This window comes from Pseudopodoces humilis, chromosome 1, assembly GCF_049639895.1.
Source record: "Pseudopodoces humilis isolate 2021_Gansu_Grassland_sample_001 chromosome 1, ASM4963989v1, whole genome shotgun sequence".
Classification (NCBI taxonomy): domain Eukaryota; kingdom Metazoa; phylum Chordata; class Aves; order Passeriformes; family Paridae; genus Pseudopodoces; species Pseudopodoces humilis.
In genome coordinates this window covers 44340291-44484469 of record NC_142200.1, presented here as the reverse complement: position 1 = coordinate 44484469, position 144179 = coordinate 44340291, and the positions used below count along the sequence as shown (strand labels likewise).

The 144179-nt window shown below is 39.3% G+C and overlaps 1 protein-coding gene across 1 annotated transcript; it reads right to left on the bottom strand.

Moving 5' to 3' along the window:
• Positions 1-26612: 26612 nt before the first annotated feature.
• On the bottom strand, positions 26613-141589 carry CDH2 (cadherin 2). Its single transcript, XM_005517203.3, has 16 exons — positions 140804-141589; positions 129944-130055; positions 64545-64771; positions 62565-62711; positions 61345-61500; positions 59822-59966; positions 58599-58771; positions 53626-53763; positions 53064-53249; positions 50872-51128; positions 49393-49535; positions 47963-48196; positions 47428-47661; positions 46040-46179; positions 34988-35152; positions 26613-27829 (listed from the first exon to the last, which is right to left on the bottom strand). The coding sequence occupies exons 1-16, from the start codon at positions 140876-140878 to the stop codon at positions 27623-27625; spliced, it is 2739 nt and encodes a 912-aa protein (XP_005517260.1). The 5' UTR covers positions 140879-141589; the 3' UTR covers positions 26613-27622.
• Positions 141590-144179: the final 2590 nt, after the last annotated feature.

Sequence of the window (144179 nt, the reverse complement as noted above, 5' to 3'; positions counted from 1 at the left end):
ACAGAGGACGTCTTTCATGAAATTGCAGGGGGGCTGAATTCACTCGCTTCCTTTCATGTCAGTCTAGGTACTTTTATGCTCTACAGATTGTCAGCAGGCAAAACTTGCAACCAAAATGGGGTTTCTTGAAGTCCATTGGCACACATTTAACCAAAGAGACCTCTAATGGTCCCTTTGACCTTGTTGTGAGCAGACTGAAAGACATCCCGAGGTCCATTCCAGCCCAACTGATTCAGTGACTGCTGTACTATGAAATGTCCAAATTAATTACAAGATTTCTGTCCAGCACATGGCACAATTAGAGTCTGATCTTATGATATGGTCTGAGACAAATAGCATACCGCTGCAAAAGTAGCAGGTCCAGCTCCACTCCTGAATATCTCCATCCATCCTGCTTCTGGCCATGCTCGCCCACTGCTCACTTTGAGATGACTTTCATACTCAGGTAAGTCACACAGCAACACACAGCAGCCCAATCAGATGGCAAAAAAGGACAAGACAAGGCAGTTTCTATTTGAGATCAGATGAGCCATTGTAATGGAATCAGGAGGGGAAAAGGGGAGGATGGAGAAAGGAGGAGTCAGAAGTTACCACAGTTTCCCCCTTTAATCACTGGTGAACTTGTACATCAGCTTGGCCATATTGTGGAAATATATCCTAAAAAACATAGTTAATTTAGATTTACAATTAATCTCAAAATTATCCCACTCTACCAATATCTTATCAAAATATTGTTTGCAGTGAGCAGGAGCTTTTGAGCCTCAGCAGAACTCTGAACTCAAGAATTAAGTAGTGGTGACAATGACACAGGACAGAAAAAGCTTTTGTGTGCTGCATGATGGCACTGCAACATGGTGAAATTAAGCTGGTAAATTGAGAATATGTTATGAGTCAGGATGGAGGAGAACTACAGCTTTGCATTCAAAGAAGGGACTTCACTGTGCCTCCAAGACGGAGCTGGCTCACAGTTTGTCAGCGGCAGACGCAAACTGAAATATTGGGGCAGTACAGAACATCCAGTGAGGCTGTGTGGAACAGGCAGGTGTTGGCACAGGGAAGCTAAGGCAGTTACCACTGCCACCTCTCCTCTGCTGCTTTCTTTCCTGCCAGGCCCAGCTAGCAAAGTCAGTGTTCTTTTCATTGCCTATTACTTCTCATCAGAGGCAGATTTATTTTCACACCCCCTAGTTCAGTCAATGAGGCTGCTCTCACACCACAGGACAATGATCAGCCCTTTCTGAAGGGCTTGCTTTGCTGCCCATTTCAGGCAGTTGCTGGCTTTATTTTTCCCCTTCTAACAAATCTATTACTACCAAGAAGTGTAAATCTGAAAAGGAGAGTACACACCTACTCACACTACAAATTCTGCTAGGTTTTCCATCATCAGTGTCCTCACTGATGATGTCCTCATTCCCCAAATATACAAGGTACTCCTAATTATACATTTTCCTCTCTGATTTATTGTGAATGGAGCAACATGATAACTGCAGTGAAGTGCTCTGTAACCTCATAACAGGATATGTCTTTATTCAAATCTTTCTCTTCTTATGTTTTTCTATAACCTGCCTGTTACAGAAAAACATCCTTGTGTGTATATGTGTCTTTGATTCCCAAGACTATGCAGCAAAGAAAACCAACCCCAAAATTCACTACAAGGGCCATAATTGGAAAAAGACAAGTCTTTGAAGGAGGAAAAAATATACATTGAGTCAAAATCTCAGGATAATCTACAGCTGCTCAGGTCATGATGAGTGGTACAAAAATATTAGTGATAATGGACATACAGCTTGATAGGCAGAAGAACACATGCTATGTAGCAATGTCTTTGTGAGTAAACGCCATTTAGGGACAGTCAAACTAGAGATACAAAAGACTGAAAGAAGTGGCTGCATAGCAATGAAGCATCTTTCCAGACAGAATAATCTCAGAGCTGAAAGTATACACTTTGTATTATTAAGGAAAATTTAATCCCAAAGACTGGAAATTACACACTCCACAATAATTGGGATGAATTTAGATCAACATGCTTTCTTCTAAATTTGACCTTCCTCACACCTTACAAGCATTTAAGGCCAGGCTTTCAAAGTGAATCTCTGCTAAAGGGTTGCTGTTAGCACTATGCTAAAGTGGCAGCAGTGGCTGGCTCCTCTGTGCTCTTGAATGGAGAAACACACGCATCTCCTAGGGCCACCTAGAAATGGAGAGGACTTTCTGTTCCCATCGTCTGACCAAATGAAGAGTAGCCTGAAGGAGACTGCATAGTTTAGGAACCTGAAGAGAAAAGGAGTTTTGAGGATACCTCTTGTTCATATCTACTAGCTGTGGGGCCAGTAGAGCTTAGTACCAGAAAAGGACCACCTTTTAGGGCAATGAGGGGTAGCTGACTAGGGAACAGTAAATTCAAAACATCCTGTTTCACACTAGGACTGTGCGCAGGTTGTGTGAACTGCTGACTCTGACCATGTCTGAAAATAAAATTTTCCCATTCTGGTCACTTTAATGCTGTGTTCTGCCATAGTCCATTTCCATTATTTACTGATTGTCCTCAAGTTCTTCCTCTCCCTGGTCTGAATAGATGGGATAATGCTTGGTAGGAATACAAACCTTTCTTTGGTTCAGCAGAATGTATCGGTTTCTCATCTACTACAGGCTCACTGCTTTATTTTCTTCACTGTTTGAAAATGGCACCAGTTGGTGCTAACAGAAAAGAGCAGCCCTGTGAGCAGCACCACCGTAGCCTTGCAAGGCTCCAGCAGATGAGCTGGGACCACTTTTGCCACGGGATATCAAACTGGTGCCTCTGCTTGCCTGCCCTGCCCTCCAGTTGTCCATCCCGAAGCCTCAGAGAACATTCCTGTCCCTCACTGGAACCCACTTCACAGTCCTTCATGTTCATCTGATCCACCAGAGAGGAAAGTTAGGAAAGATTGCCTGAGAGGACTGGCATGTCAACACATGGCCCTTTTTATTTTGGGATGAAAGCCTCTGGTGGATGGGAGACAATAACAGTTGGGGCAGTAATGCCTTCTGTGGCCAAAAGGGTTTTCACACTGAATTAGTGAGCTAGAACTGTTTGGGATACAAGGACAGGGCTGCTGGCTGAGCAAGTAATTCCTTCAGAACAGATATGCAGTTCATTCTTGCTAGGAAAAACCACTAATGTGACTTTTCAAAGTTTTTCTCTCCTATAAGGTCAACTCAGAGAAGAGTTCAGCAAGCCCACAGCTGTATTTCTTTTCTCTGGATGAATGGCTACCCTAAATTGTTAGTGAGGTGCAGTTCAAGAGAGTTGGTAATAGATTTACCAAAGTCTTCTCTGTAGAATCGATATTAGCTCGAACTCACAATAGCATTTCAAACCATCATGTACTGAAGCCCTGACCATATGGGCCAGGAAATGGCAATGTGATTAGCATTTCTCCTCTGCTGGCCCCCAGTATGCTACCCTGTGGCTATTACAACCATCTATTTTGCATTCTGGCTCCCCTGTGATATCGACAATAAACAGTAAACAGTGCACTTGGTAATAACTTCTCCAAAGGAAAAAGAAAAAAAAAAAAAGACAAAACAACAAACAACCCTCAGCAAAAAAGCATAATGTAGACACACTCTGTAGGAGTTTTCAAGATGGTTTGCAGCAGCTACCCAGGCATCAATGCCAAACAAAATTATCTGAGTGGTAGAAATAGGTCCCCAAACAGCTGCCACCAGCTGTAGCAGGCCAAGATAGAAATAATGAAAGGAAGATTTTTTTTTTCCCTGAGTATTATAAGAAATGGAAGCAGAAATACATCAAGTATCTGCACCTTCTAAAGACTCTTTTGTTATACATAATCTTTATAGCAATTTATGTATGTCACCATCTGCTGGCACCCTCCATTGCTGCATCTCAATATTGTTACTCTACAAGGAGATTATTCATAAAATTCCAATGACTGTGTTTAGAAAAGAGTGGATTGAAGATGTCAGTGTAAGTGAAAGTGGCCAAATTGGGGTGAAACCACTAGAGCCTGAGCTTGCAAAAATTCAGCCCATATTTTCTCCAGAAGAATCACAAAAGAGGTTTTAGAAAGTCATGCCTGAGAATGGGAAAAGGGATTGCCATGCAGTCTATCTTGCTACAGAATGATAGAGGGATCTGTCTGATTGCTTGTTATGGATGAGAGAAAGGAGAAGGTGTAGAGGCAGCCAGATATGAAGAAACACTTTAATCAGTTTGCTGGCCAGTGGCTAGGACCCTATCTTTTGCCTTTCCATCCTTTCTGCTTCACACCTGCCTGAGTTCTTGTACAAACTCCAATCCTGAAGTCACTAATTTCAATTTTTTTTGCACCAGTCTTCTTTGGCTTCTTTTGAAGGATGGCTGGAATCTTCTAGATTCTCCAAGAGACATTGTAACTTTTTTGGTATATTTGTTGGTAAATCTGCCTAGTTATGCTTTCTTTGTTCAGAGACAAAATTCTTCACATGGATCAGTGTAATGCTCACAGGCTAACATTGTGTAATTGGTGAATCCAGGGAGCTTTATAGGTTTAATATAAAATAATCTTCCATAAATTAATCTCTGAGTGGAAATATCATATAAAAAAATAAATATTGAAACCTGCCACTTTGACAGATTTGTTCTTCTGCATACATGGGTTTGATATGTCCATCTACCTCAGGGCTTCTTTTCAAACCAAAAAAGTTGCATTTTTAACTGCAGGGAAGTGATGGGGCACCCAGTGAGGATCAGCTGGGTAATATTTCCTTCCAGGTAAATTTACTCAAGTCTTAACTTCAAGGGGGAAATGGTGTTGGTCAAGGTGAATTTATCTTGGAGAGTAACTGGACTGTTACTTTCATTATGCTTTTTTATTTTGGGATAGAAAACACTTCACAGATCAAGAGAAAAAAAACCTGGTTTTTTTTCACAATGAAGACCAGACAGCAGAGAAACATGAAAAAAAAGTGAACAGCAGAACAGAAATCTCAGAGGACAAAATGTCAAAAATATACCACAATTGCTTGGTTTTGCAATCTTTCTCATTACCTCTGAAATGAACAATAAGGTGTCTCTCAGTAATAATAAAGGAGTTTGGGGATTATTTTTTGGTGAGGGTGGTTTTAATAGTATCTCCACCCTCACACTCCAGGCTTGAACTCAGCTGCTAAAGAACTGACACATTCAAATCATCACTTAATTTTAATCATCAGTTTAGACATTAGTCTATTAGTCTTTTGTCTAGGTTTCATTGTATATATATATATATATATATATATATATATAACATGATTTGTGTTACTTCACTTTTTTTTGGTGTTTTTTTTTTACATTCAGAGGACATGCTTAAAGCTTCAGATAAGATTTGAAGATAAGGGTTAAATTCTGTAATTTATTTTAAGGAGCAAGTCACGTTTCAGGAGCAGCTTTATCTACGAGAGAATTTGAATTTCTCCATAGCTTATCATGTTTCTGTTGTATTCAGGCAAAATGTCACACATTGGCATCTATAGGGGAGCTATTGTCAGTGACCTTTACACCACCTTGAAAAAGCTTTTTTTCCCATTTGCTCAAGGAAAGAAGAGAGGAAACAACTCTGAACTCTTTCATTAGCAGATGAATCTTCACTTACTTCTTAACAATAGTCCTCTCCCCGAGTAGGTAACAAGCCACCCAGTCAAGGAAAAGAACCTAAATAAAAGAAAAAAAACAAATTAAGAGCTGAGAAAACTTTAGAGTAAAACTGCATTGTTTCTGGCATTGAAAGACTCAGGTTTTTGCAAGCTCAAATATTTTGCTTTTTCTTCATGAGTCCCTCCACACAGGGCAACATAACTTTGAGTGCTCCGTTGTTCAAAACCAAAATTAAGACCAGTTTGCACAGTGCTGTAGATTAAACAAGAGAAAATGTTAGGCAATTAAATGCTAATGATTCAAGCTGGGTGCTTATGTTTTGTATTACTTGCCTAATAATGTTAGCATTTAAATGGTCAGCTTTGAAGTTAACAAACATCCCATTAAGATGCAACCAGGGAGTTGAGGGCTCTTTGGGTGCTATTGTTTCAGTCTGGCTAGCTGCAAACTCAACACAACAGCAGCGATGGGATTTAGTGAAGACTATTTTTGCAATTGGGAGGGCTAGAAGTCGTGAGTTTTTTTTTTTCTTTTAGTGAAAGCTTGTATTATTGAGAACACAGCGTGTGGGAAAAGCCTAAATCTACTAATTTTCTTCTGAGTCCTGGGATTTCTATTGTCCCTGCTGACCACATAAATACAAATCAGTTGGTTCCCAAGCTCTGTGCAGTGATCATCCTGCTACAGCCATCAAAATTTTACCTGATGCTGGCTCTGAGCTGGTGTTTCTGGGTACGTGCAGGGGTTAATATAAAAATGTTCTCCTGGCAGTAAAAGTTAAAGGAGGCTCAGCGATGGAAATTGCATCACATAATGAGAGATCCTCAAAGCAGCGGCTACTTAAAGGACAGAAATAAGATATAATTGTCAATGGAATGGGGTATTATCCAGGATAATGGGCTCCTGCAGATGCAAGAACAGCAAGGCAAAGCCAAAGCATTTATGGAAAATAAATGGCATGGTGCAGCTCAGGTTCGTTCTTCTTCAAAGTACACAACATTGATCCTGTGGCAATGGTCTCTCATTCCAAATCATTGATGTAGACTTAATTATTTTATGTAATAGAGGTTGATGTGGGAGTTACTTACCATGCCTCTGTAGATCTATTGCATTAGGAGTGCCTCTGAAGAGAAAAGCACTGTGGATTTCAGTGCCTGGATTTCATCAAGCATTTTGTTATCCCTACTGTGACTGCTATTCCCAGTACTTTCCATGTGGTGTTAACCAAGGAGAGCTAGTTTTCTGCTGTCAAAAGGCAAGTGCTGTGACAGTTTCATGTTTCCTGGTGGCAACTGTAAATATTGACATTTTAGTCAACAACAATTGATGCAACACATTAAACATAATGGGGCTTTTTCACTGAATTTAAAGTGAATAATTTCGGGCCCTGTTTGGTGCATTAGGAGGAACAGAGCTGTTCTTAAACTGGCTTTGTTTTCTGATGTACTCAACATGATGTATAAATGCCAGAACAACCTCCTAGTAAACCTATATTACTTCTTGGTTTTGATCTTTTGTGGCCTGCTAAAGGGCTTATTAAAAATGCCACAAAATATGTGCTGCTAACTCTCACATCTTAATTGAAGAAATAGGTGGCCTGGATGTTTAACAGAGACTTCTGTGTGTCAGAAATGTGAAACAGTGAACTAGTTCTTAGCTAGAAACATAAACCAGGTGCACTAAAACAATGCATTTCAGTTATTCATTTGATATCTCCATGGTCATGATGTCATTTCTGTAATTTATCATAGGGATTTTTTCTGAGAAATAGAACAATAGAACATAGCTATTTATTTTGACCTACTGTTCCATCCTGGGCTAACTTAGGCAGACCAGCCTTTAAAGTATAATTCTCCATATTGCCACCCACACATGACATGACCAGCAAAATGATGGTCAGTTTAATGCTGCGTGGGCTGCGTGTAGCTGTACAAAAGAGCACAGATTTGGTCCTCTCTGTTTTATGCAGAAACTGAATGCAAAATCTGATCAGGTTGTGCAAAAAAGGAAAACCCACACAGACAGAAAAACCCAGAATACATTAATGATATAGGTAAAGGGGGATCAATAGTATGATTAAAGTACTAGGGTCCCACTGGGTTTTTTCTAAGTGTCTACAGCCCTTAGTGAATGCCTGATGATTTTTCAACTAACACAATTTTAATTGGGTAGGTGACTGAGGGAATCATGTAAAGCCTGCCTTTCCTTCTGATGTCTCTTTTTTTCTTTTCACAATGGCATTAACAGCATACAGTCAGCTCTGTGACCTTGTGCAAGGAGAGTCAACAAAGCACCCACCTCTGTCAAATCTTTACAGAAGATCATAGTGAAGGTTATGCCATCTGCATCTTGAATTTAGTCTAAATCGCTCCTAGAAGACCACTTTTTAGTGCAATCTATTTATTTTTGCCATATATGATGTTTTTGTCTGTTACTAACACTTGAGAGTATGTGTGCCTTCATTCTGAACAACTTGGCAGGCCTCTTATATTTATTTTAATTTCTCTGGCACTGCAAATGGCCATTGTATGGATGTCACAAGTAATGTAGATTACTGCAGTTTTTCCATACTCTTTTTATTATGCATTGCAGCACTTTCAAATGGCAGTCACAATCTAGGGTCTGCCCCTGAGTTCCAAGAAAGGCCAATTATAAAGTAGCTGTGTCTGTCTGCCTGCTAAAACCACGTGGAGGCTGGGAACTACTGCACTGGCTTCTGTAACAGTTTCTCATGACCATACCTCCCTCCCAGGTTCTCTGTCCCAAAGATGCAAATTCTTTGTTTTGCAGCATCTTGGTGGTGGTACTCAAAAAGCTTCCTGAGGAGCTACAGACCCCTAGAGTATATCTGTTTTTCTTAGCACTCTTCCCAGAGACATAATTTTCAACGCACACCACCACTGACACATTTATCCATTGAATGACTAGTGTAATCTACACCTCCTCTTCTTCAAGTCCTTTCTCCTGTGCCAGAATATCAGACTGTAGGATTTACACAGCTGCTGGGAAGAAGTGATAAAACAACATTCCAAAGAGCAGCTTTCAGGTGGGAAGGAAGGTATAAGCAGCCTGTGAGAGTGTGGCTGCATGACATGCACAAGTTTCTCTTGCTAAATTTGCTGTTGAACACACTCACAGATGTACCTACTTGATGATGATGTCTTAGCGTAGAGAATTTACAATGCTTTTCACAAAAGAGGCCGTATTGTCCTTCCTCTGCCAGAAAGGTCTGCCTTGAGCATGTCCCAGGCTTTCTCCAAGGTTAGTCCTTGATTTCTGCCTTTAGGTGGTTAGGGGCTAATTTGCTTACAACGTCTGAAAGTGCTTCATATCTCCCTGAAAGACTCTCTGTGTCATTATTCCTCCATGCCACACTTGGTCACCCCAGCTTTCCACTCTCCATCACAAGGGACAGTGGTCCTGATTCCTTCCTTTTGGGATTTCAGCAGTACTCATGAGAGGGTGGATCCTGCATTGCAAGGCTGAAGCCTACTGTCTTCAAGCCAAGAAAGACAGTCAAGGACAGTATGGCTCTGCACCAGTGCCAGGACTGACCTGTTCAATATTCAGACCTTGAAGAATGACCAGCACTCCTCATGATGGATACAGAGACATTGCTTCCAGGACAATTAACATTTGACACATAAATATAACCAAACCATTCTCTATGACAACTACTGGCTGTCCATTCAGTAGTATAGATAAAAACTATATATAGCTATCTTTTAATTTGCCTTATGCTACACCAGGAGATACAAAACAGTTCATATACAGTCAGAACTTGTCAAAAATGTTACCACCAAACCTCTGCTAGTCACAGAATTAAAATAAAAAAGACAGCTATTAAGATAGCAATTTCTATGCTTTCTGTTTTACTCAAGGCAGAAAAACTATTCTAAATTTTTTCTGATATTTTAGAGTTTACTTAATCTTAATAGAAAACTATGTGTGCTTCAGTTTTAGTTGAAACCCAAAGAGATGTCAACAAAGACTGTTCATCCACAAAACACACTTTAAAAAATGTAAATTAAGCACTTCAAAATGTTGCTTTCTAGGGTAAAGTTATTTTATATCAGCCTAGCTGTATTCTCATTGGAAGCAATGAAATGGTTGGCATTGGTGTCAGTGGAAATGGCTTAGTAGGTCTAACAGCTGCAGCACTGTGTACAACAGGTTAAAATGAGCTCAGAAAGCAGAAAATTGGAATTTCACATGCCACTCTCACCCTCTGCTTCTTCAGATGACTAATTCTGCATCACTTTCTACCTGGATGTCATTCAGTGCTTTCACTTTTTTGTCCAGGTCTCTCCTGGTTCCACCACCTTTCCTTGCTTAGCTGTTATTACCTGTTATTACCATTAATAGATTTGCAATATCTTCACGCAAAACGGCTGGCTCCCAAGATCTCATTCATTTGGAATCACCAGTGGCTGGAATTGAGTAATTAAGTTTTAAAAAAAGAAATCTCATGAACAGTTTATTTATCAGCTTAGTAAAATGGAGGTAAAATGGGAGAGGCAATGGGCCCACAGAAAACCTGAGGCCTCTGGAATACCTGTGGTACTGGTGTTAGAGGCACCTGCAGTGCAGGAGAGTTCCCCACTGTTAAGTGTGATAGCTGAGTGGGAAACTAGCTGTGCCTGTGACATTAGAGCCCCTCTACAACTGAGCAAACATATCAAAGGGCTGCGTCAGATTGTGAAGAGCAGAACTACTTGAAGCAATTCACTCGGCTGCTGCCACTCTGCTTTGATTGATATGAACAAGTCTTATCTTCAAAAATATATACAGCTAAAGTGGGTATTTCTAGAATTACTTCAGATTGCATCTTAGAAAGGAAGAAAAATTTTGCCTCCTCCCTGCCCCTCCTCCTCCTCTTATGTTTCCTCCAGTCTGGAAAAGTCTTATGCATGGCTAAAACATATGTTAAATGTAGGAGGGAAAAAAAGCACCTTCCAAATCTTCATGTCTTTGACAGCAAAGCAGCTGTATATCTCCCTGTTTTTTTAAATGTATGAATTAGGGCTGAAGAACTACTACTCCAAAATCTCTTACCTTTTTGACAGATCATTTTTGTTTGTGGTGGCTCTGGCTGTCAGCAGCTGTTTGTTGAGCTTGGAACAGTATTTGATATTGGAGGGAAGGACCACCTTTTTTCTTTTAAAGAGGAAATCCAGGAGAATGACTGTCCATGCGCAGCTGTGCATGTATTTTCAGTTTGGCTCATCTAATCTTGCAATAACAGCCCTTGTTCAACAGCACAGATCTTGCACTCTACAAGGCAGAGTTGCACACTCAAGGATGGAACCCCTACCTCCTTCAGTTTCAGCATGGAGACTCCACTCTTGGTTCAGATATAGCAGCAGTGCTAGGGAACAACACTTGCAGCATCAAAAGATTTCCTCCCACAAGGTGCATTGAATGTTATTGTGGCTATACAGGGAGTGAATTCAGTCTTCTATTCTCTTAATAAGTATTATATTAATTTCTAAGAGTGCTAAAAATATTTTGGTTTTAGAAGCTGATTCTAACAAAGTAAAAAATTCTAAATTATCGGGAGCTGACTACAAAAGGTTTAGGGAGAACAAAACAAGAGGCCAACAGCCACAGGAAGACAGAAAATGCAGCAGATTTTGATGAAGAAAAGAAGTCCCCTGAAAGGACAGCTGCATTTAAAAGTAAAGAGGAAGAAAATAAGCAATGGAATAAAGAGAGCTGACTCTAGATTAAAGACAATTCACACAGATTGGCCAATCATATTCAATTGCTGTGTTGGTGGTCTTTAAATAAAGGTCAGACAAAATTGTACTAAAATCCACAGGAGGATTATTAAAATGCTTATTTAAGACAGTGGGCTGCCTGTAGGAGACAGCGCTAGTTTTATTATATTTCTAACAGTGTTTAATTAGTTTATTATTGCATTTGGAATTACTTTCTTAGAGAATTTTGTCTTTTTGTACTGTTCAGTACTCTCTTCCATCTACATTTCTTGCCAGAGCTGCAACAGAAACATAAGTTTTTGCGTTCAAATTCTGTATCTTAATCTTTGCATTTTATCAAAGCTCTCAGGCCTCACCGGTAAGTTCCTATGCAAACAATCAATCAAAATATTACCTTCTGCCCCATTTGTCAATGCTCATCTTCTGCCCCTGATTTTGGAGTGTCATGCACCCAATGCACTTCAGAACCTTGTCATTCCAAGATTGATGATGAAATCATGGCTGTTTACCCTTTGGAAGGCTTAGTTATCAAGCATAAGGTAACAAAAATATTTATCTAGAATGGTCTGCTGACCTTCTGTTCTCACAGAAGTTGGATAATTGGAAAACATGTGCAGTAACACAGTCTGTAGGGCTGCACAAGCAACCAAAGTCTGTGCAGCTTCTGAATGTAACCTACACAGAATGCAAAACCCTTTTGGAGCAGGAGCAGCATTGTTGCATATTCTCCTTTTTTTCTGTAACACACGACCATGTTTTAAGTCAGGGATACAAGTTTGTGAACAGTTTCCCAGTGGTTGAGAATGCTCAGTATCTCTGCTAAAATACTTCATCTCCTTACCCAGTGAAGGGAGAAGCTGAAACCTTCCAAAAGACAGTCCTGTATGTGACTGCAGTACATCCAAAAAACCTTTTTCTCCCAATCTTGCAGCTCACACCTGCCTGAGGCTTTGCAGCTGGACCATTTAATGCCTCCAGATACAATTATTTAGCCTTCCAGTACCTAAAGGGGCTACAAAAGAGTTGTAGAGGGATTTCTTACACAGGCAGATAGTTGTAAGGCAAAGGGGAATGGCTTTAACTGGAGAGGGTAGGTTTAGATTGTATATTAGGAATAAATTCTTTATGGTTGGTAAGGTTGGTGAGACAGTGGCACAGGTTGCCCAGAGAAGCTGTAGATGTTCCATCCCTGGAACCGTTCAAAGCCAGGCTGAATGGGGATCTGAGCAACCTGGTCTAGTGGGAGGTGTCCCTGCCCATGGCAGAGAGTTTGAAAACAGATGTTCCTTAAGGTCCCTTCCAGCTCCAGCCATTCTGTGATTCTGTGATTTCATGATTCCATTATTCTATGAATACATGGGCATAATGGCCCTGTAAAAGGCTTAGACTGGAAATGTTGCACTCATTAGACTAAGTGGCTTAAAACACATTTTTGAGACTCAGAAGGGGTTTGTGATCAGGCCACACAGGCCTCCTTCAGAAACTTATTTTTCTCATGTGTTTTGGGCAGCCTTCAGCTCTTGGCCAGCACCAGGCCCCATCAGCAAGTTCAGGGCTGCAGGAACCGAGAGGACACTGTCGAGCAGCTGTTGTCACTGCCCATCTGACATCACAAAAACCAGAGGGAAGGAGCTCCCCAAGAGGAACGTGAAGTTAGCTGCTGCTCTGCTGATAACCACCTCCTATCCCATTATGGTGCCCAATACCAGAGTGTGTACAGGATTTGAGCATGCTGGATGTTGCATGTTGTTTCAGACAGCTCATCCTTTTCTCTTGGCAGTAAAGTTGTTGCCCTCTACAAGAAACAGGCTGAACTGTTCCTAAAACCAGCAAAGCTAAGCTTGCCTCCAGGAAAGTCTCCTCCTTGGTACCAAGGAGGAGAAGATTTTTTAGGAGTACTGCTGTGGAAAGTGAACCTTGGTTTGTGGAGAAGAAATCAGATTCAATAATAATTTATAATGGAGCTACAAAGACCAAGCACCTTGATGTCCTAGAACAGTTAGATGTTTAGTTCAAGCTGGTGCATGTATTGTAAGATCTAATTGTTACTTTCAAGACAAAAAATCTCAGGATGTAAACAATCCAGTCTCCATTGTCATTACCGTGAGTTTAAGCTGAATTTTCCACAGGGCCTGAAATGGGAGCACTGTTGGGTCCTTGTACTGCTCACTATGATATAAATATATGAGGAGCCCAGCAACATACAGACCTACTTTAGGATTGAAACTACTCTAAAAATTGTCCTTTAAGGCAAAATTGATTTTGTAATATGTGAGTTCTGTAGGGAACATTTTCCACTTTTATTTTTTTTTTTTTTTTACAGAGAGCATGCAAGTTGGTCTCTATCTTTCACAAAATGGTATTTGATATGAACTATTATTAGCTGAAAAAGATAATCTGTTCAGTGAAACTTGCTCATTTTCTGGTCCTAAACTGTCTCTGCTCCCTAGAAGCAACAATCCCACAGTAATTCAGAACACAGGCTCTGCTAATGTTATGCTTGATGCACATATTTATCAATCTGATAATTATGCTTAAAATAAGGCAGGGAAATAAAAAAGGCTGACTGAGATAGAATTCTGATCAAATGCTAGAGGCAGAAACAGTCCAGGTCTGCTAGCACAGAGTTTTACAAGAAAACAGAAAGATAAAATGCAATTTCACATTTTATTCAGTGCTGTTTATTCAGCTCTTTTTCCCTACGAATCATTATCAATATTTTGAAGTTATTTATGCTTCCATTCCTGATGGAACTTGGGCTTGGTCAGCAAATCTTTCCCAGAATATAGTATTCTTTTATATTTGCTCACAGATGTTTTCGGATGAGATATTGATTATCTTGCAAATGGACAAGAAAGCAGTTGCTTTTGAACCAGAGGGTTGTTTTCCTCACTACAGTTCTAAACCACTTGCTGTTTTTATAAACCTATTCAATCTCCTGGTTATGTTTCATCAGCTTCCCTTCAGAGTTGTGTTTTCTTGGCCTCTCCTCTTTCAAATCCTTAAAGTTGCATAATTCCTGGGACATTTCACTATTCTATTAATGCTTCACAGAGCTGAGAGAACAAAGGGATGAGTCTGTGTGTGTGTTTCTGTGTATGTTTGAAAAAGTTAATGATGCTGTGATACTGCCACTCAGTTATTATTGGTGATATGCTTTTGTGGTGGGCTGACCTTGACCGGCCACCAGGTGCCTACCCAGCTGCACTTTTGCTATCCCTTCTCAACAGATGGGTGAGAAAATAAGACAGGGTCGTTATACAGACAGGGAGATCGCTCACCAATTACTGTCATGGGTAAAACAGATTCAACTGGAGAAAATTAATTTAATTTATTGCCAATTAGAGTAGGATAGTGAGAAAAACAGACAAAACTATTTCCCCCATCCCTCCTTCTTGTGAGGTTCAATTTCACTCCCTTACTCCCGACTCTTATTGGAAGAAGCAGGGAGGGAGGAGGGATGGATGCGGTTGTAGTAAGTCCACAACACTTCATCTCTGCTGCTCCTTCCTCTGCTCTCTTCCCCTGCTCTGTCATGGGGTCTCTCCTATGATGTACAGTTCTTCAAGAGCAGCTCCAGCCTGGGTTCCCCAGGGCAGCAGCTCCTTCCAGATAACATGCTCCTGGCAAGGGCTCCTCCCCATTGAGTGCAGCTTCCTTCAGGACACCTTCACCTGCTCCACCGTGTCCTCCACGGGCTGCAGGAGGACAACCTGCTCCAGTACATCCTTCTCCAGAGGCTGCAGGAGAACCTCTGCTCCAGCATCTGGAGCACCTCTTCCCCCTCCTTCCTCCCTCACCTTAGTGTCTGCCGGCCTGTTTTTTGCACATTTTTTTGTGCTCCCCTTTCTCACACTGCTGCTGCACCATGTTTTTTCACTCTTTGTAAATATCTTATCACAGAGACACCACCAGTGTTGCTGAGGGGCCCAGGTTTGAGCAGCAGCAGATCCATTTTGGAGCCAGCTGGAAATGTCACCTGCCCACACGGGGGCAACTCCTGGTTTCTTCTCAGAGATACCACTCCTGCTGCTCTCCCTGCTACCAAAATCATGCAGCATAAACCAAATGCATTTCTTTTTAAGACTTCAAAAGAGTATTTGGGTTGGAATGTGGTGGTCATCAAGGACGCTTTTGAAAATCTTAGAAATCTGATTTTTTGACACTGATATGAAAATACTGGGAGCTGCCTCTTAAGAGAAAAGTAGAAGGTTAAGAACAAAAGCAAATACAAGTGTCTTGTTTTCGTGTTAAACCAAGAAGGATTGTCCTCCTGAATAGGTAATTCACAGCCCTACCAGTTTCCTAAAGATCTGTTTGTATTAGATACAGTTAAAGCTGGAATCTATTGAGTTTGAAAAGCACAGGAAACATAGGGGACAGGGAAGTGAAGGCTGAAATATCAGAAAAACATATACATGAAAGTAAATGGAGGCATTTTGTGCATCTTTGACCTCACAAGAAGATCTGTATGAACACAGAATAAATATGAGGCAGCAGTAGCTTTTTGAAGTTTCTGAACTAGAAAATTCATTGTAAGCTTTCACTTATTAGAATTTCACAGCCAAATTCTTTTGTTTCTCAACTGCTTCAAACTTTTTTAATATGCACCCCTAATTTAAAATGCAAATGTGTGAATGAAAAAAAAATCTTAGCACCTTCAGGCTTTGGGTGAGTGGTGAGGCAAAAATTGCTTTTAGCAGAAAAAAAAGTTTGATCTAGGAAGAGATTTAACATCCAGAGGCTGCTGTTATAATAACCTACAAGTGTTGTAACACAATATCACACACCATCTAATGCTACCATCATTCTCTTACATGGACAGTCATGGGCTCAACACGGGCCTTGCGATAACAAACATGAATATCAAGGTCTGTAAAGTTAACATTTGTATAAAAACTGTGTTGTTAGAGGTCATCATTTAGAAAAATGATGAATGGAATCACAACAGTTTTTAAGTGTTCTTGGAAGCTTGAGACATAGCATCTCCTATAATCAGTACTTCCTAAGATGACCCCCATAATGAATGACCGACAAAAGCACACGAAAGAAAAAGCATTTTGCATCTTCTTTCCTATTCCATGATCTACACTAATAGTTTTCTATTGCAATACACTACCCCATGCTTCTGGTCAGTGGGAATGAAACACATTCCAACTCACACATGGGAATGAAGCAGCTCAGCAGGGTGAAGCACGGAGGGCTGCTTCCTCTCCTGGCAAGGGCTAGCCAAGGCTCAGCACCCTATCTCCCTATCAAGTTGACACACATCAAATCCTTTGACAGGACACTTTATAAATACAAATGTTGCAAGAATTTGGAGAATGTCACAAGCCACAGATGTTTAGCTTGGTTAAAATTTTAAGCTAACCAAAATAAACTGAAAGAATTCACACCTGTTTTCCTTTTGTTTTCTGAGGTATGTTCCAGGCTATTCTGTCAGTGTAAGACAAAGACCAACCAGTGAACATAACATAAAGAGCAGTAGGAATTATATGATCTTTCAAGGAAGAGCATTCTCAGATAAAGAATAAGACCAAAAATTCTCTTTAGCCTGAGGTGTTTTGCAGGTCTGGAAAGCACTTTTTGTACTGGAGTGCCCATGAGAGTCTGGAGGAAAAGTCAGCTAGGGAGTGTTGACTCCAAGGGTACACATAATTTTGTGGCTAGACATTTACTATGTTGCTCCTTCTACATCCTGCATCACTAAAACCTCACAGTGAGAGCCACTAATTGAATGATACATGTAATTGATTTTTGTAAACACAAAACAAGTGAAATAGAATTCTTAGCTAGTGTAAATTAGCTTAGCCTGAATGGTTTTAGCAATTACGCAAAACTGAAGCCAGAGATGGGGGAATCTGCCCCAATCTACAAAATATTAAGTAGTATTAATTTATTAATAAATTAATAAATATTAAATACATGTGCAGGTATGTGTGTGTGTGTTCACATCCATGAGACCATAATACAATAGCAGCATTCTGTTTTAATAGTTTTTAAATTCAACCTCAAAAAGGATAAAGTTGATGATATCTTGAGGATATCAGCTTTTTTTTTAAAAAAAATGAGTAATTCTTGCAGCGTATGAAGCTCTATCTTAGTAATACTCTTTCCTATTTATGGCAAGTACTATATGTGGCAGCTCTTCAGAGAAAAACTAGAACAGGTCTCAGGTTGGATGACACTGACATGGTTCTCTGACAAGACAAGCCACTCAAAAGTAGTGTCATTAAAAACAATGTGCCATTTTCTGACACAACTGAATACAGGACTTTGCCCTACCAAAATCCAGAAAAAAAACCACTCTGCCTGGAACTTTTCTCATTTCTCTCAGAACTCCAATAAAAGCCCCCATGATTTCTCCCTGCTGCCAAATTATTTTTGGCTTTTAAAGCCTTACATTTCCCTTTAGCTTCTGATGATTAACTCTCCCTGTAAACTGCTTTGTAATACTCTGCATGGAGGACAGTATATAAAAATAAATTGCATTGAGTTTGATCCAAAACTCATTTGACTCAAAATTACACTGAGGTTTCAGTCTGCCTTTTTTTCTACCTCCACATTTCTAAGTCTGGCTGGCAAGCCAAATAATTTCTATTTGCTATCATAAAGGCTAAATAAAAGGGCAAACAACTCAATGCTTTTTCAATAAAATTCATGTTGTTATTTCAAAACGTAGTTCTCCTTTGTCAGTCTCCACCCCCATATACTCATTCACACACAATGCCACTTGGGTTGCTCATGTCTTTGCATATTAGTCTGCAGAAATTATGGAAAAAGGTTCTATCTCTTTTGGTAAACCTGATCACTAAAGAAAGGAGTCTGTTGGAAAATTAGCCTTTATTTACAACAGTGACAACAGTGAAAAGATGCAGCTTCGTGCTATTGTGCTGAGGTTATTACCTTTCTAGTAGCAAATCTCAGGACACCCAATTAAAGTTCACTTTCAGTTTGCAGCAAGCAGCCTGTAAAGTTTGCTGGAAAGGAGCTGCCATATTGTCATTCAAAGTACTTTATATTAAACAGCACAAGACAGCGACAAAACATCTAATTATCTGATTACACTGCAAGAATAGTTTCTTACATGCACTGAATTTTGCATACCATCATCGAATACAAACTGTGTGCGTCAGTGACTCACATAAACAGAACAAAAAAATGAAAATAAGATAGGACAATGTGTTCTCTGCTACTATTGTTCCTAAACTGTGAGACTGTTTTGCTAGTACTTCAAATTAACAGTGGGGATTTTGGGGACATCCACGTCGGAAACAGAAGTTTGTTCTGTTCTGGTTTTGGCCCTGCATAAGGTGTGTGCTGGCCAGAGACTGGACAGTCTGGCTGGCCACCAAGAGAAGAGCTGTGCACCAGCTCTTAGGCAAAGGTGGTGCTCCATGGAGTCAAAATATTTTATTAAGAGACAAGGAAGTAAAAAAATGCATCCTTAGTCTTATTTCACATATGCCTGCCCCTGTTGCTGTACAAGGAGTCCTTTGGAAGGTGGTTGGGGCTAATAAAAATGTTCCTGTGGTGTGAAGGAGGGTGGGGATTAGCATCTACTTCATGAAGAAATTCTTGTGCACTTGCTTTTACCCTGGAAAGATCCCAGAAATATCATCCAGGAGCCCTGGTGGACACTCAGACACAGACAGTTAGAGAAAATTAATAAATTTCAGTTTTATGCCCAGGTTTACCCCACAGCTGCTCCTTTCTCTGAGCAATTCAACAGGTGACAAAAGAGCATCAGCAAGGATGCTGCGCTGCTTCCCATAGCTTTTTTGCTGGTTAGTCCCACCATGGCTGGATTGCCAGGTGATTGCACAGATAATATATCTGGTACTACAAAACTAAACATGGGTAATGCACTCTCACTTTTTTTGACTACAGTTTGGGGCAAGACAGAGGGGAGAAAAGGGTTTCTTTCTCTATCTTACGAGAATAATAAATTCAGTGGTGACAGATTTTTACTGTGCCACTTCTTTCTGTTAGTATCTTTGCATCAGCCATAACATAGTCCAACTTCTTCACAGTTCCAACTCTTTACACCATTAAACACAAATCGTGGCCTCTTGAGACCCCCTTTTACAGGAGCAATTTAGCCTCCATAACATATCAGTCTCCAGCTTGTCCTGAAAGGGCTGTCAATTGTGCTGAATTATGTATAAAATCAATGCGAGGTGCTGTCTGCCGAAGATGGGTTGACATTAGCAATTTTATTTTCACTGAGGGGGGTCACAAGCCCCAAATCTTCAAGATCACAGAATAAATGCTCATTCCATCCCTACGTCTCTAGTTCTAAAATTATACCCATTTTTACTCTTTTTAGAATTAAAAAAAAGGTTGGCAATAAGGTGCTGCTGCTAAAAAACCTCTTCAGTTTTCTGCAATGGGCAAATTTATATAGTGTTGTTGATGGCATGCTATTATAATCCGCCCTTTCTACTTACTTTCATTATAATCTCTGTTAAGTGGACATTCACAAACATTTTATTTTTGTCAGGGATCCCACAATATTCAATTAACAAATTTAATATTATTATATTCAATTAGCAAAAATTTGCACTTAAGACTCACTAAGGATTTTCAATTAGGGGAGAAAATCTCTCCTGCAATAAGATGCACAAATATGCAGAAGTACAACATATTCATGTGAGTTAAAAGAACAACCTTGTGATGATCTTCAGAGAAGCCTGGTATTTTATTTGAGACTGAATATGAATCCCATCCTTGCAAAATTGCCATCATTGTGCAGGTGGCCTACAGCCCTACAATAAATACTTACACAGCATCTAGCTCATGACCCAGCATTTTACTAAATGTTTTTTCCTACTGTAATTATGAGTGGAGCAGTGTTAAAATCTAATTTCACGGCTTCATCTTCTCCCTCCCCTCTAGAATGGCAGCTGATCTGCTATTCCTGTGCTAGCTACTAAAAGTCTGAGAGTAGTGGTCTTTGAGACCATCAGCCAACAAAGTTGACATCAAAATTCTCTTCCAAATACTCAATTCCGAAATAGATTTCCCTAAAAGCTCATTTAAACAGGGTCACCTGTCATCACAACACAGTCCAGAGTTCAGCAAACACAGCACCTTAGTGAATACAGCGAGTTGTTAAAAAAGATTAAAAAGTCATTAAAGGACATTTTTCAAAAGGAAGTCAACCGATAATTGATAACAACTTGGAATTGTTATGTCAAGTCTCTATTTTCTGAAAGAAATGTATTCATGCATATATTACTGGTGATTCAAGGCTCTTTATCTTCAAATGCTATCATATATGGCTGCAGGAATAATATAGAGGTACATGTTTTCCTGAGCTGAGTGCTTGGGGAGCATCTCCAATGGGAGCACCTTGGCTGACTCAGGAGCTTTGGGTCTGAACTCAGTTTGGAAGGGCTGTGTTCTGCCACCCTCAGTTATGTTCTGTACTGCCCTGCTCCTGTGTACATGTTGACACTACTGAATTTCAAAGGGGAAACATTTTTTGTGAGAACTTGACCTGATGGATGGCTACTCAGCAAAAAGGATTGCTTTCCAGCCTCTGAAGGACAAGCCTGAAGGCTAGTGGTCAAAAGGTTTCCTTGTGGTCATCAACCCATATGAAAACCTTACTCATATGAAAACTTTAAGTCTTGCCTTCAAATAGCTGAAGGCCGAGTGGGAACGTCCTTTTGTGAATAAATGCAAAGGATTTGTGAGCTGTTTCCTTCACAATAAGATCTAGAGATTTCCACGAGATTTTCATGGAAAAAATCATTAGTTTCAAATGAATGGCATTCACTCAGTATATAAAACACCAAGGCACAGTTCCTGAGCATGGGCTGGGGCTTTTTTACATCCCAAACAGTAGTTCAGGTGTTAAAGTGTTTTCTTAGATATAGCAAGTATTTAATTAATCATACCAAGAAGGAACAACAGGAAACACCGAAGTAACTAACTCTAAGTTAGAGCTTGGATTTAGACATTCTGCAGGCAGATAATTTGGTCTCTAGTCAGAGTGAATTTTTGCCACACAAAAAAATAGGAAGATCAAAAAACTTGGCAATAGCCTGGAATTCTTTGTTATGAAACATGACAGCAAAGCAGGTCTTTGAAGCTGCCTCTCCCATTCCATGAGGAGTTTTTAAGGGTTGGGTTCACTATTTTTGGTAGTTTTTCTTGTTTACTTTCATTTTGCCCAAATGAGGAGAAATCAGTTCTCAGACAGGGCTCTGAATATTGCTTCCTGAGTAGGTCAGGCTAAAAGATAAATTTTTGTTTATTTCTCAGTTTATCTTGAAATAACCTTAGTGAGCAAACTGCTCTTTGTTAACTTCAAGTCAAAACATACCAGTAATGATTCTACATTTTTAGTGTAATTCCCTCTAATCATCCTAGCACACTGCTTGTTTTTATAACTGCTTCACACAATGCCATCAGTAATGAATGTTCTAGAATTGGAACATAATTTTGATTATCTGGCCATTACTTTTGATTTATGGCGCACAGAGACAGCTGGGTTTTTATAAGCTCACTCTGCAGTACTGCAGATAACAAATGTAATGTAATAATCAAACTTCTGTAATTTGGAACCCAGAATGGTGGGCCCATGGATCTGTCTGTCTGTGTATACCCATACCATATCAACACATTTTATCTTCAGAAGCAGGGGTATAAAAGTAATTTGCACAATGCTACTCTTCATTATTCATACCCAGAGCAAAATATGTTTCTTTCAGAATCACTATTTAGGCTCTTTGGCAGGGAGTGAACCACCTGAAGGTGGTTTCATGAAGTTACATATATGTGCATCATCATGAGGTTTAAAAATGCATTAGTGCTTGGAAAAAAAAAAAAAAAGAAAAAAAAAAGCCACTCAAAATGAATATATTTTAAGTAATAGTCATAAATAAAATCCATTGTGAACAATGAAAAATCTAACTTTTTTCCCTTGGTGCAACACAGGAAAATAGGAACTCCACAAGAATGTTCTCTAATTGGAGGAAAAAATAGCCAATTTAAAGAAGAAGAGATTGGTCACTGTTTTTTTAAAAGGTATGAAAACAAGAGCAAAAGAGCTTCTTAGAAAAACGGAAAATAGTTAAGTAGAAACAGAAACAGAAGTGGAAATATTTTCTCAGCATTGCCAAGAGAACTAAGAAATTAGAATTTGCTTATGGAAGGCAAAAAGGTTTAAAAAACTACCTATTAGATGGAAAATTCAGCAAGCAACAAGAATAATTAATAAACCAGAGTGCATTCCCTTTGTTAATGAAAGACAAATGGTCCTAGGTATTTTCTGAAAAATAGTTGGGGAGAGAAGAATAAAGATGGAAGCAAACAGAAAATGACCACCTTGTTGAGGCAGTAAATGATTGTAAAGGGTGGCATGGCATGCAGTAGATGAGATGTGTGGGTGCATTCCAGGGATCCTACAGGGGCAGCTTTTTTGTGCTCGAAGAGCGGCAAGAGATGTACAATTATGCTTAAATCTTCTGAGAGGCAACAGTTAGACACAGAAAAATGCATTCTCTGCAACCAGAGCAACAGGAGAGCAGCTCAGAGAGCACATGTCCACCACCTCCTCACCCTGACTGATCTTCCCAAAAAGCTCTCTGGGCGGGGTTGTGGTGTCACAATGTCACCACAGGATATGTCTGTCTGTGGCAGAAAAGTCAAGAGAGCACATCTGATTATAAGTACCTACTGTCTCACTGGCAATTGCTGCATTTTCAGATGTTCTAGAAACCCACAGAGGTTTCAGTGGTAAAATACTATTCAGGACACTGACCTTTGAAAAGGAAGATGAGCCTTCCCAGCTATTGCTATGTGGAGAACACATCCTCCAGCCTGCAGAAAAACAACCAAACCAAAACAAGACTTGATTCTTTGTGGCTTGTAAACTGAGGATTACATAAACCTTGTGTGAGAGTCGGCACTGTTCAACTACCTAGGTAAAGTGAGGAGGAAAACTGGGAAAGCCCAGTGCTGGAATGTAACCCATCAGGACAGGAAGCAGCACTGACACCAAGTACTCCAGAGAAGGGACATCTCCAAGTTCTCTGTTACACCCAAAAAGATGTATGGCCACTACAGAGCCACAGGCTGGCTGGAGAGTGTCTTGCATTGATTCATCAACAGATGGGATGCTCTTTCCCTGTCTGTGTGATGGAAGGCACCTTGGGTCCCTGTGGGGAACACTTGGCCTTTTTTCTTTAGCCATTCTCCCCCACTTCTATTTCCCAGCTGGGCTTTGTTGCTAAACAGAAAGATTTCCGTTATTCCTGTGACATATATTAAATAAATGGAAATTATCCTATGCTTTAAAGAAATTCCTAGGAAAGATCCTTGTCTAGAGAGAGACTAAACATTAAAGTTTATTTAAGCAAATATAAAGCAAATAAAAAAAATAAGGACACCATACAAATCTAGATCATCCCTGGCTGAAAATTGTGTATAAAATATACCACTATGGATTAGGTATTTAAGTGTTTGACTTTTCTGATTTTTATTTGACTAATAAATATTGACTAAGGTAAAAGCAAGAACTTTGCTTTCACACTCCTGAACCAGAAAGGTAAATCTGCCAAAATCACGCTACTGCTGCTAGCAGGAAAGTTCCTTAGGAAGGTGGAATAGTTGTGTAAAGGAAGAATTGGTAGTAGCTTACATGAGACACCTCTAATAACTACAGAAAGGTTTTAAAGACCCTTTTGGGGATTGTATGTCCCATCACCTGTCAGAGGAGATTTTCCCTTGGATATTAAGGTGAATGGGACCATGGCAGAATAGATGTAAATTTTTCTGGGTAAGGAGTCTAGTCCAAAGAAAGTACTGCATACTGAGAAAGAGATCTCCCAAGCAGCAGCCCTTATGTGGCTTTTAGTAATTTTGCTACTTTGGCACCAAAAGAACCACTTGGAGTTCAACTACTTGAAGGGAGCATGGTGAGTACATTTTTGACTGTTAAAGGATGATATATTCATCAGTATTTGGCAATCCCAGAGAAAATGCAGTAAGGTAGACCCATCCACACATAAGGCCATAGATATCCATTTCAAATGTTTATTTCCTGAAACCACTGTTCCCCACCTTTATCAGCCCTGAAGCTGAGGAGGATATAGGCAATGAAAGGCTATCATTGAAAGAAAATACAAATTATAGAAAGGCTGAAAGGCCAAAGTTGCTAAAGCCTCATTTCTTTCCAGTAACTTCCCTTGGATGCAGTGTCTATAAAGCACATATAATATATGCCCCTACCAAATGCCATTTACAAATTAAGCTGCCAAAATTTCTGATTTTCAAAAGTATTGTAGCGCCCAAGGTTCAGCCATCTTCCTCTCACTGCAGCCTCACTCTGATGGGCATTGAAGCAGGTATCACGGGTACAAAACCTGGTTGCACATTTCCAGAATAAGAATGAATCCGAAACTTCATGAAAGATGATCAGTTCAAACACCTTTTTTCTTCTTCTATAAGCATTTGAGATGCATAAGAATCATTTGCCTTTTGTTCTGTTCAGCAGACCTAATGCTGACATATCACTAGGTCTGAGAACTGTTGCTACGACTTCAAAGGACCTGCAGAGCTGGCTGTTTGTCTGATCAAGATAAAGCTCCTACTGCTGTGCAGAACAGCCAAGTGCTTATAAAAGATGACCTCTGTCCACTTTTAACAAAAATTGTGCTATAGTCCAAACTGAAAATCTTTCACAGATGTCTCCCCCAGTGTGTCATTCAATGCCAATGAATAAAGTTCATCGAGTATTTCCAGTTTGTTGGTTCTAAGTAATAATAATAGATTATGCTTAAAATACATCTTTGCATAATTTTTTGTACTAAAGGCTGTCTTCCACTTACTTAATATGCATTGACAGTTTAAATCCTGCCCTTTATGAAAGTTTTCCTTAACTATGCATGGTCAGATTTTATTTCCACATCCTAATCTATATCCTTTGTTCCTTATACTACAAATTGAATTTGGAAATAGCTTAACTGTGCTTGTTGGTAACTTTGAAACATTACTCAAAAATCAAGGCTATATTACAGCATCAAGTTATAGCTGCAAATGTAGAATATAAATTATAGCCAGGTGTGCAGAGGTTGAAATAGCATATCCCAGCCTGAGAGGATTGCTACCTTTCATCAGGAGCAAGAAAAAGGAAGGACTTGTGGAAAGCCCAGTGGAGATCAGATTTTGGGATTTACCTCCTGAAGTCAAATTATGTAAATTAAGGTGTGAGTGCTGAGGAAGCAGTGAAGTGGCACCATGCAGAGCTTTCCCCCAGATGAGCGCACTGCCCACGCAGCTGCCCCAGCACAGAAGGTGGCTATGCCAGACCCAGAGCCTGGTTCCCCTCCCTGCCCACTGATGGCAGAACTGTAGGGTTTCTGCTGAGTTTGAGCTTCACACCATTCACAATTAGGCTGTTAATATTTGTAAAGGTAGGCATCAAACCTGGGCAGATTGCTGCACGAGAACGAACACAGAACTGCTGTACCTACTATGGTTTCTCTGTTTACAAGTAGATCATGGTAACAGGTCAGAAACATGTTTACTAATGACAAATCTCCTAATGGGGCTTTTTGATAGAGCTCCATGACCCTAAGCACTGCCATGAAGGATATGATTTGATGTGCATTCAAAAGTTAGCAGGGGCTTGTCTTCACTTCAGCACAAGAAAGTCCAGGCAGCAGAGGACTGCCACAATCTGCAGTTTATTTATGCCACCCACAGCATAATCACACATTTATTAAACTGTCAGTCTAGAAATGGGCCAAAAATGATGCAAGTTCTTATTTAGATAATGCACATTAAACTGAAGAGCTAGCCATCAGTGGGGAACTGAAAATTGAGACTTCCCAGAAATCCCAGCACAGATGTCTTTGCTTTTACCTGGGAACTTGCCTCCCAAATTTGTGCTGGGCTCTCTTCTACACGCAGCTTGTTTTCAGTCAGGCAGTAGGAAATGCCAAAGAAGCACACACAACTTCTCACAGAACTCAAACACATTTTGAGTACTTTTTATTTACTGTAGTCAGGGCTGCTCAGGTGGAAGAAAAAATGCCAAACAAAGCACCAGATCCAAAATTAGCATTTTATTCAGAACGTTGGGGTCAGAGGTGTATCATTCATATTCTGGTACACAATACAGAGGCAAAGCTGTTCTCAGAAGTCTCTCCAGTTTGAAAGCTCCTTCCCCCCTCCCCACCCCAAAAACATACTGTATATTTTCTCGTGCCAACAGTATCAGGCCAACTCCCCCCCCCCCCCCTTTTTTTTTGGTACAAATTATGTAAAACTTTTTTGTGCTAAGAACTTTTCTCCCTCCCCAAACCAAAAAAATAATAAAAATAAAAATAAAAAAAATATTGAGTACTCTAACTACAGTTCAACAATTGAATCAATGTCACTTGTTTGCAACCTGTTTTGTAAATACTTTATCCATAAACGAAAGATATAAACATGCAAAAACCTGAATCCATAGTCCAAATAATACATACACGTGTTCTGAAGTTTCTGCACTTCTCCACAGACTATGCCAATAAAACATTATGTACACATACCATTTTTTACAGTGAAGTGGGAAAAAAATACTAGAAATTAAAAAAAAAAGAATAAAAACCAAAACCAGAAAGTGTACATGGATTAAGACCAAAATGTGTCTAACATTCTAGCATAAGAAAAAAAAAAAAATCAATTCTGCTACAAACTGGTGATATGAAAACTCCCTTTATTTGCAACCAGCTGCATAAGTTTTAGAATTTTAGTGAAAAAGTCCCCTAACATCTAAAACTAGAAGTAATGTACATTGTTCCACCTCATGGTCCTCTCTCCCAGATAATAAAATTGTTCCATGAGGATTTTTTTGTTTATTTTTAATCTCCTTATTTTAATAAAAGCAATGCGATGTAACAAAAGCATTGTGAAGTATATTGTGTTTCACCTTACTCCTCCCCACCCCAACATATTTTGTCTCTTTAATGCATCATTTCATAAATCAGTACCATTAAAGCCTTAAACATAAAACTAATTCCGATCTGAAAAAGGTACAAAAAGGCACATAAAATCCCAGTGCTTCTGTACTGTAAAATTCAAGTGTAACTGAGCTCAATATTTTTTTCCAAACAGCATTGGATCACTGATATTCCACGGAGCCCAAATTGGTTTGCAGCCTAAGCCAAAGCCTTCAGCAAGCACTTGTGCTAGTAGACTACAAAGTTAAAGCCTAGCTTCTGTATGCTTTTGGGGAATATCAGTTGAAATGTTTGTACTTGTCCAAAACCAAAGTTCACTTTGAAGTTCAGTCATCACCTCCACCGTACATATCAGCAAGTTTCTTGAAGCGTGGGCCCCAGTCATTTAGGTAGTCATAGTCTTGCTCACCACCACTACTTGAGGAGTTAAGAGAGCTCAAGGATCCAGCAGTGGAGCCGCTTCCTTCATAGTCAAAGACTAAGAGGGAGTCATACGGTGGGGCTGTAGGGTCATTGTCGGCTGCTTTAAGTCCCTGCAAGAAGGAGAGGGAGAAAAGAAGATGAAGTTCTGTATCTGAGAGCGACACAAAAGCATATCCGGAGTATTTGCAGCGCAGTTATCCATCAAGCACCACTTGAGAAAACAAAGTTCTTCCTCTCCTGCCATTCGGTGCAAAACAGGATTTACATTTTTGTAACTTTAGAACGGCCACGTTTCCAGCATTGCTGCACTGGACACTTTGAATGTAGCTGCAATTACAGCCCTAACAAAACCTTAAGAGGGACTCATGGCACTGGGACTGAAGCCAATAAATAAACAGTTTCAAAGACATACAGCTCACAGCCTGTGCCATGGCCAGCGTGGGAATGGTTAGACAGATGAGGAAGGAGAAAAAAGCATGTCTGCAAAGATTCACTTCAACCATCTCACATGGTCAATAGCAAGTCCACTGACTTTTCTGGCCTGCAGTCTGTCTGCATGTGCCAAAATCCATATCTAGTTAGTCCTGCTAAACTCATGTACCTCTGTAGGCTGCTGTGAGAAAAATACACGGTATGTTGTCTTAAGCCTTTCATGTTTTGCCACATCCACCCATGAGATCCACCTGCTCTTCAGAAAAACACAGTGACATTAAAGCTGAATACAAGATAATGACCATTTTTGTTTCCTCATTTCGTACCAGATGATGACCATTTTTGTTTCCTCATTTCAAAGTACTGAAGTTATCAACACACAAATAGTGGGCCATCAGCACTTTTGGATTTTCAGTCTACAGAGTTGAATAGCCCAAATTAAAACCAACACAAGCTGAATTGGAGGAAATGCTGGGAAATTGAAGAGGAAAAACCAGGAAAGAATCACGCTTCTTCCAGAGAAAAGCCTCTTCATTCTCTGTTTTGTTACATAAGTCCAAATCTAAACACTTACATGAGTAACTAACTCTAAAATATGAGACAATTTCTCTCTGCTTATCTGGGGAAGATTTACAAAGTGAATATAAAAGCCTGAAGCCAAAAAGGCCTCTTATGATTTGTATTTTTTAACTTCACAGTTTCTTCCATGGGATTAACAATGCTTTTTCAAGATCTTCCATACTGACTAGCATCTACTGTGGCAGCCACTGACAGAGGATAATGTATCTTCCAGAATTCTGTAAGGCTGTGCTAAGATTTTAAACTGCTCACTATTAATTTTTACCAGTGATATTTGTGATGGTTTTACTTTTAATTTTTAATGTTTATTTATTTAAAGAATGGCATTATTATACTCCCACTTATTTGAAGGGCTAAGTGTGCCTCCTTCAAATTATTTAATATATTCTGGTATTAGAAAAGTACGTTTTACTTTCAATTGTGTTTTATCCAAATATGAAAAAATGGAACCAGAAGCTGATTTTTCTTCTACAAATATGTATTATGGAGTATATACATATTAAACCCATTAATTAAAGCGTTTGGCATTGCTAAGGTAGAAGTGAATCCTAGTTCTTTATAACCTATTTAATTAATTCAGAATTGTGCAAAATGTACCTAAAATAATTTCCAAATCGGCGGTGGAAAAGCCCAACATATTTATCAAGCTAATGACCTCTAACCAAGAAAAAATTTTGGCCTTGAAATTATCATTTCATGTGGTACAACAACATCAAGCAGGTTATTAATAGCCTGCATTAACAGTGCAATTTTGAATTATGAGATAAGAATAATTGGTGATGCTTGTTATCTTTCTCTGGCATTTTCCAACCTGATGGCCCCAACAAGCACAGAAGATGTGAGATTTTGAAAAGGCAATAGCAAATGCTGGAAGACATCCCTTATCCAGAACTTCCAAGGGGGAAGTTCTAATGCTTTCTCTTATTTTCTGCTGCTGAAGCACAAAGGCAACTTTACTTCTTAGGCAGAAACTGGCCTTATGGTATTTACATCTTTCCTTAAGCCTGCCTGGGGTGGCAGACACCCATGTGTTTGGAATGCAGGTGACATGGAAGGAGAATGAATACCAGGCTGAGGTTAAGCAGTGCTGAGGTACGAATGCCAGGTATCCATGTGTGAAAGTCATTTAGAAAGTCGGTTTGGAGACAAAATGTTATTTCCCTGCAGTTCTGCCCACTAATAGCCAGCCAACCATGGGATACCAATTTATTAAAAGAAATCAGTGAACAAAACCTTCTCCTACATTACTGCAAAAATTCTGATACCTATCAGTCATCCATGACAAGGCAGAAGGCAGCCTCGTTCCATCTGTTTTTCCAAAGGGGAAGTTGCAATTTTTTTTTCAATTTGTTGCTGCTATCAGGATAGCATTTCAGAAAAGGAAACTGGTTTTGAGTTACTGACTTACTAGATAGGATCTTACTAACAAATTCATTTTCTCAAAGGTTGTGCTGGCGGTAATCCATTTCATTCAGAGAACGTAGCTACGGGTCATGTTTTGGAGGTATTGATTCAACCGCGCAGACACAAGTTACACTGACATTTTCACCTATCTTCTGGTTCACAGCGTAATGACTGAACTTAGTGTCCAGCTCTTCAAATGACAAGATTTCTGCTATACTCGTGTCACAAGTTACATACTAAAACGAGAAAGAAATACTACGATGTTTTCCCTTTCCCTCCGCTAAGCCGGCTCTTTGAGCACACGCGGTGTACTGCTGTGCTTTGCTGTTGGGTTCTACAGCATGTCAGACAGCCCTGGCAGTGCTATCTGCTTATGAAGTTCCCTTTGGTTTCAGCATTGCCACCTTTCTTTTTGTTTATTGTTTTGTTTATTTCAGTGAGTGGAGGCGGTGTGGATACACAGCCTGCTGCACATCTGCACAACTGAAAAGACAATAAATGGCTGCCAGGAGTGGCTTCTACTGATTCTGCTGCCAAGGCGTTCATTGTCAGTCACTTCTGAAAAGATATCTCTGTTTTATATCTCTGAGATATCTCAGATGTGTTCAAGAACCTCAGAGCAGCAGAGTTGTTACAATTACTTGGTTTACAGTTTCCTAGCTGAAAACCCCTAGTTTTTATTACAGCGAAAAGCTCATTCAACAACAGAATTTCTGGAGCACATCCTCATGAGCAGGGGAACCTCATGAGCAGTGAATTGTCACACTTCTTCACATGTGCTACACCACCAGTGTACAACAAGCAGTCACAGAAGAGCCACAGCAATAGAGAGGACAGCTTGAGACCTTGAACAGACTCACTTTTTTCTTTTTCCTCTTTTATATATGTAGTGGAGCTTTAACTAAGGAGGCAGTAAGGGGCAGAACTGGAGAAACTCCAGTGCCTTGGCTGAGGAACAACAGCAAACTTGCCTTAATACAGGCAGCATTCTCCATTTTTCTCAAATTAAAGGAAAGCAACCCCCTCAAATCTTGAATACGGAACATTACAAAATCTAATGCTTCTATTTTCATTAATCATACTACTTAATCAGATTCAGCAGACTTTTGATGAAAAGGAAAGGAAGAACAAAAACCTTCAGGAAAATACAAAAATTGATTGGTTTACACTTGGAACCATTTTTTGACATGAGAAAACAGAAACCATTGAGGGACTCCATTCTGCATGAAGGTGCACTGTATCAATAACCATTTACTAAGAATGAATTCAGAGTCCTCCATGTCCCCATAGGATGAGCCCTTTAGTTTGAAATTTAAATTTAGTTTACCTCAGGCTATGTCCTCCATTGATTATAAATATGTTCTTAGCCACAAACTCTCCACCACAATATAACTTGCTTGAGATGTCTAGGGACAATATAGGTGGGTCTTGATAACAGGATTAATGAAACTACTTCAAACAGGTCTAATATATACTGTCCTGCAAATCCTGACTATTATAAGTGTTAATTATGCTCCACACACTGCAGGTTAGGTTTTAAAAAGCTCAAAATGGGAAACAAAGTCTCTAAAGGATTCTTAATAACACATGACTTATTCCACTGACTTGTTTGTACACTGCACTGGAAGAAAAGGAGGTTTTTCCCTTCCCCTCTTCAGTTACAGATTCACCTATCCCTTGAAATGGACAAAACAAGAAAGCCCTTGAGGTCATTTAGCTTATGCCTGAAACACCTCTTTTGACTATTAGACACCTCTGGAACCATCCTATTTTAGACAGTTCATAGCTCTGTACATGTTATGTCAACTTTGTGTTATAAAAATGCATGACTTTTTATCGTAATTATAACTTGTATTTCAACTGAGAAGTCACCAGAACACTATAAAATACTCTTACTTATATGTATGTCTCATTAATACAAGGGATGACAGATAGAAAATAATATACCAGAAGAAAAAGAGTACTGCTAAAAGGAAGAAAACCTAAATGACCCATTAGATCTTTTTTGCTTTTTGTTTTTATAACTCTGTAATGAAAAAACTAAGAAAAACCCCATGCCTGCTTGGCAATGGGAGCTAAACCCTCCAGAATCTAAAATCAATGACCTGTATTTTCTTTTTGTCAGAAGCTGAAGTAATTCAGAAGCTCATCTGAACAATGCTGTGTGTCTGAGGTGCTGGTGAGCATTCAACAGATTGAATTAATTCCTACACATGGACCAGCATCCAAAGAGATCATGCTGACCCACATCTCCTGGAGTAGGGTCAAGTCCTCCAAAAGATTGCACTGATCTCCCTTAGTGTTGCATCTTTTCAAACCAAGAGGCTAATGCAGACTTTGCTACCAAAGTGCTGACAATTCTAAAGCAGCCACCTCCCTGCTCAGCTAGGGACTGGGTTGGTTTTGTGGGTGGTTTGGGTTAGAGATGCCCAAGGGAAGAATTACATCTAATAATATTGAAGTTGGATGTAGGGAGATATGAACTTTGCTCTTTCTTATCTTGCTATGTTGTTTCCACAGCTCAGCTTATCTTCGGTAGGAACTGCTTTAAAAAATGTCTGGTACAGGCTTTATTCAAGATATTTTTTTCAATTTACTTCAAGTAAAACTGAGAGAAACTTACCAAGTTTCTTGGGCTTAATTGTACCAGGACTGCAGGTACAATTTTCTGGACAGACAGAAAACCTGTGCAGCCTGAACATTTATACTCTGAACACTGAAAATTTTGAAATTTAACTGTAGCAATGAATGCTACTATGAAAGACAGACTCATTTCCTCCCACACCCAGTAGAAAATTTATAATCACATCTGCCATGGGAAATTTTTTACATAAAACACAAATTAAGATGGCATTATTTTAGAGAAATAAAATGCCCATTTTGCTCAGACTTCTGGAAAACGAAGCATGGACAATTTTTGGGTGGCTATCATCTGCTAGACAGAGGGTTAGGTGGAATGCCCCACAGTAAAACAACACATTGCTCTGAAATCCTAAGGAAAAAAAAAACTCATGAAGAAGACAAGCTAAATATGTAACACTTAAAGCATAGAAACTACCTCAGATAGTTCCTTTCAATCAGAGGATATAATTAATACTGAGCTAACTTGCAGACAAGAAAATTGCCGTGTTTTCTTTAACTTCATATATATTTCCATGTATTTTCTTAATCAATGACATTAATGACATTATTTTACTGTATATGCATAGTTGGGAGAAGCTTTCTTTTCTGGTGGATGGCAAGGGGAAGCATAAAGGGAGGTACTGATATAATACAGTAGACAGCAGGAAGAAAACTACTCCATGCTTGTCTGTAGTGCAACATTAACATACTGGGTTAAATCAAGAAAGCAAGTACTGTTTCTTCAGCTCCATGTGTACACATTGATGCTATCATCTTCAAGGGTGACAACCTACTGAAAAATAATATTGCAGGAACAGCTTGCTAAGGCATTAAAACACTGTAGGAGACCAGACAACCTCTGTCCCCTTTCTGGCTTTCCAGACCCATTCCCTGCCTTTGCTCCATAATAGAGATTCCTAGCTGCTTTGAGAACAAAAAAAAACCAGGGTTCTTCACTACTGCCTGTCAGGTGGGCACTGTCTGGTCATAGCTGTGTGAGAACAGGATGGGAATCTCTGATTTTGTGGAAGCACAAGGGAGCTCCTGTGTGTACACTGCCTTGGCCAACAATGTGGGCCTTTTATTGTCCTGTGTCTCCACTACTTTCCAGAAGCCAATTACAACTGTAATATTTAGAAGTGTAAGGCATGTGAAAACTGGAGTCTCTTGCAATACAATGTCTTACAAGAATATTTGTACATTTCCTGCCAGTCAATTTCCCTTCAAGATTTTTGACAATTGTATCACTGTATACCTTAAAAGGGGCAAATTCAATTTTCTGCAGCTTTCTAACACAAAAGACTTTAGTATATTAGCCTGACTTTTCTTCAAGGCAAACAAGAATAAACACGTTTGCAGAAACCATTCTGCAATACTCTGCAATATGTGTTCAGCTCCAGCTGACAAGGAAGATATGAGAAAACCAGAGAAAATAATTAACTACTACAATTCAGAATAAAGCAAAAATAGTAGAAAATTCTGGGTTAGCTTTTTTTTTTCCTATAACCAGCAAGCACAAGAAACACATTTGATCGTAAGTATGACAACACCAATGATTTAAGACTGACCAGTGATAGAAATAATGAGGATAATTTCTTTCAGAACTATCAGTACTCTGGTATAGTCTGAATCTCAATTACATTTATTAGATTGAAGAATCAAAGATAATGCAAAATCTTTGAAAGCTCTATGACAAGACAAGTATTAAAAGCACTTACATAACATTTAATTTAGCTGTCCTGCCCACTAATCGTATTTGATGGAATTCTTTTGGTCTTATTGAAGGTACTAAATTTTCACAATTATCTGGATTCAAAGGCTAATGTATGAGGAGAATTAGAATGAACTTCTTCCATTATTAAATTACTGTGAATTAATAAATGAATTTATGTTACACTACAATTTTGTTAGTCTGTTTATAACTTGGAACCCATTGCCTAATCCTGCTTGGAGATATTGTGGTTGCAGCTGATAACGTACTATGAATGTAATTAATACGAATGCACAGAAGTTAATTGATATATCTTCCCTTTCTGTTTGAATGAGTTAATTAAATTTGTCTGCACTTTAAAAGAACATATTTACTTCTGTCTAGCGAGATGATTTTAATTGTCTAAGGAAGTTTTAAAAAGTTATTATGTTCTAACGTAACAGCTACTCATGCAGAGTAGAATAAACAAAATATAAAAGCTTATCAGATCTTAGAAGGAAACTCTTTTTCGCTTCTTTACCTCATTAATGAAGTCCCCAATGTCCCCAGGATGAGGAGCAGCTGATCTGACTGGATACTGAGGTTCTGCATGGATTGGCCTTTCATCAAGACGTCTGATTCCAACAGGTTTGATGGCATCTGGTTCCACAGTGTCAGGCTGCTGGAGCTGGCTCAAGTCATAATCCTGCAAAATATGAAACAGACCCAGTACGTTAGCAGAATTCCAAACAATATCTGTCAAGGGGAAACATGAGAAGGAAAAAAGGAAAAATGCAAAGTATCATTCAGCCGAAGTCCTGTTTTCAGGATTGTAATGCTTACTGAGAATAAGTCAATAACACTGTTATTTGCATACCAACAGGATGTTATTTGATTTATACTCCCTCAATCTCCTGTTTTGATTCTATTCCATCAGATTTGTAGAGCTTCTCATAAGTTTTCCCTTGAGAAGCAGGGATTTGAGTAGTACTATTAAGGGACTAAACATTTTACCTAGTAATGATGATTTACAGCATACAGCAAAGATGCCAAATCCAACTCTTATTTTTTTATGAAAATAAATACCATACATTCTGAGAGAAAAAGCAAGCACAGTGTTCTGCAGTATTTTCTAATACCTTCAAAGAATGAATTTAAGACTCCTTGCTGATTTTATGTGGCTTCCATAATATGAAAGCCAAAGGGGGAAAAATGTCGTAAGAAGTACAAAGCTCCTCAGATTTGGCCCTAATTCTAAGCACTTTCTAGAGATTACTCATGAATCTGTTCATTAAGTACTTGATGCTGCAGTTTCAAACTCTGGCAGACTGATGAAGTTAGCACAGCAGTATGAATTCCAATAAGCAGTATGTATGTATGTGAAAAATTTAATTAGATCAATGTTTATGCATTGAACATAGATATGCCTGAATTCTCTTTGCACAGTGCAATGCATTTCATTATTGCCATTCTCCTCACTGTTGCCATGTCTAGAAGAAGTCACGCTCTAGGATGCCTTTGCACAAGGCCCTGGTGGGAACGTGCAACAAAGAACTAGACATCAAGGCTTAAACAAAAGCCATTCACAAACTATCAGCACATGGGGGCTCATGCCAACTCTACTGTATGCCAGATACCCTGCCCCACAAATAATCCAAGCAGTCATAAACATCCTAAATAAGCTGCTCTATCCATCTAAAATATCGATCCTTCAACAGTGCTGTTCTGGTAAAAATCTTACATATAATCTCAGCTTGCTGGAAGTTGTCTGTTCAGACTATCAGATTTTCATTAGTTCCTTACTGGCTCCTAAGGGAAGGAATGCAAGCTTTTACTGCTGCTGTTATCTCACGGGATGTAGATCCTTTCTGAGGCTATGACCTCCTGTGACCCCAAACCCAGACTCTTCAACAGGAGAAGAATTCTTTTTGACAGCAGTGATGGTAGTTTGTAGGGAGAACTGTAACTGATTATCAAATCCACTATACCTTCTGATTTGTTACTTGGGTTCTCAGATGACTGCACACAAATATACAGTCAGAAAAGGTGGAACAGCTCCACTGAGACCTGAGAATGCAGTTTCATATCCTTTAATTAGATTACAAGTTCCTTGGGGCAGAGCTGTAACTCCTACCCTTCGGTACTTCATGTACCAAACAGAATAATAAGTGATCTCCAGGAAGCAGTATGAATCGGAGAAAAGTAAACATAACAGAACTTTTTATCCTTTCCCTTTTTATTACATAAAATAAATCAAAATAGTTTAGAGACATGCTATCAGAAAATCCTATCAAACAGAGAAGAATGCACTTTTTACAATTTATAAATATGTAACACGAGTGCTTTTCATACCCACACAAAAGATAAAGGTAGAAAACACCAACAGGGAGAAATGAAAAATATTTTTTTTTAAAATCTAAGCATTTCATTGTGGAGGAATTCAAACTGGTATGGTTAAATAACAATGTATTAAAACCAGAAGAGTGTCTCTGTTCATTTCAATTCTATAATTTTTTTCCCCCACACACACATATGTATACAATTCTTTTACTGGTTAATGGTCATACAGAAATATAAATCAAGTTTATCAGTGTATTATGTCCACATCTAAGGCATCCTTTTGTATATATTATATATTTAATAGTTTGAGACATATCCACACTCTTAATAGCTAAAAAGTCAGCAAAGATAGTCATCTGTGAGCTAACAGCAGTGCAACAACGTGTCCTTATGCAGAATCCCATTTTGGTTTTCTTTTCTAGGGTAATTTATGACAATGTCATTTAGCCTTCTATCAGAGGAAATTTATCTAATAGTGTTCAGATGGGAAAAGAAGATCCATTGTATGTATTTCCTCGGACTCTCAAACCTCTCGTATCATTAAAATCAATACTAACTGCACATCAGTGGGGTACAGCCAACTCATCCACCACCTCCTCAAACCGGCCGAGTGCCAGGCAGACACAGCACCATGCAACACCTCCAGCTGTTCCAACATTCTGTCTAAAGTCAACTCTATTATTGCAAAGTAAAAGAAGGAAAAATGCTTTAAAATGCCAGGTCATGAGCTGTTTAGAGGTGCTGAGGTCCCATCTCTTCACTCAGTGCTGCTTTCACAGACAGGAAAGTGGGAAAGCTTTTCACATACTACCTAAAGCTCCTGAATGCACTTAAAGGTTAGCGTCAAACAGAGTTTGTTAAGATAGTTAACTGGAGAAGTGGCAGCTGAATGGAAAACTGGCACATCAAAGACAGAATAAAACATGCTGGGATAGGTTGGGACAGACAGCTTTGAGCAGTATTCTGGGTCATCGTTTTTAATCTTTATTTTCAGGACCACAATTCAACAGTGTTTTGGTTTTGCTGCAGTCTTTTCCCATATAACCTGTTCATAGTTAAAATCTGCTTAGGGATTATGGGCAGTTCATTGGGGAAAAAGTCTCAGTCCTCCATTGGAAATGTACCTCAGCAAGAGTTGTGAACCTTTGATTCATATGGCTGCCAATTTTTGTCAGAGGTATTTATTTTTACTCTTTAGCCCTAGCTCCAGCAATTCTAGAAAAAATTCCCCTTCCTTCAGTCTGGACTTGAGCACATGCAAACAGATGGTTCATTCAAGTTTTTTCCTCCTCAAACTTTTGGACAAACTTATGATTGTTGATGAAAGAAATTAGAAATTAGAAAGAATAAGATTGTTGATGAAACTACTTAGTTTTTCTCAACTGTAATACTGCTAAGATATATTAGTTTGCACCCATTTTCCATCTAGAAAAGCTCGGGCCTTTGGAGACCTGGAAACTTTGGAAACTTGGACTAGTCTGATAGTCCAAGCCTACAGTCAACAGGGAAGCAGAAACCTCACATTCTACAACAGGGATGCAAGTGAAGGAAGTTGAATGACTTTTTGTTTTTCTGCTTGTTTATGAAGGGATCTGTTACCACTGGAGAAACTATAGCTGCCTTTCCAATAACTGGTGGTTAGAGACGACAACCTTAATGTGCTAGCAGAGCATTTTATCACAAGTTTCATCTTGTGAAATCAATCTCACTGCCCCCCCCCCCCCAAACCCCACTAACCCCCTCTCCCCTCCAACTTGACTGCAATATTGAAGTTATTAGCTCTTCACTCAGTTGTAACACCTTTAAGAAAAGACTTTGACCATTATTAGTTCACACCTTAGACATTCCTGAAACATGCAATCCCAGTGAAGAGTGCTAAAAGTCAAAATCAGGTAGTCACAAGCCCTACAAATTAACTACCTTACCGGAAGTGTACGCAGAAGATTGTAAAACCCCCAAAAGCTCTTCTTTAAGAACATGTACACAGTAATTTCAAAGCACAGTTCAAGTATCTCAACTTGAATAGAAAAAATTTCCAGAATAGAAGGCCATTTTACTCCCCAGTAATCACTGAAAAACAAGATAATTCAGCCTTCAAAAATCTCCTTAAACAACTTCCTCTTGGGCAAGGCAGCTATTCGCTGAACAGCACCTGAGTAATAATCCCTCACAGAGCAGTCGTCAGTTACAACAGGAGACATTTTAAACATCTTTTATTTTTTTTCATCCTCATTAGCTGTTCTAAAGTATATTTACTTAAGTTCTTTGAAAAAACTCTAACAAAGTAAAAATTGTTACAGTAATTGATAACTGCCTTATATGAATGTATCCTGGAGCATTATGATGCAGAACTGTAAATGACAGAATGAAACCACAATGAACTAAAACTATAAAACGCTATGCAGAGACAAGACCGACTTTTTTTGAGAAAGGAAAACTCAGAAAATATTTTAATACATTACACCTGAATTGAGATTTCCACTAGCACAGCCTAGTGCCTGGAATGGGACTGACATTCATTATTGATTTATGACTCTGGCTTCTCTCAGAACTCTTGGTTTATTTCCTGGCTGTTCATGAGACCGTGATACACCTCTAGGGATGACTTGGGTTTGTACCTTCTACACAACAAAAGCTTAGGCTAGGCATGAACATAGGACTGGACACAGGAATCATGTAACAAAACCACTATACCCGTTTCTCATTTTCAAGGGATGCACCCTTTTCAAAGAAATATGGAAGTTTAGCTCTATCCTCATACAAGAAACAATAAACTTAATGGTCACCAGATCACTTTGACATAATTTGATGGTGAGACCTAAAAACATCTTTCATGGAACACAATCAGCTGCAGTGGTTTAGGTGCATATAAAGCAAGAGTAGCAGAAATTTGAATTTTATCTGCCCCTTTTAGAGGATGAAGCCTTAGTATAAACTCAGGATTTTTATTTTCTTAAGAGTACAGAACTATCTTTGACTTTGAAGTACCTATGGATAAAATAGGTGTTCAGCTTTGCCTTTGTCTTCCAAAGGTAAAGGTAAATACTGTCTACTCAATAGAGAAATGGGATGGGGAAGTAATGAAAGAAGTATTTTACTTCAGCATGTTCCCACTGAGATCTTAAAAAGAAGTGAAAACCAATTCTGCTATATATTCTACCCCCAAACCTAGCAAAACATCACCCTAAAAAGCTATCAGAAATTTGCACTTAAAATATTGCCTGGGTTCTGTGAAATGCTACAAACCCCCCTAAATCTCATTTGCTGAAATTATGAGACTTTAAAAAAAGCAAAGACAGAGGACTGAGTCGATGTAGGCTGCAGGTGGGAGGAACACCAACAGTTCTCTTTGTCATTTGCTTTTAGATTACTTTCTGCCATATTGCTTTTCCCATTTGTTTTTATTATAGATGCATCCAGAGTACTACATCTTAATAATTTTTAAGATAATGAAGAAGCTAGCTTATCTTTTTCATAATAAAAAAAGTGAAAGTTAAATTTCAGTTGAAGATACATGAAGTAACATGCACAGGTTCTAGATATGATAAAATAAAACAAAACAATTTTGTAATGGAATTATGAAAACATTAGTTTTCACATCATGAGATAAAGATTCACCAAGGAATGACAGTAATTCCTCCACAGGAGCCCTGTATGAGTCACTTATTCAAAAAAGTGAAGCTAATGTCTTAGTAAGCAAACACAATCCCCAAAATAACTACCTTTTAATTATAGTATTTTATATTCATGGGGAATATCATAGCAACCTTTATTTAATTCATTATGGTTGAAATTTCAGAAGACAAAACATGTTCTATTCTTAATGCAATGCAAAATGAAGGTTAAAAACTGAGAGTAAATGATCTGATTAACACTCAGACAGGGTGGTGAAAAAGAAAATCTTATCACATGGATTTATAAAGTTAATGGAGGTAAGGACCATTATCACCTTTGCCACAAAGATGGTTACAAGACTCAGCACAGAAGACTAATGTTATCTCAAAATGTGGGCATACAGAAAGTTAAGACAGAGAAAAAAACCCCCAAACCCACACACAAAAATTCACAAGGATTACCTAATTTTGCTTTTATCTATGACACACAAATGCTGTAACACAGCTACCCGTTCATAAAGGAACGATTTCTACCGAGAATTTAGATTCTGCACACATAACAATAAACCAGTCATCTTTTATTTTTAATGAGATTAACACCATTAAAATAAATGCTACTATTTTCCCTCTTTACGTAAATATGTAAAAAAAAATGACAAAAATCAAGCTATTGACTAATGTAAAAAAAAACAGCAAAAAACAACTGATGGAGGAAGGACCATGAAGACTCCTCAGCAAGAAAACTACTTTGAATAATAGTAAAATCATTGCATTGAAATTCTTGTGCTGAAAAGATCTGAGGGCTAGATTACCCTACATGTTCAAAACAGCTCATCTGCAATACTTTAAAAGCATACCACCCACTTGCTCAGACAACTTGCTTCAACAGGACCACCTGCATGAGCAAGTACTACTAGAATTCAGAAAACATTATAGAAATGAACTCAAAGGAGAGAATCATCTTGTGCAATGAGATGTATATAAAAGCAATTAGATGAGAAAAAAATGTATCACAGTTATCAGGCTGACATATGCTGCACATATCCCAGCCAAGCACCCACTGCCTTGATTTAAGTCACACAAATGGCCCGAGATAAGTGGCAAAAATGAGTTAGTGATGGTTATGGGCTGTGATGTGCGTGAACTACGCTGCAGACACATGCTAAGTGCTTCAACGCTCAGTCAGCAGCAGCCTTTGGTACTTGGAACTGAGACTGGTGTTACAAGTTCAGAGCACGTTGCATCAGGAAAGAGTATTCTCCATTTGTGCCTCACACCTCCCCATTTACTGAACAAATACAAGCTACAGTTCATGAGGTCCATTAATAATCAAGGGAGGCACCTGCTACCCATTATGTAATTTGAACTTTCTGTTTCAGAATATAACGAGCTGTACTGTCCCCCACCCCCAGGAATTTAAGATTCAGATATACTTTTAGGAAAAACAAAACAAAATACCAAGGTTTAACAAAAAACCTCAAAACAAACAAAAAAAACAACCCAACCCCCCCGCCCCCAAAGACAAACAAACAAAAAAACTAAACACAGAAAACCCCAACACTCCTCCCCTTCCCAAACCAGTCCCATTGACTTCTGTGGAATGATGCTGACTGAAACCCTCTCATGGCCCATCTCCCTCTAAGTCAGGTAGGTGAACTGTAAAAAGTAGAAAATAGAATCCTGAGGAGAAACCAAAGCTTTCTATCTGGCATATCCCTGCTTTCTCCCATTCCCCCCTCACCCCCAACTTCTGCTAGTACACTCATCATTCACAAAACCCAGAAAGTTGCTGCCTGGAATGACAGGAGTGCTGTGAACTTTTTGGAGCCTGTTTTTCAGCCTTCTTTTTCTAGGTGAAGAAAGTCCAGAACATTTCCAGTGTTGACAATGCTCTTCAGAGGCGAGCAGGCTGACTTCAGTTATGACCCACAGATCAAAAGCTTTTCTGGCTTAGAGAATTAATAGCATTTTTCTCAGCTGCTGTGGAGATCACACGACCCTGTGTACATCATGCCAGGGTAGAAGACAACTATGAATCATTCAAGATCCTCAATTTTCCTGACAAGCATTCATTCTGTCAGACTGAACAAAGCAGGCCAAGATGGCCTCAAATGGGATTAACAGAAGACCTTCACGATGGACTGAACTGCTCTTTTATTACAGATTTCACATCATAATTCCTTGGAATTGCTGGCACAAGAAAAAAAAAAAAACAACAAAAAAAACAAACACACCAACAAAACCAAACAGGAATTCCAACTTGCTGCTGGCAGTTGCTATGACTCAGAGGAACTAGCTGGAATTTGAACTCTAATTTCTTATGGGAGACATCACTCTGACGGAATGTACAGAGTTTGAAAGGAACATGCTGAACATGTTTTAGGAGTTTCTGGGTCTGCCATGGCAGCTAAGAAACCCAACTTGCATAGCTTCAAAATAAATAAATGAAACCTCGCAAATAAATAAATTATTTTAAGATAAAAACCTCCAGTTTAATTTGTTTCAGGATACAGAGATCTAAGCTCTATCACTTACCTTCAAGCCCTAACAGTCCTATCTCCAAATAACCTAAACATCTGGGAAATAATCAGGCCACACAGAGTAAATCCTCAAGTTGTCCTTCTAGAGAAACATGTGATTTTAAAAAGTATTTTGCTGGCTATAAATAAAAGTAATTTTACCGATTATGAATATGTCTAAAGCTTTTAAAATATTGTTTTCACTGAGATGCACATGAGGTTTTAAAATTCCCTTTTATTTCACCACATGAGATGCACCCTGGTCTGGATGACTGTGTTTGAGTCACCTTGTGTACTGCCTTCTACTGAAGCTGCTTGTTTAATCAATCCTCAGGATTTTAGGGATGACACACCATAAAAAAGTTAATATTGACGCAGAGCATCTTCCTGTAATTTGCTGATGACTTATGAATCCAAGACTGACACAAAGCAATTTTTCTTGATTTTAATAGAACAGTGGGAGTTTTACCCTATGAGGCCTCATTCTGAAAATACATTTTTGATGTTAGTCCCATACTTTTTTAGAACACTCCCTTCAACACCTGAATACTTTCATTAACATTGACAAAAACTCAAAGATCCTTATAGCCGATACCTTTTGCAGACAATGCTCTGTACGCAGCTTTGCTTCTGCAGTATTTTGCTAAGCCGTGGTTTGCAAAAATGGGATTACTCCTTGCAGAGAACTTGTTGGGACATTCTAAAAGCTTTGCATTCTTAGTTTTTAAATCTCACATAAAATGTGTGCAGAACCAAATAAACCCCAATGAAATGTAGTTCTCCCTCTTTCCCCTGGGCACAGGAGCAGAGGAAACCAAGAAAAAACAAACCTAGGATTTACTACCATCTAGTTAAGTACAGGCAGAATTTAGATTTTAAAAAAAAGTCTAACCAAAATAAAGTAAAATAATCTCCCTGAAGAGCAATGCAGAACATATTTACATTATCCACTGCAGACAAAAGATAAGTTGAAAAGTTTGTGCTCTCTCTTCATCCATTCTGCATAGCAAGGAATTCCTAGCTTTGAAGTTAATGGGAGAACCTACTCCCACATTTTACCTCTAGTGGTATAAAACCGGCTACAGTAGAAGTGGTCATAGAAGTTTGTTATACTTTGTATGAGCTATTCTTTTCTGGACGTTTTCTACATTTAGAGTGTGCAAGGGTGTCTTAGAGCCTCAGAGACTGTCAATGGATCAAAAAAGGGACCTGTGTACCTGAACAAAGTAGCTGCAGTGAAGATAACTAATTGCAATAGTAGCTTTAAAATCCATCTTTAGAAAGTAACAAGAGGGTTTGTGACTAAAAATCACTCAATCTTTTATAAAGCCGTTAAAATTCTCTAGGTCTAGATGCTTTCTATGCCCACTGTGAGAGGAAATGGTCCTAATTTCACATTTCTTACTATTTTCCTGCTAGCCCACCTGTTGTCAGCTCTCCTTTCAGTGTGTGCAGCACGTTCATTCACTGCTGGTGAAAGGCTGTGATTATGGATGGTTTACATTGCGCTAATCTCTGTGGCATTCGCAGGACGCTGCCGCCTGCCACACCACCCTAACCGTACCTCTCACAAAGACAGCACTGACAACTGGAGAGAAGCACAGCACAAGATGGGCAGAGGAGACACTTCAGAACCGTTTTGCTCTTGCTGTACACTGTTACAATGCTTAAGGTTTCCCATCTGCAGCACGATCCCTCCCAACACTACCATGGGCTATACTCAGAGAACCTAACTCACTCTGTCCTGAGGGTTGTGTGGACAGTAATTAAAAATCAAAGATCCATGACAATTGCTGAACAGATCCTCCAGAGAATTCGGGATGAAAAAGAGCTGGGAACATGTGAACTGAAAAATTACTTCTCACAGGACTGAGTTTTCCTAATTTTCTTTTAGGATTGCAACTTTCCTGTACAATAACAGATGCACAAACAGGATGCAGCTCTTGCACTCAAACTACACACAAACAACTGGAATACATGCATAGACTCAAAGGGTTGTTTTCCCTTTATTTAACATAAGCATTTTTCCAAAACTGCATAAACTGAAGCTTCCTTTGAAAACTGCCTAAGAAGAACATTATGCAGAAAAGCCAGGAAGTAGGAACAGTACTTGGGGAAATGCAGGAAGCATGGAAATTACTAAGGGGAACACAAATTTCAGACAAACAAACAAACGAGCAGAAGGAAACTGTAAAAGTCTGTACCAGTGAAGGGAGACACTTTTCAGATAACTCAAGTGCCAGATGACTGAGACTGGGGATGTGTGGAAGAATTGCACTTAATTTTTCAAGGCTTTTAACTGGAAAATTTCTTAGACTCTATTATATGCACTGTTCTCTTTGTAATTACTACACTTACTTCTACCATTAATAATGTGCATAAATCTGCTGTTTGTCATGTTCATAAAGCACTTAATAAAAGTCTTCTGAAGGAAGGAAATCACACTGCTTGAAAATCCACTAACTTGGAGAGAGAGAGGGGGAGGAAAGAAGCTATTCTTAGCATATACACATCACTCCTAGTCCTCTGACATATCAACAGTGGTTCAACCAGAGGTGACATGAGAGTAAATGCATATGGCACCTGCCTGGGAAGGTATTTTAATAAACACAGATGTGCCCTGACAGCTACTTGAAACATAAATGCTTTCCAAGCTTGAAATCCCAGTGGTGGCAAATCTGTCAATAGCCAACATTACTATATACCTAGAAAGGCATTCACCCACCACCAAGAAAGGGTTGTATTTGGGTTAGATGATATTAGGCACCCTGCACTCGCGTTGCTGTACAAGTTCTCAGACAAGGGTGAGGAAAGTTTACAGACAGCAATGAGAATGGATGTTAACTTTCATTTAAACATAACAGCCTTAGCAGGAATCTGGTCAGAATGCTTTTACTGCGAGAGGACAAGACACCGTTTTTACATCTTATCCAAATGGCAAGCAACTGGTATATCTGCAACAGCAAAAATCCAAAATGAGAAAGCAATGTTTTATTTAAAGTTATTGCCTTCAGTACTTAATGTAAAAATTACCTACCTACCAGAGTGTTTCAATGTAAACAAAATAAAGTGGAGTGAGAAGTGCAAATCTATACGTAAAACCCATTAACCTTTCCTCACCTGATCTTCTTCTCCACCCCCTTCTTCATCGTATTTCAGAATGTTGTCCCTTACATCATCTTCAGGATCAATCAAGAGCTGCTTTGCCTGACGCTCTTTATCACGGCGTTTCATCCATACCACAAACATCAAAACTAAAACTGTAATGCAAAAATGGAAGAGATAAAACCACATCTTAATTCTGAAATACAGTCGTAGAAAATTGTAGAAATTTAATGTCAAAATTAAAAAAAAAATAAAAAGAAAAAAGCAATGAAGAAGTTGGATTTGATTGTTCTGGATAAGGTACAGATTTTTTTTATATTAAAAATTTGACCAAAGGTAGCTTAAGTAAGAGATGTTTAAACTCAGACCACTATAGGCAATTTGGTTTGGAAATCAATCACATATTCAATGTTGTAAATAACAAATTCATTCCACATCTGCAAAACAAACTTGTCATGAAAAGAATTAAGGAAGACTATGCTTCATAAACCACTATATTAAGAAGGAATTCTCTCCTTCAATAAGGCTCTGTTAGTTTCATACCTAGCACTTAAAAAGTATCTTGTATCAAGAACGAAAATGCACTGTGTGCTTGTGTAGAATCATGTGCTTAGCCAGGCTCAATGTTTTTTTCTTCTTTTTTTATTACTCCTTTCCATAATTTTCTATGTTCTAGATGGGTGCATAGTGTACTATGACCAGGCTAACCTCTCCCTTGTGTTCCACCACTATAGGCAATCAGTTAACTATAATGTGTAGGAGAGCTAGCATCTAATTTACTACACTGGACAGACACTCATGATTTTTAGTCATTTCCCTTACTCAATGCACTTCACACAAAACAAAATACTAGTACAGCTTTATGCAGTACTTAAACACAGGCACCATTGCAACACCTGCCTTTCTTGCCAGGCCTTACGTGAAGGGCTGTGATCTATTACTTTCCAGAACTAATTCCAACTTGCATTAATCTGAAGCACAATAGTAGTAACATCAGAGCACTCCTTAAAAGCACTGTTACCCACCATGGGTAGCACCAAATCACACAAAGGCAGCGCAAGAGAGATTAGATAGATGCCTGGGGACTAACCACATCTTCAACCTGGCCACTCACTGACATAACACTGCAAGTGTCCATGGGTATAAATGGAAAATCTCCTTCACAAACCAACTGCAGAGCCTGACTGCCAAACAGGTGCTAGCTGTACTCTGTCCAACTCCAAATCCCATACTATCAGGAAGTTTTCATACCTGTCCATGCAGCAACAATTCCTGGACCTGAGCCTTTAATAACTCCCCTGTGTCTTTGTCAAGGTACCCAATACTGAAACGTAATATTGTACGTGCAAAACAAGAGTAAAGGAGTTAGAATTAAATGAAGATTAAGAGGGCTATCTACTTACTGAGCAAGATGATGATACAAAGCAGAATGGCAATGATGGCACCAGTGCCCAGCCCTGCACCAACAATCCGGTCAACATCAGTGCAGTCTCCATTTAAGTCACACTGGCAAACTTTCACCTTCAGCAAGGAAGTGCTGGATGCATGTGGATTTCCAGAATCTGTAATTACTATGGGCACATCATAGATACCAGCCTCCAGGAACCGGATTCTTAAGGAGAGCTGGGCGTGATCGCCTGTGTGTGAAAACAAGGTGTTGGTTAAAAAGTAATATATTGCTTACATGGGAATAAATAGTATTGGTAAAAAAATGTTTTAAATTCTTGCTCAAACTGCTATGTGACACTCAGGGTAACAGACTTCCTGACTGCTGTGACCATCTTTTCTTTCTTAAAATTTCTTGCTCTCTGGGGGATTTACACTAAGGTGATTTCTTGTTCATATTAACCAAATTAATGTATGTTGTGAAATTATACCAAAAAAAAGGCATTTGCACAGGTTTCTTAAAACTATGAAGATTTCCATAATGTTAATTACCACTAATTCGAACAATGGTCCAATTCCTCTTAATACTAGCAGGTGTGTCAGGCAGCTCAAAGGCAAAAGGGCCTGCATTTGGATCTATGTCAGGGTCTACAGCAGTGATGTTAATAGCATTAGGCTGCAGTGTTTCACAAGTTGTGGCCTCTTTTGGATGCACTTGGGGGGCATTATCATTGATGTCCAGCAGGTATATCTGAAGTGTGCCAGTTCCACTCATTGGGGGTATTCCTAAAAGAAAAGGAAATAGCATTAAGCCTGTTTCTGGTTGCAAAGTTATTTAAACGAAGCTGTATCAACACTCTTATACATTTACATCTGTTTTGGGATTCTATCTTTTACAAAACCAATCTAACACTGTCACTGCACCTGCCAGCACACTAATTCTTAAGTAGTCTGTTCTCAGAAAAATGGCCCTACTCAGCAAAATTCAGCAAGTAACTGCAGATCCACAGATCAGGGACTCATCCACTTCAGACCAGACAGACAGCTAATCTCCAGAGACGGTCCACATCAAAGGCTTCAAAGAAGGTGAAAAACTGGGCTGGTTTGTCCTCTGGACAAATTATTTCCTAACTTTAAAGGCTTAAGATCACCCTTTACCATAAATGTGCTATTTAAATTCTTTCTAATACTGACTTTCAGCATGCTATTTGTAGACATTCCTGCTATCCGTATCAAATGTGTGATGCTTCCATAAACCTTTCTGGAATCACACATCGATGTGATCATTTGGCACTGAATTTTTCAGTATAACTAGCAATGGTTCTCATTCCACCTCCCATAATCTTCCAGTTCCATTTTTGTTTTTTTTCCTCCAGAATGGAGCCAAAGTATAGAAACAGTTGATCTCGCTTCCAGTTTAGAAAATTTTACTATGTCTTCTTTCCAAGACAAACAGCCCCAGTGTTTCGGTTTTCCCTTCTAATGTGAGAACGTTCTAACTGCGCCTGTCCATCTTTCTGCTATCAGCTATGAACAGTACAGCACTCCAGCTGAAATCAAAGGACTCATTTCTGAGCAGCGTTAATTGTCATTAACAAACTGACAACAAAAAGATACTTTTCCTTCTGCACTGCTGCAGCCTGAATGTGGGAAAATACAAAGCCCCTCCAATGACACATTACTCCCCATAAAGCCCACTCATGCTGTGCATTCACTCAACCTACCACACTCCCATGCAGGGCTTTTTCAATTTTCTGTCAACTCAACTAATGTAACCAAGACAGTGTTTTTCTATCAACTCAGAGAATTATTTTTCAGCCACTTCCCAAGTAGCTTGGAAATTATACACAGTTTGATAGTAAAACAGATTTCCAATGGGATGTCTTCTAAGCATATCCTGTTTTCTGCCCCAGTAAAACTGAATGCCATTCAATCACAAAGACAAAAAGCTTTTTCAAGAAATACATAATATTGATACACACCATTATCAGAAGCAAGAAATGTTGCATTATACATATTGTTTTGCACATATATTGACTCTCTGTCCAAAACAGCTGTAGTAGTTATTTGTCCATTAACAGGGTCAATTTTCAGCCAGTTTGCAGGATCTGAAAGTTTTGAGTACCTGTGTATTTAATCATAAGTTGTGTTATTTATCTGCTAACATAAATATTGACAACAAAGAGAGTATTAGTATTTTAATTTGTATTCTGAATGTGTTTTTGGAATTCAAAGATAGCATTTTACAAATTTCTATTTATCAAGCCCTGTCAGTAAATTTATTGGAAATACATAATAAAACCAGTCTTGCATTTTGATTCTTGAAGTGCCTTCCCTGTAAGTTATCATGTAATGATAATATGGAGGAAATCATGTAATTACCATGAACTATATAACATTAATACTCAGACTCAATTAAAATATTCAGTCAGGCTCCTTCTTGGTTTTCCTACACCTACAGAGTTATTCATACTAATTTTCATCTTGTCAGAGTGCAGAGAGAAGGAGAGAGGTAAAAATGGATAGTGTTAGTTGCACTAACACACATTGTTCTAGCACTTCAATATCACTTCATTTTCAGAGTCCCTGTTTTTACTGCACGTTTCTCATCTTAATTTGAAAGAGAAGCATCTTTCAAAACCATTCTTCTATCTGATAAATTTTCCCTTTGACATTAATCAAGTGCAAGCTGTCTTAGTATTGAAGTCCTCATGCTGTCATTTCTATGATGGTGATGTCCAGAAATGAGCAAACCAAACAGCAAAACAAACAGCTAACCAAAATTCAAGAGAAAATAAAATTGCAATAATCTTGATTTTGGAAGGAACGATAGAACATAAGTTCTGAAATTTCTTCTATATGAAGTAAAAAAAAAAAGCTGGATAAGGTGAGTCCTGACCCTTGGGCAGTCACAGCCTTAGTTTTGTAGCTAATGACCATGTCTTATATGAGGCATGCTCATGTAGAAAAGTGTTAAATGTAAGAAAAATTATGATCAAATTATGATGATAGCTATCAGTACAAGAGACCACAGACAGATCACCACCACTTTGCACTGCTGGAGAAAAAAGAAAAACATTCAGATTTCATCAACAGTCCGGTTTTGTTGCCATGTGAAAACTACTGGTGAATTTTAATTGCAAATGATCTTAGTTCACAGAAGCACATGTCTGCTCTGACCGAATTTGTCAGGATAGAACATATACTTTACCACAGATGCATAACTGCATTCTATCTTGATGAAACGGGACTTAGGATGAGAAAATGACCCAGCTTACACACCTATGAATACTGGGCAGTTCACCTTCCCTACAGCCAAAAATCCCTTTGGAGAGAGCTGCACAAAACCCACAGATGTGTTGGGATAGCTGCGCGCTATGGTACATAGAGTCGTTTCACACGTCATCTCTTTGCTCCCCACCCATTCCATAACACAGACATTGCAAAATGCTTATATAGACCTTAGAGACGTTTGCTGCATGTAACGATCCGGGTCCTGCGCAGTGAAAGTTGTCAGCATGCTACCAGCCATCAGCCCTTCTTCCTGACGCACGAGCTTGGGGTTTGGAACAAAATATGGGCTCTCATTCACATCAATGACCGTAATGGACACGGTTGCTGTTGACTGAGGAGGATGCTGAATCCCCTTAGCCAAAGGCACTTGGTTTTCTGCAGCTACGGTAAGTACAAACATCCTGTTGGTCTCGAAGTCAATAGGCTGGGAAGAGCAAAGAGCAGGAAGCGTTAATGTTTACTCACAGCAGCAACGGACACACAATGACATTTTAAATTTAAAGCATGTTCCAGAAGACTACTTGTACTGCTTCTATCAGAAATGAGCACACAGTCTGAAGAGAGCACACCATCACCTCAGCACAATCCCATATGCTGGGGTCTTGCTTAGCAGCAGCAGGAGCAGTTTTCAAGTCAGAAGAGCTAGAAACCTTGTCATTCCTGGATTTAACCTACTGTGCTACTGCCATTAGAGACAAATGATGAAACAAATACTTGAATCACAAAATGATGAAGAAGCTCCCACCTTTGTGACAGGCACTCACATGTGCCTCCTGATGATCTCTCCTGGGGACAGAAAGCTGCCTCTTTCTGTTAGAGGCATGAAAGTTTCCTTCAAACAAGTTCCTGACTATAGCTTTTCCCATAGATCAGAGATTCTCATGCCCTCAACATCTCATTAGAAAGACTCTTGGTAATCCCAGCCAACCTCATTTCTGGTATACCTACAGCTTCCATCTTCCCAGTAAAGACAACCTTCAGTTTGGAGATTTCCTCACTGAGCCAGAAGTCCAATTTAAGGAGTGTGAATCTGGAGTTCCTCTGTCATGCTGCACAGGGTTGAGGCATTCCTGGAGACAGGATTTGCCTTTGTACTATGCACTGTACTACTCACACAGATCCCAGACTGGAAGAAAACCCTGTACCTTACTGGGGCAGTTGGCATGTGACAGTATGAAGTAAGTGACAAGAGACATTCTAATCCTCATTACAGGTTGACAGATCAACTCATTGCACTGCCAATAAAAACAGTAGGCAGGTTTCCAACTCTTCCCATGTCTGGGCACTTAAAGGAGTGCTAAAAAGCACAGACACTCACATAAATCTTCCTGGAAGGCTGCAGTGCAAGAATTGGTACCTCTGGGGAAGAGCAGTTATAAACCAGGGACAGTTCTTAAAAAAGCCTAGTGTGAATTACCATTAATACTATTTGTAGATTGTATCTTTTTGTCACCTAGATACTGGGCAGACTAAAATAAAACTAAATTAAATTAAATGAATCAAAATGAAATTAAATGAAATTAAATAAAATGAAATGAAAGCAAACAAAATAGAAAAACAACAACAACAAAACAAAACCCAACAAAACAAAACAGAAAAAAAAAAAAGAAAGAAAAGAAAAAGTGAATTTTTTAATTTCCAAATTAAATTACTGGCATTGGACACTTGACTTTGAAACGGATCAGCCAAAACCAGAGCAGGCCAACTCAGTGTTGAGACATTTATCAGAAGGTCATGAGGAAAAGTGGCTACTGCCTGGCAGGTTTAATTATAGAACCACACTGTTATCACTTGAAATAAGACATCCCTCAACACAGGGCTGTGTTGGTTAGACAATGAAGATAGACAGGTTATTCCATAAAAGGTATTCAAATGAGGTTTTAAAAATAGCCAGTCTTTAAATGACTTCTGTAGAAATACCCTCCCACCTATCATTTTTTCCTCTCTGATTGTGCTTTGACTGCCTGTATCTGTTCCTTAATGGAACATCTTGACATAAAATGTGCAGACAACACGCGTGACTACTAAATGAGGAGTTAGGAAGTTGTTCCTTTACACTAGCAAAAAATACTAAGCCAACACTTTTTCACAGAGTAATTTTTAACTTTTAGCAAACAAAGATTCAAGATTTCTGATTTCTAATAACCTAGCCTGATTTTTAAAGCTGAGCAGGTGGAATACTACTGATAGCATAAGCAAAGCAACATTTGAAGAGACAGGTTACTCGATTCCACAAGAAAGGGAGCATCCATTTTACTCCAGGTTCATGGCTGCCTCAGGAATTCACATTTCCCCCCGTTCAGTGTTCTCCCACTTGTTCCATCTCTGCTGAATTCTCTAACACACAAGCATGCCTTACCTTTACGACAGTGACCAGCCCATCGTTGCTGTTGGGATCGGTGAGGATGGTGAAGCGGCCCGTCGGGTCTCCCCCAGTCATTCGGTACAGCGCATTCCATGCCGGCGTGTGCGGCTGGTCCTTATCTGTCACCGTCAGATTCGCCACGATCACATCCACCCTGTTTTCTGGTACTTCCCCGTAGAACTGCAAAAACCATGGAAACACTCTGCCTCATCTGGAGGAGCATGCCAGAGCCACACCAGGCTGAACACTCATCAAAGCAGGGCGGCCCATCTCTCTTCACTGGAGCTCTGATAATTTATCTAATTTTTTAGTTTAGTTGAAATTTACCTGAGGCCATCCAGAGAACCAATGGCTTGATTCCCTTGTTGGCTTTTGCCTTTTGGTCAAAAGCAGAACACTGTGTGTAAGGGATATATATTCTGCACATATTTTGATTTTGCCTGCCAGTATGGTATTTAATAAGTAATAAATATTTACTCTCTGTGAATACAATGAGAGAAACAAGAGAATGGTTATAAATACGCACATCCTTCAGTAACTCCTATCCTGTACTTACAGTCATGGCAGTGAACTCTGGAGGATTGTCATTGACATCTGTCACAGCGATGACAGCAGTTGCTGTGTTTGAAAGACCATATGTTGGGTTTCCTTCCATGTCCGTAGCTTGAATTATTAATGTATATTGTTGTACTTTCTAAAACACAAAATGACAACGTAAGTTTTAGACAAAACTAACATTACCATAGGACAACAGGTGTTCCCAAAATTGTGCTCCACCAAGCAATGGAGCCCATCACAGTTTATTCTAGTTCACATCACCCAAAATGACAGGAGCAAAGTTTGTGCCACAAGAATACAGCAGCAGATTGCTTATATCAAACTACAGTTTGACTTTCTTCAAAGAGCAGCAAGGTAAGGACAGGCCGACTGCTTCCTACTCTATAAATCAAACCACTTTAGACAGTTAACGCATGATCACAGGTTTAACAACGCTTTTCAAATGGTGAAAAGAGAACCAGAGTGCACCTTATACTAAAACAAGGAAAAGTCCTCAAAAGCATTTGAGAGCACTGAGCCAAGGTAGGTTTGTCGGCCAAACGGCCACAACTGCCAAGGTTTTGTTTCAGCCAAGCCTGAGTATAAAACTGCTGCTGCAACTTCTTGTGATCTCTATGGAAACCAAAGATGTCGAGGCCAACAGAGACAAGTAAGGGCACTGGGAGAAAGGGGGAGGGAAGCACCAAGCAGGCTATTTCCATAAATGTTAAAACACCCTGGCCAAGTACGGCAGCCATGGGCCCCCTCTCTCCCCACTGCCACTAACGGCCCTTGAGCCGGGCACTCGCTCCCCCCTCACAGCTGGAGTGGGGCCAGGGTCCCTAAGCACCAGAAACGCCTGGCAGAGACCCCACCTCAGCCTGGTGAGCTGTTTAAAACAACACAAGCACGGTTCCATTGAAAAAAAAAAAAAAAAAGAAAACCATAAAGATGTTTTCTTTATAGAATTGCTGTGAAGTTTATTTTAACTCATTGCTCTCAAATATTGCACATGCTCCTTCATTTACCAGTTCATTGTCCTTCTTCAGAGAGAAGTGTTACCATTCAGTTCTTCCCAAAATAAAGGACATGAACATAAGGAACTGCTATTACTTTGAAACAGCACTTTCACAAATGGCTTACTAACACTGGCAAAAACCTTTTGGCAAAATAAAAATATTTAAAGAAGAGTCTATTTTTATGCTTTGGGTTTTTTTCCCCCCACTTAGTACGTTATTTTCTTCCCCTGTTTAAAGAGTGGGGTATATGACAGATTACTTCTCATGGAAACAATTTATAGAATCATGAAACATGCTGAGTTGGAATGAACCCATAAGGATCAGGGAGTCCAACTCCTGACCCTAAGCAGGACACCCCTAGAGTAACACCATTAACAAAAAGGAATTACAGGTATTGATACAAAAAATAAGCAGGGATAATTCCACTGATAGTATTTAGCTTTCTTTCAAACTTTGGCCAGACAGTACGACAGACATAAGAGGTTAAACACTGCACATTTCCAAGCAGCAACTATGAGTCACAGAATAGAAAGTTTTTAAAATAAGCTGTATGGATCTTTATCTCCCATTGAAGATAATGATTTATGCTCATACCCTCTTACAATAAAACCCTTACAAGACACCCCAAAAGTGTACTGCTATAAATGTATCCCACAATTCTTTACATATATATATATATACATATATATATATATATGTGTGTGTATATATATATGAATTCTGGCTTAGAAAATATACTTACAAACTGACCTTCAAAAGGCTTTAAATATCCTAAAGATTTCCTTCATGACACCAACAAGAGTAGCAGCCATGAGGGAATCAAAGAAATACTTTTACCACTTTCATCTAGGAAAAAATCATACTTTACTTACTGTGAAGCAATAAAATCTAAAGCAGTATTGAAGCAAATCTCACTGCCACATGATTCTATGTTATTGAAACAGCAGGTGCTTCTGATTCATCTGGGTCTTAACACATTGATCCCAGGAAGCAAATTTCATTAAGGAAACTCCATTATTATTACACAGAGACTCGGCTTCCTTACAATCATCTTACTTAATTCCAACAGAACCAGCACACTAAAAACTTGCCCAGGAAGTGCCCCAAAAGACTGCATATCAGTGTTTTCATTTGGTTCTTTGTATTTTTTCCCCTCTTCCCAGCACTCACATATAGCAGATCAACTGCTGAGAGTGAAATTTCAGAAATCAACATGCACACAACTCTCCAAGCATGGGGAAATTGGGGGAGGTGGGTCTCCTCTTTTTATTGTGGTTTGAGAAGCAGCCAGGAATAAGCTGTGGAGCATGTGTCAGCAGCCTGCACTGAGACTTAGCAGCAACACATCCAAAAGCGATCTGGCAGCTTCAAGAAAGAACGCAGACCTCATCAGTCCACATCTTTCCACTTCAACACAGGCCAAATAAAAGAGCACTTCACTGAATTAACCTCACGTGAGGCAGGAATGTCAGTGTGTAAATTTAAGTACCCTGCCTGACTTCTTCAGCACCTCCAGCACTAAGGCAGATGTTTTAATGCTGAAGTGAATTCCACAGCAGTAATGGAAGAAATAAGAGCAGCTGGATCTCATGAAACAGCATCTTTTGAGATAACAAATGAAAGATTTCTTCTGCCTTAAGCTGAGTTTCCTTACCTAAGCAAATCTCCTCCTGTGCATGTTAGCATAGATAATGCATTGTGCATGTTAATCTAAAATACCAGCAGATGAGGAATCCTATCAGAGGAACCACTTTTTATTTTTTTAAATGCCTACAACACTTATGCTCCCATAAAAAATGTGTCACATTATTTAAGAATTTAAAATTCTGTGTAGTATTTTATGACTTTAATTAGAGCTTTATAAAGAGAGATAAGACTTGTAGAAAAGAGTGGAAAGGCAGAAGCAGGCAGACCAGCTGGGGTACATAGACAGCAAGGCACTCCCTGGCCCACTGTCATAAGACGATTGAGCTTTGGCTCTCTAGACTCCCAGTCATTTTAATTTAATTGGCTTCCACAAAATGACTCAGGAAATGGAGGAAGCAAAGCTTGGGAAGGAAACAATTTTATTTCATATTAGTCTAATTTAATATTTGAATGATTTAACACTAATCATTAATATCCAACATGTTCAAGAAATGTTTATATATACCCATTTGGGTATCAGCAGAGTGATCCATCAGGAAAACTGATGGTGAATGACAAGGCTTTTCCAACTGTTAATGTGAGGGTCTAAGCTCCACAAGCAGCTGGTTTCTTCCGAGTTAAATCCCTCCAGTATAGCTAGTCACCAAGTAATAAAACCTCAAGAATTATCGCTATGTCCTTCTGAAAGTTCATCTGTCAAAGATGACCAAGGGATTTTAAAAACAAGGGCAAAGCTGCCCATCATTCTTTTAATTTAATAGGGCAATACTGTAAAGTTCAGGGTTTTCCTTTGCTCAAATCCCTTCTTTTCAAAACCAACTTAAATAGAGTGAATGTTAATAAAACCTCAAAAATTAATTGCAATATCTAACAGTCTGTTTATCTTTTCAAATCTTCTGATTGCCCCTTTCAAACTGAAATGCATCAGAATATTAATAGAAAACGCAGAACTTCAGAAAGCGTTTTTATTCTCCATTTTAAATAACTATAAACAAGCAGCTAAAAGATGAACAGCAGATCCAGTACTTTGGATTTAATGAGCTAAAATGAGGTTAGTAATACAGAAGTTGAAACAAGATGTATTCAAAAGAGATTTGTTTGGATTTTATAGCTTGTTTATAAAATATTGCTTATCTCCTGTGAAGTTTTCAAGCGGTTTAAAAGCACAGTTAGTGTGACAGATTTGGAGTTTGGAGGGAAATATTTTTATTCCCAACCTCACAGATGGGTGAATCAGAGCAGAGGATCTGGCACGCTCCTTCTCCAGTGGTGGGCACAGTGAAGAACTGCCTCGACAGGATGGACCTTGCTCAGCATGTAGCAATGAATTACTGACATATTATTTCTTTTTATCATTATTATTATTACTATTGCATTGCTCTGCTTTTTTAGTGTGTACCTCTTTCTTAAGTGTAAACAGGCTTATGGGACAAGATCCCTTCCTTGACCCCACATAGCCAAGAGTAACTACATGTATAGAATATGTAGGTCCAATTGTCATCCTTAACATTATTTTCTCAGAGTTTTGTACAATGGGTCTAAGACAATGACCAGTGTCAACAGGGTAAGGAAAGGGAGTAAGTTAAGACTGAGGAGGGGGACAAATATTTCACAATTTCATGAAATTGTCTGGACTAGAAGTGACCTTAAAGACCATCTAGTTGCAGACACCTAGCCCTGGGCAGGGACACCTCCAACTACACCAGGTTGCTCAGAACACCATCCAACCTCCTCCTTGAACACTCCCAGGGATGGGGCATCCACAATTTCTCTGGGCAACTTCTTCCTGTGTCTTACCACCTTCACAGTAAGGAATTTCTTCCCTTTTCTGATCTAAATGTACCTGCTTTCTGTTTATAGTCATGGCCCCTTGTCCTATCCCTATATGCCCTTATTAAAATCCCTGCTCCAGTATGTAGGCCCCATTTAGGTACTCTAAGGGAGCAATAATGTCTCCCCAGAGCCTTCTCTTCTCCAGGCTAAACAGTCTCAGCTCCCTCAGCCTATCTTCATAGGAGAGGTGCTCCAATCTTCTGATGATCTTCACATCCCTTCCCTGGACTCCAGGCAGGTTATGTATTTCCCATGCTGAGAACCCCAGATCTCGATGAGCACTCCAGGTGGGGTCTCACAGGAGCAGAACAGAGGAGGAGGATTACTTCCCTTGCCCTGCTGGCCATGCTGCTTCTGATGCAGCCCTGGATATGGCTGCCTGCAGGTGCACATTGTCAGCTCATGTCCAGCCCTTCATCCACCCACACTCCCGAGCCATGCATCTTCACAATATTAAGTGCAACCCAGCCCGTGGGATTAAGACCTGCCATACCTCTCTGTCAAGCCCAGCTGCTACAGTGATAATGTCACCAGTTTCGTTGTTGATTGTAAACATGTTTGGAGAGGGGCTGCTCGGGGCCTGTGACAAGATTCTGTATCTCAGCATCCCATTCTGGGTGTTGGGATCATCAGCATCGATGGCAGTAACAGTCATCACATAGGTACCTAGCAGCAGGATAAATAATTGGTGTTATATAAACAGTTTACACTCAGATCAGATTATACAAGATCACTTTACAAGCAGTGGTCAAAGCACGTATTTCTTTTGGTAAAATCTGCACATTCCTTCTTTACTTAAAACAAACTGGCTAAACTCAAGATTCACCAACAGAGTAATTAAAATACATAAGAGGAGATAAAAATACTCTATGTTTATAAAAGACTAGATTTGCTTATAACTGAAGAAGTTACATAAACAATGAAATCCTACAGTTCTGCCACAAATAACATTTCTGTAACAAGAGAACATCTCATGTTTAGATACTTATGTTATTAATTGGGCCAAAGGAAATATACTTATTGTTCAGAATTGGTGGACATACTGATAGTGACTGAAAATCAATATAAATAATACTCTCTCAGAAGTCTTTGAGATCTCAAATGCCAAGTAAACACTGCAAAGTTAGAAAACACTTCTGGTGCTAACCTTTCATTTTGCACTTCTGACAAATTAAGGAAGTGGTTTCAGCTTAGTGCAAACTTTAGTCTGAGCTGATCAGAATTTTAATGAGATCTGAACAACACTTAAGTTTTCTCAAGAATTCAAATGACATGATTTCAAACCCCAGTATTTGCAAAGCCTCTGGGAATCAGAACTAGAACCGGATCTAGTGACATTTCGGAAGTCTCTTATACCCTGACCTGTCAACTAAACGAACATCAATGTCTATCATAAAAATAAATGTAAGAACTGTGATGTTACAATTAGGATTTTGAAAACCATGAACCAGAAGTCGAATTCTTAAAGCCTCCCCTGGTTTTAGTTCATGTACATAGCAATTTTGCCTTTTGGAAATGAATCCCAGCATGCTACAAAGTGCATTAAAAATAGGGTTAAGTAAGAGGACAATATCTGAGATTTTGCTCATCACACTAAAGACACCTTTCGAAGTATTACAAAGTCTGAAGGTATCCCCTTCATCACACCTTCAAAATCATACTGTAAATATGATACTTCAAAATAATACCTCTGCCTCCCAAAAGCCCATGTATTACCTGGCTTTGAGCCCTCAGGGACTGTCCCATTCCAAACTTGGTGTAAGAATTCAGGTCTATTGTCATTCATGTCAATGACATTAATAACAATGTCAATAGGATTTTCCACCTGGTTTCCATTTACATCCACTGCATGTGCTCTCAGCTGCAAAAGTCATTGAAAGTATTATAATTTGAACAATGTACAGGTGCAAATAGATATAATAATAGTGACAGGAAGTTTCACACCAGACATTTTTAGCTCAGTGTATTTTGTTATTTGCCACTGCTCCCTCATATGGACCATTTCAATTTCCAAGTTGTTAATGAAACTGATGTTCAGACTATTCTAAGTTGCAGATTTCCTTCTCTGATTTGATGAAAATTATTTTACATCATGTAATTTTGATTACTACTAGTGCCTACTGTCATACAGAATTCTGGTTTTAATAATGACTATTAGAAAACATTCTCTAAAAATATGCAGATTTAAATGTAAATCTGTGCATTCAGACCAGAGCGTGGTCATTGTTGGGGAAAAGAGCAACTTTCTCCCTCTACAGCAGTCCTGCTGATGCCCATCATATATATATGTATATATATATATATACACACACACACACGTATCTTATGGCTACAAAACTGCTAGAAAGCAGCAAGATGGCATTATTATCTCACCACTCTGGAAATGACTCATACAAATGTAAATTCCTTTGTCAGCAAACCCTGAATTGCCAATGTCAAATGCTCAGTTAAAATATTATGGATGCCAGAGCTGTTGTTTGAGGGAGCCTTTCACCCACACTTCCCCCCTAGATTCCTCCTGCTGTGTCCTCTGTTTGGGAGCAGCACTCAAAGGGCTCCCCAGAGCACTAGGCAAGGAGTGTTTTAATCCACAGCACGCTGGAAAACTTTCTCCAGCAGCTGGGTGATTTCAGCATGGCTTCCCAAAAGCACAGCAAACTTCAGGTCACAGCCTGCTCTCCCCCTATTCCTTGAAACTTTCCTTTTCCACTGCTACTGGAATCTGTGGTCTACTTTGTCAATTTCGTCAGAGCAAAGAATATCATTTTCATAAGCTGACAGGCCTAATTTACAATTCTATTAAAATGCTTAGATTTGCCCCTAAAATAAAAATTGGTACGTTATTCTTCCCATCCATTTCTCAAATCACAGCTGCTGCAATTCTAACAGCAGTCACATCCTAATTTAAGTTGCTGAATTAAAAATAAACTTTTGGAAAGTATACAGTTCAGTGGAGACTGTGATCAATGGCCTGTACTTGAAATATAAGCTACAGTATCCATATTTCAATCTTTTAAAATTTATCTAAATACATTTAATCACTGTTTACGTATGTTAATGTATTTAAGCTGCTTAAATATAGTAAGAGATAGCCTTATTAAGTACAATAAATACAAATCTGCTACAAACTCTTCAAATCATATCTCGTGCAAAACTAAATGCTGGCTGCTCAAGTCATGTTTGAAGCAGATGTTCGTCTTCAATTTGATAATCTGATTTATGGTAAATTAAACTCTTACATGAAAAGAAGCAATCTGCTCCCGGTCTAAAGGCTTTGTCACAGACAGCTGTCCTGAGATGGGGTTGATGATGAAGATGCCTGTTGGAGGCTGGTCAGCTCCTGGGCCAGTCACACTGTACCGTAGCGAGAGGCTTTTATCACGATCAGACCTAATCTGTGTGTCAAAAAAGATGAAGTTTACATTAGCTACAAACAAGTGCTGTATGGGACTGTTGCAGAGACAAGCAGCAGCTCTATTTATTTTCTCCTTGCTCCTTAAGCTGTACTTGCAAAAGTAATTATTCAGGAAATGGTACAGAGTTGGTATAAAGTCTGAAGTTTTCAGCAGCACTCTTTGCTAGCAACAGGTCAAAGGATATTCAGGAACATAATTTTATCTCTGTTTATTTCTCAGAATAAAAATTATTTGTGTTAAGCAAAAACAAGCAAGTACTTTTACCTTAAGCAGAATTGTCAAGGTCTTTGATAAAACACATACTATGATAAAATTACACATGAAATTAAAAGTCTGGTTTGTGTTTTTCCCCTTCCCCTATACCTTCCCAGCCCAAAGCTACAGGCTCTCTTCCATTACAGGCCAGCTCTTTAGAAACTTGCCATTTTTGCTTAAAGACTGAAATTGTTTCATATTCCAAGGAAACAACTGAAGGGCAATGCATCTGTGAGAAGCAGCTGAATCACCAGCACGCACATAAAACAGAACAGTGAAACTGTGTCCTATCAGCTTGGGCTAATTTCTGCCAAGTTCCAACAAATTGATCATGACTAGCCAGTACCATGGTTGGAAGCCAGCCCAGAAGAGGTGCTTGGCTCCTTGCAGTGGCCACTTCTGGGCAGCAGAATCCTGTGGAACAGCTGCTGTCCTCACCCCATCAGATCCCATTTCCTTTGGTTTCCTTTGGTGCACTCTGCTTCCTGCTCACTCCCACACCATTTTCCAGGCAGAGAACTCAGTGCAGGAGACTGGAGAACTCCTGAACCAGCAGAGATCACTTACCACCCAAAACAAGGTCATCTTCTACCAGTACAGATGCACAGGAACAAGTTAAACCCCAGGAAATTAGATGTATCCCAGCATGCAATGCAGAGGTAGCAATAATAAACCAGCCCAAAAGACTCTGATCAATGTCTGGACGATGAACAAGACATCATTTACACAAAATCTCTTCAAGAGCTCTCTGAGGGACACTGAAACCACACTTCTATTAACTTTCTTACCCTAACTAATTCCTGAGGAAAAGGTCCTTTGGAATTTTCTGGTAGGTTGATTGGAGGAATAACCCAGTCTCTCTTCTGCCTCTTCAGAGGGCTGCTGTGCTTGTATTGTTGCCATGGAAATATGATTTCTTCAATTTTCCTTTGGTCCTTTCCCAGGTAGAAGATAAAATTAAGCACATGTTAGAATGAGAATTACTAGCAGACATTATAAAGTAACTCAGGTACAATTACATAATTGACTGAAAGGCTGTCTTTCCTCTGTGTTCATTGAGCTGTTTTATTTGCATTCACAGTGTAGTTTGAAAATAACCAATACCACTTACAACTGCACTGCAAAACTGTAAGAACCCTTTTTTTCCTTACTTAACTAGGAAGAGAAAGGGAATTATAAACCATTTATAACATGGCACTACTGTGTAAACTATCTGGCACTTTCTGAGAAGTCGTTCATATTTTGCAGAATTTAATAGTATGCCTTTATGTATTTCTCATTAGCTAGAGCTTCAGTTCAGGTAATGTGCTACTGTACACTAAATTTAGATCTGGATGTGCTATAATGTAATTTGAGTTCCAAGAGAAGTTTAATACACACTGGTAAGGAATGTCTCAAATATTTATGACCCTATTAAATCCCATAGAATTAATGCTGTAATTATTTTAAACCTATGTCAGCCATGATGGATGCAGTAGATGACCCACTTTACACACTGGGCATTAATCTCTCCTGGATGTCAACATTCCCTTCCTACTCCCTTCTATATCTGCAGTCATTTCACCCTTTGGATGACAGCACACACAGCTAGCTTGCTTAAGGTTGGGAACAGGGTGACAAAAACATTTTCGAAATATTTTAGAAGAAGAACATTTTTTTTTAATCTAAGCAACTATGTCACAAAGTATGAACAGATGCCCAAGCTGAAGGCCAGATTCTATGGCTCTACATTCTGTTGATGGTAAGGATACCTGAATAGTGTCTTTGGAATAAACAGGGCATGCTCTGGCACATTGAGCATCTGCTCTTTTACTATGCTTCCATGAACAAAGTGACAGTATTTCCATTGTTAAAAACATGCCTTAGCAGATTTAACACAATCACCAAGTAAGCAAACAAATAACAGAGGATTACACAGCAGCGGTCTCCCGTGTGTTCTCAGGAAAAATGTGTTGCATAACCACATTACCTATTTTAACATTATGCTTAAATCTTTAATGTGTACCTATTACAGGTATGTTAATCTATGAATAAATTTTGTTCCTTATCTGTAAACTCAGCACTTATCCTTCACTAAGGAAAAGGCAAGAAACAGCAGGCAACAGGTAGTATAACAGAGAAAAGCAGACATCCTAATACGCTTTTCTAAAGTAAATACATTGCTAACTGCACATTGCTATGTCTCATTTTTGTTACAGTACATGGTTTATCCTGTGGCAGCTTCCAGCAGAGGGAGACTATCTTCCTTACCAAGTAGTGCTGGAATCATGAACAATTTACAATCTCCAATTTGATTATGACGGGACAAGACAAAGCCAATATTCCCTGCCAGAAGTGCTTTCCTACTTACTGCTGTAAATCTACAGCTCCCATCTAATAAATGTGACTGATGCATTCTATCACAGATTTGTTTATTTTGTGGTTATATTTAACCACTTGAATAAATACTGTAATACTTTCAAGCAATTTAAAATAAAGAAATGGCTGTGTGAGACTTAAATTCAGGTATAAATCTCAAGCTACACAAACAAAAGGCTCCAACACAAAGAATCCTATATAGTTAAACAGTCATGTCTTTCCATGCCTCAGCAAAACTATAGAATAAAAGACTATCAGAGTTCCTTTTAAAGCTCCAGCTTTGCATGCACTAGGTGTCCATTAATAAGCTAGTTCATGGAGAGGTGCATGACAGGCAAAAATCAAACCCCTGTTTTTAGGCCTGTTTGTGGAGATACATTCATACAGACTGCATTTAGCTCTTTTTTTACCTTTTCCAAAGCCCCTGTGAAAGCTGGTTCAGGGGTTAGCTTCACCCTCATTTGCCATTCCTGATGGGTTTCCTTGTCTTGAGCAGACACGACAAACTCTGTGGGCTCCGCTGAAAGTTGAAAGCTTCGCTCTGCATAGACCACACCATCTTCACCTACTCTGAAATCTTCTGGCTCACTGCTACCAAAGTGTATTTTTTTGTTTCCATCACAGCTTTGAAACCTCACTGTAAAACAAACATAAAATGACAAACAAAAAAAAAAAAAACTGAAAAAGCAGCCCACTTGAATTCACTGTGACATCAAATGCACTAAGAACAAACTCAAAAGCAGAGATACTTAACTTGTTGCTGCTCTTATCACATGCACTTGTGAGTTAGAACTTGTGCTTTACCAGTCAGTCCATGCCACGTAACAATAATATTCTTCTGTGGACTGTTAGGCAGGTATTTTAATCCTAGGCAGGAACAGCCTCCCTCGTACAAATTCATCCTACCAGCAGCAAGAAAACCATCTCCTTCCATGTCCTATGGTACATTTCATTTGGTTGCCAGTTGATGGCTGCAGGGATTTGCATCTAAAGCTTTGCAAAGATCCAGTCAAGCTTATTCAGTGAAAACACTCAAAAAATTTCATTAAACTGCAAACACAACTGTGCTTCCAGAACTTTCTCTGCCAATGGGGGTAAGGCAGAAACCCTGAAATATGTTAAAAATATTAAATTCTGTGCCCACATCAGCCTGTGATTCAGCTGTGTCATCTCAGGAAGATTATGAGCTTTGGGACTGAGTCTCCCTGTCCCTCATTGACAAGACAGAGGTGACAGTAAATACCTCACAGAGAAAACCTCAGTTAAAGACCTTGAGTTTTTGTTTTGGTTCGGATTTTTGGGTTTGTTTGTTTGGGTTTTTTTTTTGTCGGTTGTTTTTTGGGTTTTTTTTTTTAAACTATTATTAGGTACCACACATGTCCCTTTATCTACTTAGGAATTACCTATTCTTATTTAATTCTCTCCCACCTTCCTTTTGTTGTATCTGAAAGACACACACACACTGGAACAAGAAGTCATTAAAACCAAATGTAGAGATAATGATGTGTTGTGCTCCAAATAGAACTGGTAACAGGTTACTGCCTTCTCTATCCAGTTCTTTTCACCACCACTTATCTTCTGGGTTACTGAAAATAATAGTAAGTAAAGAAATGAAAGTATGATTTTATAACCAACGATCGCTCTTTAATGTTTCCAAAGCATTACAAAATATTTTGATTGTATGGGCAATAGAAGTGCAAAATACCATTATGAAGGTTGTGCTGAAATCCACACAGTGAAGATGAAGATGAAATGAGGCTTTATGCCTCATTTCAGTTATTGCACTTTTTATATTGTGTTAAACCATGCACAAACTATTTAGCTTCAAAACCTAAAGGTCCCTCTCAAGAAAAATCACTACTAAATGTCATGCATCATATGCTTTCTTCTGTAATTCACTGTTTTTAGGAAGGTACTAAGAAGAATCACACTTTTTTGTATTTAAACTTCAAGGACCAAGCTGATGTTCAGATAACAGACTAAATTTCTTTCCTTATTGCACACTTTCAGTTATCCAGAATCCCCCATTTGCCTTCTCTTGACAGAAAAGACTGTATTTTAGAAGGGTCCATTAGATACAAAAAGGAGACAAAGCACAGCACTACTCTAAATAAATGATACAGCATCAACTTTCTTAATTTTAATCTCGCTGAGCTGGGCAGGGATACAGCTCTTTCCAGACAGATCCCAGAGTTGGAAGGTCTGTTCCTGTGAAAGGCCAGCCTCACCCTGGGGAGAGGAGCCTGACATGTCCACAAAGCACTGAGCCCTGAAAGAACTAATCTGCCAGGGTAAAAGACTGAGACCTCACTAGCAGGGCTGCTCCTGTGATTCTCCTTGGAGAGGTTACCTCTGGTCTTCCTCATAAGCAGAGAGAGCGCTTTTCTAAAATTCTAACAGATACTCAGCCTCTTGTCTAAGTTTCCACAGATTTAAGCAATTCCTCTGGTTCCTCAAGTCCATCCTACCTGCTTCATTAGGTACAATGACTTCCTTCCCTATAAGCTACAGGCCTGAAGAATTTGGAGATAACAGATCCTCTGGTTTTCTGTTCACACGGGAGGAGAAAACTGGCAGGCAGATGTTCCCAGATGTTTAACCATCCCACTGACCTCCTGCTTTTTTTAACATGGGCCTTGCAGCTTGAGTCAGCTCACTGCAACACTACACTGAAATGCAACAGCCAAATGAAAACATGCATGACCCTAAACCAAGAGTATAAAACTACTACTTAAAGCTACTACTCCAGTATGTTGAAATACTTACCCCAGCCCTAATTCTGTAATTCTGATTGGCCCACCTTCAGAGCTGGGCAGACTGTATTTCCCAGCACAAAAATAAAAAGATGTTCAAGAAGAGCTTACTCCAAAGTCACTACATTTAATGATATAAGAATTTAATGACTGGACTATTAAACTGTGATACTTGCACTTGGTTACAGAGGCACAGATGACCCAGACCCCAAGCATGGAGGAAGCTGGGCATTCTTGAAATGCCACCACTGTTCACAAATAAACCTCTCAGAAACAGTTCACGTAAGTCAAAAAGACAAAAACCACTAGCCAGCAACATAACCCATAGCTCTGTGCCTCTGCTAACCTCTCATCTCAGCTACAACTACTCTCAAAATCTGCTTTTTAAAAAAGTGTCTTGAACAAAAGGACAAACAGCAAAGCCAGCTCTACCTTTGGCTCTTCTCAGACATCTGAAAAGTACAAGACTGGGAAAGAGAATGAAGATTAATCTAAACTTTGATCATTAATGTTTCTCAAAAAGGTGAGAGCGATAATGAATATTTGTCATTATGGTCCAAAAGACCAAGATATCACAACAAAATATTATTTCCTAACTATTGCACAGTAAGAGAATATATTCACATTTTAGACACCCAAATTCATAAAGAATATTTCTTTCCCTCCATCTCCTTACATACAGACTCCGGCAGCACAAAAATAAAGCAAAAAAACCCACCCTGCTAGCCACTTCATTGATATTCTTCCCCCAGGCAACTGTGTATTATGAAATTCAATGAAAATCCCTTCCTCTGACAGTATCCTGGTAAAAACATATAAAATTGTCAACGTGAGAATTATTCTCCCTTTGCAAGGAGCACACATTAACAAATTATAGTCAAGTATAACCATCTATAATTAAATTCCCTTGACAGAGTACAGGTTGTGCAGTAGCTGCTCTCCCCCCAACCACATGGTTATCAGTCTTGTAAATTCGATTTAGATCACTTTGCTTCATTTTTCAGTGTTCAACTAGTATTAACAAAGACTGATTCCTGCCAGTAGGTTTTTAGGAAAAAATTTTTTTTTTTTTTTGCAAAAATGCTACAGGAAGTATTTTTTTACTGTGAATAATGACTGCTTATGCAACCATGTTCTCTTCTAAAAACCACAGGACAGGGAGGTACGCTTTTCACAAGTCACTTTATGTTGACAGATCAATCACAGATTTTTTCCCACTTAAAAAAAGGTTAACTAGATATACTCTGCAGAATCTTAGTCACTTTATATGCAATAGAAAGTTTAATCAAGTATCTGATTTTACTGCTTTTTAATAACGTTGAATAAATGATCAGATAAGAGTACCATAATCCATAAAAATAACCCATGGATTTTTAAGTGTTTTTGAGTATCCTGTGCATTTTTTGAAAGTATCTGCTCTTCAGAAGTATATTATTTGAAAGCCCTGGGAAGTAGTCTATCAAAGACAACTCAGTTTTAAAGAGAATACTTTTGGTCATATCAAAGCAGTAATATGCAACATGGGAGTAAATTCACTCAGTTCACAGGCTCAAAATAAGGCTGTGCACAAGGATTTATAAAAGTAAGGTCTTTAAACAGATGAAAAATTGTGATTAATATTAGCATGTGATTATTCTTAAATATTATACTCTAAGACAAATACCATTATTATCCTAATTTGAGTATTTTCTTGTCTTAAAACCAAGGCAAGTATATTCTATTAAATAAAGAATAAAAGAGGACCTCTGAGACTACAACATTGTAAAATGAAAGTCTACAGCTCCATGGTATGAAAGGAAACTTTAACACTCTTGCATGAAAGTAATTACAACATATGCATACACGTGTAGTGTACAAAACGTTAAGAACTAGACATGCAAATTCATTTAAAGTGCACCAGAGATCACCACCACTCATGCTCAGGTCTAATGAGATGAATGATTCATAGTAGCTATAAAATACAGCTACTCATGTTGGTTTGCATTCTTTGACAACCTGCTTCTGGTCTTTTTGTCCTAGGCAAATAGTATCAGAATTACTAGATCCAAAGAAAGACTGAGCAAAAAAAAAAAAAAAAAGTTAATAATATAGCCTGTTGTACAATATTTCATGAACATATTACATTCATGTGCAACACAGAATATTAATACAGAATTTTCATTACTTGTCTTGATCGTGAGACTGATTTTGCCATCTGAATTTTCTGCACTTAGAAAATATTCAATTCACATCTAGATAACATCCACATGCATACAAGCACACTAGCGTGCTTCCTTCTGTAAATTTGCTGGAACACTGCTCCTCTAGAATGCTCTTCTCAATGCCTAAGCATCAACCTCAAGGCAAAGGCTCACTTAGTAGACATCATGGAAAGTTGCAACAAATGTCAAGTGCTAACAGCACATGTACTTCAGCAATATAGCTAAGAGTGTGCATCACAAAACAGAAAACTTATAGCTATTTAATCCACTCGGGATCCTTTTGCGACAGATAAAATAAACAGAACAAGAAAGTATCTTAGGTCCAACTACCTACTAGATACCACTTTTACCTTTGACAGATTGAGAAGCTATATGAAAAAATTCTGCTTGAACTGTCTAGCTATCTGCATACTTAATATTTGAACATTCTCCAAGAACACTCTGTATTTAACAAGTCTTTATTTCTCAGAGAGACAAGCAGGAGAAAACTACATGAGAAAGCCCGTAAAATGCCCCCTCCCACACCCCCGCCCTTCGTCTTACTTTATAAATTAGTCATTTATTCATACTAGTTACTTCTGTATCTGTAAGATGATCTGTTAGTCCTACTGACATAGTGCACATGCTCATATTTCAGTTCATGGCTTGTTGGAGTGGCATGTGTAATACCCATGAGACATCTTTTACTATAATTATAGATGACCTTCAAAAGAATTGGGTTTTTGACATCCTGGAGAACTGTTATAATCACAAAGAACTAAAGTACATTCTAACCTGCCTTTTCCATCACCACCCTTAAATTTGTTCTTGGTTCTAATTTTAGAACTTCCTGAAACCAGCTTGAAATATTATTAAATATTATTTAAGATTTGATTTTCTGATATAGGGGTTGTCTACATCAGCCAGAAAAATGATGTTTGCATGGGTAAACTGAGAAAATTAGCTACAGAAATTACTGAGTCAAAATAAATATGAAATATAATCAGGTTATTTTAGGCAATGGCATTTCCCTACCTGTATTGTAATTCCATGTGTTATTATATCCCTTAGAGAAATTTCCATACATCAGCATTGTTTCTAAAGGGTTCTTCTAGTCTTTTTTTCTAGTCCCCTCTTCTTCTCTGCTTTTGTATTTATGACCTGTAGTTTATACCATACTCCAGACCATCCAAAAATCCAAGCATACTCATTTTGAGCCTTGCTGGAGCAACCAATCTGTGACACTTGAAAAGAAAGCTGGCTGTCAAAAGACACCTACTTACCAAAGCCTGCAAATTCAATAACTGCTTTTGAAAACCTCTGCCTTGTGCTGAGCACTGTGTTCCGCCACCCCAGCCCACTTGGAGCAGAGGGCTGCTTCAGCAGGTCGCACAAGCTCAACTGGAGTTTTGCCACTTTCTAAGGGCCAAATATGGCCATTTGCTTCTAAATGCTATTTACACTTGTCTTCAACATCTTTACAACCTAGTTCCATGGGTAAACCTAGTTATGAAGCTCTCAAGTGGAGGCAGTGTCACATCAGAAGGTTTCAACTGAAGTAAAAATGAGGGTATATTCAAGCTATTTACCAACTTTAGGTGTTTCATGGTCTGACTAATAGCAGCTTAACTTCCCACTTTTCCATGCTGAACTGTTTGCTTAATTGTCTATTCAGTTAGGAAAACAATAATTAAAAGGAAAAGTGATTTGCAAGAATTAGGGTTAATTCATCCTGTACACTTTTTTCATTAACTGAAAGCAGTTTGAGTGATCTGCAGTAGGCATTAGGTAAAACCTAGTACTAATATATGACTTTACTCAGGGGAATTAGGATATTAGGTAGTCTACTTTAAAAAACCCTAGTTTTTTATAAAAGTTGTATGTTATGCTGGTAAAAATAATTTTTACTGGTTACCACAACTATGATTCAATGCAATTCTCTCTCCTGCCCCACTCCTGGGACTGCTAGTTCTAGGTAGATAGATAAATATGTACGTTTCCTAAAATAACATACTTTCAAAGCAATCTGGCAGTCTACATGACAGAAGAACACTGGACATAAATCTCCCTCTCCTTATTTCTGCAACATACTCTTTTCATTCTTAATTTGTATAATTACTGTGAAAGTTTTTCTTTTGAAGTATTTTGTTGCAGCGTGCAACTGGAAAATATTAAAGTGCCTTCCTACATTCATGAGAACTGCCTCCTTATAAACCCTAATAATTCAAACGCTAAGGCCTATTTTTAAAGTATTTTCTTTCACAGGTAGCTATCACCAGACTGCCTAATTCTTGCATTCATAGGCAAAGACTCACACAGTTCTTTAATAAAATGCCATCTAGTTTCCAGTTCCCATAATCCTCTTTGTTTACAGAACAAAGTCGTAACAGGCATGCCAGAATGAAAATGGGGATAACGTTCTTTCTATTCGATAGAAATGCCTCTGCAGCTTTTCAGTACGAGAATACCAGCCATCAGCAAAACACAGCACTGGTATCTCAGACAGAGTCCAAATTATATCTGATTCACTGACCCTTTTCAGTCCTTGCCTCTACCACTCACTGGCACAAAAATCTGTGCTTTCACACCCTTTTTGTCTTTACTTTACAAAAAATAAAATGTAGAAAAAGAGAATATTCATCTTCAAGAGGGAAAGTACTCGTATTTCAACAACTCCTTTTGTTTTAAAACACGAAAAGGTTTCTTTCCATTTTCCCCCATTCTGTATTGTTTAAGGCAGTTTCAGTATAGATGAGTCTATAGGCCCCTGCAGATTTCTGCACCAGCTTTTTTTCTAAATGATGCTAGCTGAAAGAAAACTCAGTAATAAATGTCATTTCTGTACTCTGGAGTATGCAATGCACCTTTAATACTTTCCCAAGTATACCATTCTACACAGTAATAAAAAGAAGGATTAAACACTAATCTCTTATACCCATAATGCATCAACTGACTACACCTGCTAAAATCCAATTTGGTAATTAAAAAATGTATCTACTGAGCAGTCAAACCAGGAGACTAAAGGGAAAGTAATGTCTCTGCAGATAGCTAAGAGAAAACGGTTTAAAAATTGAGGCACTTAACACAAACCTATTTTTACCTCCATTCATTTTATGTGACCTTAAGCAGTGTAAGAAACAAATACCTACAATTACGGTGCAGCAATTAAAGGGCAGTTTTTGTGCTACAGTAGTAACTTAAATATCTAGTAAAGAACTGGGTAAGCGGCTCTGCCTTTTATTCTACCTTTAGAAAATGCCAAAAAAGTTAGCTCTTTATTTTTTTTCCTTTTCCCTCACTAGCAATAAGGAAAGTGAGAAGAGAGAATAGGTGCTTTTATATGTTCTCTATGCTAACTGTTCTTGGCCTGAAGTCCTTTTAGGCTTCAGGTTTCAAGTTTTTTTCCTAGCTCTTCTCTCTCTCTCTCTTTATTGTTCCCTCTCACCGCCTTACCAGGTGTTCTGTTTTCTAGTTTCTTTAAACTTACTTTATTCCCTGATGCTCCCATTTTTCCCATCCTCTCCTTCAACTGTGCTCCTGACAGAGGTGCTGAGGTGTCAAAGCACTGCTAATTTCAGGCTACAGCTTAGGCTTGGAGCACACCTAGGCAGAAAGATCATCTGAGGCTGTTTTTACACAAATAAATAATCTAACTAACAAACTAAATATCCAGGCTCCTAGACTTTCCGTAAAAAGCCAGAACTTGCTGAAATATCAACTGGGTGCGTGCTTTCAAATGAGCTGATGATCTATTTTATAAATTCAACTGGTCAGCAGCTTTAAACAGTGCTTAAGCTCCCACACTAAAAGGGGTTTAGGAACAACAGAACATAGGAGAGAAGCATATATCACTTTTAGGCAATATGCCACTTCTTACCACAAAAAGAAATACAATAAAATAAAAATAGGGATTTTTCTCATTAAATTACAGGACTGCTCAGGAAGAACTGAATGTTGTATTTGCACTGCATCAAACAAAAAATATCCAGCACTGACAAAATGGCAGCAAAGAGGCAATGTCCTCTTGACAATCCTGCCTCCCACTAAAAAAACCCGTCTTGAATCAGATGTGGGAACACTTAATGTTTTGTATGCCGCTGCATACCCCAGGATACCACCTGTTTTGTGAGATCACATTTTGCGGTCCCTCCCATGCGGCTATGGATGCTTCAAGGGGAAAGGGGACAACTCTCCCTTAACTTGCCTTTCAGCTTCATGAAACAGCACACATTTGAATGCAATGACCCTCCACAAACAACAATACAGATTTTCCTCGGCTTTCTTCCTTCCTCTGTCTGGTCTGCCCAACACTGCTGGCTTTTGTCACTCTCCCACATGTCACTCCTCCGGGCACGCTACAGTCTAATTTTCCAAAGCTGCAATCATTCTTTATGACTTTTAAAAGGTCCTTAGTCATACTCTAGTTACTGTGGCAGCTCTGTGAGCCACTTTGCTAAAAGATGAAGGCTGCTATCCTCTGGGAGGAACCTGGAGAACTTTCCAGCCAAGGAGCTGGACATGGACACAACTGCACCAGCATCCCCAATGCAAACAGCAGGCACAGCTGATCTCAAAGCAGAAGCACCCGTAACACAGGGATGCTCATTTCCTTTGCAAATGGGCAACAGTGAAAAAATACCCTACTTGAACACTGTGCTTCTGTATTAAACACAGGCAAGAAACCTGCCAGTTGCCGAAGGGAGTGGAAGAGACAGCAGGGACAGCACAGCAGTATTTACACTGATGTGGTTAGATAGCAATAAAAATCATAAATCCCACGGATTATAGTATCACTGGATCATGTCCAGTAGGCCTCAGGCAGAAAACTAGTTGGCAGAGTAGGCTAATAGTATCCAGTGAGACCTCAGGTTTTCATCATTATTATTCTTAAACAGAGATATCTGACCTTAAAATTCAGAAAAAGCTCTTGGTGACTGGTGCAGGCTAGTACAGAGTATTTCACAGCCAGGCACTGCACTGCTGCCCATAAAAAAGCAGAGGACTCAAAAGCTTGTATGTCTATCCTATTATGAGGGAGTACCTGTGGGTGAAAGTAACCCTTAAATGGGTGTTCACTCCCTCTGTGTATTGCTTTCAACATTTAAAATAGCTAAGGTGACATGCTAATTAATTGATTATCATTAAAGAGGGGAAAATATCAAGAGAACTATCAGGAAAATGCCTGATTTCACATATTTTAAGATTATTATTTGGGTTGTTTATAGAATCTTGTTAGCATTTCCCTGAATACTCCTCATATTCCCCCTTGATCCAATTTATGTGTGCAGATGCCTTAAAAATAAATGAAGAACCGCTAGTATTAGAATTCTATTTAATTAGAAATACTTGAATTAGGAAATTACTTGACAGTGCTGACTATGGAAGCTCACCTAAAACACTGCAGCATCACAGGAAAACCTTGATGTTGTCATCAGTCCGCACAATGGAGCAAAGAGTAATTATTACATACCTTATTTATTTTTCCTCATTAGCTAAAATGAGTACAATGAGCAGAAAAAAAAATCCAGTGCTGGAATACTTTCTAGTGACTGGCACTTGGTGAATGCTCACAAATGATTATTAATTATTTTTATCTTTTGGCTGACTACCTAAGTAAGCCATATTCTCAATGAGATGAAAACCACCCATCCTTGCAAGGTCACCAAGTATCAACAGCAGAAAAGGAAAAACAAAAGAGGAGGAGAAACTTGGACTTCTTGTGTCTACACTGCAGACACAGGACCTCAGAGCTGAGTCTTTTCAAATGATTTGTTAATTTCAGGTAAGGTTTACCTGACTCTGGGTGAATTACACAAACACTGGCTGCAAGCATTGTTGCTTCACGTTTGACTGCATCATACACCACAAACTCATTAAAATGACCAACATGAGGTTATTTGTGTACATGTGACACAGTGTAAGTCAAAATTTAAGTGATGCTACTTTCAAGATCTTGTACCATTCTCTGAATATCCTGTCTAGGGATTACAAAATTACGAGGCTCAGATAATCCCCTCAAATTCAAATTGACAGTAATAGAATTGAAAGAAATAAAAGAGGCGTTACACCAGGAAAAAAACACTGATTAAAAAACCGTTTTCTTCGCAAAATGCAGACAAGCATGACAGCAGCACAACATGGTACCAGGATTAATACAGGAAGGGGAAAAATAAAATAAATCCTTAGATACAATTTGAAGGCAAATGAGAGAAATACAGGCTTCATTCAAGAGGGAACTTTCAGTATTGCAAAATTAAGACATACTTCAGGATTCTATGCCAAAGCAATGCTGTGCAAATTTATGCAATTTATTCCAGGTGGAAAGAGAAGAGACAGACCTGGCTGAACAGACTCTTGTTTTACAATCATGATTCAGTCTAGTCACAGAAGAACAGAGAAGAAAAAGAACGGATTTCTGATACATCTGAGATACTCTTCCTATGATAAATGCAGCTTTTTTTTTTTTTTTTTTTTTTTGTGTCTAGACTTTCCTGTGGGCCTTGTGAGCACAAAACACAAGACACTTGACATTCAAATTGTGTTAGATTGGAATAGTGCCTGAAAATAGCAGGGGCTTGACTGATTGAACTAGAACTGAAAATTCTACTTTTAGCAAAGCCTAAGGATGAGAGCAGGGTATTACCTTTCTGAACCCCTTTGCTGGATTGAACAGTTACATGAGCTTTGAGACCCAAGATTACAGTTATAAATATCTCAGTGAAAACCCCACATGTGATAATGGCTCCTAGAGGGAATCATTAGGATTCATTTCTGGATGTGGCAATTAACCTATTACTGTCTGAGTCAAGACTATTTTGCTGAGAGGCACTGAGCTATTGCACTCTACGCAGTCTTGATTTTTCAATTATTAGTCACAACATTCTAAGTTTCTCTACTGAAGATTACACAGCAACACCCTCCAAATGCCCAGACAGCATCCCAAGTGTCTGGGGATTATTTCTACAGCAATTGGTGTAACAGGACTGATCCCTTACTAGGAGTCCTAGGTACAAGATGAAAATTGGTAACTTCTAACATTTACATGAATCAAACATAATATAAATACCTGAACCATGGAAACACTCAGTAACTTGCAGAATCAATCCATCACAAAAATGGAACTAAATCTGTCTTTAGAAACTCAAGTACTGTGTTATTCCAATAGAAGGCACTCCTTGCTTTGCTTGCCAGAATACTAAATACTCATTTCCAAAAGGAATCTGGATGGAAAAGCCCCATTGTAATAAACATTTTAACATTTCAATGGCTATTTCAACTACCATCTGTATTCTTCTCAATTTTCCTCAAATGTTTGAATCCCTCAAAAAGACACCTGTGCCATTCACTCACAGGAACGAACATCTCTTTTTCATTTCCTCTTCCCAAAAACAATGCCAGTTTGCAAAGGGAATAAAGAAAGCCACGCTTTGCTTGCTGTATACTTCAGAAAATACTATCCAATGTGTTCTACAGTAATGACTCATGATCCAGAGATATTTTTCCTTAGGATAAGCATTACCATGAACACCTTGTGCAAAGATCACTGAAATACTGTACTTTGATGGCTAATATAAGCAGATTCATGATCTATCTAAAAGACTGTTAAAGTTACTCATGGCAAAATTCTTTCCTTTCTTGATGCATGATGCACAGTTCCTCTCTAATACTATACTCCAGATGTGTCTTTGTATGCATGTGAATATGCTTTCGGTCCATAAACGCAATAGTGTCACCAACAGAGAGAACACAAAGTCACTCAGTGAAACAACAGCATACTGAGTTTCTGTTAAAACAAAACTGCAGAGCATGAAATAGCAACCTGTCATCAGATGTTGGGAGTCTGACATTCGTCAGTAGCAGATAAAAAACTGCTCTCTCCTCTCACCTCTGAGGGAACCATCTGCATGCAGGTGTGGCCAGTCTGCATCCATAGGCAAGGATTGCAGTGACAAGTCTCTGCAGTGACATTTAGAACATTTCACTAGGGCTTAGGACTGTGTTCTGGGAAGCTATAAAAAAACCACAAGCAGCAAACAAAGAAAAAACCCACCAAAACAAAAGCCCACCCCAAAACCCACAAACTAATCCAACACAAAAAGCTACAAAACAAAAATCGTTCCCTTGCACATGCACAGCCTGAAAATGAAAAACAGCCCCCAAAGCTAAATGCGTTCTATGCGTTTCAAGTAATTTTAGTGCAGGTATTCTCCACTACTTTGTACTTTCTATTAAAAGGTGCATATTGTAACTGGAATATAGATTCATATTCACATCACCTACCCCCTTTTATAGTGAAGGTGAGGAATTCAGTTTCCCTCAGAAGGAGGCTCCCAAGGAACACAGCCCGAGAGCCCGCGAACACAGGCTCAGTATTTGTCCAAAGGGCACTATCCAGAACATGTGGCACCATGTTTTCAGCTTTGTTTGCTCAGGCTGCTCACTGTCCCTGTACTGCAGACCTTCCTGCCAGTGGAAGGAGTCTACATGGCTGGTGTAACACTTTGATGAGATAATCAGAGAGGTTAGCAAGCAATATAATCAATTTGATCTGTCCATCTCAGCTGAGCACTCAAAGTCCAGAACAACTCTTTTATTAAGTCAGGCAATGCCTGCAGTAAATGAGTGATGTGTTATTTTGACTTGCCTCTCAGGGCTCAAGATCGTGGTATCTAAAGCTCACCTTCCCATGAGAAAGGGATTTCTGCAAACTAAAAGCAGCCTCTCCTGCAGCAGGAGGAAGCAGCAAGTGAAACGGAACAGATCTGACCTTACAATAAACATCTGAGTACATTTTAAAATACTGGCACTGAAATGCTATTACTTTGCTTTGATATGTTGCCAAGGGAAAGCACAAAGCCATTGAAAATTGAACTTCATTTTGAGGTCCAGTCCATTCTTCAATAATCCTCGAGGTACTGTGTACGTAACTTAAGGGTGTTACAAAAGGCAACATACTATGATGTCATAAAATAATAACATTCATGTGTCAGTCTTAACCAATTCATGCTTAGTAGTGCCAAAATAAATCAAAAAAATAGATCAAGGAACATACACATGATGCCCCAAATGAAATTCATACGGTACCCTGAGTATGGAGAAAGGCATTCAGGGAAAATTAACAAGATTTTTGGCTCAAAAGCATACAACATGGCTGCTGTTCCTTATTAGAAGTTAAAAATTTATAAAGTTCACTACAGTGTGGATTCTTTTGTTTTATAAAAGCAGAGATTCAACTTTTAATGTACATCTGTTGGCATTTTGTACATTATAGTCATAACTTACAGATTTTCAAAACAAATGTAGATTGGTTAATCTACATGATTTTTCCTTAGCTTCTTTATTGCTGGATGTCTCCAATATACAATTCAAATTTTCCTTTGAGGACCAAGATAACAAGAGGAACTTGAGACGTGAAATTTTAGTCACTGAACTGTGATTTATCTGTGCTACTCTCAACAAGCCCCCATGATAAAAATCAGTAACTGCATTCAATCTGTCTTAAATCACATTCAACCGACTCATGTCTCCCTATGCTACGTAACTGTTTTTACAGTAGTTTACCTCCAGATCCAACAGATTTCTGCACTTTTGCCAAGTACTGCAATGTTAATTTGTGTTGATATTAATTAATATCCTTAATACAGCTTGACTCTACCATGTCTTTTCTAAGCCTACCTCCTCACACATGACACAACCCCATTCTCTGCCTTCACATTTTTCAACTACATGTCTTCAAGAGATGCTGGCCATAAAATGTGCCCATGTTTTTCAGGGCAGTACTATTGCCACATAGGTGCTTTTTCTATCATTCTCCAAAATGGGTAAGGTGGAGAGGGAATAAGAAAAGTCTGTAAAGGTATCAGACCTAATGGTCTTCCCAAAATTTTAATGCAGGGTGACAGAGCCAAGACAAACAGCAGTGTAAGCAAGAACATCTCCCTCACCTGAGAAAGCTTAACTCACAGTATTTTAGGGGACAACAACATTGGACACATCACTTCTTTCCATTATTCTATCAAATGCATTCTCCCCATCACAACTAGAGATGCTGTTATCTAATGATGGATGAAGAGCAAACACAATTCACGCTGTGTTTACAAAAAAATCAGAAACAATTCTTAAATTAATTCTAAAAAGCAGGCAAGACCTACGTTCAGAAGATTTCCACAAAGGAATCAGAAATCAACGCCAAAGTCTGTAAAGAAAGATTTGAAAGTCATACTGAAATAATTAAAAAATGAATGAGGGAAAACAATACTCTCAAAACACTTTCCTGAAAATCTGTCACCACTTAAGCAATGCGCTGAAATCTTTGTTGCTTTATTTAGAAAGAAATTACAAATGAGTATGATTTGTGTCAATGTTTCCTCTCCTGTCAATGAATACCATTCTTTCTTTGTAGTCTCATCAGGTCAAAAGCACAGGTGAGCTGGTGATTCTCATTGATCTGAAGGAAAAACTAGATGTTTAAGATCAAAAAAGCTATCTAATTTCTCTAGATGAAAATTGAAAGGACGCATCTTTTCCAGGAATGATGCCACAATTCTTCTCAGTTATGTAGCACTTTTATTTTTGTAAATATTTGCTAATATATGACACTTTTCTTCACTGTGGTCATCAGCTGCAAAAGGATGAGATTTGAGAGTTATTTTAGTAAAAAAGGTGTCTTTGTCCTTTACTTTTTTCATCTGAGTCTGAAACGCTTTTAGAAGGTCTGGTCAACAAATTTACGTAACTTTGAATTAGAGAACTGGCTCATCAGAACTAAATACAATTTTGATACTGCATAATACTGTGTTGTTAATTATCACTGTTTCCCAAAATTAAATTTACCAAGTTTTTAAAAGGTACATTTAGGTTTCCTGATACAGTAATTTACTACATTTACTAGACTGATAGCCAACTCTGAATTTCTCATCTGCTCATAAACATCATGCACATACAGTTTTACTATTTCCTTTTCTTACCATAGATAATAAACTAAAATAAAAACAACACCCAAACTTTTTAAGGGCTTCGAATGCAGCTGCTATAGAACATGATGTAAAGTAAACAAAACTGTCCCATAAAGGAGGCAGGGAATGAGCCTATCCCTGCCCTATTAATGCTGCTTTACTGCATTTACTTTACTGTAACCCCAAGGAACATCACTCCCTGGGTCAAACAGGAGAAGTTTCCCTGCAGATGGAGGTGCAGAGGTAAGGGGTGAAGAGGATCCACTGCTCCTGGTGCCACAGGTGAGCTGGGTGGTTTCACACTGCACAGGGAAAGCACCATCTGAGCCTATACACAAGCAGTTTCTGCTACTCCTATAATTGCTACAAACCTCTGTCTTTCCATGCAAGAGAAGCCATCTCAGTCTCTGCTCAGATGAGGAATTTATGCTCTGACCCACAAACACAGAGCTTAGGAATACAACATCAAACTCCACCCAAATGCTGTAGCCCTGAGTTTTCCAGTGATGCTGCTGCAGGCACAGCTATGCCATACAGGCAGGACAACGGGTCATGCAGGTCAGCAAAATATTAAGGGCAGCAAATTGTTTAGTGACTATTTTGTTTACTGTGCAAGTGGCTTTTGACTAGGAGGGGTGGCAATTCTTTCCAGCTTGCCTTGGGCAGTGAAAGCTACAAAAATGTTTGTACTTGACAGGTGTCCAGGGAAATCGGCAGTGTCATAGGTCTGTTTCTTTATCAAGTCTTCCAAACTCCATGCTACATGTGGAACACTTCTTTTTTTCTCTTTCCTCCCTCCCCAATTATTCTACATAATGTGTCCGGCAAGTGTGCTAAGCATGCCAGTTCAGAAGCAAACAGAAAGCAGGCAAACAAATTTCCCCAAAACTACTTAGCAAGCTGTTTTTGTAAAGGTTTACAAATGGAGCAAGAATCTGCTCTCGCCTGCATAGCAAACCACAATGCCACAGAGATTCCTCATGAGAAAAATCTCCCTCAGGCTAAAAATTTTCATGGCAAGTTGCAGGAAGCGATATATGGCTGAAAAATGATTTTATTTACAGCTAGGCAGAAGTTAAGTGACAGAGCCCACTAGCAGGCATTACTGATGATAAAAATAGAAGCATGGATTTGTAAAGTTTATTTGTGGGCCGTTGTGTAGTTTATGCTGTACCACAGTACATGTAAAATAAGAAATTATAATACAGCTGGTGACAACAGGGAATGATTTCATACTAACCTGAAATAATCAGTTAACTTTCCCCCCAAACTTTATCTAGGAAAAGGTGCATTTTTTGTCAAAACTCCAAAACCAAAATAGATTGTAAATTACTACATTCATAGAAGAAGGTGACTTCAGCTAATACTGATCCATTTACAGAGAAACAATCCACGTTTCAAATGAAAACATTAAACATGAAACGCTAAAATGATTAAAAATTTAACAGATTATGAATTGTGATTATTAAATGCAACGTAGAACAGTAACTCAGAGAAAAGTGCACTGACTTACAGATTATTTTGATAGCACAGTAGATTAAAACTAATTATAGTTTCAAGTTCTTCATTATTACATAACTGCCCACATCAGTCAATTTACTGAAAACATTACACACACGAAACAAGTTATTTATGGTGCAACTGAACAACTACAGGATGGCAGCCACATTAATAATGAATGTGAATTTAGTGAATTTAAGCAAGACCTGAAAAGCCTGAACCAACCCGCCATAGCCTATAATACAGTATGACCAATCATATCAACCTTAAGTTCTTGCAAGTCTTTATAAAATTTAAATGTCCACAAAAATATTTCAGAAGTCATGTGTCCTCCCACACTCTCAAATTTCTAGGTCTTATTTACTCCACTGCTCTGTTAAAAATCTAGGATGGTATCTACTGGAAATGTGATTTCATGCTGCTTTGAAAAAAAAACCAAACAAACCCAAAACAAAAAACCCCTCACAAACCAAAACAACAACCACAAAAAAAAACACCTCAAAGATTGAAAGCATTAAAGTAATCTTGGTATTATTTATTCTTTAAATGAGGCAAAAAAAGGAAAAAATGAACAGACTGCTACAGAAAAATGCCTGAGTCTTCACTTGTGATTTCATTTGAAAGTTGAACAAAAATCCCTCCTGAACATGCATCTCAAATTGATACTTAATAAATAAATAAACAACCAAAGATCAGCTTTTCCAGAGTAGTCACCATGTTTGCAAAGTGCTAAAGGGAAACAAGGAGATACCAGAAAACTCTCTGTATTGAACACTGGTATTAATTTTGGGGGGGTGGGTTTGGTGTGCAGAAGAACTGCAAGACTGCATCCTAGGGTAATGAAAAGGAGCTCCAACACAGTTTCTGATGTCTGGAATCCTACCACCCAATGGAGGATCTGCTCCTGTGGCTTTTCCTAAAATTTCTGATGACTAACAAACGGGAGTAGGAGGTTTTGTGCATGTGTGGGAATAAAGGCTGACAAAGCATCAAGAGTGTCCCAGTCTCCTCCTCCTTTATACCATATCCTCTTGCCTCTCAATTTGACTGCTCTGCTGAGACACGGAAAAAAAAACAAAAACAGAGGAAATGTTTCTAAATACAGTGCTAAGGGAATACACGACTGGATACACCAACTGCATGCAGGCAAGGGAGAGTGCTTCTTCCAAGTTAGATATGGCCCTGGTCATGGGCACCACAGCTTGCTCTCTTTCATTCTATTGCAGACTGTACCTCCACCAAGACTGTCTTATTCACACAGTCCTCTCTTACTGTCTACAGGCAAGTCTTTGCTTATCCAAGTGCACCAATAAAGTGCTTGCAGAAATCAATTTTATCTCTAACATACTGGATTCTGACATACAAATAAAATAACAGCCTACAACAAACACTATTAAAGATGATGCATTTAAAGATTTCCCAACATACATAAATGTTATGTATCTAGATGTTTATCTCTATATGTTTACAGTACATTATCTGTATTTTTTTACAGTACATTGAGGTTGTCAAGAAAACAGAACTGCCATTACTCATGCTGTTATTTGCTACAAGAGAATTTTATTTCTTTTTCTTTTGTCTAAGCATGTGGCTATCAGATATTCTGGAAAGTGATAGCAACAGTTGCTTAACTCTTAGAGCTAAGCATATGCTTAACCATGCTAACTACCTTGACAAAGCCCATGGCAGGGAAGGGGTGGTGTTTTTTACTGTGGCAGCTGTAAACCACAAATAATTACGTTATCTTTAACTACTCTTCACTTCAGCCGGAAGAAACATGCCTTGGATCCTGCTTCTCCTAGACAACTGTAAGGAAACAGAACACTGGTAATTCCCAAAGCCCCTGACCTCATGGAACTGTATTTCATTAACCAGTTTTCTCTAAGCAAGTGGCAGAGAAGTACATTACACAGAAGGGGACACAGAGGCCACAGATCTGGGGCAGCTGAACACTGGGAAAGGATTGTGATGATGTTGCTCAGAGAACACATACCATGAATGAACACTCACCTCCTCCCCCCAAGTTTGTGGGTTTGCAAGTCTGCAAACTGACAAGACAGCTATACAGGAATCATAAAATACAGGTATTTTGACTCTCTCAAACTTGAAACCAGTAATCATTCAAGAAGGCGGCACACATGGGCAACAAAAGAGCAGGCAGAACACAAGATTCAGTACATCTCTATTCAGTGGCAGGAAGGCATCTATTATCAGATGCAGAATGGACCCAAGATGCAAAGAAAGCCAGCATTGTTGCAGGCATTACTGGGAACATCCTAGCTGCTCGTTACAATTTTTCAAAGATGAGCTGGGACAACCCCAAAACAGTATCTTTAAAACCAGTATCTGATAAACGAAAGCTTAATTCTTGCAATAGAACTGAAACCAAAGCACATAAAGTAACTTAGGCACTACCCAGAAAACACATGGATAAAAAACTGGCTAGAGGTTGGCCCTCACAGCCGATCTCGGCAAGCTCACTATAGAGCAGCAGTGAAAGATGCAGTCAGCCTTTTAGACATGGTTGTCTTGGAGACACCAGAACACACTGTATTGATGACAAAGGAAACAAAAAGCTGGATGCACTTTCTAAGGCTTTTAGTCTGCTCTCTTTCATGTGGAGTTTACGGAGGAGGGCCTCCCTGGGATGGGTATGTGGGGAATGCTGGCAGCAGGACCAGCTCATTGAGGAACAAATCTGCACTTGCTTAGGAGTTTCATGCAGCCCCAGAGCACCCTTTATCCTAGGGAACAGGAGCCTTCGACATGGAAACTCTAGCAGATGAGACTTACATTTGCTCACTTTGAAGGTTTAGCCCTGCACAAGCATTAAACCCTTCCACCTAAGGGTCTTTAAGAGAAAGAAAGCAAGCAGTCTCTCCTGATTTGTGCAAGGGCCCTGGAGCTGCTTTGGGGGCTCTCTCCAATTATTCAAGTGCTCTTCTGCTAGGCTCCTTCCAAACTTTGAAGCAGAAATCCAGCAAAGTACCTTGAGGTAACTAGGAGGAAAACGGCTACTGACATTTATGCTGTAACTGTGAAAACTCCAAGTTCTGTCTTAGTGTAACTGAGGTAAGCAAGGGAAATAATTTTGACTGAAGTTTATTTTTTAAAGAGACCATAAGCAGTGAATGCTTATTCCATTTATCAGGTAAGTCTTGTAAATGTGACTCCGAGACTGTCAGATTCTAGCTTTGTAAGAAGATAGCACTTGGTCAGTATATATTGCACTGTAGCATGTTCATCATGTACAAGAATCTCTTCAATTTTTAATATTTTTCACTGATAATACAATTCAGACCTATATCAGAGGATGCCATGACAATAGTAAATACTGGCTTTACACATGTACACTGTACACAGTCACCCACATCTATCAACCCTTGAATTAAGCACTGTAACACTGAGGTCTAGCTGGATAGTGTGACTATTTAGTTGATGGTGCAGTACTTGCTGCAAAGGATCTGGCTCCCTGTCCCCACATCTTAACTTCCTGCAGAACAAGCATGATACCAACTTCTCACCTGCAAACAGTGTGCAGGGGCTGTAACTGTTTCTCACAGAAAGAGATGGAAGGTCTCACCCTGCCACAGGTTGCCTGCTTGCATGAAAGTTTATGAATTTCCTGATTTCACAAGCTGCTGAGTTTTATATGCCCACTTTCAAATTCTGTGAGTACACTGAAAATTGTCCATGATATATAAACATTTAGTTCTGACAGTAGGATGGATGAAGCAGGAAAAAATTGTTAATTTTTCACATCATAACCTCCTTTCATGTTGCTCCTCTCTTTTGTCTCTACAGGGGATTGAAGAGAAAGGAAGCAGTGAGGCTATACAGATAGGTGATAACTCCTTGCCTTTCCAGTCTCTTCTGAAGAGCTATGAAATAGATAGGTAATAGGTACCTGACAAAGGGATATTGAAATAATCAGCACCAACACCATCTTAGATCTCTCAATGTCTTTATGTGAAACTGTGTATCTGTAGTAGATAATTGCTACCCTCTCATACATCTGACTGACAACAGCAGAAAAGCAGGGTCAAATGATGCAAAAGATGCTCAACCTGATGGGAGCAATTTCTACTGGTGTATTTCCACATCAGAGGTGCCTACGTAATGAATTAGGGCTAAAACAACCCACTCTGTTAATTCTGGCTCATTTGTTTTGTCACTAAATGCAAAACAGTGTATTGAATTAACTGAATTGCTGACAGCAGATGTGGTTTTTTGGGACCACTGAAAATCAAACTATTTATAAATACCACAATATGGATTTTTGAATCTCATTTCAGGCATCACATAGCTAAGGCATATCCAGACCCAGACAAACATCATCAAGAATACCTCTCATCCACAGAGCCTATTCATTGGAGTAGCTACTTCATGTACCTGAAGCATCTGTGACAGTACAATTCAGCATGATTTGTAAGGAAAAAAAAAAAAAAAATTCTATTCCCTCAGTTAGTATAATTAAAACCTTGCCTGCCACAGAGAGGTCCTCCAGTAAGAATACAGGTGAATTTTGTACTCATGGGATCATGATTTCTGCTGTGAAGTTTATAGGAACTAAATAGTCAAGCTGTGCTATCACCATTTCAGACACTGATGGCAACAGTAAAGATAACAGTCAAAAACAATACAACCACGTGATATTGATGATGATGAGCAAAGCAGAAAACAATTTACAACATCCCTTCTCCATCTACTTATATTTTTAAAAGAAGTGAAATATTGCATGAGATTAACAAACCGTATCCATTTTGTGACATCACACTAGAGACACATTCTAACAGGCAGGAAGAGCAACCAGAGGACAAACAAAGAAGGCACTTGCTTCTGCATCAAAATCACTTTCCAGGTTGGATGCCTATCTGCAGCCTACTTCATTCTGTTAGAGGAGGCTTTCCAATGCTGCTCAGAACTGGGACACAAGATGTTTTTACACAATGAATTCATAGGCATTTAGTAAAACAGTTAGGCAATGACCATTATGTACATTCATAGTAAGGAAATTTCTAGCAAGTATAATTTTTTTTTCCCTAGATCCAAGTCAGAAACCTCAAAACCACACCAAAAAATCTCCTCTTGACTCCCAGACCAAAAAAAGAAATCAAGAATTAGAAGCTTTAATTCTGTTTTTCAAGAAAACTGTAATTTAGATATACCACATTTATTTACAAGCAAGTGAAATTGAAAAGATAATATGCTTTTACTGGTAGCTGAATTGTACCATTGTTGACACGCCATATTGGATGTCTATTAAAATTACTTCACCATAACAAATCTGGGAAAGAGGAAATTATAGGTTTGTCCTTTAAAGCACATTCCTCTCTGCCCCAGCTCAAAATCACTGCAGCAGAGTTTGCCAGAACTTTTTCAAGGGCCTGGACTTTACACAGCTTATGTACAAAGACTGCCGAATTTCAGAGTTATCACCGAGCTGCCTATAATGTCCTGATACAACAAAACCTCAAAGCAACAAGAAGGAATACAGCTATAAAAACCAGAACCTGGAATATTTTCTTCCTTCCTTTTGTTATAAAAGAGAGTGAAACTCTGTGAGCCTATTCACATTGGGACAATAAATCTCTGTATGTTTTCTGTATTTGCAGTAATCAGCCAACAGACTAAGTTTTCACAACATCAATGCCCACAGTAAATACTTACAAACTAACATATTGAAACTTTTATTACTAAGTAGAACAGGTTTTCTTGTTTTTTTGCAGCAGAAGCTACTTTCCTCCATTACTCTGTTTTATGAGAATTCTGTTCTTTATTTAGACTTAAGCACTGAAGGCTGCATGGGTTATGGATACAATTATAACCATAAGTCTGTTTCAAATTTTCCAAAGCCAAACCTTCATTGTAAAAGATAGCCAGAATTATAGGAACAAAGAATGATCACGGAGGAATGACATTTGTAATGTAAACATACAAAATATTATACTACACAATCAAAAAGCCTATTTTGAAGCCTTAGGTAATACAAATCACTACGAGGTCAATTGTAGGATTTGCCTGACTGGAAAACAACGCTTGAACCACTAAAATAATCTGCATTATTACAAATACTCTTGGACTACTCATATGCTATGAATTGGACATATGTATAAATCCTTGTGGAGATGCAGTCCTAGACTGTTAATATATACATCTCAGTATTCATACAGTAGCTGAAAAACTGAGGTTTTACACTCCTGCTTCTAACATCACTTTTATAGCTCTAGCTGGTATTTACATCCATGCTATTCCTATGGTAGAAACTGGCAGGATAAAAAATTTGGTAGGAGACACTAGTTAAGAAGGTATCTATGACTGATTGCTTTATTTAGTCATCTGCTTCCAAAGGAGCAAAATCACTTCAAACCCATCAGAGTAGGCTCTTAATACTGTACTTGAACATTATTTTCTCTAGCTCATTTTCCCCTTACTTTTTAAAATCTGTGCATTATATCCCTTCCCCATTTTCTTCAGCTAAATCCCATTTCTATTGTGCAGATGCAAAAAGAAATGCAAAACAAGTCTGCATTCCTGCTGTGGGATTGTATCACCAAAGCAGAGAAGTTCACTAGAATTATATACAGCCAACTCTGTTCTACTCCCACTGATACTCACAGACATCTTACTGTACAGGAAGAAACAGATATGCAAAGCTCCAGCAAATATGTATGAGGGGGGAAAAAACAACAAGTGAATCCTGGCGTATAATAAATATTATGGATGCTGACTGTGTGCATAACAGATTGCTAAGCAGAAGCAACAGGAATTCTAGTTTTATGATCAACAGTCTTCTAGTTTGATTCCAAATTATAGGTGTGTATAACTCATGGAGTTGGGGGTAAATCACTGCTTAAATTCAGTGATGTCAAATAAACTATACATTAACCATAAATGTTTCTCCCCCCCTCTAAATGCAATATTCATAACACAAAGTCTGACAAGTGCCTTTTCAGCTGAAATCACAACTAAACACATTTCACAAGAGAGATGTGGTTGCCTGTGAAGTTATTCAAGAGACTCAGAACCATTTCAGTTCTCACAGGAAAGTAAGAAATTTAAGTTTCTGATGGCCAGGAATTATTTCAGCATATATAGGTTATTGCTACATGTACTCAGAAGTAGTCACATTCCTCCCTTAGAAATTCTTAGATAAAGAGTCAAAATTTGCTAACAGCACTGCATAAAAACTTCAATTTTTCAAAGACTGTAACTGTAATTGATATTAAAAGTTTCATTTCCATTTTGAGAACAAAAGAATAAAAAACAGAGAATTGAAACTTTTTGTATTAACCTGTCCCATTAAAAATGTTTTCTTTGGCCTTTATCCAAAGACAAGAACCAGGTACATAAGAGAACCTCACATATATTGGAAAAGGACCATCAGTTAGCGTATTTTCATAATTTCAGCTTACCCTTAACAAGATTGATATTGTTAGGGGATACAGAGAAAAGCAGAATGTATTTAGAATGTAAACTAGCAGGTTTTCCTGTATCTTAGGAGATCTGCGTTGTTTATATATGTCCTACACACACATACTAATATATATGGATTCATACAATGCCTTGTGACACCGAGTGCTATTTATCTCTGCCCTAAGTTAACTGTGTATCTGAGTCCTTGATATGGGGATGCTGCTGATGCAGTATTCATAGAATGGCTTCTGTCTTCAGGGGATCCTCAGAAGCAGACTTCCAGAAATTATCTGGCATGTTTTTACCCCATTTTCTACTCAATTTATCAAATAAATGTAAACATTTTAAAGGCAAAAACAACTAGCTGAAGATGGTGGAATTCCTTGCAACCAACTGTAGCAAGTTTAAATGTGTCTCATCATCTGGACATTTTCTGTACTCAACTGAAAGACAAATTGCTTTGCTAAAGGGTTAAGACAAGACTGGGAAGCCTGCCATCTAAAAATAACTCCCTCTTCACTGGAGAAACCAGAGCCCAGACAACACAGACTAGAGGCTTAACAATGAATGATAAGTTTTAGATGAAGAAGTATCTTTCATTAGGCCAACTCGTGTAGTTTTTAAAAATGACACAAGACTTGGGGCAGACAAAGCCTTTTTTGTTTTAAAATCTTTCCAATGTTATTCTCAGCTGGGCAAGTATTCTCATTTTGGGGCCAAAGAAAGGCACGCATACAAAGTCAAAAGATTTGCCCTGCGCTACGTGCAAACCACCAGCAAACTAAGATCAAAGATCAAGTGCTTCTAGATGTAGATTTGGAGTGGGCTCCTTTGCCAGCTTACATCACTTCTCCTGATACTTTTGAAGACCTTGCACTGAACAAAGAGAGACTTGTGAAAATGCCTTAAATGAGTTTTTGCAGGGCATATTCAAATGATAAAGGTATTTTGGCATCATCTACCCAGAAAACATACTCATTGCTGATGATAAATGGTATCAGTTCAAGACACAAGAAAACTCCACACCCCACCAACACTGTGCATTTTTCTAAAATGTCTAATCCACCTATACAAGTATTTCCACAGAGTCAAAGAACAGCCAGCCACCTACAAACAGGAAGAACGCCTTTTTTCATTGCATTTGTGGTTGTTTGGGGTTTTTCGATAAAAAATTAAAATGTTACACTGAAACAGATTTGTTCTAAATAAAATTAACTGGACTAAAACAAGAGCCTGTTTTTAGGCAGTGTTTCTGAAAAGGAAAGAGAGAGTCAGAACAGATCAGAAGTGGTTTATACATAAATATGTCCAGAGGGAAAAATTACTGAAATATTTGTTTACAGTTCTGAGGTTACGACTGCCTACAGGTAAGTAGTCTAGATGAGAATTAGCATCTGAGGGTGACCAGTCTTTCCAAAGTCTCTGATCTGATATAATCCTTTCACTGAGCTACAGATAGGTATCTGTGTACTTGCCCCTTGGGGACTCAGACACCAGACCCGACCTTGAATGGATACCAACTGGCCTGGCAAAGGCTCCTACCCTGGATCTGAAATAGCCTTGATGATACACCCAGTGTGGATCGCAATTAGCATGGCCACTTGACGAGGAGCAATGCCTTCTCTAGTTTGCGTTGCAGTTGGCAGGCACAAACAAAAAGCTTCCCATAAATTGTTGAGCACTGCCCAACAGAGCAGGAAGAATCCAGAGGGAAGCTTTAATAGGCGATTGAAGAAAACTCTGATGAGCTAAGTATGAAACAGCAATAGAAATAATAGTGAAAGATTGAAAAAGCAAGGGCATAAGACCTAATATGGGAAGATGTGCCAGCTGGAAGCAGACGGAAACTAGCACTGGAAAGAAGAGATTACAATGCAATTCTTACAAAAATGAATCAGATAAAAATAACAGGTTCCTCTTGTCTTTAGCCTGTGGTGCATTTAGTTTCACTGCATACATAGGGATGCCACTTTGCTATTTGACTGTGCTCCCTGACTGGCTCTCAGCAGCTGTCAGCAAACTGTGCCACCAGCTCCTGCTCCTCTCCCAACAAAGCGCCCAACAAACCCACATCCAAATCTGAAGACGCTCAAATAGAATCAGACTGATGACTGCTTTACCTTCTCCTCTGCTTCCCACAAACTGTGAAAGATACACTTCTCAAACTAAGCCCGAAATTTAAGGACTGGACATTGTATCACTAAGAACTGCACACAACTCCCCAAGGAGCACTGGCTGCACTTCATGGAGGCTCTACTTCTCTCCTGGTACAACCTCACGGTGCTGCAGTGGCAGGGAAGCCAGTAAGACTAAAGCACAGTGAACAAAGGTCACGTAGAAGATGGTGTGAAGTTTCCAATTCATATGTTTGCAGAAAAAAAGGGACTCGTGATTATAGAAGGAAATCAATAGGGAAGAGATGCCATAAAGTGTTATCTTTTTTTTTTTTTTTTTACTGAAAACATACAGTTTCTCTCAAAATATCCAAGCAGCCAAAAGACCTGTGAATTTAGGCAACTGCAACAAGGCACTCCCCAGTCAGGACCCATCCAGGTTTAAAATCAACGAACTGTTTTTAGAAAAGATCTTTAAGATCATTGAGTCCAACCATTAACATGACACTGTCAAGTAAGTACACCACTAAACCATGTCCCTAGGTGCCACAGCTACATATCTTTTAAACACCTCCAGGGCTGGTGACTCAACCACTATGCTGGGCAGCCTGTTCCTATGCTTGACAACAGTTTCAGTGAAGAATTTTTTCCTACTATCCAATCAAAACCTCCTCTGGCTCCTCTTGAGGCCAAGAAGTACCAGCTGCTCAGTACTAGCTAACAAAAATACATGATCTTGCACTCCAAGTCTTATAAAAGCCAGTCTTAAATAAAGACATCTCTTTCTTTAGAGAGGGAAGATTTATTCTCTTTAAAAAATTCTGAGATTTGAGATAAGGTAAGCACATAGACCCAAGTGAACAAAATTAGCAGCTGGAAGATGAGCCCTTCAGACAAGCTGGTGGAAGAGATCACATACTCTCGAAGAATATCTAACTGCAGAAGATCTACTGCTTGGAAGGAGGTCCCACCAAATTATGTATGAGAGAAGTGTCCCTACTATTTTTGCTTTAAGACTAGGAAAAAAAAATCTTTTACATACAAGATTTCTTTATTAAATTAATTTAATCTATTAATGCTTTTAACTCCTTTGATTCAACCTCTTCAGAAGCCATTCTTTTACTGACTGACAGGAAGGAGAAAAACATGTAGCAAGACATAGGAGTACCAAGCTGGTGGAGAGAAATCTGGTAACTAGAGACTTAACTAGGCATGAGTTTTATGTACTTCACTGTATTAGATCAGAATCAGATGATAGAGAAGGTAGGACATGAAGGGCATAGGTTGTTCCAGCAAAACTCCTAGGTCTGCTACAGGATTTGGTTCTCTAATTATTGATATAGTTCATAAGAGTTTATTTATTATGCATTTCACTATATGGTCTACATGGTAAGCTGACTGAGCAGAAAGAAAGAACATAGAATTCTATCCTTCCTCAAACAAGAGTAACATCAGTAACATCTATAAGGCTATTTTAAGCTGGCAGTATTGCAATGAGAAAAATAAAGCGTTTCTTAGCTGTAGACAGCATTCTAACAATCTGGATATATGAGACGTTTAACACTGGTCATGCAAAAACTGTCTAAAATAAATATCTGCTATTCCTTCTCCATTCCGAAATGACCTTCAGTGGTAACAGCTATGCCCTTCCAGCTGCATGGGCGAACATGGTATCTTCCATCCTGTCACTAACAGATTGTCACTCCGACAATGATTTACAGTGACCACAGTTAATGAGTAAGATTGCATAGTGAAGAACACAATGTTTCTCCCTATCAACTTGCTGAAGTAACTGAAAAGGCTGAAACGGGATTTACAAGCCAAACAGTTTGAGATAAGAACAAAATAATTCACTTTGTTCAAAGAAAACACTTTGTTTGCTTTTCTAGGACACCTCACAAGTTTTGGTTTTAGAAGTCTACAACAGCATAGCTTACAAGAGTCAGTCTGAGCACTCACAGAAGCAAATACGCCTGCAGATGAGTATGGGCCTGAGGATCAGATTTGCCTCTGGAATATTAATGTTTGTGAAACTGTTTCTGTCTTTTTTAGCTTGCTACTTCAAAGGTAGTTCAAGGGTTAGAAAATGAGGACCAATTAAAAACAAACTCAGAAAGAATTATTTGGAGTGGAGCAGATCATCTTTTGCTTTACCAACAGCCTTTACAGAAATGGAACATTTGTGCTTCCTGCATTTCAAACTGTGACATTCCAACAGGTAAACTCTTTTAATGCATTCTCTAATACACTAGGTGTCAGTTGCCCGAACTGACCATTTCATTATAGATTTTAAACTCTATACTATTTTCTTTACAAGAAAAGCCTGAAATTACGTTTTGGTATTTACTTACAGGTCCATCTGTGTCCTCCCTTGCTCTTCGCTGGCTTCTGACTGGTGCTGAGCAACCTGCTGTGTTCTGCCTTTATTAATACTTCAATGGCTTTTTGATGAACAAAGAAAGCCTAGTCATCAGCAGGCAAGACCACAGATCCCAGCTTCACTACATATAACCAGCCTAGCTACTTACCAACATTATTATCACAAGAACAGAAAACTGTTCTTAGAGAAACAGCATAAAAGTTACAGGAAGATTTACTGCTCGGCTCTGAAAGGTATTCATGGAACAGCTGAACAGATAACAACACAGGAACAAAAAATTATTCACTGCGTTAATCTTACAGAGATGAGCCTGTCCTGTCATTAAGTACCTACAGTTAACTTTTCCTCGCTAGATACAAACATTCAAAGAGAAATGAAATGATGCTTTAAATACTTCTATTTCTATCAGTCTCTCAAAACCGACTAGTCCATTGTGGATATTATGCTAATATGTTACTTCTGAATTCAACACTAGAGAGGGGGGAACAAAACTATAGCTACTGTTGAGTATCTGAGATATTTGTTTAATGCTACCACTGGTCAAAATCTTAGTGGAGAGGAAAGACTGTGGCTATTGCTATTTACTGTCAAGGTGGACAATAAACATTTCCATGCTTACACTATGGAAAACAATCCTTTCATCTCTGAATTCAAATCAACCAACTGCAAAATGCTTTTTAGAAATCCTTTTTAGTGGATTAAAGAATCTTTTAAGTCATACATTTTAGAAATGGTTAATTTTGCAAGCAACGGAAAAAAAAAAACCACCAAATCAAATAAGAATTGTTAGCTTTAAAACAAATTATTACCTCTTCTTGAACAGAGACACATGTAAATTCATTTATCTCCTTAATGCTTTTACACAATTCTGCTTCAAACCCAAAATTTTCAGCATAGGGTATGCTAGATAGTATGTTAATAGGCATAATATTTTTAGCCTGTCCATGATAAAGAGAAGATAAATACTATGAGAAGCCCATGGCTATGCCCAGGACTGTAAGAAGTCAGGGAATACTTTGAATGTCCCTTTGAACTTTTAAGAATTAAAGGCTAATCGCCTTTTTAAAACGGAGATTGCTTAAAGCTTTCCGCAGAAGATAAAACCTTTACTAGATGAACTACATCTGCTCATCACATCATTCAGAGTCAGCCACCCAGTCATCTTGGAATGAAACACAACAAATCTGGGTGGAGGCTAAAAAGTGATTATTCTGACTTCAGTCCTTGCACACACTGTTCAGTGTGAGCCCCCTGAGCTCAATGGGAGCTTGTGCTCAACCACCCTTTCCCTGTCCAAGCCCTCATCTAATTACAATTTCTGAATCCTCTGGTCCTGCAGAACTCCCCCTTACCTTCCCTTGTGTTAAGGCATTGAAGACAGTAATTTACGTCTAATTAACGGAACTGAGTCATAACGAGCTTCTTTCTTTTACGAGACTTGAATGTTAAATGTCCGAAACAACCAATGAAACCCGGCTTTTAGTCCCTCTCCGTGTGTTAAGTTCCTGCAGCACAAAGCTGTTATTCAGGCCTTGCTTTGCATACAGTCGGAGGGTCGGGGGTTATTCACACTGACAAATTCTTGAGATGGCACACACAGAGCCACCAGCTTCAATATTTTAGCTATGCAGCCATGCTGAAAGAGGCTCATCCTTAGGGACCCCACTGATTTTCTCCTCCAGCTTTGGGAGGGTATCCTTTTCTCCTTGACTGAATTTGACAGCGCCCTTTAGAAGGGATCAATTTCCACGCCACAGAGACAAAAGGCAGGATGAAAGTTGGAAAGCAGGTGCACAAAGAGCAGCACATCTGCCCAAAGAACAGCATGATAAAGCAGTTCTGCTGCTGATTCAAGATGAACCACCAAGATGTCATGAGGCAAACCAGGGCTATCAAAGAAACCAACTAGGTGGGAACAAAAGCATGCATGAAAATGTAAGAAAAGAAACTGAGCTTCTCCCTCCATGAAAGCAGCAACTGCTGCTGATCCAGTGAACTGAAGCATAATAACACAAAAACCCACAAGGTATAAAGATACCCATGTATCATCTCAAAAGACAAGGCAAGTTCTTCTATCATGTTTGCATCATCATGTTTTAAAAGTTATATAGACAACGTTAACCATCGCCAGATTATATAAATATTGATTTGTTACTATAAGCAGAAAGACAAGAAAACAGTCCAAGAAGAACCAGGTAGACCGTCAACCTACAGTCTTAAACAACTTTGTTCTTCCATGTCCACCCGAGAGAACATAACTTTGTAAGTGTGGTCTAATGGATGCTTGCACCTGCATGAGGCAGAGGCCTCTGCATATCCACTCAACAAATGGATCCATGAAAGAAGAGGTTTCTATTCTACTTCACAGTCTTGGGCCTTCCTGCTCAATTTTACAGGAAATTACTAGACACAATAAAGACTGAGAATTATCTCTGTATTAAAGCAATTCTATATGCTTGTTTTAACATGAGATTTAAAAACTCTTTTTTTCCAAACTAACTTTAGGATGAGAATCTTCTTTAATGTTTAACTATCGTGCCTTATGTCAAGTGACATATAAATAGTTGTAATAGTTGTAAACCTACCTACTCATTTTATCTGTAGTTCACCTGAAGTACAAACTAGTGAAAACAAAATCTTAGACTAAAGCAACTATTACTGAAAACCAGTTTGTATGAAAACTTTCATGGATTAAACTTTGTGTCAGTATTGTCACTTTACACCTCCATATATATTATTGCCTCTAACTTCAAACTCAGCCTCTCTAAAAATGTCATAAACAACAGCCTTAACTGTCAAGGCATTTAATTTTCAGCCGTTCTGACTTACCTCCCCAGTCTCTCTACATCACTCTTTTTGCACAAACTTGTGCTAGTAAGACAAAATCCAAAGATCATAGTCTTTATACTATGAAACGAATGCAATTATGATTTACTGAGTAAAATTTAGGGGTTTTCAGTTATAACAGACTGAATATATTAAGCAAACCTGCACAGATTTTTTTTCCTCTCCTGTCAGTCAAAATAACTGAGGCACATTAAGTTAATAATCTAGTTACTTGGTAAAAATATTTAATTTGCTTAATAGAAAGAAAAGGTGATTATTTTTCAATTGGATAAAAGCACCATTTGTTGAAACTGAATTACATTAGAAACACTTTTAATTTTACAGCCCTATAAAATGAAAAAACAATGTACGTTTAAAGAATCATGCTTGTCAAACATTCATTTTGTTAATGTACTATTCTAGTCTTCCATGTTAGTGGCTTACTAAATGTACTTTTCAAACAAATTTAACATACAAAGAAAACAATTTAAGCATCTCCCAGTATATTAAAACTAATCTTCAATTGAAAAAATACTGGTAATGAGCTAAGTTAGTAAGTGGAATTGCATTCAGAAGCACAATCCAAGTTCCCAATCAATTAAAGATAAGATTAATCAAACATTAAGTATCTAAGTAAAACTACTACAATCTCTTTAAACCTAACCACCAAAAGCAAGATATGTAGTTTTTCTTTTCCCCACACATTATTTTTCTTTATATGTAAATATAGAAAAGACAACCTATCAAGAACCACATATCATGAGTTTGTCAAGGATCCTGTTCCTTTTTCTCAATCATTCCAGTTCTGCTCCTTTCAAACTGAGTCAAATGGATTTGCAAAGGTTGATTATCATTATTTGCATGTAAAATGCATTTTTACCAGAGAAATACACAGGGCAGATAAAAAGGCAAGGGGGAGGGAAACTGTAATAAAAACATACACCAAACATAAAAAAATGTTTCCAGAATTGTTCTCCCCCAATATAAGCACACGGCTACAGCACAGAAATGGAAATTTGCTGATGAGACCACTCTACTTGCTAAGAGCATAAGGTTCAGGCTAAAGTGTAAAATGTTTTCTCAATAATTCCCAGTGCACAGTTGTCTGCAAGAATTATTTCTGAAATAGTATACACAGTGTTTCTACAAAAAAGCACAGTGTAAGGTGCATCACAGAGTACTCGACTCTATCCCTGAAAGAAAAAATAAGAAGTTTGACCAACAAAGGTACACGTAACTTTCTACTTCAATATTTGCAAAGGACTTTAATAATTACAAATTTGATTTGACATTTACTTGACCTACATTATTTTCTACTCTATAATTTCAACATTTTTTATACAGTATTTAAAGAAGTAAACTGAATTATGAAGAAAACCATGATAGACTGACAATGTGTCAGTGGATGGCATTGTTGTGCTAAACTCGGACTGCTTCAATGCATGCTGTACCAGACCACTGGCATCTTACCTTTCCTTCACTATGAAAACTGAATATAAAATTCTGCATTCTCATGTAGCCAAAAGTTTAATTTTGTATAAGAAGGATCTACTCCTAAAATTTTAGAGTGGTGGTCAATGAAATTTTAATGCTACACAAACATGCCAGACAGGATTCATCTCTGCAATTTAAATCTCAAGTCTCTTTACTTATGTAGCAATGTAGTCTACTATTTAACAGACTAGCAAAGCTTGCAAAACTTGATAATCTATGGGAAATTTTATTTTGAAACAGGGATAAAGATGGATGGAACGCTACTATAAAAATTGTGTTCTGTTTTGCTTTGTTAATAGATGTCTTCAAATGGGAAGCCCTTCTGCTGGATCTTCCAAACACCAAGTTAATTCTCAGTTACTGGTTCCACCTTGTTAGAAACTCTATTCTTAACTGGGATATAAAAACCCTTTTGTTCCTATACTTAGCAAATGACCAACAGGAACAATAACAGCAACAAAAATACAGGCTGGAGAGAACTAGTTTTAGGCCTCATCTCTACAAAAGGGTCTTTTTAATTGCTCAGTCAGATTCTTTTCTTTTGCATTTGTGCCCCAGTGCAGCTGCATCAAAGCCAAACTCACAACATAATGGATGCCACATTTACAGCGGAGAAAAATGTGTGCATCACTACTATGACAGCATTAGAGAAGGACAGGATTTTTAATTAAAAATCAGTATTGTTTTCCACATCCTTAAGTCTCTGCTTCATAAAGGCTTCGCTTTGGGAAACACTATTAATTTCAAATAGATTAAGTTAAGTGTTTTACAAAGGCATCAGTGAGGCCATTTTGCTGGGGTTTTTTTTGTGGTATTAGTTTATCTTTACATAATATGGTTTCAGCAGAAAATGCTCTGAAGATCAAAACTGTGGCCAATGTATTTTTCCAAGTCAGAGAAAAAGGAAATATGCACTTTTCCTATACAGAGCAAGAGGTCTTGCAGGTGATAACATAGTCATAACTAAGTGAAGAGCCAAGACCCAAGAGCTGGATACCAGACCCATCTTTCTAACATTACCTCTCCTTTCCATCATAGTTAAATTGTAATAAATTTTGTGCAAAGTTTACCATCACGGTAACATTAAAAGAAAAATGAAGTAAATATGGAATTTTTGCCAGTATCAAACCCAAATACTGCTTTTAAGGTGCTCATTTCAGGCTTTTATTAAGGAGATAATAATGACCAACACAACATCCAATCTTCTCTGCTAAGTGATCCCAACTTAAAATTGGGATCACACTAAACACATATAAAAATACATTATTTCAACACTTTGGGACATGGTGAATCAAAGGCTTTTTTGTTCCTTTGTAAAATTTCTGAATAATTATACTAACAGAGACATGCAAAACCTCTTTTCGGAAAGGGAATGTTTCATTGCCTTCAGAGCAGAATTCACATCACAGTACACATTTGATGAGTATAGGACTCAACTGAGTAACGTTTTCACAGTACTGCAGAGCACAGCAGAAATCCTGGGTCACAATTAAAGCGTTCCATAGCTCCATCACACCAGCTAAAATTCCTCATGTGATCAAGAACAGTGCTGGTATGTCCTGAAGAGACTGAGAGGGAAGAAACACTGTGTTTGTGACTGAGGCAGAGAACTATACTGCATAATACATGGTTTTCTCTGGTTCTCATTACAGAAGCAAAAACATGCAGACAAATAAAAGAAGTATTTCATTTTGGCCAAAATTAAGCATGACTTCCACCAGCATGGGAACAAGAACGGAACACAAACTAAAAATTGCGCTGCTATTTTTCAGGAGGAAAAAAAAAAAAAAAAGGTAGTATCACAGGAAGGCTCTTCTCTATCTTAAAGTATTATTTGAGTGGGATTTTTTTAAAACTCAACAGAGTCTTTATTACATTAGATAAGCCACTGTCTCACTATTGGGTGGACCAGTATACGGGAATTTAGTCTTTGTAACACAGAAACTACTCCAAACTTCTGTTGAAGGTTTTTATTTCTGTAGTTCTTCAATTCTCCCACCTCTGTGCAGAGTTAGTGTCATGTGCCCATGATTGTTACAAAAGAATAAAGAAAAACTCTCATCTTGAAAATACTGAACTTAAACTACAAACTTCCTGAGGAACTATTGTCATTCAAAGGGTCCACGCTTACCAGGGCTTTTTTTGCCTCATATAATATAAATTATTTCTCTATGCATTGATTCTTTCAGGTATGAACACAAACAATTAGAAAGAAGCCAAGATTTATGGATGAAATAATTTTAAATCTAACCAGTCATCACTTTACTATAAGGGACTATTCTACTTACCATGTGGCAGTACATACAATACAATATTAATGACTTTAAAAAGGAAATAATCATGCTGTAGAAAGCCAAAACATGGCAAATGAATTGCATATAAAAAATTATTTCCCATGCAAAGAAAATGGGTATTCTTGCAAAAAAAACTTTTGCTATCCTGAAAACACTCTGTTAAACAGCATTATTTCAGTAATAAATAAATATCCAGCATCTAACATCCAACCAAGTCTGCTTTAATCACAAGGAAAAATATTTCAGATAAACTGTGGTATCTGGTGATTTACATTAAAAAAAAACCTGAACCAATAAATTTCTGAAGATGAACAAAACATTTAGAACTGTCCTTCCAATAGGGGTGTAATGTATTACTTCACTCACTGAAGCTGGTCAGAGGGCAAACTACCAGTCAGTGATTATATGTTCTCATACTCCAACTGCAAGTCACAAGAAAGGAAACAAAGGATTTGGAAAGGGGCACTAATTCCAGAAAGGAAGCTAAAAATTTAAAAAGAATACACATAAAAACAACTTTTATGACTTTTCTTTTTTTTTCTCCTTCATAGTCCGAAAGTCAGTTTTCAAAGATGGAAAAAAATGGGAATGAGGATATTGCGAAAAGAGATAGGAACACACAAAAACAAGCAGCTACTGGATTATTTTTCCCCTTTTCTGAGTAGGCCTAAAATGTTTTCCACTAGACATGTACCTGTCTCTCCATCTAACAAATTTCAGCCCTGGTAAGAGACCTTCTTAACACATCTACAGGAGACGCCCCAAAACATACAAACAAGAAGCAAAAATCATAGTAATTGAATAGCTATCCTCATTGCAACTGAGATATAGAACCGATACAAGGCATCTGGCTGTAGAGACAAGGAAGTCATGGTAGCTCAGTAACTCTGCTCAACCAGAAAAAATAAAAATCTGGGACTGTGAGATTTAACCTATCAAGTAACAACTCTAGAGTGCAATAATCCTTTTACTTGCTTCAGTCTGAAAATCTGTCTTTCCTCAGTGGTACTTACAGGCACTCACAGTGGGAACAATGAAACTCAAACCACATATTTCTTTAGGACTGCTGTTAAATTTGGAAAAGCATATATAATTTGAGGGAAAGAAGGAAATAAAAAAAAATTCTTGCTTGCAGTGATTTCTTGCAGAAATCTGCCAGATGGGACAATTCCCCAGACTGATCTGCTTTCCAATTCTGTTTCAGAGACCCAGCTTTCCTAAATAATTTTAATTGTCTGACATAAAATGCCTGGCAGTAAATCATACATATTTCTTCTATACCTTGGTGTAAAAATTTTACCAATTCTCACTGGAATATGAGTTGTCATTATTTACATATTTGTAATAACCTTTCTTTCTTTCTCTTTCTTTGTCTTTCCCTCTTTCCTTGATCTTTGTTTTAAAAACACCATTCAAACATACAAAGTGACTACAGGTTACCAGGTCAAGAAAATAAGAGCTACAAAAGGACTACAAAACTATGACCTGTGATAACTGGACTATGGCTAAGTTGTTACATTTCTTTAAATCAATTTCCTCTGCAACAAATAACAAAAACCCTTACAACATTTATAGCAACCAAAGGATGCAGATGCTTCTTTTTAAGTCAATGCAATACTAAAGATGGCTTTCCTCTTCTAATGACATGAAGTAGCAAAAACAACACACAGCTACATCATCCAGAAAGACTGGAGGTAGGATAATTAGTGATAATTAGCCATGTTCTATTATTCTCCCTAACTAGTATTCCAAATCTGTTGTTTGTCCAAGTTTAAAACAGAGAAGGATAAAGACAAACCAAAACAAAGTAAAGCAACAAACGTAAGAAGCAGCCTAGCAAGAGCAATTAATACTGGATGATTAGAGAGCTGAATATAGTGATTCACATATCTTAGTGAAGCAACAACTGAGGGAGGCATGATATCCTCTGCAAAGCATTTGAAGGACACATAATATGGAGGAGGATGAGGAATTCTGTAAGGCTGCATGACCCGTGGGGGTGCCATGAGTGCACCAGCCTGTGAAGATATGAACAATGGAAGCAGAATATCAGCAAGAGTCTTTAAATAAGAATCCCTTAACATGCTTGTTAACATGTTTGAAAGAATAACACTTCCCCTGACTCTCCTGACTTCCAAAACCTTGCGCCACCTCTGGAAAAAAAAACAGCCTTTCATGTGGGAACAGCTCTTAGCTCTTTGCAACCTGTGTGATCGAAGCCAGTCTGAGTTGTTCCTCTGCAGATTTGTTTTCTTCTCTGCAATCTTGGTGTTTTTCCATGCTGGTATGGCAGGAATTATACAACATAGATTTAGAAAGCGCTGTCACTGGTTGTCCTGGGATGATGCTAGACATTTCCTCCTAAATTTTGTCTTGAATCTGGATGCTGACTACACAAAAGATATTTATTCATTTAATTTTATTTTTTTTAAAAATAAAATCCATAAACAGGAATAGCTAATAATTTAATCCTTCTTAAACATGAAAAAACCAAAACCCTTGAATAAAAAACCCACAATAAATCCATGAAACAACAACAAACACCCCACCTACTTTCCCAGAAGAATCTGGAGGCAATACTCTGACATGCTCTGGGGATGAACTACTTACCACAGACAAATATGTGGGAGAAATAAGAACATCATAATTTTTTGTTTTTTCTAGGTGGTGAATAAGAGTTTCATCAGCATCTAAAAAGCATCCATAAAACCATTTTATGAATCACTTTCCAGAGACTGCCCTGAACAGGGCAGAGACAAAACAAGGTTGATGAACATGCATATTCATGCATGTGCTAAGCAAGTGTAAGATAGAGTAGATGACAGAAAGGCTTAAATCCCACAAGTTCATGTATTTCATGTAGGAATTTCCTCAGATTAGCTTTCTAAGAAGCAGCGGTTTCAAAAAACCATCAGGGGGAAAGAAAAAGATCAGGTTTTTGGCTGTGTTTCACTCGTGAAAGCTCATATATGACTCCACAAGATCAAGGATGAGGCATCTGTTAAGGTTCAAGGTTAGCAACACCAGCACTCTGGGAGAGCAAATTTACTGAAAGGGCCTGTGATTCTCAGCTTCACTAAACTAGAGAGGGAGATATAAAAATGAATCAGTCAAAAATAAGAAAAGTTACCTAATCATCCAGGAAAAACACCCAAATCAAACAAAACAACCCCAAACAATAAATATACAAATACATCACTGGATACATACTTCATAAGGATGAAGGAGACACTTTTGTGTACACAAAAGGAAAGGTGAAAAAGGGCATTATAGCATCCTATCTTAAAAAAAACCCTTTCTTGACCAAATTATGCACTGATTGTATACTGTGAGCCAAATGCAAGAAGCCAACAACACACCTGTGGGAGTGCTAAGCAAAATTATTTTTGGAAGATGATGGGATGGCTGATATAAGTACTAAGATAAAACAGTTTATTTTATTTATAAGTATACAGCATATCTCTCACAGCACGGCCTCAACAGTTCCACTGGGCAAACCTGCCAGGACTAGAGTTGCAAAAATAAAGGCTTAGATGAATCCACACAACATTTAATATTGAAGATGATAAAGCAAAATGCACTTTAAACTTAGGTTCGAGACTGAAAATGCAAGACTAGCAATTAGAGGGAACACAATTAAACTTGCACAGTAAGCATATTTGATGCACATCTCACTGCTGAACAGTACACTGGGAAGTACAAAGCCACTTTTACAGACATGTTTTACAGAATACATGCACACAGAGATGACAACACAAAGGAGCATCCTCTGTTGATTTCTTGTTACTTCTCTGTCTCAATCCTACATATACCACAGTTTTCAACTCAGTATATAGCCTCCTAACTGAGAATGGCTTGTCTGAATATCCTAAAGAGTGCTCTGGTAACACTGACCTTTGATGTTTGCTGCTTACAGTAATTATGTTCAGAAGCAGAAAACATCATTACTTTTCCCTAAATGTGTTAGTTATTTCTTAATAGCTGTAAATATAAGTAAGGGCCCAAATGATGTCAGATTTATATGATGCTTTTTCCCCAATTAAAATAAAATCTTTCTAAGGTCAATTTTGTTTAAACAAGTAATGCAATAATTTTTGCCTGTCAGTTTTACCATGGGGTGCTGTCCCAGTGAGCTCCCCCAGAGCCCTGCCATCAGCTGGCTCTGACCATCCCCTCTGATTTTTCTCTGTAATTTAGGTACAGTGCACAGAATTTACATTTCCTTTCTTGAAGTCTAATTTTAAATCTTTATTCAATACAGCATCCCTTGGCTTCACAGACAAGGTAACACTTAGGTTTTACCCTATTTGAGGGATGGCACTCAGTACCTTGTGCTCACTCTTTAATGCGACTACTGCCCCCTTTAACAACCAAGTTCTTAAACAAAACTCACATTATTTTACTTTTCCTTATATTGAGTAATGTTTATTTGCAGCCTCCAATACAAATGCAAAACAAGACATGCATCCAGGTTTTCTGATGCACAAATCCTGGACAGGCTGTCAAGTAAGATGCTCACTGTTCTTTTAGACAGTGCCAAAATTACATTTCATCCTTTACTACCCTCCCTCCTCCCATAAACATACCTCTGGCAGAGGTTTTCAAGTAGAAGCATCTTAAATGGGCCATCTGCATGGAGTGAATTTCATCCACAAACCCCATTTACTTCTACTCAGTATTTGTATATTTTGTGCATCAATCTTCTACTATGTAATTTATGCAGTCAGTTCAAAAGTACACAGAAGTCATTAGATGCAGCTCAACATTTAGTCTACTCAGATTTATGTTATGGAACTCTGAGCAGCATCAGAAATGAGATTATCTGATTTGAAATGGAAAAGGGAAGAAAGTGTGGAAGGGTCTTCAGTCAAACAGATCCTTGCTTTCCTGCGCTAACGTGCATTTCAAGGTTGCTCTTGGAAAAAGAATTAAAAAAGAAAAAGAAAGGAGAAAAAAAAATAAAAATGAGTTATTGCAATGCCACACAGCACGGCATTTTGGTCATCTCCTTCCTGGATACTAAGCCACTGCCTTAAAACAATCAACCTCTCAAAACTTCATGGAAACCAAGAAGCTTTAACCTATGTCCAAATAGCTGATGTAGATGAGGAAAGCATGATTTGGTGTCAAAATGACCACCACAGAATCCTAATAAAGTTTAATTTAAAAAAAACCCCAATAACTCATGAAAACAATGGTTTTGTAAACACAAACCATTGAAGAAATTAAACCTTCTATCTTTTCTAAAGTTAGTATAGCTGTGAAAAATAATTTGCAAAAAAAACTCACTGAGAATCCTTATTTTTGTCATAAATTAGAAATTAGTTTTAAGAAAAATGTTATTGTATTAAAAAATTGTGTGTATTTGTAAATTTCTAGTTCTTACACAATCAATACAAGCCAGACAATTATATATGTATATTGATCAATGCAAGTTTCCAAAACTGCACACAACGTACAACTGCTGTCTTTAGCCCACTTGCACAAAGGCAAACATTACTGTGTACAGATGCCTCATTCTAAGGCAATACTTTGCTGGAAGGGTTAAGCAAAAACTTTTTCCATACATTTTGGTTAGCAAGCTTGCAAACTAGAAAGGAGACCAAGACAAACTTAACATCTTCTGTAGCTATTGCGGTTTTCCTTCAGTATCAGTTTTGTAGCTACTGACCAGATTTATCTTGAAAGAACTTCTTGTTTAAAGTACACGTTATTCTGCCATTAATTAAATCCAATTATCCAGATTTATTTTTTTTAACTGAAACTATTTCAACATTCTCTAGCACCGTTTCAGTCCACAAATAAAAAAATAACCCACAGCCGATGGGAAGGGGCCAGGGGTGTTTGGGAAGAAAAAAATATGAGAGCAGAGGGGTCTTGCTAGACAGTTAATAAGAAAAAAAATAAACCTGCATGTCCAATGAGCATGCCAAATGGTAAAGAGATAAACTGACTCATTTTCTAACACTTTAGTCTTGGCGTTTGATCAAGAGGTCCTTTCCTGGCAAGCAGCCCTGCAAGCTACTGACACTCAAAACATCTGTAAGTATAAACTTCTTCTGGACATTTATTCATTCCTAACATATGAGCTCATTAACTTTTTTCCTAATTGCAGTCTAAGTGAGTGGATTTTTTTTTATCTTTTTTTTTTTCCTTTTTTTTTTTTTTTTGAAGAAAGACATAAGCAGAGTTTTCAGCTAAACAGGTCCAGCTGCTTCAACAGCAGCAGCAGAAATGCAACTGCTCATGCCTGGGGCTCTGCCAGTGCCAGTGCCCCCAAATGGGCTGGTGCTCAGGCCTTCACCACACAGTTGCTGCCCAACTCTTTTAGCTCATTAGGAGAGATTTTCACAGCAAAGCCAAACCCAGATTTTCTAAAAAATTAGGTTTGTACTAAGCATGAAGGTGGTTTGACTTCTGCTTTATTTGTTCCATGTGAAGGCAGTGTTTATCTAAAAAATTTTCAAAACTTGTAATATCTTGGTCATGTTGGATATCTTTGTCATGTAATCCAACAGTCAAGAGTGTCCTCCCTCACCATACCACCAGCTTAAAATGCAGGCTGACTTCAGTCTAGTTAGCCTTATTGTTGTTGCAAAGTTAAAAGTGGGGACAGAATTTCCCTCTCTTCCCATCTTTTTAAACTGATGCCACTTCTCCCCACCCTGTAATCTCACTTTAAGAATGAGCACAGCCCTTTGAGTACTGCCATCTTGTAGAATGGCATCCTACAAAGGAAAACCACAAACATCTAAGTAACCTGATAAATTAAAGGGCTTATGAGAAAATGAGTTAACTTTGGTCTTGCACCACATCCCAAGAGAGCAGGAGGAAACAGCAGCATAACTTCTCATTATCCCAGCAGAACCATTTATGCCTCCCCGCTGTGTAGTTCCTGAACTTCTGGTCTTTCATTACACTCTCAAGAATGCACACCATGTCTTGTTAAGAATAATTTTACTATTCAACAGAGCATTTACATATACCTCTTGAGGAAGAACTTAAACCAATCCCTGCTCCACTGTCTTATGAGATGATCAGTTCTCAGCACACAAAAAACAAATATCCCAGCTCCCAACATTACATACTTCACAGGGCTCTGTATAAAAGATGAGAAGACTGTGCAAGCGTGGAAAGTTCCATCTGCTGAGTGATCTAGTCAAAAGTAATAGTACTCAAATACATACCCTTACACCTACAAATTTTTTGGCATAAACTAGCAACAAATGGTAGCATTCAGTTTAACACCTTCTGGATGTGCCACCACTTCAGCATATGCACAAGGAGGTTGTCAGCTGCTATGTGACAATGGTAACCTGTTAACGCAGCTGAAGCAAAGGTGCATTTGAGGTACACACTTGAAAGATTAGGCCTTTATGGTTTAGAAGCTGGAGATACAGAAGAGGACAACAGCAGGAACTGTGGCTAAAGCAATGCTGGGGTCTGCATTTAGGAAAGCAGGATGAGAACGCACAGAGGGCTGGGTCCTGCTTTCAGTGAGGTACGGATATAGTGGAAGTACAGAGGAGACAGATTTGAGAGCACCTCAAGTAACTCCAGAGCCTCTTGTTGCATAGAGCAAACTTAAGTCAAAAAGGTCAATTCAGCCTACATGCAACTGCTCTGAAAACAAATGAAGAGTGGAGCAGGACGACTCAAAAGTTTGGGGCTATTTTTTTAACACTGTCATCAGTTCTTACATACAGAAAACACCAAAGAATGTCTTCCAACGTTTGCCACGAAGCAAAACCATCTTTCTGAAGAAAATTCAGCTAACTAGTAAAAAGGATGGAATGAACTTTATGTGGCATTTCAACAGTCCTGGCCTGTCAGAAGATTATAGACATCACAAAATATGCATACTGTGCAATGGTTAGACCACGGACTGCGATAATGACAGCCTGCACTACCCAGGGCTGGTCAAAGTCAGAGAGCTTTGCAAACAAAAAAAGCATCACCACAAAGGTCCTTCCTAACAAAATTCTGTCTGGAAAAATATGAAAGAACTTTGAACCCCTGACATGCTTCCCTCAACTTTCCTTCTTGACCACATCCCTGTTTAGACTTCAGATGGCAAGTAAGTGTGCCAACTCAAGCCTCTTTGCTCTCAGGGAGTGTAAAAGTTGACAGAAAACCAACTTTGTTTTAATGCAGCAGAACATTAATTGCCTCATGTATTAATTCTATATGAGACCTCTGAACCATACTTGCCAGTAGTTCACAAGTCTAGCAGGGAGAAAGGGAGAGTGTAGACTTTTTAGGGAAGGGAACATCAAAGAAGGCTCTACAGAATTAGCAGTGCTCAACTGGTATAAGAAACAACATTCTAAGGCAATCCACCCCCACATTCCCAGCCAATATATTTGAACAGTAACCTAGATCCATAAAAGACAAAAAACCTCAACACCCACAAAACTATTTCTGTTGTCAAAGTTCAATCCCACTGCCAGAACTATTACAATTTCTAGTCTTAGTACATAAAAAGTAACAACTTCAGGGTCCTGTACCCTCAGTGTAGTATTCTCCTCCCCTTAAGTATTTTCTTTAGGCCTACTAAAGAGCTGTGTTAATTTACTAGTCAAAGGATACTGACAGGTTGCACGTCAAGTCCAACCCCCTAAGGACCAAAGATTCTTGTATTACTGCCTACACTTTAAATTACTAGACCTACATTATTTTACATAGATGAACAAACAAAATGGGAAGCACAAGACTTTTACTCACATTGCTATGATTTTTTTAATTAAGGTTTTAAAATTTCTTTTAACAGTATTTTTTGTGTCATCTTTGCATGTTTGATTGTTGTATCTTACAGACTCTGGCAGTGGAGAAACAAGTAAATTCATCCAGCATGGTGGGATTTGACCCCAATTATTCCTCTTTCAGCTGTAAAGGATGCCCACAGAAACATGTTCAACTACTCACTGCTATTAGAAGTATTCAGCATTTAAATCTGCACTGCTTGTTTCCCTTAACATCTTAATTTTTGCTTCACTTTTGACTGAAAATTTCACTTTTACATCTTAACTTCACTTAATGCATGAAACAATAATGACTATCAACTAATTATAGATCTAGCAGAAAGTACAGCCAGAATCCATATGATGAAGTTTATGGAACACCTTGTCCCCTGCAGATCACACGCACTACAGGCTCCAGGAGGCATGCAGCTCTTTGATTTTCCTATCTCTGCTCTGTGGCCAGAGACGAAGTCACTGGACCAAAATAAACCACAGACACTTTCTGCTATTACCATCCTGGGAGTTGCCTGGAGATGACCAGATGTGCCTACAGCATCTGACCTCCCCGCAGCTGAGGCAGGACAGCATCTGGGAATGCAGGACACATTCTGCAAGTCCAGGTCCCATCAGATCTGACATGGAGGTGACAGCTAGAGATAAGGGCCATCAGCTCACTGCCACACCTCTTAAGTCATTGGCCTGAAATAGCCTCAGTATCTGTGGCATTCAAAGAGAAGTTTGATGCGTGTGCACATTCTGGACTCTCTCTGAATTTATTAATTAGATTTTTTTTTTATTTTTTTAAAGTCACAGGAAGTAAAGACAAAAATGTAATAACTGTATCAAAGAAAAGACAGCACCTGGTAGCAACAAAAATCTTCATTCTCCAAAACTTAACACTAGCGTAATAAAGCCAAAAAAAAAAAAAAAAAAGTAGAGGGGAAGAAGAGGAAAAAGAAAAGGTTAAACAACCATCCTAGCTTTCCCCAGGATGAAAATACTGCCAGCAAAAGATTAGCAGTTACCAAAATCTGTCTTCAATGAGTATTTCAACTCCAAGCCTCTGCTGAGGACAGAAGGATTTCCTCATTTTTCTTGCTTCTTTATAAAAGACTATTTCACCCAAATATGTAAGAAGACTTTATTGTGAGGGTTCCTTACATTGTCTCCTCTGGGTGAAACTGAGAGTTGCTCTTTGAAAAGACTTATTTTTCTTTAAAGGCTGTTCTACTTCAGACAGTCTCTAGAAGCTTATACTATAGCTAGACCCTTCTTAAATATAGAGACCACCTTTGATACTTGCTTTTTATTCTTTCTTAAAATGCACTTTTAAAAAATGCATCTCAAGTCTCCCAAGACTTTGAAGATTGCTATTGTGCCTTGATTCCCAGTGCAAGGGTGGGGCACAGCTCTGATCTCCCTGGACAGAGATCAGCGTTGCTTGGTACAACTGGTGATACACTGTGCCTCAGCAAACACACTGTCCCCTCCACCGTGGCACACAAATGCCACCATGCCCATGGGTGGGAAGCAAGGCCTCACGAGTACAGGTGGCTCCATTCAGAGCTGTCTGACCCCAAAGCTTTCCTTCCCACATTCACAATACAAAGGTTTCTACATCAGCCCTTCTGACTCACAGAACACAAGCTACCTTGACCCAGTGATGCAAAGCCAAGCAGTATGACAAACAAACAGTGGTGACTTATAAGATTTAGGAGAAAATATTTTGGTAAAGGTAAACCCAGTGAACTCCAACTAGCCTTACACTTACTTTAGCAAGATACTTTTAATCCACATGCTTCTCTGCTCCTGTATGCAATGATATCCTTTTAGGAACAAAGGATCACCATGGGAGATGAAAAACTGGACTAGGTATCAATAATTGGTATTGCTTACTGAGCTTCCCAACAGCATGAAACAAAACACAAAGGCTATGAAACATACTACATAAAACCAGGGGGTATTTTTGTTTCACTTTTTTAAAAAAAATCAAAGGCTTTAGTAGATAGCAGAGTTATTGCGTTATTGAAAAGCGCATTCCAATCTCAACATTTTTACTGGGAAGTTTTCATGCTTAATTGCTCCAAACTATGAACACTGCTCTGCATTTTTTAAACCACTCCTGGCATCCTGCTCTAAAAAGCCTGTTTTTTAGTAAGTTGTGCTTGCTGTCTAAGACTATGTCATACCGCTTTAAAAGTGTTTCCAAGTACCCAAAACTACAACTTTTGAAATTTAGGGATGAGAGATTTTAAGTATAAGGACAGAGACGGAGAAAGCACTCAGTAAGTGCTCCGAGGGAGCAGGGTGGCAGAGCAAAGGGACAGACCCTTTTGGCCAGCGCAATCTTCCATCCAAACTCTCCCTCCTACAAGCAAGTACTGTACCTCCAAATCACCTATAAACCTTTGGCATTTCTGGTGACACCCAACAGGATGAGGGCTCTTGCTCCCCACAGTGTCAATGACTGGAAAGTGACAGAATTCCTAAAAGATAGTGTGATGCTCCCTGTAGTTCCAGGCAGTTCCTACACTAGAATCAGCTCACAAGATGCTGTCCAGCACTGCATGGCACAATTCATCTCCAGTATTAACCACTGGTTTCTAGAAAGCAAAATTCTCTTTAAGCTTTGAACACAGCTTCTGTACTGACAATGAATGATGAAATTCACTGTTTTCTGCTGCTTCAAGAATGTAAAAGAGAAAAAAACCAAAACAATTCACCTAATGAGAGCTAAGCCTATATAATTTAATTACTATTGAGGTACTGCATTTATCATTTAATAAAAGCAGATGTCCCTTGTTTTCGTACCTACTGCAGTTTGACAGAAGTACAAAGAAGCTACAGAAATAACAACACCTAATTACCAATCTTAATGGTAAGTATCCAGGAACTACAGATGTCTGTTTTATCATGTCATGGATTTCCCAACTTGTGACTTGGGATAAAACAAAAACCCATGGTGAAGTCAATAAAATAATTTTCTATCTTCTTGTGTTCTCCTCCTTCCTCACACTGAATACTTGCAGTAAAACCCAGATGCACATTAACTATGAGCTATTTATTGATCTCAGCTTAATAGCTGCACTGTTGTGAGTGTATTAAAATTGCTTCTTTTATGATGTAATATTAATATTCAGTACCTGGCATAGAATTTCAGGAAAGCTGAACATTTCCAAGTTCCTAATACTCCTTAAAATTGCTCTATTTTTTCAGTATTACAGTCTACTTCTAAAGTTTTGCACCATGACAAGTGTTCACCCATGCAGGCAAACAGTCATTGAATTCAGATGAGGAAGTCATTCTGTACTGCATCTGTCTAAATACTGCAGATTTATTTTTCACAATGTTCTCAGAGGAGCACAAAATAGTTCAGATAAACAAAAAATAACAAAAAATAAATATCTTCATTAAATTTTTGACTTAACAATTAAAGCCTCCCCTCCCCCTTGAAGTCTGCTTAAAAAGATTAAAATTATTGGCAAAGCCACACTGTATTTCATTGAAAAGCCCCCTCTGGTCACAGCTGTCAGTTTTTACTTTTAGAATCAGAATCTGCCCACGGGCACACAGATAGCTTGTAGCTCATAGGCTCATTACAAGTCAAGGACAAATAAAAAAATAATCCATGTAAACCAGTAAGAAACACTAATGTAACTTTGGATGTTTAGATTATGCTGCTGCACATCAGTGTTCTAATTAAAAAGAAAAGGTACTAACAAACATCCAACTAACTTTATGGGAAAACATATAAGTTATAAGAAAGAGCGAGCAATAAATGTCCTGACTACTGGGTCAGATTATAATAAAAATCTTTATCTGAAGAAACACAACGATGCCATCCAATATATTCTTTTCATCACACACAACAATCTTGAGATACACCTTTATTTCTATTTGTCCCTGAACAGAAAACCAGCATCCTTGTAATTCCCTGTAACATTCACTTAAGATACATAAAAGTAACTTGCAAATCTTTTCTAGAATGCAAGATCCATAGCAGAGCTACAGAATTTCCCCTTTCCAGACGAGATATTCCAAAATAAAAAACAATCAAAAGCCCAAACCCCTAAGTACTAGAAACTTACTAAGTTTGTGGTTGATTGCTGACTAGCCAGATTTGCCTTGAATTTCAAGTATTCTCAGAAACTCCAGACCTAGTTTTCCTCTTTCTTATACCACATACTTATGTAAATCCACTGGTTTTGATGAATTACTTTTAAGCTGACCACTAATTTAAGAGGAGAGATAGATTGTGCTATTTAAAGAACTTCCTAGTAGACAGTTTACAAGGCTGCTGGGCTTTTTTTTTCCCCTCCTTTAATGGGAAGCTTTAGAAATGTCCAAAACAAGTCACAGCCTTCATCTTAAAAGGAAACATTCCTTTTGTTTTCAACCCAAAGTTAATCAAACTGATTATTACAAGTCATGGATAATGTGTCTCTCTATTTTTAACCCTAACTACCACATTATATACACGTGGAACAAGACTTCAGCCTTAGCAGAAGGGCAGCAAGCCTGGCTACCACAGGAATTTACTTCAGAAAGCATTGCAGACCATTTTCTGAAGAGACTGCTTCAAAGGTCCCTGTGACCAAGAGCCCTTGAGCTCTTCTGCCTTCCCACCACAAAATACTTCCAACCCCAGATCTTGACTTTGCTAAGGACAGTGACGAGCAAGGCCTGACAGAAGGCCACGCACATCCTTGCGCTGCTCTAGTTCTGCTGCTGCTGCCCTGGTGTCAGCACATCTTTATTGATAATTCACAGGAGGCTTTGAGCCTCGGAGGCAAAGCGCAGACAGGCAGCCTGCGTCATCAGCCCTGCAGCAGGATGGCAGCCTCCAGCAGAGAGCCAGCATGCACACACCGAGGCAGCAGCACCCTCTGTTACAGCAGGAGACTCCAGCAGAGCTATCCCTCAAATCTCGACACATGGAAGAGCCTGAGGAACCGAGAATGTCACTGAAGCCCCTGCAGCAGCCCTGGTAGACTGTCATGTTTTACATCACCCCAGGTGACTACAGAAAGTTCAACAGGGAGTGCATGCAAAAATGACTTACAACTATGTTTGTCTATAGAAGTTGGCTTTGCTTGCTTCATTTTGTCATTGCAATGAGCCTGCGACTCTTTTTGTCTGAAGAGACTGCCACTTGCTTAGGGGTTTTCTGCTGGATTTTTAGTGTGGAGGGAGAGAGACTGGACAGACTGAAGATTAAAATGCTGCACATCCTTCTCATGTTTCAAAGAAAGGTTTGAGCTAATGGTGAAAATATCCATGATTTATACACTCATTAAGAAAAAGAAATAATCACAGTGAAAAGGTCATCTGATTTGCATACTGGATGCTCAAATCAACCACCCTGATTCTGCAGGTCTGAAAAGACAGCAAAGCAGGATGGCTGGCCAGTGAGAGATTAAGATCTCAGTAGAAAATGAGCAGTATTTACAAACACAGCTAGGATGCACTTCTAGTATAACAATTAAATTGATTTGGGCACAAGATCCTGCTAAAAGATGTAGTCTTGCAGCCCATGGTCCCACATCCCTCTTCTCCCAGAAGCTACTGCAGTGCAGCTATGGGACAAGTTAATTCATCCTGCTGAGCCACAGGAATATCACTTCTCTTTCACTTCAGTGTAAGCTGTCATGGGATCAGACCAATGCACTGATCCATAGTGAGGCTGTAAGACCATTGCAACTAGCACAAAACATGCACCTGGACCTCTGGGAAGGGCTAGGAAGAGATGTGGGACTGCCCTCTCCTATGGTACTTTAAATCACTTTGTTCCAATACAGGATTTAGACCATAGACTTGAGAAGTAACATCTGCCTGAGCTCCTTTGTCACCAGGGAAGATGCACACTGGGTTGTCTTCTCTGTGGTGTGACCCACATCAGGGAAGTTGTACCATTCAGTCCCTCATCAAAACACCTTTTTCAGTCCACCCCTCTTTGGTCCTACTACCTCATACAGAACCAAAAACAGAGACCAAGCTTTAATTTAGCCACATTATCCAATGCAAATGTCTCCACACAAAATCTTCCAATGCACTTGGGTCCGGGAGAGTGAGGCACAAGCACGACTCTTATCAGCAGACCTTATTTTAATGTGCATCTGTTTTATGTTTGTCTCTCACTAGTAAGATATGTTTCTCCATTTGGGAGCTGCTGACGCTGCTCTGCAATTCTTATACCCTGTAAATAAATTGAACTGGTACTCTTGAAGTGAGAGAACTTGGGACAGTCTTTCAAAACGGCCTTCTAATCTTCCCAGCCATTTTCAACACTTCCCATGACAGCACTCTTTAAGTCTTTCTATCATGGACATTTACCTTTTTTTAAGAGCCACAGATAGTGCCTGGAACCTGCAACATCCACCTCGGAGGGCTCTGAACACCCAATGGTTCAATTCTGCAGCCTGTAGCAAAATCTTTTTACAAGATAAACTTTAATTTTAATATTGATTATAGTGAGGAAAACATATTTCGAATGCTTAGTAGGAGCATCAGTTAAAAAGATGATCAATACCATGTTCCTCCACATACACTCAGAAAGGCAGCAAATAGACTGTGCATAAATGAGAATTAATCCCCACCATAATCAGAATTAATTGGGTATGTTCTGAAAGAACCTAAAACCACTTGTCTGTCCCATATTGAGTGTAACCCCTCTGTCCCCCTGACATTTCCAGGTCTTTCTAAAGACTTGTCTAATGTTAAAATTTTCTTAATAAAACCATTATTATATAATAAAATATAAAACCCAAAAGAATTACTTTCTGTTGTTGGAAAAATTAGCAAATTAAACATAAAGTATGCAACACAAAATCAGCAATGTTATTGACACAGTTTTCATTTATGGAATAAAGGTGACCTTCTCTCTCAGCTCATGGCATGGTATGCTCAGAATTTTATTTATCCTGTGCATGCAGATCTGTGCGTGGCCTGCAGAAATTTTAAAATGTAAGACAGCAAGATTCTTACTAAAACAATAATACCAGAGACTTTAGAACTCTAGCACCAAATTAAAAAAAAACAAAAACAACCTATAAGCAAAAATACCCACATTTTGACCTGCAGTGACATTTTGACACTACCCAAAATCAGGAAATTCTCTGCTTCATAAATACACATGGTTAAGAGACATTATAAAAACACTGGTGTAAGAGCTTACCAAACTTTTTATCTATCTCCGCCCTTTCTACAAAGGTGTAAATGCTTTACAAGGAGTTATTGCTACTAAAAAATACATATAAAGACCTTACCAGACTCTGCTCATCTGCTAGGCTCACATACACAATTTTTTAATTGTTTGCAACAGAAGTCACACTGTCATCTTCAAGCCGACAGCAAGTAGTCTTTAAAAGCAGCCTTTTCCAAGACATTATTTGGTTACTCTACAAAAACTTTAAGTACCTTCAGAAAGTTGATAGTTACTTACTGGAATGAATGTTTGGAGAGAGCTTCTTCAGTTTTTTATCTACGTCCTGCATGATAGACAGGGCTTAAAAAATTAACAATATTTGTATACTACTGCTGGGTTTTGTGAGGAACACACAACTCAATGCTCCTGGGACTCAATAACTTTTCTTTCTATTTTAAATCAGCAGCAATAAAACCCAGAGACGCTGAGACAGTGGCCACCTTAAGCCAGGCTTCATCACTGCACCATGACCTGCCCAGCAGACTGAAACAGCCATGTTCTGGTGGGATATCTCTGGCAAAACTGCTTCCTAAAGCCAGGTGCACCTGTGCTTTTGTAGGCTTTGCTTCCTTTAAACAGCAAATTCACTGAAGGCTAACAAAAATCTTCCATTTTAGCCACATTATGCTGGCTTTTTGGCATGCATCTGTAACTTCCAGAGACTGTTTCAAACACTGGAAGGAGGAAATAACTGCCAGATCATTTGCAGCTGTAACAACTGATATAATCACTTCCTCTGAGGAAAAAAGATCCATTTTTATAAATAATGACACATATCATTCTTAAATAATTAATTGGCACACAGGCGTAATGACAAGATTTTAATTAAAAAAGACTTGGCATGGTCAGAAGTGCAGGTAGTGACACACAGGGTAAGGATGAGAGGGATTTATTCTGCTGTTAATTCGTATTTGAAGTTTGAGTGTGATACAGACTTCATTCTAGTTCTGGTAAACACACTGAATCAATTACGCACAAGCAAAAAACACCTGCAATACCTAAGACACTAGATGTGTTATTTGCTCCAAGCTGTTAAAACTACTGCCCCCTAAGATAGCTCTGCATAAATGAACTTTGAGAGGTTAAAATTCCACGCTGTTTCAGTGCTTCTCTCTTTCAGAGAGGAAAAGCACTGTGATATTGACCTTCTCCAGCTACCTTCATACACATGAGCACTCCCTGCCCGCATGTGCTGACCCAGTTTCCACAAATTTCAGCAGTATTTTTGCGCTTGTGTAGTAAGTACCTTTTCAATAGAGACTCCTTCAGAAGAAACCAAATCAACCAAAGCTCCTTTTGCATAACCTACCCAGCAGTTATAAGTTACTGGCTATGGGATGCAGATGACAGACTGATCTGAACCTGTGACCCCTGAGGGACCTACGCTCCTCCATTAACCGTCCCCCGAGAACCAAGTTGATCAATTTTTTATAAAAGCACATGCAGGCACTAAAGCACTGTAAAGGGAAAATTTGTGTTATTTGAACAGAAAAACACATACTGAATTGGAAAGTCAAAGACTTTCACTGATGTATTATTTCTATGGTGTAAAATGCATACTTACTGCTTTACAGAAAATACTTAACACAAGGGGGCTTTTTTGTTTTCGTTTTGTTTGAGTTTTCTCCCCTTGAAGAATTCAGATGATAATCAGCACTGAAAGCTAAATCTATGCAAACATTAATTGGATTTAATGAATGCACAGTGATAAGAATTTGATTTAGGGAAGTACATTCCAAAGAACTTTTAGGGTAAAAGATGATGCTAAACAAACACTGTTAACAGCTGATGGAAGGAGTATTGGTGGTTGATAAAACCACATACTTGACCCACTGATCTAGTTCACACTTCTGTCAGTAAACAATATGCTTACAGAAGGTAGTTAGCAAGGCATCAGTGTGTCAGTGAGTGAGAGGTGTTTTACAGATTAGAAAATACAGACATTAAAAAGAGCCTGAAAGGCAAATTTTAAATATGTGATCTTTGTTCACCTTTCCCAACAAGAGTTCTTATGCACCAGTTTTCTTGTATGGCTAGGAAGAAATTTTTTACTGTGAGGGTGGTGAGGCACTGGAACTGCTTGTCCAGAGAAGTTGCAGGTGCCCCCTTCCTGGGAGTGCTCAAGGCCAGGTTGGTGCTCTGAACAACCTGGTCCAGTGGAAGGTGTCCCTGCCCATGGCAGGGTGTTGGAACTAGATAGTCTTTAAGTTACTTTCAACCCAAACCATTCTGTAGTTCTCCTTTGAGAAATCTACTTGCACCGGGCATTCAATTCAAGTTAAAGAACCTGTACTACATGCCACCGAAAACCTTACAACATAAATACCACTAATGGTCTATGCATCCAGTTTCTGGCACAAGGCTTGAAAATGAAATGGCTACACCATATAGCAATAATTTTAATAAAGAACATAAATATGATCAAATCCAAGAAAACTCAACAGAGTAACTTCCACTGACTCAGCTATGTATCAAACCTTAAGTGCATAACTAGTTGACAAAACCAGAAGAAATGAAGACAGGAAAAAAACTCACACACACTTAGCATTATGTTACAGATGTTTAAAAGCCACTCACTTGTGAAAAAAAGAAGAAAGTTCTTTTTCCTCTTCTTATGTGCTTAAATTAAAATAATGACCTGCTGTAACCAGTGAGCCACCATTAATAAAAGCTCCATGCTCCAAACAACTAAGACCTTACCCTTTACTCACACATAATTTTGATACAGGTACGCTAAACGCAGACGCCGAAGTCTACTTACATAGATATTTTGCTTGTATTTGATTGCCAGTTTACTTGTATTTGAATATCAATTTGCAAGCTAATTAGAGAACATTGCTTAGCCCATTACAGGAAAATAGTGCTTCACCATTAACTGCATTGCTATCTCACTAATTCCTTTAAAGAGTGGCTTCAAACACCATCTTCATCCCCATTCAAAACAATTAGTGTACATTTATTTCACATCTTAAACTGCAGCGAATCAAATTTTTAAACACTTTTAACAGATTGCACTGCTATTTTGATAGCTTTTATATTATAAATTGTGCTTTTAGGGATTCTAACTTTCCTATTTAAGAGAATGTTAAACTGGAACTCACAGAGGGTCTTAAATTATTCCTCCTCTCTACAACCTGAGAGGCATATGCCATTAACTTTCAAAACTGAACAAAATCTACTTCTTAAAAGGCAGCACACAAGAAAGAGCTGCAGGCAAGCAGACATGATCACAATATTTGCCACTGCTCACAGGTCTGCCAAAACACAGCAGACAGTAAAAAAAGAAGGAAAAAAAAAATCAAAATAGGCCAGCTCTGCCTGCTCTGCAGGCAGCTCAGAGGAGGAGGAGATGCACCTGAGCCATGCCGTGCTGCTCCTCTGCCCAGAGCATCAGTGCCTACAGACTGGCAGCAGGAGCTGCAGCCAGCAGGGTGAGGGATGGCAGCCGTGGGCAGCGCTGGGTGCCCTGGTTCTCCAGGATTATCTGCACCCAGGCTGGTAGGTTAATGGGATTGCTCACTGTCATGTGCAACCCAGCTAAGAACCGTCGGCACAATTCACTACTGCGCCTGGGCAGTGCTGGGATGCAGCAGGCATCAAAGGCAAGGGACGGCAGGGCACTGATCCTCGGCTGCCCAATCCTGGAATATATTAAAAACAGCAGGAAGAAAGCACTGCAGAAAGAAAAGAGGGTGGAAAAAAGCCTATGAGAGAATCAATCTAACACAGTAGAGTTTCATTCAGTTATGACCTCCTTTTATCTCATTACCACTGACACACCTCTTTTCTCATTAATTTATCTTCTTTTTCACAGCAGATCCCAGCAAATCAACACCTAACCTGACCCAGAAGAGAATGAGCCCACCAGAAAAAGCAGGAACAGTTTGATGATGATCATCTTGCAGCCACATCATCGTAATGCATTTGCAACAATAGGAAATACTTACATTTTCGGTATACCCTCTCCTAGGTTTACTTAAAGGCTCATGTCTTCATATGCACTTAAACTGCACAACTATACATACAAGGTGAGAAAAAATGAAAAAAAAAATATTGGTAGTACCAGATCACCTGTAACAAGAAGCAGCACTGGGTTTTAATACCACTTCATAGACACTAATGGACCCTTAGTGATCCAACTCAATGTGGCCTCCAAAACATTGGACAAGTCATGATGTGCAGCTGTAGGTATTCTGGCTAACATCATGGCTGTAAGATAATCTCTTGCTGTAAGATCAGCTTATATTCAAAAGGCACTTCCTTGTGCATGTTCTGATCTTGGCTGATTACTCAGATAATTAGGTTTTATAGCATGAATTGCAAAAAAAACGGAAGACATGGGACACTGTGCTGTCATTTTAGTGTCAAGAAGTCCTGGTGCTTTCTCCTAGAAAAGCTTCTCAGCACTATGTGCTCACTTATTTTGTACTAGTGAGCTCTACTGGGTCCTCAGCATTTCCTTTAGGGTAGGTATTGGATGCCCATGGCTAGCTCAAACTGGATGTCATGAGGAAATATGAAAGTATTCCAAGATACTTTCCTTTTTACCTTGGGTTGTCTTCTGCCTCCTCTTCCAACTAATGCAAAGTTTCTCAGCTCTTTCTTGTAGAGAACCTGTGCTTTCCCTTCCCCCTTGAATGACACCAGACTTCAAACCTCCGCCCATCCATCATCCTTCATCACCTGGATTCTTCTGTTTCTATCCTTTCCTCAGCCTCAGCTCCATTTTGCACTCCAGCATTTCACTCCATTTATTATATCCCCCAACATTATTTTCCCCTGCCCTCTGGAGGACACATCAACCAGTGAGGGCATATGGAGATGAGTAGAAAACCATCTGTGCTGTGTTAAATTGGAAAGATTAAAAGGGTACCAAAGGCCAGTTGCTCCTTCTACAGTCTAATTAGAAGATAATAGCAAGTCCAGTAAATTTCCTTTCCATCCAAAATCTGACCCTGTTTCTTTGCACCTTCTTTCTGCTCCTTCTTTCTCCTGTGTTTAGCTGGCTGTGATGCTTAGGACATGTGAAAGCTTGGAAGTGAAGTCTTCCAAAAGTTATTACTAAAATCAGAGCAGTTCAAACTGTATTTGGGATTTGTTGTCTGACATCCAAGTCTTCAATGCAGTAGTATTTGATTTAATGTGGTCTTTAAGTGTTTAAATACTAGAGGAGTTTATCTGTATTTAGTATGGTGATATGTCTTGTAATAAAGGATATTTCCTGAAATATCAGTTCAATAGGATGCTCCTGTATATTTGTCTTCCGGATTGTTAGAAAAATGACAAGCCAACAGAAGATGTACTGCAATCCTAAGTGAGAATTTGAATTCTAAATTATAAATACCATTTTCTCACATTATGTATGCTAACCCAGAAGGCCTCACCTGAGTTTCTGCTACATGTATTCCATATACTTATGTACCACACGAAAAAACATTTTTTTTTTTTTTCCATGCAGCTCTTGAGTGCAACAACACCTTTCTTCTGTAACTAAATAAATCACCTATACCTAAGGGCACCTTTGCCTGTTGGGGAGGGTTTTCTGCACAGCTTTGCAGACACCATTCCTCCCAGCCTTCCCTAGAGCACTGGTCATCATTGAAGAATTCACTAACTACAATGATTCCAGGAAAAATAATGGTCCCCTGGGAATCAAAGCCAGATGGCATAGCTTAAAATTGAACTAAGGCTACACTAAATGGTGTCAGAAAGACTATAATGCTAGACCCAGCTTCAGAGGGCAGAAAGAAACATCCCTTTTGCCATCCTTCATTGAGCCATGCTCAGAGCTTACTGAGGCAGCTAGCAATTCTGCTGTTGTGATTCAGATTTATGCACACAGAAAGGGCACTACATTGGAGACCCTCACAGGTAACCAGCTGAATATAGGAAAAGGGAATAAGTACTAATTAATTTACTGCATTCCAAGTAAATGTGCTACAGACAGAAATTACTATCTGAACTGGACTAATTAACTAAGATTGTAATTTACAGATCTCGGAACACTGCAACCATTCAAAACTGCTATAATTTCTCTGTAGGTTTATTTTTCTCTCTATCAAGATGGAGTTCTAAGAGTCTACAAGACAAACAGAAGGCTCCTTTTCCAAGGAAAAAGGAAAAACATGTTTCTTCTTTGGAAAAACTGGACAGAGTAGTTTATTTAGGATTTTACTACAAACTGTATTTCCACCTGTATTACAAATATTCCATGAAAAGTAAAAATTCTGTTTATTTCATTTTGATAAGATTTTTTTACAATTCCTTCTTACCTAGAACTCAAGTGATAAATTCTTTGATACTTTGATACATAAATTTATTCACATACTACATACAATTCCACGATAGCTTTACTATCCAGTCCACTAAGGGATAACAGAATTACGTTTCTGAAATGTTAGTCCTTTGTACACATTCATAACATCACTGCATTCCACTATTTATGCTTATTCTCTGTTTGTATGTACATAACATTCAACATACAAGCTTGAAATGAGATTATACCAACTTATAGTCAGTAGCTTAATACTCAGAAGTAAAATCAGATATCACATACAAGTCAGACAAAAAAAGCAAAAAGGATTCACCATTCAAATAGGTATATTACCAATGCTCATCAAGGTGAATATATGCTATATATACTCAAGGATATAATCCATGTTTAAGTAGTTGTCAAAAGGGAATAAGGAAATGACATCTTAAGAAAAGCAGTCTCTTGCTTCAGCAAAAGAAAGCTCTAATTTTCAGGGGACGAGTATCTAAGAATAGATAAAGAGCTTGGTACATGAATAGACAACTGGCATCACAAAACAGGTACTGTGCTAGCATAGTGAAAGCAAACAGAAGCAGCTCTTCCAATCCAGGATAGCAAGCTCAAAACTGACACTGGAGAATTTAGGATGCTGTGGGGTATGAAAAGAGTACAAACAGGAAAACTCTTTGAGAAAAGACTAAAAGGATTATAAAGGCAAGAAACCAAGAACTGGAATGCAACGGTAACATGTAATAAAACAAGGCATAGCATCACCAAGTAAGAGCAATATCATTTACTCTGCTTCTCAGAGAGGAGGACAAAAGTAAACCTACTAAATCTTAAGCAGAACTGAGGGGGGAAAAAATATCTTAACAACAGAAGCTTCTGGGGAAAAAAAAAATCACTCCCACTAAGGCTTAGAAGAGTAATTAGAAGGGATAGCAGGTTGTAGTAGCGGATTTTTGTTACTGTTTTTTGGGGGGTTTTTTGTTTTGGTTTTGTTGGGTTTTTTTCTGCAAGAGGGGGCAGGGTGAAGAGTACAGGAAAATTATTTCATAGAACAATACATTTGGGAAGAATTGAAGTAATTTTTCCCCAGCTTGCCAGCAGCTCATAGAGAGACTCCATCCATCTGAGATTCTTTGGCTGTCTGCCTGGAAGGAACTTGTCAACTTGTCTTTCTGCTTAAGGCAAGGAGACTTCAAACAAAGTGGTTACCATTTTCATTTTATTTTCATAGAAGAAAAAAAAGGCCAAATTTTTTTTCCTGAGTAAAGACTAATTTCTCTTAGAAGATAATTCTTCTAAGAATACTTTCCTTGGCTCTACAGTTAATATGCCTTAAAAGATGTTCTGCTGTCTTCAATTTTAAGCATTATGACTTTTTAAAAAGGAATTTTATTCTTAGTTGATGGTAGACATTTGTATATGTAGAATAATAAAACACTAGTGACAAAGCCAAATAACTTCACCTGGGACAGACAGTGTCCATGTTACCCTTTACTACATCATGAAGAATTGTCAAGTTACTCAAACACTGGACCATGCCTGAGACACGCCATCCCTGTTGGTGGCCATCCCAACAACAACAACACATTTCTGGGTTGAGACCGATCAGTATTTTCAAAGGTAAACTACAAAGTAAGTCTGTGGGAATTTAAAAATCAAGTTTTGTCACTCAGCTTGAAAGCATCAAAACAAATACTATTTTCTAAATATTTCACTGCTAGAGGAGAGAAGGCAGCAGGGACACTGTGGCTCTGTTTAAGCCTACAAGGCCATTCAGAAAAAAGAGTCTAAAGGAGTGAAAGTTTACCCCAGATAAATTAGCTAATCCCGTTCATTTTATGGTTTCATGAGCACTTGGTACCAGGTTTAAAGAGGAGGGAAGGTGTAAGCATGCCTTTTTTGGCAGAGCTGATGCTTACTCTGGCTTAAATGTCTCAGGAAACTGCAGTGTTAACCATAAATAATCACTACTTATCTCTGTGATCAACACCAAAACATTTTTTTTCTTTATTTCTTTTTTTTCTTTTATATAGACATTATTTTTTTTTCTGCAATGCAAAGACCTTAGAAATATTTTGTAGCTACACAGTGTTCGAAGGAATGGTTTAGGACTGAATTTGCTTAGCAGAAAACTAAAATCATGCATTTAGTAACAGGACAGACAATGTTAAGTATCATCTTTGAAAGATAAGAAACTGCTACAATAATTATCAGAGTCAAAATCTCTAAGAAATGATTCTGCAAACCATTCAAATAACCTTTTGAGGTGAATGATATTAGCTGAAAACGCTTTATTTGTATCTTAAAATTTGCAGGATATAGAACAAAGATTAGATAAACATGCTGGACATATCAAACTGCCACAAGTATTTTTCCCTGGATGAACTAGAAAAGTGTGATAAAACCAGCGCAAGCAAGGGCATTTAATATATTAAACGGAACTCCCTCTTGACTTAACATCATCTTCTCTGAATACTACATCATATTTATGGCTCTCCAAACAGTAATCACATTTTATTTACAAAAAACAGTCGTAAGTACTGTGCCTTAAATTTGGGTTTAGATATTTACTTCTATTAGGTGATGACCGCAGACTTATTTGCATATTACTTATTTTCTTTTTTAAATGTTGGAGGATTTAAGTTCTAAAAAAATTCAAGTATCTTACATTTTTAAAGTACTGGAGGCTCAAATAATTCCTTGGTTTTACTACTAAGACAATTTTTAGCAATTAATCAAAGGTTTCTCTTAATTCTGCTTCTGAAATTATTATTTCTTTTTCTCTCTTTACAGAAATTAAGGTAGTAGTTCTGAGCTCACCTAGTTCCTTGGTAAAAATCACTGTAATTTCAATGAAGTCACTGGTATCAAGTGAAACATGTCAAACATAATAAATAAATTCAACATTATGCCTACAGGACTCATCTTAAATGTATCTAGTGACCTGAGCATATTGTATCTTGAAGTCAGACTTGCCAGACATCATGCAAGACAAATTGTAAGGTATCAGCTTCAAAGAGTCTCCAAAGCTATGACCAGTGAAGTCTACTCCAGGGGAACGCAGGACCATGGGGCACTGGTGACACTATGCCAGAAGGAGGCAATAGGGGACAGCCTATATGGTGCAGGTTACCTCCTACACAGCTCAGTCACAGCCTACAAAAGGAGTAGTTTCCAACTTCTGTGACTTCTCAACTAAAATAATCTTTTCCATTTCTTCATCCTGAAACCAAGGGCAGCAATGGCAGCTCTCTTTTTCCCCCTTCCTCAACCCACATTAATAAATGTAGGAGGTTTTTTCCTCTTTTCCAATTTAAGTTATTCTGAATATATATTGCTCCACCAGTTTTTCATATACTGGGACAACTATGTAACAACTGAGTATGTAGCTGCCTCACATGCCCTCAGGCACAAAAGGAAAAAATTAGTAGATGCTGTCATAATGTCCTAGACATATGAATGAACAAAGCCATTATGAATTATTCTTAAATGCAATGGGAACAAGTCCCATCCTCCATCAAAAACAAGCACCACCTGAACACAGGATGAAAAAAAAAACTCTTCAAAAAACATACAGTTTAGTGTAGTGCAAGGAAATTTCATATAATAGTGTTTTAAAAGTGAAATATCCTACGTTACTGTAGCAACTAGAATGCAGAGACCAACAAGTCATATTATAACTAATTATTTAAGTTTTGGTAAGACGTAAGTCAAAGAAATTAAGAGAAGCCTGTACCCCAAGGTACTAGACAAAAGCAAATAAACAAGACAGGTAATAACCATAGAGTCATTTTTTTGGGCAGTATTTTAAGAAGAAACTTGTCAAGAAAGAATCAAGTTAGGGTCAAATTACTCTGAAGATATCCGAGATGTCCAGAAAGCCTCTGTGCTGGTGGTATCCATTCACAAAACCAAAGAAAACTAAAGCCTTCATCTCTAGAACATACAGAAACTAGTATAAGTATCTACAAGATATTGCAAGGTTATACAGGAGAATATTAGAAGCGCCAAAAACCAAAGAGAACATAATCAAGTGGCAGATTACTATTAGAAGACATTTTAGAAGAAGAATTTTTCTAGGAATCAGCAACAAAAAGGACGACTAAGAAGAACCTCCATCCTTTATCAAATATGAGTAGAAACACAGGGACAAAGGACGAGGAAAAGACTGAGGTACTTAGTGCCTTCTTTGCCTCAGTCCAGAAGTAAAAAACCAAATTGTTCTCTGGGTACCCTGTCCCTGAGCTAGAAGCCTGGAACTGGGAGCACAGTAAAGTCCCCTTAACACAAGGTGGAATTTTCAGTGACTTGCTGCATCATTTAGACACACACAAGTCTATGGAGCCAGATGGGATCCACACAAAGGTACTGAAGGAACTAACATTATCAGTACTGCTGGATGACCAGGGAGGTCACTGTTGGCCAGAGGTGAGTAAATTGGATGCACAGCCACAAGAAGCTGGAAGGAGGACGTGTGGAGCTACAGGCCTGTCAGCCTGACAGGGACTAGGGAAGGGCATGGTGTAGATCACCCTGAGTGCCACCATGCAGCACACACAAGACAAGCAGGAGATCAGGCCCAGCCAACCCGAGCTCATGAAAGGCAGGTGCTGCTTGACTGACCTGATCTCCTGTTAGGACACTGTGACCTGCTCAGTGGATGACTGGAAGGCTGGAGATGTTGTCCACCCAGACTTTAGAGAAGCCTCTGACACTGACTACCACAGTGTTCTCCTGGAGAAACTGGCTGCTCATGGCCTGGATAGGTGCAGTGTTCACTGGGTAAAAACCCAAAAATTGTCCGGATGGCCAGGCCCAGGGAGTGATGGTGAATGGAGTCACATCCAGCTGGCAGCCAGGCACCAGTGGTGTTCCCTGGGGCTCAGAGCTGGGACCAGTCCTGTTTAATATCTTCACTGATGATTGAGATGAGGGGATTAAGTGCACCTCAGTTGGGCAGGAATGATGATCTGCTGGAGGGCAGGAAAGTGATACCTGGATCAGTGAGCCAAGGCCAATCGTGTGGCCTTACTGTTCTCTAAAACTACCTGAAAGCAGATTGTAATGAGGTAGGGGCTGGTCATTTTTTCCAGAAACAACAGGACAATTGTTAGGACAATAGATAGGACAAGAGAAAATGGTATCACCTTCCATAGGGAAGGTTTAGATTGGATATTAGGAAGAATTTCTTCAGCAAAAGGGGTGGCAAGCATTGGAACAGACTGCCCAGGAAATTGCTGGAGTCACCGTCTCAGGAGGTATTTAAAGGACATTCAGATGTAGCGCTTAAGGACATGGTTTAGTGTTAACTTGGCAGTGCTGGATTAATGGATGGACTTTATGGTTTTAGAGGCTTTTTCCAACTTAAATAATTCCATGCATTTAGATAGGCAAGGCAGCCGAGATCAGAATCAGGCACATGATTATCCCTACGAAGCAAATGTCACGCAACTATACTTAACTTCCAGCATCATCTGAATCTAGTTTAATAACCAGAAAATAGGCTTTTGACAACAATAGTATTTCAAAATGACAGTGTAATTAAATTTAAGTCAAAGCTATGCAATGATGGACTGTATGTTTATGTGTAACCAGCAAATTATATGCTTTTAAGCATGTCAAAATTTTCAAAAGAATTAACCACTGCAGTAATTCAGTTGAGGAAACAGTGGTAGGAAAAAGACTCCCCCAGGTCATTTTTCAACCAGCTGATATGATGTGATACGTACTGTTTGCCTCATACAGTGTTTCAAATTCCTACTTCCCTAAAATGTTCTGCATTTTAATACCATTCAAGGACAAACCAACAGTCATGCTTCACTCACTTCTGAGAAGGGAAGGGACTATGGGACTGGGATGAATAATGAGACAGGAAGTCAGTTTGTCATCCTATGTTACTAGTTTGGACTCAGTTAAAGCTGATCAGACATTATCATCAGGTCTGCATGAGCAGTGACAACAGACAATTAGTACCCAGTCTATTGTGGTTCCTAACGGGTGGGAAAAGAGAAAAACTGCGAGACACAGCTGTGATTCCTTTCACAGGACAAAGCAGATCTCCCAACTCGTCTGATCTCCCATTTCAAAAGCAACTGATTGTATAACAGTTAACCTGTAGCAAACATTTGGTAGTTTCAAGGCAGCAACTTTGGAAAGCATTTGGCTGCTGTGCTCTGCATCCCTGTTTCAGCCCCCTGCCTGTGTCTGTTCATCACATACCAAGGAATTCTCAGGCTGATGTCTATTACAGGAGTCTACAGGAGAGCCATCTATTAACTCCCATTTGAAGGGAAAGTGAGGAATATTCTCTTTCCTCTTTATTATTTTCTCAATTGGCAGAACATCTACTTCAATACATAAATTTCTAAGCCATCTTTTAATAAAAGAGAAGTCTGTGCTGGTAGAATATACTTTCTTGAAACTGAACAGAGAAAGCTTTAATAACTCAAATTTAAATACACTACAGCTAATCAATTCATCCTGCGTTCAAGTTTCCATTATACTTCTAAGAAAGCACAAAACAGGTCTGTAAAACATAATTAACGAGAGAATGCTACATACAGCATGTAAAATCAAGACTAAAGCTTTTTACTTCATTTGTTTTGCAGACTCATTAGAATTTTTTTCATTTAAATGTCTCGAACTGTGTAGCCAAATTTATGTGTGAAAGAAACAACAAATTAAATTAAATTAGTCCTTATTTAAGCTGTATTTGAAACAGTCTAAAACTGATGTTCTTAGTTCCACAATTTCCAAATTAGATTTAAAAAATGTTAGCGGTTCAGAAAACAGAAAACTGATGCAGATTTTTAAAAAGTGTTGTACTACTGCAAAGTTGTATACTGAAACTTAATTGGCTGGGAAATCTAGGAAACATTGAGGGTATATGCCTCTGGGTCCTACTCTATCCCTGCAAAATAGAGACACAAAAAGAACAGTGTTCCAAATCTGGACAAACCTGGGCAGGTGTACTGTCTGCAGGGCATCCCTGGCAGAGGAAAGGGCTTGTGCTCACCGAGCAGGTCATCCCCAGCCTGGGCACCGTGCCATTCGGATGCAGGTAGGTGCCAGGGTGAGAGAGCAGTGCTCTGTCCCTGAGACAGCCCTGGCACTGTCCTGCCTCTCCTGGCACACCTCCTTACAGAGCCTGCAGCGCTGCGGCCACCGACCAGGGGCCCACAGCCAGCAATTCGCTCATGTTGCTGCCTGTCCCATTACTTGCTTTTCCATAGGTGTCTCTCCTCAGACAGCCACAGAAAAGCAGGAAGGCAACTATCTCTGCATTAACATAAGCTGAGTGTAACTGCAGTTCTTTGATGAGAGGTAAAGAAGAAAGGAAATTTTCTTTACCTTCTCATACATACATGGGCTGTAAGTATAGACTAATGGCATACATATTGTCAGGGGTAGTAAGAAACATCAGTGTGAATGCTGTGCTGAGAACTGGAGGATAACAACGGGAAGTTTTGCAACACTCGGTGTTTTCAAATTACAGTTAGAGGTGCATGTGCTGCCACTAATGACAATATATTTTCCAAGTCCTATGACAGTGATCAAGAAATAATCACAGAGCAGCTGATGTTCCTTCCTGCTAGAGTCTGTCCTATTTAAGGATAAAAATGCTCCAGAGTAACTTATGGTTACAACTAGAAGAAACAAAAAAAGTTCAAAATGTATTTTCTAACAGTACCATTGAGAAGAGGCTGTCCTCCATGTACACTCCTTGACACTACTGCACTGTGAACATCTTCAGGAAATCCAGTCTTGCATGACAGATCTTCACAGGTTGCTTTTATTGGTGCCTGAAACAAAGACAGAATGTCTGTAATACCTGCAGCCCACATTCACCAGAGAAACATTCCAGTTAGCACATTTGCTGCCTTCTTGTACAAGCAGAATCTTTGTTTCTGAACGACTGCAATTAGGACTGTGAGGGCAAAGGGTTAATCTTTCTGATAACTGGAATGGAAGGAACAAATCCCACTTGTCTGGTAAGATCTAAATAATATACCATCTTGATTCTTCTGACAACTGAACATTTCCACTAAACCAGGCATCTAGACTGAAGGGGAATCACAAAGGGAACAAAATATTCCTTCCTCTGGAAATAAATGTTGCACAAACACATCGTCAACTTTTTCACAGCCAGATAACTTGAAAGGGATCACTTCAACCACTGGTGTAAAATGCTTTTTTTTTAGAGTATTTCTATGTGATGCTGCACCAGAGCAAGTAAACTAAGACAAAAATGTTACATTTGCAGTAACTTAACAGAACTTACATTTGTGTTAGTGTTCAAACAGATACCATATAAAGCCAAATGTTTCCAATGCAATCTCCTATTTCAAAGGGACATTAAGTTAAAAGTAGAGTAGCTCATTAAATTTGCACAATGGAAAGCTGAGCCACTGAAACTGTTTGTTCTCTCACTTATTAAAAAAGTTTACCCTCAAATCACATTCTTAAAAGAGCTTCATAAATGCCTTTCTATTAAGAAATGTAATACAGCATTTGGAAACTTGTTTGTTCTGTAGTCTTACATGTTCAGAAGATACTTCTAGTAGCAAAGCTATTTTCCAGAACAGCTTGTTGCCTATTTGGAAAAAAAAAACAAAACCAAAACCAAAACCAAACATTTCCTGTGGCAAAGGACTAAGATTTCTTTTGTCTCATTTTAGTACTGCACAAGAAAATGGCCCACCTTACATGTGGCTACATGACCGCACATTGGCAAAACCCTCTTCACACTGTACACAGCAGAGAGGTCAGCCCCCATTCCAGCCTAGGCTGAGATATATCCAAGAAATTGTGACAGCCCTGGCACAACCTCAAACACCTCTACACGCCAAAAACAGGCCTATCCACATGCATGCCCAGATGTAGTGTATGGTCTTGAACAGCACAAACAACTGTGTGATTATATCATATTTAAATTTGATCAAGACTTAAATTAGATTTTCCTGTTTGCTCTCCCAGATGGGCTTCCATCAAGCAGACCCACTCAAGGCCATGTAAGCATGTCTACGTAGACTTGCAAAATGAACCCTACAGGAAAAAATATAAAAGGGAGGGAGAAAGAGGAGATGATGGTGTTACACCCATTCACCACAGTAACCTCAGGGAAAGAGAGCATTAAAGCAGAGGTGGGACAAGGGTTTCCTCAGGGAAAAGGGACTAGAAGCATAATCTCTCCACTGACAAACACGGCCAAACTCAGCACATCAACACCTGTTGGAACAGTTTCATCACTGATACAAGGAGTCATTTGTAACCCATTGCATTGTACTTACTCCAACAGCATCCTAACTGTGCAGCTCAACACTGACACTAACAAAACAAAAAAAAAAAATTAAAATTTACAAACTCACAAGTTAATGCACTATCCAGATATGCGCTCAGTAAGAGAATTTGTAATTATCAAGTTGTTGTAACTTAAGATCCACATGGGTATCTCACCTGTGTACAATTGCTTATGCAGTTTAATATGTTTATATGGAGACCCTAAAGAGAAAGCAAATAAAGCAACAGTTTAGCTACCCAGGGACTAGGTTCCCTACAAAACTGAAACCAGGATCTGTAGCTATGTGCCAACCATTATTTACATATTGAGTTTTTAAGATAAAAAGATGGCAAATCAAAAATAACTAAAATTTCAACCAGCCAGGTTCCTCAGCTTTGGAACTCAAATCACAGGTTTGGTAAGGTTTCCATAATTTGAAAGAAAAATAGTAAGGTTTATTTAAACTACCGCACAAAAGGTGACTTCAAAGTAATGTGGTAGAAAAGGAAATAGAAGTCTTTTCATGGTATCTTTGAAACAAAAAGGTACTGAGTGGGCAGCTGAGGAGATAGCAGGGTTTTTAACAAGACTGCACCGATGCATTTGGGAATCTTTCAGCCTTTCCAGTAATCTATATGTACTAAACAGCTCTTATAAACTGAAACAATGCCCACTGAAACAAAGGCTGGGAAACATGAATAGAGAGCCTTCTTTATTCTTTCATTTGCAGCCATCAGTTTTATCCAGAAACAAAAGACTGTACTCTGCTCTCCAAAAACAGCCCTTTGTAAAGATTGTTTCAGAATAAAAACACAAGGGAAGGAAGAATTCAAATTTTCAGCAATTCTTAATCACCCTGTGTTAAGCATTCTGAATTAAGTAGAAGTTGCAACTTCAGACACACTGGGTCACATCAAGTTCAGCCTAAGAGTACTGCAAGACTTAAACTATTTTAACTCTAAGAAAAGAAGGATGCTGAAATATTTTTATCCCCTTATCTGGGGCAAAAGGCGAAAGCTAGTGAAGATTATGGGACACATTATTATAATTTACAGGATTTCATGTGATTAGTACAATTCCCAAGACATTTTCAAATGCAAGATAATATTACTTGTACATTCATCCACAGACGGACACTATTTAAAAAAAAACATCTTTTAAGACAGAAAAAGCAATCACCTTAGCTTGTACCCACATAAAATCTACTCAGTGGAGTCACAAAGCTTGGAATAAGCTCAGCACTTGGAAAATTCTCCTCTCAAGTACTAACAGACTTTGCAACAGCAAAATAAAGTTACTTCTAAAAAACTATTTTGCTTTCCTCATCCTTTATGACTTGTTTAGCCATTTTTAACTGCTAAATGAGTGATAAGCATTACCATCTCCAGATGCTAGAGAGATAGTCACACATGGTATCAGATCATGCATATTAACTCAGTACTGTAGATCTCAGATTAAATGCAACAGGAAAACGGCAATTATGAAGCAACATGACGTAAATTAGAAGTCTTCTGTCAAAACTGTTATTCAATCAATTAAAAGAATTCACCATTTTGATATAGTTAGGCAATTAAGCCTGCAGTTTTGACACCCTGCTCCTCTGTTACTTTAGTTTCAGCTCTAGATATGAAATCTGTGGTTTAATTCCAAAGCTGTATTCCAGCTCCTTCTAAAAAACAAAAAACAACAACAAAAAACCCAAGCAAAATACAAAAGAAAACAAACAAACAAATAAAAAACCAAAAATGCCACAACAACCTGTTTACAATCTCAACTGTATTATTCTAAGGGATTTGCATTTACATATTTTTCTGAATACCACCTGTAAAAAAAAATAAAATCTTCCAACAATACAGGCCTCAAAGTTTTAAAAAGGCAAAATTTCTTCACTAGTATTGACAGATCTGGACTCACAACTAATTTCCATTGTTTCTACAAAGTAGATGCATTTAAAATTCCAAATATCTGCGAATACCCATTTAAAGAAACATGTACTTCAAAATGTAACCTCACCACCTCCTCTGCATATACCAACACCACTGGAGTTCAGTAGTAACCATCAATCTGAAATATCCAAGTCTCTTCTCCTTTTCAACTACTTCTCTGCATCTACATGTACTACAACACACAATTTTGTAACAGCAATTGTACCAAAATGCACATCAAGTTGTCTTTGGAAGACCGCTTTCTTTGATAATCATTGTAACTTAGGCCCTTAGGAAAAGAAGCCTAGGTAGTAAAATGAGAAACCAAGCGGTATGTATCAAAGAAAATATCATACTAAACAGTATAACTGAGCATAGTACAATTATCAATTGCCAAGTCTAGCCAATTCACAGGACATTATTGTGTGAAGTTCAAAACAATGTCTGACATAATTATATGTATGATGAAGCAAGAACGGGGTATTTGAGCTCTTCCTCCTTAACAGTCAACATTAATTTACAATTACCACAGTAATATTCAACTTAAGCACAGATCACAGAAACATTTGTGACTGTGTTTAAAGACTGGGTGTTTCTTCATTAATTTAAAAGCCAGGATGATACCCAATACTCACTTGCAACTTGGGTTTCAGCTCTAGAGATTGTGTTCTGTCCATTTTTAGTTTTGTGTACAGACATTATCTGACACAATGGGATATGCTGTACAAGGTGGTTTTATTTAGTAACGAGTTTCTATTTACTGTCAAAAGGCAGAAAGATACCCTGGATGACAGAAACATCTCAGAAAAGCTTCAGATACTAGAATTCAAAATGTTCAGCAACTCTTTCTGAAATCTCCGACTTGCGACAAACAAAGCTGCCAACAGTTTATACTCTCACAGTACTCAGTACTTCAGCAAATGTAGTCAAGTACAATTTGTTTTCAACCATAAAGTTCAACTAGAGAAAAAGAAAAGTGCCTTTCATTCAAATTGTTCTGGAAGCCAAAAGTTTCCAAAGTGGGTGCCAGGCCACATCCTCCCCAAGGTCATTCAGTTACAGCAGAAAGGCCTTTCGTTATAACACCTTCACTTCTAATCAGTGCTCTACTTCATGAACCACAAGGTTTTAGACCAGAAAATCCAATTTCCTAAACCAACACTTACTTATAGCTCTCAAGCACCTTCCCCAAAAAAGAGAATCTACAACTTTCATGCTACTATCTGGTTTAAAGCAACTTGCCTTAAACCACCAAAAGTTCATAGAATCATACAATGCCATGAGTTGGAAGGCATGTAAGTCATCTATTTTCACTTCCTGCCCATGGGCAGGGACAACCATTCCCTAAACCTGTGGGGCTTGCTCAAAGCCTCATCCAACCCAGTCTTGAACACTCCCCCAAGGATGGGGCATCTACAACTTCCCTGGGTAACTGGTTCCACTGCCTTACCACCGTCCCAGTGAAGAGTAACTAATCTCAACCTACTATTTTTCAGTCTGTAGCCATTCCTACTCATCCTATCTCTATATGCCTATATAAAAAGTCTCTCTCTCTGGTCATGTCCAGTCTCTCATCCACCAGCGCCACCAAGCCCTGCTCTGCACCTGCTCATCCCCCAGCTTTACAAACCATATTCACAGCCTATCCTGTCAACCCCTAATGACAGACAATAGTCATTTGCTTTATTAAAAATTTAGACAATTATTTAGTATACCCCACATAGCTCAAAGCCCCAAGTTCGGACTTTCCCCCTCCCTCAACTAGGAGAACAGGGGAGTGGCTGCATCTTCCAAAACATATGGTTCTTCAGGGTAAGTCCCAGCTCAGAGAAGGATATCTTAAAATTTCTGTGTGTCCAAGTTTTAATAATTGTTTTAATAATAGTAACTTTTTTTAAAAATTGGTCCTATATTTGACCACATGTTCTAATGTCTCTACAAGAAATGACCTCTCTGATTTGATAATAGCCATTGTATTGCTTGCACTGAACATCTCAGCCAATAAAACTGCTGGTATTCCATACAGGAGGATGCCGCTTTTTTCTGACCTTTGGGGAGGCCTTGCACAGCCTCCTTGAGGGGGATCACTAAATTTTAACTATGTCTTCAGCTGCTGGGTGATAATTATATGCTAATTATAAGGAATGGGAGAGTCCCTAGAGGAGTCTGTTGGTAAAAATATTTTTTAAATATGTCAAGGAGTGCCTAGAGGAGAGGATAAATGCGCCTTTTGGAAACATGGTATTTAATTAAATATACGAATACTGACTAAAACCAAATACTTTAAGTGAAATGCTGAAAAGATTTGGCAGTGAATTACCTTCCATCTTGTAAGCTGCTGATACTGTATCTGTTTTCATAAGCCATTTAAAAATAGAAAGCCTAATTTCCCTTCTTTATTCAGACAGAGCTCCCATGATCTTTCAACAAGAAGTGCAGGATCAAATCAAATGATGAATCATGCATACTTGGATTATATACCTCTCAAGGTGAACAGCAACATGGTCCAACACCCAGGTGAAAAAGATCCCACTCAGCTCACTCACAAACTACAAATGCACTTGAGGAAAATCTAGATCTTCCTTAAACTCATTCTGCAATAATGTATGTTTCTTCCCTCTCAGGATTCACCTCACTGCATGCCACTGTTGGCCAACAAGTGAGTCTCAGTTCAGGGCTAAGTCAGAAGTGCTCTACCACTGCTCCTGCAATGGATGTCAAGTATTTTTTTTGCCTTCATTACTCTCCACCTAAAGTTTGGACAATGCTCTCAGGCACATGGTGAGGGGATGGTGCTGTCCATGGCCAGGAGCTGGACTCAATGATCATTCTGGGATCATCAGCTTATTCTGTGATCTGTCTCACTGAACCTTACACACAACTGGTGCCACTGGTGGAAGCGGGCTACTCCATAAGGCCACTACCCCTACCCCTGTAACAAAAATTTGAAATAAAAATTCCAGGGAACAATAGAGATTGCACAGCCTTTGGGAATGGACTTGTGCTTGTGTGTGAACATCGCTCAAAATAAGTTATGCTCTCATCCTAATGGGAGCACTGGTAACTACTGAAATTATTCCAAGCTTTCTGAAATTTTTGTTAACCTAAAAAAGCAGTGAGAAACAGAAAGAGAGTTTAACTGGTAAATGATTTTGTTAAGCAGGAAAAGCCATTCAAAAATTTCTGTTCCTTACCACATGACAAGTCCCTTACACAATACTGTCTGTATTGAGTAAAAATAACTTTACTCACAGCTTCCTCAAGCTATTTTTAAACATACACATGCAATTCTGTCACAACGAAATTGTCTCATCTGTTAGTGCTAAGTTATTAAAAGAAGTAATAAATTACATTATTGATATAAAAGCATCAATGAAGCCAAGTAAGATAGAACATGACAGGGTTCTTCCAGTGACGTTTCTGGGAGGTCCTCCAACTTCTAGAAACAGAAAGGAAAATAACAGGAAGTTTTTGAATTACACACTTTTGACTAGATGTAGTTCAATATGATAATTTTGGGCAGTATTTTAAAAGCTGGTATCATAGAACTACGCATTCATCTTTTCAGGACACTGAGCTGCATGTCTAAGTAGCAGTACTACCCAGAAAGAGAGAGAGCAGTAGAAGGCTCTCCAGAAAACACACATATATTAAAAATACACAGATTGACAACATCAGAATATATGCCTTCTGGTACACAAGCAGAATATGTACTTCTGAGCTTGCTACAGTATCTGCCCACATAATTTTGTGTATTAAAAAAATTCTGATTATATCCTGTCAACCTATGACTTAAATTCAAAAAACTCATTGAATTACACAATCTTATCTGTCCTATAATAGATGTAAAAAGGAATTTTAAAAAAATTATTTTAACAAATGATATTTAAATAATACATTCAGTTTAACATCCAAAGAAATTCAGCTCTGCAATTATCTGAATTTTGAGGATGTGCCAGTGGTATCACTGTCACCTAGACCAGACAGACAAGGATTGGAGACCTCCCTTATGCAATACCCTGCCACGTTTAACCTTTCCAATGGGGTCTTTGAAGACAAAACAAAACCAGAACACAAAGATCAACGTCCAAAAAGCCTGAGGTACTCCACATAACTACCCTGGTCAGGGGCTTATGAATGTGTTGTAAAATGCATTCAATTCACTACATTCAGTGTACTTTGAAAGGAGCTAATGGTGTTGGAGTCTGTTAATGGAGACGTTTCTCAGAGACATCGCAAAATCCCGCTTATACAGACAAAAAACAAGAAATCTAAGGCACAGGTATGTTGTGAGAGACAGAGGATTTACTCACAATAGGGGATCTTGCTTTTTTCTGCACAAAACACTAATATTCCTCACCCCCATTCTGCCAGAGACTACTGCTGCTAGGGGCAATTACTAGAGGGGTAGAGCTGGCAAGAAATGCCACTGCTGGATTCTCAGCTGAGGCAGCTTAACAGGAGTGTCATTTAGGGTAGTAGCTTTATCACCTGGATACACTCACTAAGACCTGGAATAAGACCAAAATTGCCTGCAGAGGGTAATAACTTACGTCCTCTGTCATCATAATTTGAATTCAAACCAGTCACCTAAGCTGAAAAGGCTCCAAAACTGCTTTATTGTTTACTTGTTTTTGATTAAGGAACAAAAAATATCCATGTAATGATTGAATCAGCTTATATTAAAAAAAATATTCCCCTTTTGAGCTCTTTATTTCTAATTTATGTTCCAGTTTATTTCTAAGAGCAGTTTCATTCCTGTAAACTCATACTAGCTTTCCCATTCCTCCGTTGGATTGGAATTGTTGTTTTAGGCAGAAAAACAAGATTCACTCCTTTCATCCTCTCTCCTGTCAGGATTTTTTTCATGTAATACTCCCAGACTCATACTGGTACGCTAACCAGCAAAACAGAGTGCAGTTTTCATTCCCTTCTTTCTTGTGCAGGTTACACACTGTCAAAACTCTTAAACTGTATTTCCTGTACATAAACAACATCCACAGATCTGACCTTAAAATCTGGCTCCAGTTACAATCTTTCAAGTAATTCCATAATGACAGCTTTCCTATACCATTAACGAATAACAAACTGATTAGTAACTCTAGAAAATAAAGGTAGATGCTGTGTTGCAGACACAGGAAAAACTAAGTGAAATGTTGAACATTTCAGAAGAACCCAATACAAATAACCTCCTACCAAAACTATAAGGACGTGGGGGGAGAAAGTTAGCACCACATCTATCTGTTGAAGGTTCTTGCAGTATGCAAGTACACAGTATGGAAGAAGGGGGGAGAATAAAAGAGCTCTTAAAATGAAAATGTTGTACAGACAAAGGTCTGTAAATCTGACTTCATACCCAAGTTCCAATTTTGTTACACATTATTAAAAATCAACCCTAAACTGATTTAATGGCTACCCAAACAAGGGGGAAATTGGATCCCCCAACCGTAAAGTGGCAGTGACACTGAGTGATACATTAAAGCAACACGGCTAGTTCCTGTCCTTAATTCACAGCCTGTGCTTCAATTTCAAACCTGCCTCGGATAGGGAAAAAAAAAAAAAGAAAAAAAGAAAAAAAAATTGAATAAAAGCTTACTGCAGATTTTGTGCTTTAAAGATTTATTGAGATAGGAAGACTAAACAGAACTGAACACACATACAGTAAACAGCACATAAGGACTTGGAAAAAAAACACACGAAAAAACCAACCCAACACAACAACAGCCGGTTAAGTGGCACACACAAGTTTCTGAACAGGGTGCCTGCTATCACATGCAGCCGCTCATGCTCAGCCGGACACTCCCGTGTCACGCCAGCCACCCTGCCTCGCGTCCTCCTAGGACTCAAGGGAAAATCCCCGGCTGCCGTGGAGCAGCGTTCCAGCATCTCGCTCGCCTGGTGCAAGTCATCAGCCCCTGAGAGCGCCTCAGAAACTGCCTGAAGGACTCAAATGCCCGGGGACCCCGTGAGGGGACGGGAGTGTCAGACGGAGAAGCGGAGAGGAGACTGGAGGCCGGGCGGGCTCCTCCCGCCCCCGGTGCGGCGGAGGGAGCGGGGCCGCACCATGGACAGTGGCTGCGCCCGCCGCCTCCCCCTGCCCTGCGCCAGCCGCTGCGGGAGGGCGCCCTGCCCGCCCCGGCACCCCGGCCTCGCCTCAACCCGCTCCCCCGGCCCGACAGAAATGCCCCAATCGCAAATACCATTAAGAGGCGATGATCTGCGCCATCTGTCCCTCGGACTTACCGCCCTCTCCACCCCCGGCGCCGCGCCGGATACGAGCTCAGCGAGCACAAAGCGAACGGGGAACGCACCGGGTGCCCCGGCTCCGCTCCCGTTCCGAACACCCCCCGCCGCCGGAGGGGAGCCCAACCACAACCCGGCGGGCACTGCCCCTGCTGCCCCAGCGGGATCCATTTTGTCGTCTCCCCGTCCTCCCCACACCCTCCCGGTCACTCCCATCTCGCCCCAGACCTCCACTTTCTGCACCCCACGGGGAGCACACCGCTGCTGGCGTGCAGCACTAGCGGCGCACTGCCCCGCGACCACCTGCTCGGGACCCCGTCACTCGGCCGCCCGGAGCGCCCCGGCGAGGCGGCCGGGGGGAGGCAGCAGCAGGACTTTCATAATAATAAATTAAACACTTCGGGGCCCGAGCCCGTCCCAATGGAAATTCCCGTTAGCGGCAGGGGGTGGGGAAGCCCAGCGCCCAGGCGGAGGCTGATTAAATTCTTCCCGGGGAAGGGATTAGCGGGCGAGGGAGCCGGGGATAGCTGAGGCGCGGGGGCTGCTCTCTGCCCCGAACCTCTCTGGCACCTCAGCCCGCCCGTCGTCACGCGGGGTGGAGGGGGGAAATGTTCGCTCCGTCCCCCACTCCGGTAGTTTGTCCCCCGCGCCCGCGGCGGGGGCGAGCTCCCATGTTCCTGCCAGGCGTGCGTGTACGGGCCAGCTCCCCCCCACGTCCCGCGGCACCTGCTCTCCCCGGAATGAGGGGGGATCGGTGCCCCCATCACCTCTCGCGCCTCGGGACCACCCTCTCCCTCTCAGCCGGCCCCGGGCACGAGTTCTCCCCTCTCTCTCTCTCTCTCTCTCTCCCCGCGGCGCGCAGCCCGCTAGCGGGGCTGCCCCGAGCAGGTGGCTCTGCACGAGCGGCCGAGCCACCCCGAGGCACCCCGGCGGCGGGACTGCCTTCCCCTGCCCCCTCCCCGAGACCCCCACCACGAAGCGGAGCCTGGCTGCTCTCCCCCCCCCTCCCTTTTCCCCCGGCTCTCCCGCCTTCCCCGGGCATCGCCGCCCGCAGGGGAACAAAGAGCCGCAGCCCGGCCCGCTCCCCGCCGGCGGTGCTTACCTGCTGCAGGGCCGCCAGCACCATCAGCGCCAGCGGCGGCAGGATCCGCGGCGGCGCTCCCGCTACCCGGCACATGGAGGCGAGGAGGGGCGGCGGCAGGGCGGCCCCCAGCAGTTCCGGAGCGCGGCTGGAGCCCGCGGAGCGGGGCGAGGGGAGCGGCGGGGAGGGTCGGGCAGCGGCAGCTGCCGGGAGCTGCGGTCGGCGTCTGCCCCCGCCTGCCGGAGCCGGCTGCCGCTCTAGCTCATGGGCAGCGATGCAGCGGAGGGAGAGAGCGCGGGGGGCGGAGGATGGGTGAAACTCAGCTCTGGGTCAGCCTGCTTGTCTCTGCCGAGCCCCCTCCGCGGTGCAGAGGGTGGGCAGGGAAGAGGAGGAGGAGGAGGATGGGCGAACAAAAGGCTGGGAGATAAGAAAGAAGTAGTCGCTGCTGCTGCTGCGAGGCCGGTGCGGCGGCGGCGGCTCCCCTCGGCTGGCAGCCTTCCCCACGCCTGGATCGTGCCCGCCTCGCTCCTCCCGCCGGTGCCCCCCAGCGAGCTCGGGCAGGCGGCTCCTCTCAGCGCCTCAGCCCAGGCACGCCAGCACCGCCGCTTCGCCGGCCCCAGCCCTGCTGCATGCTCGCCCCGCACTTTCCCTCTTTCTTCTCCTCCCTCCACCCCTCCCCCTGCAGGCAAAGCCCTCCGCCGAAGCACAATGATAACAATACCCCAGCAGCCTCTGCCTGGCGTGCGCCTGTCTACGCGCTCGCCCGGTGCCTGCCTGCTTGCCTGTCTGCTGCTGGCAGCTCCCTCTCCGCCTCCCGTCGCTCCCTGCCGGCCGCACGGCCAATGGGAACGGCACGGCACACTGAGCGCCGGGGAAATTCGCCGCTGTGCTTGCGACTAGTACTGCCCCTCCTCGGTCCCCGGAGAGCGGGCGCTGGGGGCAGCGGGGCAGGCGCCAGCGCCCGTTGACCCTGCAACGCCAACAGCTAAAGAGCGGTGGAACGAAATAAATTCCAACCCAGACACTTGGTGTACTGCAGTGGTTTTGGGGGGCGAGAACTTTCTGGGGATGGAAGGAAGGACCCGTCCCCGCCGTGCTCGGTAGGGGACAGTCGGTGCAGCGAGAAGCGGCGGGGGCGCCGCTGCTGCCCAGCCCGGGGGCGTGGGACGGCCCTGCCCGCCGCCCGGTGCTGGCGGCTCGGCAAGTTCCGCTCAGCTGTTACTGCTTAGCTTTTTTTTTTTTTTTCTTTTCATTTGTCCACCTTCCCTCCCCCTCATTCCGTATTTCTTTTTTTCTAAGCTACCTGCTGAATTTTATTAGAAAATGTTTTCAAAAGCTTGGCTGGGTCCGCAGTCCGCGCGTCCAAAAATGTCAGCGTGCGGAACGGAGCTGGGGAGTGCTGCTGAGCGAACAGTTCAGAGAAGCAAGTGGCAAGTGCTGGGTCATTTGCGGAGGTGGCACGGATTTTCGCTCGCCCGCAATCGGCAAAGTTGTTTTGTGTCTATGCATCAGAGCTCTCATCCTGGGACATAGTAAGGGAAGGATTCTTAGGCATTGGCCCCTAGGCAATCTCATGAAGTGTTCATTCAAAATGGTGCATTATTTATTTTAGAGCATCTTTACACCTGAACTTGCAAGAAAAATGCTCTTCCCAACCACCCCCCCCACCACCCTCCCCCGTCAGAAAGTAATGCAAACCGTCACGCTCAATGTTTTGAAAGGAAACAACGGATTTGCCTTAATATTTTTGCCGGGGAAAGGCGTGGTAAGTACGTGCTTTTACGATGCTGATTTCATTAGCCTGGGAATTGAAAATAGCGGTCACTCGTGAGCTGCGATGCAGCTGCGCACCCAAGGCAGGGGAGCGGGGGGAGAGAAGGCCCGGGAGCCGCAGGGGTGATGCGCGCCCGCCTGTGCCCGGTGCCGGAGCCGCAGCCGCGCCGCCCGCCGCCTCCGCGGGGCAGAGCAGAGCCCGGGCACCGGCCGAGCCAGACACCACCTGCAAGGCTTGAACACCACATGAGACTCAGCCGAGCAGAGGCGGCCTCAGTTAGCAACACAGCCTCCCCCACCGCCCGCCCCCGCCTCCCTTCCCGCTCCCTCTTTAAAGTTGTAGCCCGTGTAATTGTACCGATCCCAAGAGTTGGGAAGAACAATGAGAGAAGGAAACTACGGCTGGTCATGAGTTTCTGGATTAAAATTTAGCCAAAGAGGGAGAGAGAGTACGCAAGAAGGGCACAGCTGATGTTTATATCCTGTTACAAGGACGAGTTTCTCGGTTTTGCACCTGACGGAGCATGTGTTTGGTCTTTTTATCAGTTCTAAAGAAAAATGCTTTGATTTGCTTATGAAACTGACTTTCCCTGAGTAAAAGATTCCCGTTTGTATTTTCTGATAGGCAGGCAAAATATTAGCATTTACTAATGGCTGTATCTGAGCATTTATTCACTTTTACAAGTATTTTACAGAATGCAAATCTCACATTATAAACTACTCCATAAACCAGCTGTCCTATGAGAATAATTATCTGTCACCTAATGAGCCTGGCCTCTCACATCCTTCAATCCATCCATCCCTAAAGGCCAGAAGAACTGAAGGCTCTGCAGCGTATCTGGCAAGTTACCAGATCTGAGCTCTGCCTGATGCTTCTTATGGTTCTACTGCTGCCTTTAAATTTACCTGGCAGGATTAGTAACACTGGCAGAAAAATTGCTCTCACCAACATCATTTTAGTGAATCTTCCAGCCTTGAACAAGTTTGAATCAAGCAGTGGGCTTCCCTCATTTACTTAAAAATAATAGTTTCCACTGGCTCATAGTTCTCTACTTCTGGGTATTGGGATAAAGATATAAGAGAGCAGGGGTAGGTAATACCTTTTGAGGTACAGTCTCGGCACCACATCTCTTTATGGTGAGAGGCATTTGTTTGGGAGAACAGAGCAGAAATTTGTGCGTTGCTTCTAAACATGAATGACTCCTCAGGGAATCCTTCATCTGTAGCATAAACCCAAGAGAACACCTTTTTTATTTTTTTTTCCCCACAGAAATAATCTAGCATTAAGTAGGCATAGCTGCAAATTCAGAGTTAGTACTGCTGCTAGGATGACACTGTCAACTTTTTTTATGTATATCATGCAAAAGCTAGCAAGCTGGCAATTTCTGGCACGGATCCAAACAAGTGATTTAGAACTCAAAGGGTTGATCTCCTAGTTCAGCCTCAGATTGCACTTATGACTGTGTTTTAACTAGTATGAAAATAGTGGACATAAGTTAATGTTCAAGCTAGGAGATCTCAAGGGCTTCCAGGGAAACCTTGTTAAAATTCCATGATTGAGTTGAAGAGAGGATTAGGGTAATTCCCATGTTAGTCATGGAGTTGAGTCTCTCTTTCAACTTGT

What these genes read in the sequence shown, in the direction of transcription:
- CDH2 (XM_005517203.3), bottom strand. Translation starts at nt 140,878, where the DNA reads ATGTGCCGGGTAGCGGGAGCGCCGCCGCGGATCCTGCCGCCGCTGGCG. An exon ending in AGCAGATTGCTTCTTTTCAT is followed by an intron (nt 59,967 to 61,344) that starts GTAAGAGTTTAA and finishes TGACTTTTGCAG; the next exon opens with CTGAGAGCACATGCAGTGGA. An exon ending in CAGCTGGGCTTGACAGAGAG is followed by an intron (nt 53,764 to 58,598) that starts GTATGGCAGGTC and finishes TTTGTGTTTTAG; the next exon opens with AAAGTACAACAATATACATT.